Source organism: Mauremys mutica, chromosome 20 (genome assembly GCF_020497125.1).
Source record: "Mauremys mutica isolate MM-2020 ecotype Southern chromosome 20, ASM2049712v1, whole genome shotgun sequence".
Taxonomy (NCBI): Eukaryota; Metazoa; Chordata; order Testudines; family Geoemydidae; genus Mauremys; species Mauremys mutica.
The window spans coordinates 19,422,838-19,560,242 of record NC_059091.1 but is presented as its reverse complement, the minus strand read 5'-3'; the positions used below and the strand labels follow the sequence as shown (position 1 = coordinate 19,560,242).

The 137,405-nt window shown below is 60.8% G+C and overlaps 4 protein-coding genes across 11 annotated transcripts; 1 reads left to right on the top strand and 3 right to left on the bottom strand.

The window, feature by feature from the left end:
* Positions 1-21,579: 21,579 nt before the first annotated feature.
* PTGER1 (prostaglandin E receptor 1) lies at positions 21,580-37,380 on the top strand. Of its 2 annotated transcripts, none has more exons than XM_044994545.1 (3): positions 21,580-21,683; positions 33,705-34,608; positions 35,907-37,380. In XM_044994545.1, the coding sequence occupies exons 2-3, from the start codon at positions 33,745-33,747 to the stop codon at positions 36,156-36,158; spliced, it is 1,116 nt and encodes a 371-aa protein (XP_044850480.1). In that variant the 5' UTR covers positions 21,580-21,683; positions 33,705-33,744; the 3' UTR covers positions 36,159-37,380. The 2 variants fall into 2 exon arrangements, with proteins under 2 accessions (XP_044850480.1, XP_044850479.1); XM_044994544.1 differs by lacking the exon at positions 21,580-21,683 and adding an exon at positions 32,684-32,948.
* Positions 37,381-37,806: 426 nt separating this feature from the next.
* LOC123353433 (transitional endoplasmic reticulum ATPase-like) lies at positions 37,807-56,888 on the bottom strand. Of its 2 annotated transcripts, XM_044994507.1 has the most exons (19): positions 56,773-56,888; positions 55,191-55,302; positions 54,134-54,269; positions 53,129-53,301; positions 51,991-52,133; positions 51,637-51,767; positions 50,870-51,001; positions 50,166-50,268; positions 49,537-49,670; positions 47,678-47,813; positions 47,321-47,433; positions 46,574-46,738; positions 46,361-46,483; positions 45,306-45,518; positions 44,174-44,352; positions 42,313-42,442; positions 40,062-40,220; positions 39,621-39,772; positions 37,807-39,044 (listed from the first exon to the last, which is right to left on the bottom strand). In XM_044994507.1, the coding sequence occupies exons 2-19, from the start codon at positions 55,220-55,222 to the stop codon at positions 38,924-38,926; spliced, it is 2,475 nt and encodes an 824-aa protein (XP_044850442.1). In that variant the 5' UTR covers positions 55,223-55,302; positions 56,773-56,888; the 3' UTR covers positions 37,807-38,923. The 2 variants fall into 2 exon arrangements, with proteins under 2 accessions (XP_044850442.1, XP_044850443.1); XM_044994508.1 differs by lacking the exon at positions 54,134-54,269 and having other exon boundaries at positions 56,773-56,882.
* Positions 56,889-68,164: 11,276 nt separating this feature from the next.
* Positions 68,165-76,801, bottom strand: C20H19orf67 (chromosome 20 C19orf67 homolog). 5 transcript variants are annotated; one of them, XM_044994551.1, is made up of 8 exons: positions 74,189-74,238; positions 73,556-73,673; positions 73,178-73,482; positions 71,613-71,757; positions 70,617-70,717; positions 70,150-70,344; positions 69,632-69,754; positions 68,166-69,051 (listed from the first exon to the last, which is right to left on the bottom strand). In XM_044994551.1, exons 3-8 carry the CDS (start codon positions 73,459-73,461, stop codon positions 68,862-68,864), a joined length of 1,038 nt encoding a protein of 345 aa, XP_044850486.1. In that variant the 5' UTR covers positions 73,462-73,482; positions 73,556-73,673; positions 74,189-74,238; the 3' UTR covers positions 68,166-68,861. The 5 variants fall into 5 exon arrangements, with proteins under 5 accessions (XP_044850487.1, XP_044850486.1, XP_044850485.1 ...); XM_044994552.1 differs by lacking the exons at positions 73,556-73,673; positions 74,189-74,238 and adding an exon at positions 75,534-75,647 and having other exon boundaries at positions 68,165-69,051; positions 71,613-71,754; XM_044994550.1 differs by lacking the exons at positions 73,556-73,673; positions 74,189-74,238 and adding an exon at positions 76,665-76,801.
* Positions 76,802-78,856: 2,055 nt separating this feature from the next.
* On the bottom strand, positions 78,857-126,440 carry PKN1 (protein kinase N1). 2 transcript variants are annotated; one of them, XM_044994495.1, is made up of 22 exons: positions 102,560-102,692; positions 100,566-100,863; positions 95,886-96,031; positions 94,984-95,098; positions 93,539-93,684; positions 92,142-92,355; positions 91,709-91,909; positions 89,914-90,023; positions 88,926-89,069; positions 88,474-88,549; positions 87,931-88,090; positions 87,347-87,449; positions 86,641-86,714; positions 85,774-85,840; positions 85,374-85,465; positions 85,047-85,223; positions 84,418-84,480; positions 84,072-84,148; positions 83,010-83,152; positions 82,515-82,622; positions 82,030-82,110; positions 78,857-81,575 (listed from the first exon to the last, which is right to left on the bottom strand). In XM_044994495.1, exons 1-22 carry the CDS (start codon positions 102,602-102,604, stop codon positions 81,372-81,374), a joined length of 2,844 nt encoding a protein of 947 aa, XP_044850430.1. In that variant the 5' UTR covers positions 102,605-102,692; the 3' UTR covers positions 78,857-81,371. The 2 variants fall into 2 exon arrangements, with proteins under 2 accessions (XP_044850430.1, XP_044850431.1); XM_044994496.1 differs by lacking the exon at positions 102,560-102,692 and adding an exon at positions 125,999-126,440 and having other exon boundaries at positions 78,858-81,575.
* Positions 126,441-137,405: the final 10,965 nt, after the last annotated feature.

The window sequence follows — 137,405 nt, the reverse complement described above, 5'->3', positions numbered from 1 at the left end:
TGTTCCTGTCGACTAATAAACCTTCTGTTTTACTGACTGGCTGAGAGTCACATGTGACTGCAGGGTTGGGGGGCAGGGCCCTCTGGCTTCCCCAGGAGCCCTGCCCAGGCGGACTCGCTGCAGGAAGTGCATGGTGTGGAAGGGGATGCTGAATGCTCCGAGGTCAGATCCAGGAAGGATACCTGCCTGTCTATAACCAGAGCCAGAGCCCTGGAGCAGAGTGGGACAGAGAGATATTTCCCACCCCCCTGCATTAGGGGGAGGCGGCTCATGCTGGCTCTGATGCTGTGTGCAAAGCAGCGGGCTCGCTGCCTGCCCTCACTGGGACAGTATGGGCAAAGCTGAGCCTAGGGGGATCGGAGACCCCAGCTGAGTGTGGGGAACCACAGCCAGGGCAGGACAGCTGCCAACCAGGGCTGCCTTGTCCAGAGATTTGAAAGGCCTGGGACAAGGGTAAAGCAACCCTGGTCACCTGCCTGTCATAGAGGAGCCTTTTTAGAAGGTGGCCCTGGACTTGGTGAGGGACAGATCTGAGGGGAAGGCCTCCCCCGATGGAGAACCAGTGGTGGAGTATGTACTGGCCTTCCGGGAAAAGCTCGCTGAGCTCAGGGGTCCGGCCAGGGAGAACCTAGCCAGGGCCCAAGGTCTGGTACAACTGCTCAGCCGATGGCACTGGGGACCAGGTGAGGGTTCCCGTCCCAGTGAGGAAGAATAAGCTGCAAGCGGCCTGGGATGGGCCCTTCAAAGTCATCAAGCAGCTGAATGATGTGGTGGAACTGCCCAACTGGGCTCACAGCCACCGACGGACCAGCTCAACATGATGGAGCCGTAATGACACAGGGAGAGGCTAGTACTGGCCATGTGTGGCCAGTGGGAGAAGGGAGATGATCCCCTGGTGGGTCTCTTCCCTGAGACATGAGCCAGACCCTTGCTGGGATCAATTCCCCTCCCTGACCAGCTAACCCCTGCCCAGCAGGCAGAGATCCGAGGGACGCTGCATTCAGACCAGCAGCTGTTCTGCAGCCTCCTGCATTTCACCATCTGCAAAATATATTAGTGAGATTGGGGCCTCCATTGTGCCAGGCGCTGCCCAGACCTCGACCAAGATCAGGGACCCCGTTGTGCTAGGTGCTGCACATACCCCGACCAGGATCAGGGACCCCGTTGTGCCAGGTGCTGCACAGACCCTGACCAGGATCAGGGACCCCGTTGTGCCAGGTGCTGCACAGATCTCAGCTGAGATCAGGGATCCCCATTGTGCCAGGCGCTGCCCAGACCCCGATTGAGAGAGAGGCAGGCAGGATCATCCCCATTTTATGGGCAGGGAGCTGAGGCCTGGAGAGATGCCCACGGTCACCCGAGAAGTCAGTGGCAGACCTGGGCATTGACCCCACATCTGCTAAGTCCTAGCCCCAGCCCCTCGCTTACCTTCAATCCTAGGTGGAGTTAGGAGCTGGGGCCCAGATCTGCCCCACGTTCAGTTCCCCAGCTCTAAGGAGCACCCAGAATAGTGCAGCCACTTTCGGGGCTTTCCACAGATCCTGAAGCCGGATGGGACCGTCACTCGCATCTCGTCTGCCCCCTGCCCAGCATCCCTTCCTGCGGCAAGCCCAGCGGCCGGGCCTGGGCAAGAGCAGAGCTCTTCGACCACCAGCCAGCCTTGATCCACCCCTCAGGCCCCAGCCCATCTCGGCTCACCTCCGGATAACCCAGGCTGGAGCCCTGCCCCCAACAATCGCTAGGAAAACAGCTTGCCAGGGACGCCGCAGGCCCCCCCCCATGCCCATGGTCAGTCGTCCTTGATTAATCCCTGTCACCGATAAACATCTGCGCCTCATTTCCAGTCGGAACTGGTCTAGCTTCAACTTCCAGCCATTGCCTGGTGTTCGACTTTCCTCTGCTGGACCACAGAGCCCATTAGCCAGGGTTTGTTCCCGTGTGCTCCCGCCCCAGGTATTTACAGCCTGGGCTGAAATCATCCCGTAACCTTCATATCTAGGCCGAATCTTTTCTCGCTCCGGCCAATCGCCCCCATCGGCCTCACAGCACCCCCTTGAGGACTGGACCCAGGCGTCCTGGGGCCCAGGCGAGCACCCTAACGGCTGCAGCCTGCAGGAGACTCTATGCCTGGGCCACAGATTTAGGATGAGCCCCAGGGCCAGCGTTCAGGCCCTGACTCACAAACGGCCCAATCGAGGCCGGGGGTGTCGGTTTCCAAGGCCAGGGCTGTTTACACGCAGGGATATCGGCACCATAGACACCAGCATTCGGGTCGTGGGTGGTGGCACATTCCAGCCCCGGTGCTTGGCCCAGCGGGGCCCCAGGGGACAGAGCATCAGGGCGGGGCAGGTTCTTGCAGGCAGCCAGGGCTCCTGTGAGCCCACAGGGACCCCCTAAGAGCTGACACAGACCATGTAAATTATAGGGGACAGCACCCCAGCAGCACAGCGCCCCCTGGTGCCAGGCTGGGCTGTGTATGGGGGCAGGGCACAGCCAGGGCAGTGGGGGGCAACACCCCAGCAGCACAGCGCCCCCTGGTGCCAGGCTGGGGTGTGTATGGGGGCAGGGCACAGCCAGGGCAGTGGGGGCAGCACCCCAGTAGCACAGCGCCCCCTGGTGCCAGGCTGGGGTGTGTCTGGGGACAGGGCATTGGGGGCAGCATCCCAGCAGCACAGCGCCCCCTGGTGCCAGGCTGGGCTGTGTATGGGGGCAGGGCACAGCCAGGGCAGTGGGGGGCAACACCCCAGCAGCACAGCAGCCCCCAGTGGCTGGGGCGTGTATTGGGCACAGCCAGGGCATTGAGGGCACCATGCCCAGAACACACCAGGCACTGGCAGGCAGCCCTGCCCACTGTGTACCTGCCCCGTGGCAGGGAGAGAAGGGGACCTGGCCCTGGCAGAAGCTCAAGGGGACGCTGGGGAGCAGGGGAGATGCCCACCAAAGGCCATTTTCACAGGGCCAGCCCAGCTAGTGTGCGCCATCCCCCAGGAAGCAGTGGCAATGTGGTGCCCGGGGGGCTCAGGCCTGGCTCTATGGACTAATGCCCAGTTGTGGCTGAGGGGGGGTTGGCACAGCTGGTGCCGCCTTTGTGCAAAGCGGATCATCCTTTTCCCACACCCCCATCTCCCGGGTGAGTCACTCAATGACTGTGCCTCAGTTTCCCCCAGCTGCCAAATGGGGATCATAATTCTAGCGCCTACATTCCTTGGGGCAGGGACCATTACTGTGTGTCTGTGCAGCACCTGGCACCCACCGTGGGGCTCTCAGCTTGGCACCTGTCACATGGAGACGTTTGCAGAGCTGAGCCAGGGTCGCAGACACGCTAATCCCTGGAGTGTTTCCCCAGTAGAGCTCAAAGCACTTTACAAAGCTCAGTGTCATGACACAACTGGGGAAACTGAGGCACAGAGCAGGATTACGCCGGTTGCCCAAAGTCCCACAGACAGTCAGTGGCAAAGCCGTGAGACTGAATCCGGCTCTCCAGTGCCATGCACTGTCCTTCGGGCCATGCTCACCCCAGAAGAACCCAAACATGAAACTGCAGAGCAGCTGCCCACAGTATGTGACGTAGCAATCAGCTCCTAGACCAGATGGCTGGAGGACAGCTACTGTGATGCTGTGTAGTGGGCTGGTTACTGGCTCCCGCCCTGAGGGGCTTGAAACAGCCCAGGAGAGGGCTGGGGCTGGGGCAAGGAGCCTGGACTGATTGGGGAAAGCAGGCTCAGCTGTGGCCATGCCCCAATCAGAAGCCCAGTCAGTCTCTCTCTGCTTGTAAGAGGGAGAAGGGCCTGGCTGCAGGGACCTAAGCAAGACCCCTAGACTGGGAGCAGGGCTGGGGAAGGGCCAGAGGAGGTGGGAGCTCTGGCCTGGAAAGCCCCAGGCTGCAGGCCTGACTATAGGCCGAATAGATGCAGGGTTGCAATGGGGCAGCCCATGGGTAGGCAGAGGCAGCAGGTCCGAACCCCTTTGCCTGTGATGAGTGGCTGATACTGCTGTGACGTTATTGATATAATCTGGGACCCTATAGAACATGGTTGCAACCAAGGTCCTGTAGTGGCACCAAATCTTAGGTAAAGGGGGTCATCTAAGGTGTCTAAGACCAGGTTATGGGTTGCTGGTTATGATTATGCTGTCTGTATGTCTGAATCACTTATAACTTCAACTACAAAATATTGGCTCTATACTGTCTGTATTTTGTATTTGTGCTCTGCTTCTGGGTGACACACCCCAGACAAGTTGGTGTTAGATCTGCCTAGCCTGCTTGATGGCCCATTAAGGACCATCAGCTACACAATTGACCCATGGAGAGAAGGCAGATACGCCTTGTAACTCAGCAAAGTATGCAGGGACTTGCCCATGTGACTCCAGACTCCATTTTGCTGTAATTTTCCACAGTAAGGACAAAGAGGTTCTTACACCTGGAAAAGCCTATATAAGGCTGATGCCTCATCTCCATCTTGTCTTCAATCCTGCTTCTTACCTCTGGAGGGACTTTGCTACAAGCTGAAGCTCTACACAAGGGACTGATGACCCATCCCAGCAGGGGATGTACTCCAGAGACTTGATTCGAACCTGCAGTTTACTCCATCACTGCTACAAGCCTGAACTAAGAACTTTGCCATTACTGTATGTAATTGATTCCATTTAACCAATTCTAGCTCTCATCTCTACCTTTTTCCCTTTATGAATAAACCTTTAGATTTTAGATTCTAAAGGATTGGCAACAGCGTGATTTGTGGGTAAGATCTGATGTGTATATTGACCTGGGTCTGGGGCTTGATTCTTTGGGATCGGGAGAACCTTTTTCTTTTATTGGGGTGTTGGTTTTTATAACCATTCATCCCCAGGACGAGTGGGACTGGTGGGGATACTGGGAGACTGGAGTGTCTAAGGAAATTGCTTGTGTGACTTGTGGTTAGCCAGTGGGGTGAAACCAAAGTCCTTTTTTTCTGGCTGGTTTGGTTTGCCTTAGAGGTGGAAAAACCTCAGCCTTGGGCTGTGACTGCCCTGTTTGAGCAATTGGTCCTGAATTGGCACTCTCAGTTGGGTCCCGCCAGAACCGCATCGTCACAACTGCCCCAGTGAATGGGGGCTAGATGGAGACGGGAGTAGCCAAGACTGTGGGGATAGTGGGTGGGGGTTCCCCTGGGAGGGAGAGACCCAGAACTGTGGGGGTACTGCCAGGGGGCAGCACCCAGTTAAAGGGGCACTGGGGTCCTGGGAGGAACATGGGGGCCAGCAGTGGTGGTGAGACACTGGCCTGAAGAGGGCGCTCCGGAGGCTGGATGCTAATTCCCAAGGACAACCAGCAGAAGGTGCCGCTGGGTGAGTCTGCGCCCCCTTACATGCTGCTTTTTTAAAAAGGCTCCAGAGGTGATCCTGGCAATTCCAGGGCAGTAAGTCTAACTTCAGCGTCAGGCAAATCGGCTGAAACTCTAGTAAAGAACAGAATAAGCAGACACAAAGATAAACCCAATATGTTGGGGGAGAGTCAACATGGGTTTTGTAAAGGGAAATCATGCCTCACCAATCTACTAGAATTCTGTGAGGGGTCAACAAATATGTGGACAAGGCTGACAGGATATAGAGCCCTTGACATTTCAGAAAGCTTTTGACAAAGTCCCTCACTAAAGGCGCTTAAGCAAAATAAGCCATCGTGGGATAAGAGGGAAGGTCCTCTCATGGATCAGTAACTGGTTAAAAGACAGGCAATAAAGTGTCGGAATAAATGGGCAGTTTTCAAAGTGGAGAGAGGTAAATAGCAGGCCCCCCAGGGATCTGTACTGGGACCAGCGCTGTTCAACATAGTCATAAATGATCAGGCACCTGTGAGAGGTCCACCGAAGCCGTGGGACCAGCGGACCCTCCGCAGGCAAGCTGCCAAAGGCTGCCTCCCTGCTGTGCTTGGGACTGCAAAATGCCTAGAGCCGCCCCTGTCTGAAAACATCTGTTCGATGTGCAGCAGCAGTCAAAAAAGTGAGCTCAGTGTTAGGAACCATTAGGAAAGGGATTGATAAGATGACAGTAAATATCACAACGCCGCTCTATAAATCCATGGCGCGCCCACACCTTGCATACTGGGTGCAGCTCCGGTCACCCCGTCTCAAAGAAGATTTATTAGAATTGGGGAAAATGCAGAGAATGGCAACAAAAATGATCAGGGGGATGGAACAGCTTCCGTATGAGGAGAGATTACCAGGCCTGGGGCTGTTCAGCTTGGAGAAGAGACGACTAAGGGGGATGTGACAGAGGGCTGTGACATGACTGGTGTGGAGAAAGTGACTAAGGGAGTGTCACCAGATGAAATTAACAGGCCACAAGCATAACTGGGGTCAAAAAGGAATGAGAGAAGTTCCTGGAGGACAGGTCCATCAAAAGCTATGAGCCAAGATGGTCAGGGAGGCAGCCCCATGCTCTGGGTGTCCCTAAACCTCTGACGGCCAGGAGCTGGGACTGGACGATGATGGATCACTCGCTCTGAAGCATCTGCCACTGGCCACCGTCAGAGACTCAACTCTGAGCTATCTGGACCCTTGGGCTGACCCAGTGTGGCCATTCTTATGAAACCCAAATCAGTGGGCGCTGTGAGAGAAGTTTCTAAAGTGAGGTAGAGTGGGGTTCAGTCAGTGAACCCCATTCTGGATCTTCTTATATATATATATGTTGCTTCTACCCATCACTGCAATGCAATGCAGCCACTGCTGGGGTGGAGCATGGCAGTTTTTAATAGCCACACAATATCGCACAGCAGTTTAGGACAGGAAGGGGAGAGTCCAGCTGTAGGCAAAGATGCCAGAGTTACTATCCCCGCCAAAGGACGTCCCAACCCAGAGCATTGCGCCCCCTAGTGCCACACTGGGGTGCAGCACAGACTGCCAAGGGAGAGCGCCCCCTACTGGCCCCTGCCAAGTTCCTTTCAGCACAGTGCCCCCTAGTGCCACCCTAGGGTGCTGAATAGAAACAGCTAGATTAGATCACAAGACTGGTTTCACTCCGTGAATTCCCAGCACAGATAAGGAAGGTTTCCCTGCGCCAGGCTCCCTGGGAGCCACTGGTATTCCCGGCCTGCTCTGGCCAGATGCCACAAGCGGTGTATTGGCCCAACTCATTGGCAACTCAGACAGGAACAGCAGAGCAGGACCCTCCCCAGGCCTGGCTATCACTGAGGTTTCGCTGCAGGACTCTGTCTGTCTCTACGCCCTACTTCACTCTCAGTTGCCATCCTTCCACCAGATTCTGCCCTCGTCACTGGCACTGGAATCCATCCCATAATAACCCAAGCGGAGGGGATCGCTGCGCTAGGATGCCGTGAGACTTTTCCTCTCCATGCTTCAGGGCGTGAGCTGAGCCCCAACTGGAGGGGTCAGGAAAAAATCCACCCCCTTGCCCCAGCAGCCAAGACTCCAGGGTACACGGGCCGTCCAGCTGTGAGGTGCGGCCGTTGCATCATCCTTGGCCTTTCCAATGGTGCTCTGCTCCCCAACCCCAAAAGAGAGGCCAAACATGGCAATACCTTCCTCCCCTCTCCCCCGGCCCCTCTCCTCCCCGCCCAGTGGCTGCAGCTCACATGCCAGCAACAGGGCCAAAGCTGTCCCCAGCAGGTGTCAATCAAAGGCGTCAGATTGCACCAGTGCAGTATCTGGCCTGAGGAGAGGAAGCGGGGGGAGGGAGGCCGGGGCTATGTCTGGCCAAGCAACATCTTGACAACATCCCAAATTAGGCTTGCGGGGCCGGTGCAGAGCATATTTTCCGAGCAGAAGAATCCACTTTGTGTTATTTGCTGGCAGGACTGCAAACATCTGCCTTGCAACACCCCCTACCCCCCCCCATACACACACACACACACACACTCCCCATAGCCTGTGAGTCAGGCGCGAAATAATCTAGCCTGGCCCCGAAATAACGGCGATGTCAGAGGCGGGGAAGGAATCCGGGGGCCAGCGCCCCACCCAGCCTGCGCCTATTTGGGGCACTGGCTGTTTGTCCCTCCCCCAGCACCTCTGGTGGCCTCCCTCCATCCATCGCCCTGCAGTGGGGAGGACGGGGGAGGGGGGTGCTGTCAAAACAACCCAGTGCAGCTACGTAGCTGGGTCGTCGAGTAGCCGGCCCGGGTCGCCGAGCTGTTCTAGTCGATTTCGTTCCTAGGCGTGGGTGGGGAACACGTCCGCTCCCCGGGAAGCTCCTGCTGCTTCTGGGCAAAGACGGGACGAAGGGGCGGAGGGGTCTCCACTCTACCCCCTCCATCCACGCCTGTCCCGGGACACGGGGCCTAAAGGGACGTCCTGGGTCTCCGAGTCCAGCCGCTGCTGCCCCGCCCTGTCTCCCTATTCAGAAATTTACCAAGATCCAGCTTCGAGCCAGGCAGGTCCCTCACAGCCTGCTCCAGACCCACCCTCTGATGGCTGGAAACCTGCTTGGGGCCTCCAGCCCCAGTTTATCCCCATCTGGGCTCGTGCCAACATTGTCCTTCAGCTTCAACCGCTCTGATCCCACCCTGGTGTTTAGCTCCCCCCCCCCCCACCCCCGCACACACTCAATGTGTTCCCAGCACTCAGCTCAGCCTGCATGTTCGGCGTCTCCTCCCCTCGGATCCGCCCGCCGGTCCCCGGAGCACCTGGCCCCTCTCTGCCTTCCTGCCCTGTTGGTCGGTGTTTGTCCAGCACCTGGCACGACCACTGGCACTCCCAGGCACCAGTGCTACGCCTGATACATCCCACTAACGATCTGTAAGTCCATCAGTCCCCATACACCTAGACACTCAGCCAGCCATCTCTGCCGCTGGCCACCTATCAGCATACGTGCCCCTCTGCTTCCCGGCCTGCCTCTATACGTAGCGCTCTCTCCTGCAGCCTGATCTCCTTCTCCTGCTTGATATCCTTCAATCCCCCCTAGTGTAGCTCCGAACCCTCCAGTCCCACCGAACCGGTTCTTTCTGGGCCACCCGAGTGCCCCGCGCCCAGCCTAGCGCAGCGGATCCTGATTCACTCGGACTCTGCTGAGTCTAAAACGCCCACGGGGCTCCAGCACCCAGGGACAGGCTCCTCCGACCCCGATGGGGCAGCCCCGGACAGGCTGAGCCCCACACATGCAGTGAAGGTCAGGACAGGTTGGAAAATGGGTGATGCAGCTGCTTTGCAAAGAAAAAAAACACCCCTGAGGCTTTGTTTGTGTCTAAAGCCCTGGCCACTGATCCAACCCCCCCAACCCCCCGCCCACTGAGCCTTGACCCAAACTGTTCTGACCCGTGTTTCCTGAGTGGATCCAACCCAGCTGAGTGTGGAAACCCCTCCCCTCATATACACCTCTGCGTTTGTGCAGCGCCTGGCACAAGGGGCCTGATCCTGGCTAGCCCCTCAGCACTGCTGAAATAAATGTGATTCGTAATCAGCCAGATGCAATGAACCGAGGCTGTTCCTGCTGGAACACCTGGCAAGGTTTGACCCGGTTGCTTCCGAGCGCATCGAATGCCCACAGATCTAGTGTGGCCCCACCTCAGAGCCAATCCCCACGTCATGGGATTGTTACTGTTTATATGACATTAGCGCGAAGACAATGAGTGACAGGGCCTCATTGGTCCCAGCTGCACAGACACAGCGCGAGACGGTCCCTGCCCCAGCTGAGATCAGGGACCCCGGGGCCGGGTGCTGCACAGACACAGCGAGAGACGGTCCCTGCCCCAGCTGAGATCAGGGACCCCAGGGCCGGGTTCTGCACAGACACAGCGAGAGACGGTCCCTGCCCCAGCTGAGATCAGGGACCCCAGGGCCGGGTTCTGCACAGACACAGCGAGAGACGGTCCCTGCCCCAGCTGAGATCAGGGACCCCGGGGCCGGGCGCTGCACAGACACAGCGAGAGACGGTCCCTGCCCCAGCTGAGATCAGGGACCCCGGGGCCGGACGCTGCACAGACACAGCGAGAGACGGTCCCAATATTCTGGTTCAAAGTCACTTTTCTTTTTGAAATTTAAGCTAATTAAAGTAAGAAACAATTTCTTTAGATCAAACACCATGAAACGTTTGACCCGACCCAGTCTTCGTCCCCAGATTTGCATTGCCCCAAAATGTTCAAAAGTTCAACTTTCTGTCCTGATTCTGGACTGGAAAATGTTGCAAGATCTCAAAAAATGTGGGACGGGAAACCCATTTCTCCCAGCCCTGCTCCTTATGGGCGTCAGAATAAGCCTGCCCTTCTCCAGTCTAACCACCCCCCACTCCAACCCTGACCCGATGGGGCCCCAGGCAACCCATTGCAATGACCGTGACATAGCACAGCTAAGACGGCGAATCAGTTCCAAGATTTGACCCGCCAGAAGCTCTGAAAAGGTGTTTCAGCAACGCAGGCTTGTGGGTCGTCGGGGGCTGACCTGGGACCTAGCCCCAGCTCTGCCACTGAGTGACCGCAGACACATCACTGCCTTGCTTTGTGCCTCAGTTTCCCCTGTTGACCTTTGTCTGTTTAGGCTGTGATTCAGTGTCCCGGGGGTTGTGTGTCTGTTCAGAGACCAGGCTGTGCTGTAATGTTAAGGAGCGGAGATCTGGCCAAAATCACTGAGGCAGACGAGAGCCTGGGTTGTGCCTCTGCCTGGCTGTTAGCCTGCCTGTATAAACCCCTACGGCTTCAGCAACAGAGCTGGCGTGACTGGAGACGCGGCTAGTCCAGACTCACTCAGCCGAGACCGTGTCGCCCATCAACAGGAGCCGGGAGCCCCAGAGAGCCGGCCAGGGACTTTTTGCTGAAAATCACTAATTTGTCAAAACTGCGTCGTCGGTATCGACAAGGTTCCCAAGTGTCCAGTTTCCCCCAACAGCCCGTGTCGGCCTTTTCCCGACGTGCTGGGTTTGAAAGGCCTTTTCGTTTCCAGAGTTAACTTCGGGCCCACCCAACGCCGGGCTGAAAGTAGGACAAAGCGATTGGACTTGGGGCGGAACCTGTCCCCTTCGCGCTACGATCGCCCCCGGCGGAACTGCTTTTTGAGGTTTTTGGGATGCCTGGAAATTTCCACCCTTTGGATTTTTTGTGCCGATTCCGGACAGAAACCTCCGCGTGTCCGGAATTCTCACGGGACGGCGGCCACGGTCCCGGCCCCCGGGGACAGACCGGAGCTCTTCCGGGCCGAGCTGTCACAGGAGGGCACCCAAGCCGAGTCGCCCCATATGTTTCGGGCACTGGACTAGGGGCATGGCCTGGAGAACTGGGTCTGCCACTGCCTGGCCATGAGGAGTTTTCCTCCCCCTCCTGCCCGCCCCCAGCTTCTGTGCCTCAGTTTTCCTTGTCTGTGATGGGGCGCGACCCTGGCCCGCCTTCAGCAGGGCTTGGGGATCCAGGAAGGTGAAGGGATGAATTATTAATCAGATAGAGGGGAAAGGCAGGATACCCCCCACGAGGGCTGTGTCCCCCCACAACCCCTTCTCCTGTGCCCCCCCAGGCAATCCCCCAACCCCCATCAATCTCTTGCATTCCCCGCCCCCCACAAATCTCCTGTGTTCCCCCCAGCCCCTGTCCCAAGACCATTTTTCCTTAGCAACCCAAACAAGCTGCTCCAAGAAGATCGCTGCACTCAGGGGAGTGGAGTCCCGGCGTCGTCGTTCCCCAGGGATGTGGGGGCTGCTCAGAGGAGGTCTGGGCTGACACACTCATCCAGAGAACATTCAACATCCCAGGAGAAAACAAGCCATAAACTATGGTTATTGCAGGGCCCAGCATCGGCCAGGGCAGGGATCCGCTTAGGGAGGGTCCAAGCAGCAGGAACAGCCGGCGAGCGAGGTCTCCCCTGTCCATGTGGGTACGTGTACGTAGAGCTGTGCAGGCAGGTTTTCACTGGGGCCTGTGCATGTTCGCATATGTGCGCCCAGGTGGTCGCGTGTGTCCATGCATGTTTGCATGCGTGTATGTAAAGGATTGTGCCTGCCTGCAGATGCATGCATGTATGCATTTGCGTGTGTGCACGTGTGTTCACACGTGCCTGTGGGTGCAGGTCTGTGTTCACACCGATGTGTGCGCTCAAGAGCACATGTGCACTTTTGCTTGTGTACCTGCTTGCGCACATTCACGTTTGTGTGTGCAGAGGCACATTTTTGTGTATGCCGCTGTGTGTGTGACACATTTCTGTGTGCTTGTGTCTATGTATATTTGCGTGCATGCATGTCTGGGGGTGGGGGGGTGCACAGGCTTGTCCATGTGCAGTTGCGTGCGTGGTGGTCTCTGGGCAGGTGCATGTGCTTCTGTGTCCCTTAAGGGTCCTGCAGAAACTGGTGACCAAGGTGCTGCAGCGTCACTGCCCAACCTGGCACGCTCAGGGCACTGGTCTGCCCTGCGCGGGCACGAGAGAGGCCCTGACAGGCGGCAAATTCAAAGCTGATCTAAGGAAATGCTGCTTCACACAGGGCGCGATTAGCCTGTGGAACTCCCTGCCATGGGAAACTGTTGAGGCCCAGAATTTGGCACGATGCAAAGCAGGACTGGAGATTTATAGGGATGGGAGATAAAACCGCCTGTTTCAGGGCTCGAGACACGGGGGCAGGGGAGATTAGCCCCCATCAGCTACCACAGGGCTCTGACAGGGTCCTGAGGGGTGTCTGGCGCTGGCCCCTCATGGAGCCGGGATCCTGGCTTAGCTGGACGTCCGGGCTGAGCCAGCCTGGCAGCTCCCATGTTCCTAAGAGAAAGACAGAAAATGAATCGGGGCTCTTCCGATAAATGTCGCCGGGTGGGTCCAAGCGAGATCAGGCCCCCGATGTGCCGGGCGCTGCACAGACACAGAGTGAGAGCCGGTCCCTGCCCCGAGGAGCTCACAGTCTAACAAGACAAAGGCTGGGAGGGGAAACCGAGGTTGCCCAGCAGGTCAGTGGCAGGAAGAGATCCCGGGCATCCAAGGCCCCAGGCCAGCGCCCAGCCACTAGGCCACACAGCCTCTCTAAGGCTCTGACTGTACATACCCTGCCTACTCTCTGGCTGCCCGAGGGGACGCCAGGGTCGCTCTGCCCTGTAACCCCCACTGGCCCCATGCTGGTCACCTGCTTCCCCCTCCCCTCCCCAAATACCCCCCAGCTCCAGAACCGCTCCCCTGGGGCCTCCCAGTGCTGCCCAGCAGATCCTGGGCCAGGCCCTCCAGGTGACGCCCCTCCCCAGGCACGAGCCTTGCCAGTGACGTGGCCTGTGTTACACAGAACAGCCTGGCCTGACAGGGCTAATCTCAGCCGGATACGGGCCCGGCAGCAGGAATTCCTGCCCACGGGGAGGGGACATGAATCAGCCACGCAGCTCCGCGAACAGACACCCCTCTGTTGTGCAGCCCCAGCCCTCTCGCCTGCTGCTTTCTAGCCACCTCTGAGCACGTCATCCCTTCGAGGGGTCCGGACTCCTGGGTTCCATGCCTGGCTTGGAAAGGAGAGCGGGGGCTGGAGGGTTAGAACGGTGTCGGGTGGGGTGGGGGAGTTCTGGGAGGTCAGTCAGTAGCAGAAACAAGGAGTCCGGTGGCACCTTAAAGACTAACAGATTTATTTGGGCATAAGCTTTCGTGGGTAAATCACCACTTCTTCAGATGCAGTCAGTAGCAGAACTAGGAATACAGTCCAAGAGGCCTGGCCCCCAGCTGCCTCACCCCACTCTAACCACTCAACCCCACGTCCTTCCCAGAGCTGGGACAGAACCCAGGTGTCCTGGCTCCCAATCCCTCCTCTCCTAACCACTCGACCCCACTTCCCTTCCAGAGCAGGGGATGGAACCCAGGTGTCCTAGCTCCCAGCCCCTCCACTCTAACCACTCAACCCCACTTCCCTTCCAGAGCTGGGGATGGAACCCAGGTGTCCTGGCTCCCAGCCCCTCCGCTCTAACCACTCAACCCCACTTCCCTCCCAGAGCTGGGGATGGAACCCAGGTGTCCTGGCTCCCAGCCCCTCCGCTCTAACCATTTGACCTCACTCCATACGGACAGTGACTGATGGTCCAGCCAGTCCAGGCATCTCACCTCTGAGGCCAGATACCCCAGGAGGCACTCACTGCTCCTTCCCCCCATGGAAGGGCTCTTCCCCTCCCCATGCTCCAGGTGCTACCCAGGGGAGGGGGGGTTCTCTGAGCCTGGGGCCTGGAGTGTGTCATCACCCCCCCCCCCCGGCATCCCCTTGATGAGATCCAGAGGCCCTGGCGGATCCTGCTGGGGAATCTCACGCCAGGGGGCTGGCGCCTGGCCAGGCGCCAACACATCTGCTGGGCCGAGCTGGGCCCTGGCACTGTCCCCAAGGGGTAGCCCCTGCTCCCACCCCCACAGGCTCAGGCCGGGGGGTGCTGGCGCCGCAGGGACACAGCTCCTGTCAGCCCCGCAGGCAGCAGGAGCCGGGGGGCTGGCAGAGGAGGGGGCTGGGACTCCCCTCTGGGCGGGGGAGGAGAGGGGGGCCTTGTTGCCAGAGGGGATGTGGGGGTGCACCCAGAGAAATCTGCCTCTCAGAGCTTCCAGCCCCCTCCTTCCTATCTGCCCCCCTCCCGCGCAGCTTCCCAGCAGGCCCTGCCCTGGCAGGAGTTACCCAAGAGCCTGGGGCAACTTCCTGTCCCGCTCGGGTGGTGAAATGTATGTGGGACACGACCCCGCCCAGCCCAGGGACACCCCATCCCCCTTGGCCAGCCTAGCTACCCTCACCCCTGTCTGACCAGCCCAGGGACCCCACCCCCTGCTCCTCTCCAGTCAGCCCAGGGACCCCCACCCCCTGCTCCTCTCCGGTCAGCCCAGGGACCCCCAGACTCCACCCCTCTCTGACCAGCCCAGGGACATCCCATCCCCCTTGGCCAGCCTAGCTACCCTCACCCCTGTCTGACCAGCCCAGGGACCCCACCCCCTGCTCCTCTCCAGTCAGCCCAGGGACCCCCACCCCCTGCTCCTCTCCAGTAAGCCCAGGGACCCCCAGACTCCACCCCTCTCTGACCAGCCCAGGGACATCCCATCCCCCTTGGCCAGCCTAGCTACCCTCACCCTCACCCCTGTCTGACCAGCCCAGGGACCCCCACCCCCTGCTCCTCTCCGGTCAGCCCAGGGACCCCCAGACTCCACCCCTCTCTGACCAGCCCAGGGACATCCCATCCCCCTTGGCCAGCCTAGCTACCCTCGCCCTCACCCCTCTCTGACCAGCCCAGGGACCCCCACTCCTGCTCCTCTCCGGTCAGCCCAGGGACCCCCAGACTCCACCCCTCTCTGACCAGCCCAGGGACCCCCAGACTCCCCCCCTCTCTGGTCAGCCCAGGGACCCCCACCCCCTGAACCTCTCTCCCCAGCCCAGGTACCTCCACCCTCCCTGGATCTCAGCCCCCTGCCCTGCCTCCTCCCCACCTGGCCCAAATCTTCTCCATCCCTGGTGCTGGCACAAGAGCCTCCTCCTACGCAGCCCTGCCCCGTCCCCACATTCTGCTCAGCTCCAGTTCCCCCGCTGTCTCTACACCCTGTTTGTAACCAAGGCTTCCCCGCCATGTCTGCACCCCCCAGCGAAGATACCTGCAGCTGGGTAAGCCACCACCCCCCATTCCCTCCCCCCTCCATTACAGGGTGTCAAAGCCTGAGTTACCCCGCTGCTCTTGGGGGGCCCTCTGGATTGACGCTACCATCACTGAATGCAGGATTCGGCCCCCCTGGGCGTCCTGCCAGACAGACCGCGTGGCAGCTTCCTTTGATCCGTCTGGGTAGGGTCTGATGTAACGGTGACGGGCGCAGCCGATTGTTCCCTATGGCCAGAAGTTAGATGGGGGCTCCCCCGCCCGCACATCCGAGTCACAGGAGTTACTGCCCCATGGGCCCATCTAGCCCGGTATCCCGTCTCCTCCCTGCCCCCGAACCACCACCTAGCCTGGTAAACCCCTAGTGATGGGATAACCCCCCCTCTAGAGGAAGTTGCTGCCTGACCCCAGGCACTCAGTGGCACGCATTGGAACATCTTTTCCCAGTGCATGGGATCCCGCGTAGTGCAGGCCCAGACGACACTTCTGCCATCCAGCCCCACGGCTAAGCCCCCGGTGCCCTGGCCTCACTGACACCCAGTGGCAGGGAGTCCCGCAGGCTAGTTATCTGGGGTGAGTCTTGCTTTGAAATCAGTTCCTGTCCCGGGCTGTTGTTTGTTCCAGGCCTGTGCCTGGCCGCTGGGCTTTGTGGTCAGAGCATCAGTGTAAAGGCAGCGCTAGATCTGCAGCTGGGGATCCCATCGGCGGTACGCTCCAGTACGCAGTACTGGCAAGAGATTTTTAGTGGGTTTGGGGTAGCAGAAAGACTTGGGGAGGCTATTCCTCCCTCAGGGGAGTGTGTGTGTGGAGCTGCACTCTGCTCCTTAAAGAATCAGAACCGGGCTAGGGAGGACATTCATTCTTGATACCGGTTTCACAGCACAATACAGCTGCTAACAAATGTAAACAACGGCTCTGTTGAAGTTTGTTAGCATATGTCCTATGCTGTTGAGTTGGTCAGGAGTCCTCAAGAGGGGAGGGGTGGAGGGGACGGAAGGTGTTTTCATTCCTGCTCCAGTCTCTGGACTATGAACATATACTGATGGGAGCCTTCTAACCAGGGGACCGAGGACTTTAAGGTAATCTGGAGCCTTCATATTTCCTTGTCCTTTGCAGATGGACTTGTGAGTTGGATCTGGTGCAGAGCCTGTTCTAGCCTCGTTGATTGCTGAGTTCTCCCTTGCACTAGACCAAGCTCAGATGTCTGCTGACTGTCTCACAGGAGCGAAGGCAGAATCGTGAAGAGAAAGGCAAGCTGGCAAGAGCTTAGTTTGGACATAAGGGGACCACTGAAAGTGTGTTAAGGGAAAGTGGGGGTGATTCCTTCCTATCCTTCTTTCATTTAAGAAGTTTTCAATTTGAGGTGCTGCTGGATCCTCAGGGACACCTGGAAGTATAGGGGACGGGGAGATCGGAGAGCGTGGGGGCCCCAGGCTGGGGGCATGGTGAGGAGGAGTCACATGGAGGGTCATGTGAGGAGGTCACATGCACCCCCCCCCTTGTGTCCCTCCCATGAGTGCAGTACTGGCAAGAAATGATTTCTACTTGCACCACTGGCTCCAATGGAGTGATGCCCGTTTACACCACCTGGGGATCCGGCTCCAATGGAGTGACGCCCGTTTACACCAGCTGGGGATCCGGCTCCAATGGAATGATGCCCGTTTACACCAGCTGGGGATCTGGTTCCAATGGAGTGACGCCCGTTTACACCAGCTGGGGATCTGGCTCCAATAGAGTGACACCCATTTACACCAGCTGGGGATCTGGTTCCAATGGAGTGACACCCGTTTACACCAGCTGGGGATCTGGGTGCATTGCTGCCAGTTGCTTGCTGACTGCATCTCCCTCTTCGCTGGCAGCAGAGAGGTGACACTGTGGGGAGGGGGTTGAGGCCTACAGAGAGGAGAGGGCTGGCCCAAGGTGACACAGTGAGTCTATCACAGGAATCCTGACCCGCAACAAACCCTGCTGTAACCACTAGACCTTGCTCCCCTCCCTGAGCTGGGGAGAGCACCCAGGACTCCTGGCTCCCAGCCCCCCTGCTCTAACCACTAGGCCCCACTGCATTCCAAGCCTGTCCTGGGAATGCTGGGGAAGTGGGATCCCGGCTGGGGCAGAATCACTGGCTAGGCCCTTCCATTAGCCCAGCTATTCGGGGGCTGCTGCTGGGGAGGGAGCTGGGGAAGGCAGGTCCTGGGGGGGAAGGGGGCTTGGAATTTGGTTTCTTGGCATGGTAGCCAGCAAGGAGCAACCAAGTCCCGCCCCATCCGCCGCCTGTCCCTGCCAGCGGGGCATTAGCACTAAGTCCTTTATGTAAATAGAGCCGGGTGGTCAGTCCTGCCGCAGCTCCCGTCTCAGCCACCTCCCCCCCACCCCGGCTAATGAGCCCCTCTCCTCCCCGTCAGGCCAGGGCTCTACATGCTGCATCACCCCTGGTGGCATCGTCTCCCCCACCCCAAAGGGGTCCCAGTGCCAGGGGCTTCTGCAGGGTTCTGTCCTGCTCCTCCCTGGAGGTGGCTGCATTTCCGTGGCTGGGGCAGGATGGATGAGCTTTGGGACCTGCTGGGTCTTTCGCTGTTTACCGCAAGCAATGGGAAGGGGCCATGTGGGCACAGCTGGGTCACAAAGCACTGGGTCAGGGCCAGGTACCCACTCCCTGCAGCTTGGGGCAGGCTGGCAGCGTCTCGAACACAGAACACGGGGAACACCACTACAGGGCTCACAAGCCATTTAAAAGGATACGCCTGTAGTCAGATACACTACAGGAGCCCAGGGCTGGGCTAGCAGGGGGCTACGGGTCGGGATTGAGGGACACTGGCAGAGCTGTGGGGGGAGCCCAGGGCTGGGCTAGCAGGGGGCTGTGGGTCGGGATTGAGGGACACTGGCAGAGCTGTGGGGGGAGCCCAGGGCTGGGCTAGCAGGGGGCTGTGGGTCGGGATTGAGGGACACTAGCAGAGCTGTGGGGGGAGCCCAGGGCTGGGCTAGCAGGGGGCTGTGGGTTAGGATTGAGGGGCACCCACGGGGCTGTGGGAGGGTGAGCTCAGGGCTGGGCTAGCAGGGGGCTGCGGGTCAGGATTGAGGGGCACCCGCAGAGCTGGGGGGCAGAGGTCAGTCCCCTGGAAATATTGGGGCTGGGTCACCCCGGCCTGCTCTGTTCTCGGTCTTTCTGCCAGAGGCGGAGTGTATCATAGAATCATAGAATCTCAGGGTTGGAAGGGACCTCAGGAGGTCATCTAGTCCAACCCCCTGCTCAAAGCAGGACCAAACCCAACTAAATCATCCCAGCCAGGGCTTTGTCAAGCCTGACCTTAAAAACCTCTAAGGAAGGAGATTCCACCACCTCCCTAGGTAACCCATTCCAGTGCTTCACCACCCTACCTGGGTGTAGACCCGGGCCAGTGCAGGGGGACAGTCCCACCTGGCCACATCCGGTGCCTGCCCCTGCAGCACTGGGACCCCCCCCACCTCGCTGCCATGACGCAGGGCGGCGTTGGCCCTTCAAAGCCATCAAGGGAGGTAAATAAACCCTGACTTTATGGGCGGCTGGGAAATCTCCCAGGCTGGCACCTTCTTGGATGGGATTCAAATAGCGCAGAGAGCTATAGCGAGCGCTGGAGAAATTCCCCCACCCACCTGGGCCGGTGCCCCTCAATCCCGCCTCATAGCCCCCTGCTAGCCCAGCCCTGGATGCCCCCCCACCCCCAGCTCTGCCAGTGCCCATACACACCCCTCCACCTACCCATAGATCTACCCCCATCTCTTAGACCCGTCTATCCTCCGTCCCTCAGCTCACCTATCCCCACCCAGCTGGCCACGGATCGATCCAACTCCATACACCCCCCAGCGCCCCCATAACTACCCCTCTAGCTACCCTGCCCTCTCACCCCATAAGAATGGCCCCCCTGGGGCAGCCCAAGGGTCCAGCTACCCCAGTGGCCTGTCTCTGGCAGTGGCTGGTGCCAGATGCTTCAGAGGGAATAAACAGAACAGAGCAATTAGCGAGTGATCCATCATCCTCCAGTCCCAGCTTCTGGCCCTCAGACGTTTAGGGACACCCAGAGCATGGGGCTGCCTCCCTGACCATCTTGGCTAATAGCCATTGGAGGACCTGTCCTCCAGGAACTTATCTAGGTAGGTTTTTTACCCCCATTATACTTTTGGCCTTCACAGCATCCCCTGGCAGCATCCTTGTTTTGGTTTAAAGCTGCTGCCTATTGATTCCATTGGGAGGCCCCTGGTTCTTGTGTTACGAGAAGGAGAAAATAACGCTCCCTTGGTCACTTTCGCCGCACTGTTCCTCACTGTGTAGCCCCCTCTCAGATCCTGCCTTGGTCGTCTCTTCTCCAAGCCGAACAGCCCCAGGCCTGGTAATCTCTCCTCATACGGAAGCTGTTCCATCCCCCTGATCATTTTTGTTGCCCTTCTCTGCACTTTCCCCAATTCTCATAAATCTTCTTTGAGACGGGGCGACCGGAGCTGCACCCCGTATGCAAGGTGTGGGCGCGCCATGGATTTATAGCGCGGCGTTGTGATATTTACTGTCATCTTATCTATCTCTTTCCTAATGGTTTGCGTTTCTGCCAGCCGCTGCGCATTGGGGGGATGTTTTCAGAGAACTCTCCACAGTGACTCCAAGATCTCTTGAGTGGTGACAGCTCATTGAGACCTCATTTTCTCTGTATAGTTGGGATTCTGTTTTCCAATGTCCATTACTTTACATTTAGCAACATTGAATTTCATCTGCCATTTTGTTGCCCAGTCGCCCAGTTTTGTAAGTTCCTTTTGTAGTTCTTCGCAGGCTGCCTGGGACTTAACTATCTTGAGTAGTTTTGTATCATCTGCAAATTGCCACTTCACTGTTCACCCCCTTTTTCCAGATCACTTATGACTATGTTGAACAGCGCTGGTCCCAGTACAGATCCCTGGGGCCCTGCTATTTACCTCTCTCCGCTTTGAAAACTGCCCATTTATTCTGACACTTTATTTCCTGTCTTTCAACCAGTTACTGATCCATGGGAGGCCCTGCCCTCTTATCCCATGACGGCTGACTTTGCTTAAGAGCCTTTGGTGAGGGACCTTATCAAAGGCTTTCTGAAAGTCCAAGTACACTATAGCCACTGGATCCCCCCTCTCCATGTTTGTTGACCCCCTCAAAGATCCTAATAGATTGGTGAGGCGTTATTTCCCTTTGCAAGAACCGTGTTGACTCTTTCCAAGATATTGTGTTTTCTAGGTGTGATCGTTCTGTTCTTTACTACAGTTTCAGCCAATTTGCCTGGTACTGAAGTTGGGCTAACCCGCCTGTACTTGCCAGGATCATTGCTGGGGCCTTTTAAAAAAATCAGCACCACATTAGCAAGCCACCAGTCAGCTGTCCGGAGGCTGCTTTATGTGGCAGGTTACATACCACAATTAGTAGTTCTGCAATTTCTTATTTTAGTTCCTTCTGAACTCCTGGGTGAATCCCATTTGGCCCTGGTGTCTTATTACTGGTCAATTTATCCCAAACTCACCTCTACTGACACCTCAGTCTGGGACAGGTCCTCAGATTTGTTCCCTACAAAGATGGGGTAAAAAAATCTGTCTGGGGATTGGTCCTGCTTTGAGCAGGAGGTTGGACTAGATGCCTCCTGAGGTCCCTTCCAACCCTGATATTCTATGATTCTATGGCCCAGGCACAGGAATCTCCCTCACGGCCTCTGCAGTGAAGACAGATTCAGAGAATCCATTTAGCGTCTCTGCAATGGCTTTGTTTTCCTTGCGTGCTCCTTTAGTTCCAGGATCAGCCAGTGAACCCACAGCTCGTTTGGCTTCCTGCGTCTCATGTACCTAAAACAATGTTTGCTGTTAGTTTTTGTCGACTTTTCCTAGTCGCTCTGCAAATACTTTTTCGCTCTAATTATACTTTTACACTTCACATGCCGGAGTTTATGTGTCTTTCTATTTCCCACTGTGGGATTTGCCATTGAATTTTTAAAGGACGCCTTTGGCTTCTAACTGCTGCTTTCACTCTGTTGTTTAGCCACCAGGGTGGTGGTGGGGGAGGGGGAGGGTTGTTGTTTTTTTATCCTCACACTGTTTTCTTTTTTCAATTGGGGCTACACATGTAGCTTGAGCCTCCGTGATGGTGTTTTTAAAAGGCTGCCATGCAGCTTGCAGGCGTTTCGCCCTTGGGACTGTTCCATTGACTGTCCGTTTAACTCAGGTTTGTGGCACTGCCGGGGGTGGGGGGGTGCAGGGAGGGGGGAGAGAATGTTCTTTGGTATTTGTCTTCCGCCCCCACCCCACAAGGATGTTCACTGTCATCACATTCTGGTTGCTGCTACCGAGAAGTTCAGCTCTGATATCCAGCCCCTTAGGAGCTGTCTGGTCCTTTTCTGGCCCTGGGGTGGGGGGGATTAGTTGGGGGATCCCCGTGTGGTCTCTCCTTTCTGCCCCCAGCTCATCTCAGTCCTTCCCCCATCTTGGAGCCGGTTGCAGGGCTCGGATTTCCTCAGCATCTCTCTCTGGGGCCCTGACCGGGGAGGGGTGGGGGGGGGGATGTTGGGCCTTACACAACCTCTCCCTGCCCCGCCCCCTGCACCCTGTCGCAATGCATCAAGCCGGGAGGCCCCAGGAGAAATTGCCCCACAGGGGCTACGTATCCGAGGGGGGCAGGAGAAAGGCTGCCCAGTCCCCTAGCGGGGAGGGGGTGAGTAACAGGTTCAACATGGACTCAGCTGCCCGCTACCCCTAGGGGGCGCTCTCCACTGGGATCGGCATGGGGCAGGGTGTGGGGAGGAGACCGCCAATAAAACCTGACCCCTCCACAGTGCCCCCCAGCACCTCCCCCCCAGCCAGGCTACCCCTTATCGGGGCTCTCAGGCCCCCTGCACCTCAGTCCTGTCCTGGGCACACAGGCCGTTGTGTGTTGGCTCCTACAGGGCCCTCAGGTCACATGGGGTGCAGAGCCGTTACCCCCATTACAGATGATGGGAAACCGAGGCACCAAGAGGACTCTGTCCCGCAGCATCACCCAGCAGGGCAGGGGCAGAGCTGGGAATAGAGCCCAGGTATCCTGATGCCCGAGCACTGGGCAGGGGATCCCTGTATAAACAACCCCCAGCCCCACCCCAGAGGTGGCTGCATCCCAGCAGTAGGTGAGGGATCCCTGTGTAATCTGTCTGTTGGGATCTGTCTGTTGCGTTGTCTAGTGCCTCAGAATTACGTGAAATTGTCATCTGCCCCCCCACCCCCCAGAACTCCTCCCCCTGTGGAAAACCCTCCACCATCCCCCCACTTACGCCCTGAGATGTTTGTGTTGCAGATATGATTCATCTGGGCCCTTAGCCAAGACCCCCCCTCCCGTCTGATGCCAGGAGCCAAGTCAATTCGGGGGGGGGGGCTCACCCCTTGCTGAGAGTGTTGGAGCTTGACCATAAACAGCCTGTCTGGATCTGCAGGGCAGGGGCTCAGCAGGGGGCACTTGCCCCTCGCTGTCATTGCTGGCCCCCAGCATGACCCTAGGGGGCGCTGTGCTGCAGGGAGCCGGGGGCTCAGTAGGGGGCGCCGTGCCGTGGGGAGGGGGGGCTCAGTAGGGGGCGCCGTGCTGCGGGGAGGGGGGGCTCAGTAGGGGGCGCCATGCCGCAGGGGGCTCAGTAGGGGGCGCTGTGCTGCAGGGAGTGGGGGTGGAGCGTGTCACCTGCTTCCCAGGGCACAGACCCAGACAGTCTGCGAGGGGCTGGGCGGGGGGGGGGGTCGGTCCCTGCTGGTGATCTGCTCCCAGTTTCCATTGTTGTTTGTATTGGAGACGCTTCACCCCCGGGGCAAGCCGGGCTGCTGCAGGGAGCGGGGGGGGGGACTCAGTGGGGGGGCGGGGGACATGCTGCAGGGAGCCCGGGGGGTTGTGGGACTCAGTGGAGGTGGGGGAGACATGCTGCAGGGAGCCCGGGGGGTTGTGGGGCTGGGGGGGAGCATGCTGCAGGGAGCCTGGGAGGGTTGGGGGGCTCGGAGGGGGTGTACAGGGGGGGCTCGGTGGGAGGGGGCTCTGCTCTGCTCTGCTCATGGCAGACCTGCCCCTGTACACACACCCGGGGCTGCATGTGTGTCGGGAGCGTTACCCTGGGGCCAGGCATCAGCTCAGTTCATTCTCTTCGGCCTCCCAAATGCCTCCCCCACCCATCCTGTTCTACTGCGCCGCCACGGGGCTGCCCCAGCCCAGAGCTGGCTGCATCACAGGGGGAGTGTCCCATGGCCCGCCAGGCTGCGTGGGAGTTATTCAGCAGAGCCTAGAGGCCTCTGGGGCCTTCCCCTTGGAGACGTCTGAGCCACAGAGCCAGCGGCTCAGGGCTGCCAAGGACTCTGACCCTGGCCCCCGCCCATGGCATGCAGCCAGGTTATGCCACCAGCCAGAGCCCCTCCTCCCCCGCAACCTGCCTCCCCCATCACAGCCCCCCCTGCAACTCGCCTCACCCCACCACAGCCCCCTGCAACTCCCCTCACCCCACCACAGCCCCCCCTGCAACCTCCCCCCACTACAGCCCCCCCTGCAACTCCCCTCACCCCACCACAGCCCCCCCTGCAACCTCCCCCCACTACAGCCCCCCCTGCAACTCCCCTCACCCCACCACAGCCCCCTGCAACCTGTCCCCACCCCACAACCTGCCTCTTGCCACAGACACCCCTCTCCACACACCCCCCAATCCGGGCACCAAATCAAAGGAAACGTGTCCCGCTGACAGGGTGACTCATTCACACATTCCAGCCCCCACCCCAGCTGGAATGGACTGGGCAGCCTGACAGAGAGAACAGCCCCCCTTCCCCCCAGCTCTGCCGATGCCCCTCAATCCTGACACCCAGCCCCCTGCTAGGCCTGCCCTGCTCCCCTCCCCCCCCCCAGCTCTGCCAGTGCCCCTCAATCCCGACCCGCAGCCCCCTGCTAGCCCAGCCCTGCCCCCCGGCTCTGCCAGTGCCCCTCAATCCCGACCCGCAGCCCCCTGCTAGCCCAGCCCTGCCCCCCCCAGCTCTGCCGGTGCCCCTCAATCCCGACCCCCAGCCCCTGCTAGCTCTGCCCCCCACCCCAGCTCTGCCAGTGCCCCTCAGTCCTGATCTGCTTCTTCTACTCTCTGACCTTCTGTCCCCTGATTCCGCTGGCCTGACTCAAGGTGGCTCAGACCTGCCCCGCGCCCCAGGCAGGACAGGTCCCTGGCTGGTACATTTTCCCTTCCCTAAACATTGCTGAGAAGCAGGAGAACCCAGCTCCCATTTGACCTGGAACTGCCACATGTTTGGCAGCCACCCCCTCACCCCCTCACCCCCCCGCCAGCGGGTCCTGGCCGCCGGCCCCTCCCTGCACCCCCAGCTGTGCGGGATCCAGGCGCCCGGCTTCAGCACCTGCGTGAGCTGCACATCCCAGTCCCAGGCCAGGTGAGCTCCATGCCCCCTCCCTCGCTGCCTTGGCCCGTGCGTGCCCCCCAGCCTTGTCCATGTGTCCCTGCCCTCCCCACGCCATGCACCATCCCTGCCCAGGCCCATGTATTCCCCCACTCTGCCCCATTCACCCCCCAGCCCAGCCCATGCGACCCCCAGCCTTGCCCTATGTGCCTCCGGTCCTTGCGCCCCCCCCCACTGCCCTAGCCCGTGTGCCCTGCTCCCCAGCATGTCCCCCCCCAAGCGCAGGAGGCTGCGTGATCTGTTTGTGCCAATGGGCCGTGTGTGAAAGGCCCTGCATGGGAGGCTGGGTCCTGGCATGGGTACAGCCCAGGGCAGATCCCCCAACCAGCAGCTCGCCCGGCCCCACATGAGCTCATGGCTGCTGGGAATGCGGCTCCGGAGCCAGCAGCCGCAGCTCCATTATCTCTGCATTACGGCGGCCTGCAGCCATTAGCGCTAATGGGCGCCGTGTGGGGTGGCTCTGCCAGGAAACGCCGCCAGCTGGAGCCTGGGTGCAGCAGGGCCTGGCGCAACGTCGCCCACGTCGTCCAGGAGGCTCCTGCCCCACACCCCACAGCGCCCCCTGCTGGCCGGGGCCGGGCTGGTGCGAGCCCTCCCTGCAGCGTGGGAGGAGTCACGGTGCTGGGCTGCAGCTCTGGGCCTGGGCTGGGAACTGGGGACACTGGGGTCCCCCCAGGTCCTGATTCCACCCACCTCCACTACCAGCCACCCCCTCTCCCCTGCCCGCTTTGCCCCCAGCCTGGCCCATCCCACCCAGTGTCCCTGGCTCACCCTGCAGTGCCAGGAACCATCCCACCCCGCCACACACACACAGACCTGGCTCTGCTCAGCCCCATGGGACTCGATTCCTGGGTGCTCAGTGGTTTTCCACAGACCTGTTGGGGGACGAGGGGATCTGTTACTTCCCCCATGACCCCCTCCCTACCCCTGCCCTCCTCTCCCCACCCCCATAGTCCCCTGCCTCCCTCCCTCCGCTGTAACTCCTCCTTCCCCACACCCCCTTAGGGCCCCTCCCCCAGGGCTGCCCAGAGGATTCAGGGGGCCTGGGGTCTTCGGCGGCGGGTCCCGGGGCGGAAGAACCCCCCGCTGCCTAATTGCCACCAAAGATCCACCCCGGGACCCACCGCCGAAGTGCCGGAAGGACCCCCCGCCGCGGGTCTTCGGGGCACTTCGGCAGCAGGTCCTGGAGTGGAAGGACCCTCCCCCCACCGCCGAATTGCCAACGAGAGTTTTCTGGGGCCCCCGGAGGGAGTGAAGTACCCCGCTCCAGGGGGCCCAGAAACCTCTCGTGGGGGCCCCTGCGAGGCCTGGGGCAAATTGCCCCTCTTCCCCCCCCCCTGCCCTCCCCCAGCTGTCCCTGACACCCTCCCCCTTCCCATCACCCAACACCAAGGACAAGCCCCCAAAGCCTTGGCTGGGGTGGGGTGCACACGTAGGGGCTATTGCAGCTGGCCCTGTCGGAGGCAGGATACCGGGTAGATGAGCCCATTCCTGGGTCGTTATGTTCACAGCGCCATGGCCCCCTCAGCCCAGGAACCATGAGAGGCTGATAACCCGCAAGGGGCCGCAGTATCCCCCTGCCAGGTGCTGGGCTCAGCGTCGCCCTCCCGGGGCTTAGCCTGGGTCTGCACACTGGCTAGTGTAGCTGGAACCCACCCCCGAGTCCCGCGGGCTCCCCATCCCAGAATGCACTGCTCCCCCTTGCAGTGCTTCTCACCTCCTGCTGCTGCGTGACGGGCGAGCAGCCTGGATTCTCCCACAATGCACGTGGCCAAATGGTCGTTGGGGCGGAGGCATAAGGACGATGTGGGCACCAGGCCTGCCCAGAGCCGGCGCTCGCTCACCTAGGGTTGTGCCCCTAACCCCAGCACCTGCTCAGCACAGGGGCATCGGGGACGGACATGGGCACCTGCCCTGCCATGGACGGGGCCCCGCTGGGGCAGGACTCACATGGCTGCCAGCATGGCACTGGCCCCCTGTGTCCCCTAAGGGGAGGGTCCCACCCCTGCTCCGAGTCCCACCTGCTGCCTTGCCAGGCACCAGGGGAAGGGGTGGCCAGGGGAGACCCTGCTGGGGGCTGGTCATCAGAGCAACTGGCTGGTGTTCATGGCTCCACACAATGGGTCAGCCTGGCTGCTGTTCATGGCTCCACACAACACTAGCCCCATTCACAGCTAGCTGGCCCGCTCTGTCCCTGACCCCAGCCGGCCCCATCTGTCCCCGTCCCTAGCCGGCCCGGTCTGTCCCTGTCCACAGCCGGCCCTGTCTGTCCCCATCCCCAGCTGGCCCGGTCTGTCCCCGTCCCCAGCCAGACCCATCTGTCCCCGTCCCCGTCCCCATCCCCAGCCAGCCCCGTCTATCCCCATCCCCAGCCGGCCCGTTCTGTCCCTGTCCCCAGCCAGCCCCATCTATCTCCATCCCCAGCCAGTCCTGTTTGTCCCTGTCCCCAGCCACCTCGGTGTGTCCCCGTCCCCAGCCAGCCCCGTCCCCAGCCAGCCCCATCTAGCCCCTTACCCCACCCCCCAGCTATTGCTTGATCTGTCAATTTAGACCTGTGTCTGTCTCTCTCCTGAGCTTTGCTAAGATATTGTCAAGAGCTGGTAGAACTCTTGGTGTGTGCTGGGTCCTGGGCTGTGCCAGGGCGGTGGGTCTGGGCGTAGGGCCGGAGATATGGTGGGCGGTGGGTCTGGGCGTAGGGCCGGAGATATGCCGGGGCGGTGGGGCTGGGCCTAGGGCCGGAGATATGCCGGGGCGGTGGGGCTGGGCGTAAGGCCGGAGATATGCCGGGGCAGTGGGGCTGGGTGTAGGGCCGGAGATATGCCGAGGCGGTGGGGCTGTGCCTAGGGCTGGAGATATGCCGGGGCGGTGGGTCTGGGCGTAAGGCCTGACATATGCTGGGGCGGTGGGGCTGCGCGTAGGGCCGGAGATATGCCGGGGCAGTGGGTCTGGGCATAGGGCCGGAGATATGCCGAGGCGGTGGGGCTGGGCGTAGGGCCGGAGATATGCCGGGGCGGTGGGGCTGGGCGTCGGGCCGGAGATATGCCGGGCGGTGGGGCTGGGCGTAGGGCCGGAGATATGCGGGGGCGGTGGGGCTGGGCGTAGGGCCGGAGATATGCCGGGCGGTGGGGCTGGGCGTAGGGCCGGAGATATGCCGGGGCGGTGAGGCTGGGCATAGGGCCAGAGATATGCCCGGGGGGTGGGGCTGGGCGTAGGGCCGGAGATATGCCGGGCGGTGGGGCTGGGCGTAGGGCCGGAGATATGCCGGGGCGGTGGGGCTGGGCGTAGGGCCGGAGATATGCCGGGCGGTGGGGCTGGGCGTAGGGCCGGAGATATGCTGGGCGGTGGGGCTGGGCGTAGGGCCGGAGATATGCCCGGGGGGTGGGGCTGGGCGTAGGGCCGGAGATATGCCGGGGGGGTGGGGCTGGGCGTAGGGCCGGAGATATGCCGGGCGGTGGGGCTGGGCGTAGGGCCGGAGATATGCCGGGCGGTGGGGCTGGGCGTAGGGCCGGAGATATGCCGGGCGGTGGGGCTGAGCGTAGGGCCGGAGATATGCCGGGGAGGGAGTGGGGCTGAGGCTGAGTGTAGGGCCGGAGATATGCCGGGGGGGTGGGGCTGGGCGTAGGGCCGGAGATATGGCGGGGCAGTGGGTCTGGGCGTAGGGCCGGAGATATGCGGGGCGGTGGGGCTGGGCGTCGGGCCGGAGATATGCCGGGCAGTGGGGCTGGGCGTCGGGCCGGAGATATGCCGGGCAGTGGGGCTGGGCGTAGGGCCGGAGATATGCCGGGCAGTGGGGCTGGGCGTCGGGCCGGAGATATGCCGGGCGGTGGGGCTGGGCGTAGGGCCGGAGATATGCCCGGCGGGTGGGGCTGGGCATAGGGCCGGAGATATGCCAGGGCGGTGGGGCTGGGCGTAGGGCCGGAGATATGCCGGGCGGTGGGGCTGGGCGTAGGGCCGGAGATATGCCGGGCGGTGGGGCTGGGCGTAGGGCCGGAGATATGCCGGGGCGGTGGGGCTGGGCGTAGGGCCGGAGATATGCCGGGGCGGTGGGGCTGGGCGTAGGGCCGGAGATATGCCGGGCGGTGGGGCTGGGCGTAGGGCCGGAGATATGCGGGGCGGTGGGGCTGGGCGTCGGGCCGGAGATATGCGGGGCGGTGGGGCTGGGCGTAGGGCCGGAGATATGCCGGGCGGTGGGGCTGGGCGTAGGGCCGGAGATATGCCGGGCGGTGGGGCTGGGCGTAGGGCCGGAGATATGCCGGGCGGTGGGGCTGGGCGTCGGGCCGGAGATATGCCGGGCGGTGGGTCTGGGCGTGGGGCCGGAGATATGCCGGGCGGTGGGGCTGGGCGTAGGGCCGGAGATATGCCGGGCGGTGGGGCTGGGCGTAGGGCCGGAGATATGCCGGGGGGGTGGGGCTGGGCGTGGGGCCGGAGATATGCCGGGCGGTGGGGCTGGGCGTAGGGCCGGAGATATGCCGGGCGGTGGGGCTGGGCGTCGGGCCGGAGATATGCCGGGGGGGTGGGGCGGGGCGGGGGGCCGGAGATATGCCGGGCGGTGGGGCTGGGCCTAGGGCCGGAGATATGCCGGGCGGTGGGGCTGGGCGTCGGCCCGGAGATATGCCGGGCGGTGGGGCTGGGCGTGGGGCCGGAGATATGCCGGGCGGTGGGGCTGGGCCTAGGGCCGGAGATATGCCGGGCGGTGGGGCTGGGCGTCGGCCCGGAGATATGCCGGGCGGTGGGTCTGGGCGTCGGGCCGGAGATATGCGGGGCGGTGGGGCTGGGCGTAGGGCCGGAGATATGCCGGGGGGGTGGGGCTGGGCATAAGGCCGGAGATATGCCGGGGGGGTGGGGCTGGGCGTGGGGCCGGAGATATGCCGGGCGGTGGGGCTGGGCGTAGGGCCGGAGATATGCCGGGCGGTGGGGCTGGGCGTAGGGCCGGAGATATGCCGGGCGGTGGGGCTGGGCGTAGGGCCGGAGATATGCCGGGGCGGTGGGGCTGGGCGTAGGGCCGGAGATATGCCGGGGCGGTGGGGCTGGGCGTCGGCCCGGAGATATGCCGGGCGGTGGGTCTGGGCGTCGGGCCGGAGATATGCGGGGCGGTGGGGCTGGGCGTAGGGCCGGAGATATGCCGGGGGGGTGGGGCTGGGCATAAGGCCGGAGATATGCCAGGGCGGTGGGGCTGGGCGTAGGGCCGGAGATATGCCGGGCGGTGGGGCTGGGCGTAGGGCCGGAGATATGCCGGGCGGTGGGGCTGGGCGTCGGGCCGGAGATATGCCGGGGGGGTGGGGCTGGGCGTAGGGCCGGAGATATGCCGGGCGGTGGGGCTGGGCGTAGGGCCGGAGATATGCCGGGGCGGTGGGGCTGGGCGTCGGGCCGGAGATATGCCGGGCGGTGGGGCTGGGCGTAGGGCCGGAGATATGCCGGGCGGTGGGGCTGGGCGTAGGGCCGGAGATATGCCGGGCGGTGGGGCTGGGCGTAGGGCCGGAGATATGCCGGGCGGTGGGGCTGGGCGTAGGGCCGGAGATATGCCGGGGCGGTGGGGCTGGGCGTCGGGCCGGAGATATGCCGGGCGGTGGGGCTGGGCGTAGGGCCGGAGATATGCCGGGCGGTGGGGCTGGGCTGGGCCTGTTGACAGTCACCATGTTGCTCTTGGGGCCGGTTTCCTCCCCAGGCAGCACAGTGGCAGCGCGGGCAGCAGGGGGCTCAGTGCCTGGGGGTGCCTGGACCCAGCAGGCCGGGGGAGCCACTGGACTCTTCCCAGGCAGCGATCAGAGCTTGGGGCCATGGCAGCCCCCGGTGGTTTCAATTCTCCTGCTCTGAGGCACCAGGACCTGCAGGCGCCCAGGGACCTGTCTGGGCTGGAGCTGCTCAGATCTCACTGGGCTGGGGGTAAACAGTGACTGGCAGGGACTGACGCCACCCACAGGCCTCATGCAGGTCTCCTTCCCTCCCTGGCCTAGAGGTCGGTCAGCTGAAAGGTCTCGGGGCTCTTTAAAGGGGGGCTGGGAGCCAGGACTCCTGGGTTCTATCTGCAGCCCCGGGAGGGGAGTGGGGGCTACTGGTTAAAGCAGGGGGCTGGGAGCCAGGACTCCTGGGTTCTATCCCCAGCCCCAGGAGGGGAGTGGGGGCTACTGGTTAAAGCAGGGGGGCTGGGACTCAGGACTCCTCGGTTCTATTCCCGGCTCTGGGAGAGGCGTGCGGACAGGACAGGCTGGGTCGTTGGGTGACTTTCCCCTGGGGCACAGCATCTCTGCAGTGTTTTGTAACCCGCCTGGGGTAATGACACAGCAGGGGCTGCTGGGCCACCTTGCTGGCCCCAGGCACTGTCCTTGGCATCTAATGGCTGCAGTGCCCCACGGGGAACAGGCCTTCAACCCATGTGGCTCCAGAGTGCCCGAGCGCCGAGCAGCCCTGACACCCAGGGGTTGGGTGAGGTCAGAGGCTCCAGCCAGAGCAGAGCAATGGTCCATCTCAGCCTGGATTGAAGGACAGTGTTGCCTAGGGGATAGAGCACTAGGACTCAGGACACCTGGGTTCTGTTCCTGACTGCCTGTGGGCAAGTCCTTTCCCCTCGCTGCATCTCATTGTGCCTGGCCAGCCCCCCTGCCACGCCCAGGGCAGGAATGTGTCACCTCCCTGCGTCTGTGGGTCAGTGAGCTCAGTTCCATCAGCCCTGGTATCCCTCCACCCCTGCAGAGTCCGCAGCCCCAGTGCGTAGCATGCTGCATACAGTGTGCCTGCTATGACTCTCCATGAACTGGGGCAGGATGGGCAGCAGACAGGTTCCAGTGCCATGGGGCTAGGTGCTATAGGGGACGTGGCCTGGGCAGGGTGGCACAGGACACACACCGTAGGCAGGGGCAGGGTGGCATGGGACAAGGTGCCATAGGAGATATGCCCTAGGCAGAATGGCTCAGGGGTTGTGGCATGGGGCATGGTGCCATAGGAGACATGGCAAGGGCAGGGTGACAGGGGGCAGAGTGCCATAGGGGACACACCCTGCAGGCAGGGGCAGGGTGGCATGGGGCAGGGTGATGTAAGGGACACACTCTGCAGGCAGGGGCAGGATGACACGGGGCAGGGTGACGTAAGGGACACTTCAGGCAGGGGCAGGGTGGCACGGGGCAGGGTGACGTTAGGGACAATCTGCAGGCAGGGGCAGGGTGGCACGGGGCAGGGTGACGTTAGGGACACACTACAGGCAGGGGCAGGGTGGCATGGGGCAGGGTGACGTAAGGGACACACCCTGCAGGCAGGGGCAGGATGGCATGGGGCAGGGTGACGTAAGGGACACTCTGCAGGCAGGGGCAGGATGGCACGGGGCAGGGTGACGTTAGGGACACACACTGCAGGCAGGGGCAGGATGGCATGGGGCAGGGTGGTGTAAGGGACACACTCTGCAGGCAGGGGCAGGGTGGCATGGGGCAGGGGGCACAGGACACACCCCATAGGCAGGGGTAGGGGGACACTTCCCATACACAGGGTGGCGCGTGCCGGGAACACGGAACAAGCCAGAGGGTCCCAGCTGGCTCCAGCGCCGGGTACCGGGCACCCCGTCCAGCCCAGCACCGGGCCGCTTGGCAGCAGGGGTCACCCCTGCCCCTCCCTGGGAGGTGGGGGGGCGGGAGCCCGTGCGCTGAGCTGGGCACGGGGGTGGGGGCGCCCCCTGGCGGCGGCCCGGCGCTCACCCCCCCCGCGGACGGAGGGGGCCGGGCGCAGGGGGGCGCTCCCGAGCTCGGCGCTCCGGTCCCTGCGCACGGCCGGCCGGGGAGGCAGAGCGCAGCGCGGCGAGGAGCGGCGGGACCCGGGGCTGGGACTCGCCCCACCGGGGAAGGCGGCTGCCGAGGCGCGGGGCGGGGGGGGGGTCTCCGAGCGGCTCCCGAGCCCAGCGGCCCCCGACGGGGCGTCGATCCCTCGGCCGGGGCGGCTCCGTCTCTGCCCCGTTCGCAGCCGGGACGGGGCGCCCGGGGCCCGGACGCGCGGTCCCTTCGGAGGGAGCGATCCGGCCGCTTGGGAGTGGGGCGCGGGGGAGCCCCTGAGCACGGTAAGGGGGCGCGGGCCCCACGGGGCCTTCTCGGGGGGGCGCCCCGGGGGTCCGGGCTGCTGGCCTCGGAATGGGGGGGGCTGATGGGGGGGGCGAATGAAAGAGAACCTGCCCCCACCCGGTCCCGACCGGGGCCGGTGCTGAGCGCCCATCTGCTCTTTGTCCGGAGAAGGGGGGGGGGTCTGGGTGCCAGGACCCCGGGTTCATTCTCCTGCTCGGGGGCGGGGGTCTAGATCGAGGGAAGGGGGGTTTCTGGGAGTCAGGACTCCTGGGTTCTCCTCTCTCTGCTCCCCCAAGAGTCACCCCCGGGCTCTGTCCAGCCCAGCGTCCCAGTGCCAGGGGGTGTCTCCCGTGGGGTCACACGGGGCTCCCCGGGGAGCTCAGGCTCAGGGGAGGGCAGGTGGCAGGAGGGGCCAGTCCTGCTCCTTGGTGCCAGTCCGCAGGGGCACCCTGGGCTCCAGCAGCGCTGCCCTGACTGCCCTGGGTTCAAATGTCCTGAAAGTTGGGTGACCCCCACAGAGCCGGGAAACGTGCCCCGATTCCCCCATTGCCTCCCCCCAGCTCCAAACTGCTGCCCCCACCCCAGCAGGCTGAGCGGGGGAGGAACTGAGAGCCCACAGCTCCCTCTGGAACCAGCAGAGGGCACCTCCCTCAGTGTGGGGGACTGTGTGGCTCAGCCCCCAGCGCGTGGGGGCATTGCTGGGGCCCAGTGGCAGTGACTCTCCCCTGATGCCCATCTCTCTCCCCCCCCACCAGATGTCCATGCCTGGTGCCAGCTGCAGACCCTGCTGAGAAGATGTTCACCTGCCACCCGCCCAATGTCTCCCTGCTGGGGGGGCCCAGCAGTGCCGGGGCACCCCTCCCCATGCCTGTCAGTGGCTTGCTGCCGGGGAACTCCTCGGAGTGCCGAGTGGAGCCACTGAAGCAGCCCCTGCCCTCGCCGGCCATGCCCATCTTCTCCATGACGCTGGGCGCTGTCTCCAACATGGTGGCCCTGGCCATCCTGGTGCAGTCCTACGCCCGCTTCCGGCGCCGCTCCAAGGCCACCTTCCTGCTCTTCGCCAGCAGCCTGGTCATCACGGACTTCGCCGGGCACGTCATCCCGGGCGCCTTCGTGCTGCGGCTCTACGCCACCCGGCAGAAATGGGACGCCATGGACAACACCGGTGCCATGTGCCAGTTCTTTGGCGCCTGCATGGTCTTCTTCGGCCTGTGCCCGCTCTTCCTGGGCTGCGTCATGGCGGTGGAGCGCTGCGTGGGGGTGACGCGCCCGCTGCTCCACGCCTCGCTGGTCACCTCTGTCCGGACCAAACTCACGCTGCTGGGGCTCTGGGCCTCCGCCCTGGGCATTGCCCTGCTGCCCATCTTCAGCTTCGGCAGCTACACCATCCAGCACTCGTGCACCTGGTGCTTCATCAAGGTGCAGCCGGCGGAGAGCTGGTGCGAGGTGACCTTTGCTTTGCTCTTCTCCCTGCTGGGCCTGGCCTCCCTGCTGGTCGCCCTGGTCTGCAACACCCTGAGCGGGCTCAGCCTGGTGCGGGCGCGGCTGCGGGCCGAGCGCAAATGTGGGCAGCGGCGCGCCAAGGCCCATGACATCGAGATGGTGGTGCAGCTGGTGGGCATCATGGTCGTTTCCTGCATCTGCTGGAGCCCTATCCTGGTGCGTGAGGGGGTAGGGTGGGGGTCCTCCCAGTGCCACGGATGCAGTGGGAAGGTCACCCCAGGAGCGCAGGGTTGGAGGGGTTTCCTTACAGGTCAGGGTGCAAGGGGGTTCCCCATGGGTGCAGAGTTGGAGGGGTTTCCCTGGGGGTCAGGGTGCAGGGGGGTTCCCCGTGGGTGCAGGGTACAGGGTGGCTCCTTGGGGGTCAGGATGAAGGGGGGTTTCCCGTGAGTGCAAGATTAGGGGTCTCTCTGCAGGGACAGGGTGCAGTGTGTGGGTGTTCTCCATGGGTGCAGGGCTTGGGGAGGTCTCCCTGGGGGGGTCAGGGTGCAGGGAGGGCTCAAAATGGGTGTAGGGTTGGGGGTTCTCTCTGCAGGGACAAGGAACACTGAGGGGGTTCCCCATGGGTGCTGGGTTTTGGGGTTCCCTGGGGGGCTGGGGTTCTCCATGGGTGCAGGGTTTGGAGGTTCTCTGGGTGGACAGGTTGTTCTCCAGGGGTGCAGGGTTTGGGGGCTCCCTGGGGGAAAGGTGGGTTCCCTATGGGTGCAGGGTTTAGGGGTTCCCAGGGGGAAAGGTGGGTTCCCTGTGGGTGCAGGGTTTGGGGGTTCCCAAGGGTGATGGGGGGGTTCCCCATGGGTTCAGGGCGTTCGCTGGGGGCTACAGTGGTATTCCCCGTGGGTGCAGGATTTGGGGGGGTTCTCTGGGGGGGATGGGGGGTTCCCCTTGGGTGCCGGGTTTATCCTCAGCCCCTCTCCCCATGGGGGCTGCCCTAGAAAAGGCTGGTGCTGGCCGGGTGGTGGTGGGGAGCCCAGGTGATGCAGGAGCCCCAGTCGGCACCATCCTGATTGTCCCCTGCAGCCCCCGGACCCTGACCTCGGGGGAGGTTGGAGGCAGGGGCAGGTGTATCTGCGCAGCGGATTCCGCGGGGGCGGGGCCTAGGCTGATACAGCAGCGCCCTCGTGTGGCTGGTAACTGCACTTGGCTCTCGCTGTATATACTGCTGGGTCCCCCCAAACTGGCTGGGGTGGGGGGGATTAGGTTGAAGGTGGGTCAGGTTGGGAGGGGGCTGTTGGGGGATTCAGGTTAGGAGGGAGAGGGGGTTGTTTGGGGGATTCAGGTTGTGGGGATCGGGCTGTTGGGGGTTCAGGTTGGGAGGGGATGGGGCTGTTGGGGGGGGCTCAGATTGAGGGGTCAGTCCCAGAGATTTAGGGCCAGAGAAGGGGCAAGGGGCCGGAGTCAAGCCCCACCCAAGCCCCTGGGCGCCCCCCATCACCGCCGTGTCCCTCCCTCCCCTGCAGATCTTCGTGGCGCTGGCGGTGGGCGACAAGGCCGGCGCGCTGCACTACCAGCGCCTGCTGTTCCTGGGCGTGCGCCTGGCCTCCTGGAACCAGATCCTGGACCCCTGGGTGTACATCCTGCTGCGCCGGGCCGTGCTGCGCAAGCTGTACCGGGTGCTGTGCCGCCAGCCCCCGGGCAAGGGCAGCCGCTTCGAGCGCTGGGAGGTCAGCTCCTTCCAGAGCTCCGACCGCAGCATGGTTGGCCGCTCGTAGGGGCCCGGCCGGACAAGACATGGCGGCTGCCCCCAGCCCCCGTGCCCCTGGCAGGGCCTTGGCACCAGCGCCTGCTGGAGACACACTCGGGGGGATGTTGGATGCCACCAGGTCGGACGATGGCGCCGCACCCGCCTGCAGATGTGGCAGGAGCTGAGCCAGATGCAAATGGAATCAGGGGGGTGGGGGGATGTCCTAATCCTGCTTCCCTGCCTGCAGCAATGGCGCTGCCGGGGCCGACCCTGCTGCTGGCTCAAAGCAGGAGGCACCCTGGAAATGGGGTGTGTGGGCATGGCGGGGGCACAATGCCATGGTGAAATGCAGGAGTGGTGGTGCAGGGTGGCTTGTGCTAAGAGGGCCTTGCCTGAGAGGTAGCTGGGTCTAGTGGTTATGCCCTCAGCCTGCGCATCAGGACACTGCGGTTCTGAGCAAACCGTGGCTTTAGGGGAGCTCAGGGCCTGGATCTCTCTGGGGAAGCAGCATATTGAACCAAGCTTAACATTTGGGGAAACTGAGGCACAATGAAAGGCGGCGATGGCACCAGTCTCGCAGGGCCCACCTGCTGCCTTGGCTGAATCCATTCTGCCTCCCTCAGCCCCCTGGAGGGGATTCGCCTTCACTTCCCGGCCTGGCGTGGGCAGTATTGGGATGCAGCTGTTAGAAAGCTGCTGTGCCCCACCCCAGAGGTGACTGCATCCCAGTGCTGGGCAAGGGTTTCCCGTATGAAGAGCCCCCCCCCCCCCACCCAGAGTGGCTGCGGCTTCATGGAGCTGTGCATAGTGCTCTCAACCCAGGGGACAGCTTCCCCCTTGCAGGCCACCCTCCCTGTTCACGGGCCCCAGCTGAGCCCCCTGCCCCCAGGCTGAGCTGGAGTGGCAAGTATTTGAGGGGGGGCAGGTTGGGAATAAGCCCCCACTGGATGTGGGGGTGGAGGTAAAGGTACCTGGGAGGGGCTCTGCTCCCTTCCCCAAGGGGCTGGTGCCATTCCCAGGATGGTCGGGGAGATGCCCCTCACCCCCATTCTGCCACCAGCCCCCCAGCTCCACTCCACTCCCCTAGGCCTTGCATGGGGCCAGCCAACATCTGCAGAGCTCCAGGACATGGAGGGGGGCTGGAGAGGGGTCAGACGTGAGCCCCCAATGGCCACAGGGAAAGCCGGGGTGGGGGGATGCTGGCCCCAAGCTGGGTGTTCATTTCCCAGCATGCCACGGGGCCGCGCTAGGGGTTCTGTACAATAAAGAGCTTTTACCGCTCGCTCTGGTGCCTGGGGTTTGGTTTGTCTGCGAGTCCCCGTCTCCCCCATTCACAGCTGGCAACCTGAATCCCTGCCCCCACCCCTGCCAGGGAGGGGCCCCCACCCTAGGGGGAACTAGGGGGGCTAGGGGGAACTGGGCTGAGCCCCAGCACACTCAGCCCACACTGCAGCTTCCAACCAGCTCAGCAGATGGCTCCAATGCTTGGCCACCACCCCTGGAGCTGCCCCCGCCCCTGAGCCAGCCAGTCCCCTGCCCTGGGGCTGGATCAGAGCCGGTGCCCCTAGAGGGGAAAGGCCCCATGCCCCATTCCTTGCCCCCACCCTTTTCCTGCGTGTGGGACCCGCTCCGTCACGGCGCCTGACTCAGGCAGAGCCCCCGGCTGACACAGCCCCCATAATCCAGATCTTTACTAGTGTCCAGCCCTTACAGATTGCGATGGGCACACGCATGCAGCTGGCTCCTGCAGAGGGAATCTGGGACGTCCCACAGCCTCTCGCCCCAAACTAGGGCCCTTCGGCCCTTGCGCATGTCACCTCTGGGGGAGGGAGGCGAGGCGCTGGGTGGGGTGTGGGTGCCCTCAGAGGCAGGATGGTGCCCAGGTGCCAGGGCAACCCAGGTCCAGATCCTCTTGCTTCCCCCTGGATTCAGGGGTGGGGCTCAGGGAGAGTCGTGCTCTTCCCTCCCCACATTCCTGGGCCACGGAGCCGAAAGGCAGAACAAAGCTGGCGCTAAGACAGCACCAACCTGGCAGGGGGGGTGTCTCTCCCCAGGGGCTGGCACACTCAGTATCACAGCCCGCAGGATAAGCCCAGGCCTGGGGGCGGCTGCCGGCAGGAGGAGCCACATGGCTGGGCAGAGCTGTAATCCCGAGCGGGAGGCTGCTGTGAGGGACACAGAGGTGGGGTCTTTCTCCACACTCACGGGACTCCACAGGACGCCGGGGTCCTGTGATCTGGGGTGGGGGCTGGGAGACCTGGGTTTGTTACCACACAAAAGAATACAACCAAGAGCAACTGGGGCATGCGGGGAATCGCAGCTGGCACGGGAGCAGGGCTGCCTGCTTGGGAAGAGCTCCCTGGTGCAAGGGGGAGCGGAGCTTTCCAGTTGGAAAGGCGGGGCTCTCTGGAGCAAGGGGCGTGACTTTCTGGTTGCAAAGGCGGAGCTCTCTGGAGCAAGGGGCGGGACTTTCCGGTTGGAAAGGCGGAGCTCTCTGGAGCAAGGGGCGGGGCTTTCCGGTTGCAAAGGCGGAGCTCTCTGGAGCGAGGGGCGGGGCTTTCCAGTTGGAAAGGCGGAGCTCTCTGGAGCAAGGGGCGGGGCTTTCCGGTTGCAAAGGCGGAGCTCTTTGAGGCAGGGGACGGACCTGTCTGGTTGGGAAGGCAGAGCTTTCTGGTGCAAGGGGCAGAGCCGAGGCTTCGGTACAAGATGCCTTGGTGCGAGGGACGGGGCTGTCTGGCACAAGGGGCAGAGCTGATGCTTTGGCATAGGGGGTGGGGCCAGTGATCCCGCCCATCAGTTGTAGAGGTCATCATCCCCCTCCTCTTGGAAGAGGCCGCCCCGGCCGTTGTCGCCCTGCCGGGAGCCACCTGCGCGATCGGCCCCTCCGTCCCCACTCTGCTTCCCAGCCGGGAACCTGTGGGGAGAGAGCAGGGCTGGCTCAGTGTGATGGGGGGAAGGGAAGCCCCCCCTTGTCACAGGCAGGTGGAGGTGTTGTCCTGTGCAGCCAGCAGTCCTGGGGTCCCCTTGTGCTGGCCACGGGAGGGCTGTTCTTCCCAGGGTTGAGTGTGACACCGGGGGGCAGGGGGGCCTACTGGGGCAGGGGGAGACCAGACAGAGGATCCAGGGGCTCAGGGTGACAGCTAGGCCAAAGGACTGAGACTGAAGCTGGGGTAGTCCTGGGGAGGGTGGGAGTCAGGCTGGGGGCGGGGCAGATTCGAGATGAGGGCAGGGCTGGAGGTATCCCAGGGGGGTGAGGGCAGGCGGGTGGATCATAGGGGCCGAGGGCAGGGCTGGGGGGATCCCAGGGAGCTGAGGGGATCCCAGGGGGCCAAGCGCATGGCTGGGGGGATACCAGGGAGCTGAGGGGATCCCAGGGGGCCAAGCGCATGGCTGGGGGGGATCCCAGGGAGCTGAGGGGATCCCAGGGGGCCGAGGGCAGGACTAGAGGGATCCTGGGGCTGAGAACGACGCCGGGGGATCTGCCCCCTACCTGAAGTTGCCGAAGCCGCGGCTCTGCTGCAGCGTCTGGGCGAACATCTCGTACTTGCGGATGTCGTTGTCGCTGACGGAGCGGCGGGCGAAGCGCATGGCCTCTTCGAAGTGATCCCGCCGGATCTCGGGCACCGGGTCATAGTCGTCGTCCTGCCCAGGGTGGTGGGGACAATACAGTCATGCCCAGCCTGGCCCTGATCAGCCAACCCAGGTCTGGGCCTCCCGCAGCAAACAAAGTTCATGCGATTGGCTGGCTCCCCTCTCACTGGCCTGGTGGGGGCGCCCCAGGGGGCAGGAGCCAAGGCTCCGGGGATCCCCCAGCGAGTGGGTAGCTCAGGCACTGCTGCTGCCCCACTCTCAGGGAGCTGGGGGTTCAAGCCCCACAGCGCCTTGCAGCAGGGAGGGTTTGCCCCCTTGACCCGTGAGGTCCCCCCCATACCATGACGGCATCCGGGTGGCTCTGGCGTTCCCGCTCCATCTTGATCTCCATCTCGATGGCCTCGCGGATGGCGAGCTTGCAGGCGCGCTGGCAGATCTCAGTGAGGTCAGCGCCCGAGAACCCATGGGTGATCTTGGCCAGGTAGTTCAGGTCCACATCCTGAGCGGGGGAGGGAAGAGAGACATAGTGTGGGCCCCTTACTGAATGAGTAGCGACAGAGGATGTGGAAAAAGCTAATGTACTCAATGCTTTTTTTGCCTCTGTCTTCACAAACAAGGTCAGCTCCCAGACTGCTGCACTGGGCAGTATGGTATGGGGAGGTGACCAGCCCTCTGTGGAGAAAGAAGTGGTTCAGGACTATTTAGAAAAACTGGACGAACACAAGTCCATGGGGCCGGATGTGCAGCATCCGAGGGTGCTAAAGGAGTTGGCAGATGTGCTTGCAGAGCCATTGGCCATTATCTTTGAAAACTCCTGGTGATCGGGGAAGGTACCAGATGATTGGAGAAAGGCTAATGTAGTTCCCATCTTTAAAAGGGAAGGAGGAGGATCCGGGGAACTACAGGCCAGTCAGCCTCACCTCAGTCCCTGGAAAAATCATGGAACAGGTCCTCAAGGAATCGATTCTGAAGCACTTAGAGGAGAGGAAAGTGATCAGGAACAGTCAGCATGGATTCACCAAGGGCAAGTCATGCCTGACTAACCTAATTCCCTTCTATGACGAGATAACCGGCTCTGTGGATGAGGGGAAAGCAGTGGATGTGCTATTCCTTGACTTTAGCAAAGCTTTTGATACCGTCTCCCACAGTATTCTTGCCGGCAAGTTAAAGATGTATGGGCTGGATGAATGGATTATAAGGTGGATAGAAAACTGGCTAGATCGTCAGGCTCATCGGGTAGTGGTCAATAGCTCCAAGTCTACTTGGCAGCCGGTATCAAGCGGAGTGCCCCAAGGGTTGGTCCTGGGGACAGTTTTGTTCAATATCTTCATTAATGATCTGGAGGATGGTGTGGACTGCACCCTCAGCAAGTTTGCAGATGACACTAAACTGGAAGGAGTGGTAGACAGGCTGGAGGGTAGGGATAGGATACAGAGGGACCTAGACAAATTAGAGGACTGGGCCAAAAGAAATATGATGAGGTTCAACAAGGACAAGTGCAGAGTCCTGCACTTAGGATGGAAGAATCCCATGTACTGCTATAGACTAGAGACCGAGTGACTAGGCAGCAGTTCTGCAGGAAAGGACCTAGGGGTTACAGTGGACGAGAAGCTGGATATGAGTCAGCAGTGTGCCCTTGTTGCCAAGAAGACTAACGGCATTTTGGGCTATATAAGTAGGGGCATTGCCAGCAGATCGAGGGATGTGATCATTCCCCTCTATTCGGCATTGGTGAGGCCTCATCTGGAGTCCTGTGTCCAGTTTTGGGCCCCACACTACAGGAAGGATGTGGATAAATTGGAACGAGCCCAGCAGAAGGCAACAAAAATGATTAGGGGGCTGGAGCACATGATTTATGAGGAGAGGCTGAGGGAACTGGGATTGTTTAGCCTGCAGAAGAGAAGAATGAGGGGGGATTTGATAGCTGCTTTCAACTACTTGAAGGGAGGTTCCAAAGAGGATGGATCTAGACTGTTCTCAGTGGTACCAGATGACAGAACAAGGAGTAATGGTCTCAAGTTGCAGTGGGGGAGGTCTAGGTTGGATATTAGGAAACACTATTTCACTAGGAGGGTGGTGAAGCACTGGAATGGGTTACCTAGGGAGGTGGTGGAATCTGCTTCCTTAGAGACTTTTAAGGTCAGGCTTGACAAAGCCCTGGCTGGGATGATTTAGTTGGGTTTGGTCCTGCTTTGAGCAGGGGGTTGGACTAGATGATCTCCTGAAGTCCCTTCCAACCCTGATATTCTATGATTCTATGAGACCAACCTAAAAATCACGAGATTTAAAAACTGAACAATGCAAGCTGGGTTCTCTTCCTTTGCCTCCTGGGCTCACATTTTCCAGCTCCTCTCTGCAGCCACAAGAGCTAGAAAATCATTTCTTTGCGAACGTGAAAGCCGAGATTCCCCTGTACTCCCATGAGTCCGGGAGCTGGGGATTTAGGGAACAAACCATCATAAGTCTCAGGATCCAATGCTGAGAGTTGGCAGAGCTGCGGCTGTTCGAGACCAGAGAGCCGTGTGGCTGCAGGAGGAGGTGCAGTGAGGCCTGGGGTGGGACGGCACGACGGGGCGGGCGTGCTCACTCACCCGGGCCACAGGCGACTTGCGCAGGTTGGCGCTCAGGATCGCCACGCGGGAGGTGTCGTCAGGCAGTGGGATGTAGATGAGCTGGTCCAGCCGCCCGGGGCGCAGGATGGCCGGGTCGATGATGTCTGGCCTAGGGATGTGGGGGAGGCGACAAGGAGAGACAGCCTCAGCCCCTGCCCAGCACCCACCCAGGGGGCATCCTGGGGCGCCTCCAGAGAGGGAGCAGCTCCCACATACACCCACCCCCGCCACTGGCCTCCCTTGGGCCCGGGGCAGCCCTGGGGAGCACGGGGCTAGGGCTGTGCAAAGCTTCTCCAGGGAAACTGGACGGCGAAGAAAAGGAACCAAACCCCAGGAACCCCGTCCCCTAAAAGGGACCCTCCCCTACTCCCACGGAGCTTGTCCTACCCCCCTGCCCCCAGGGAACCTCCCCCGCCCCCACACAGCCTGCTCATCCCCTGCCTCTAGGGAACCTCCCCCGCCCCCACACAGCCTGCTCACCCCCTGCCTCTAGGGAACCTCCCCCGCCCCCACACAGCCTGCTCACCCCCTGCCCCCAGGGAACCTCCCCCGCCCCCACACAGCCTGCTCACCCCCTGCCTCTAGGGAACCTCCCCCGCCCCCACACAGCCTGCTCACCCCCTGCCTCTAGGGAACCTCCCCCTCCCCCACACAGCCTGCTCACCCCCTGCCTCTAGGGAGCCCATCCCCCACCCCCACACAGCCTGCTCACCCCCTGCCTCTAGGGAACCTCCCCCGCCCCCACACAGCCTGCTCACCCCCTGCCTCTAGGGAACCTCCCCCGCCCCCACACAGCCTGCTCACCCCCTGCCTCTAGGGAACCTCCCCCGCCCCCACACAGCCTGCTCACCCCCTGCCTCTAGGGAACCTCCCCCGCCCCCACACAGCCTGCTCACCCCCTGCCTCTAGGGAACCTCCCCCGCCCCCACACAGCCTGCTCACCCCCTGCCTCTAGGGACCCCATCCCCCGCCCCCACACAGCCTGCTCACCCCCTGCCTCTAGGGAACCTCCCCCGCCCCCACACAGCCTGCTCATCCTCCGTCCCCAGGGACCCTCCCCTGCCCCCCTGATCCCAGGGAACCTCCTCCACCCCCCCGGAGCCTGCTAACCCCCTGCCCCCAGGGACCCCATCCCCCACCCCCACACAGCCTGCTCACCCTCTGTCCCCAGGGACCCCGTCCCCCGCAAGGGACCCTCCCTTACCCCCATGGAACCTGCCCTGCCCCTCCGCCCCCAGGAACCTCCCCACACCCCCATTGAGCCTGCTCACCCCTGCCCCCAGGAACCCCATCCCCCATAAGGGACCCTCCCCTACCCCCACGGAACCTGCCCTGCCCCCCTGAACCTCTCCCATCCCCACAGAGCCTGCTCATCCCCTGCCCCCAGGGAACCTCCCCCACTCCCACAGAGCCTGCTCACCCCTGCCCCCAGGAACCCCCACAAGGGACCCTCCCTTACCCCCATGGAGCTTGCCCTGCCCCCGGAACCTCCCCCACCCCACAGAGCCTGCTCACCCCCTGCCCCGAAGGGCCCTGCCCATCTCCTGCCCCCAGGGACCTTGTCCACCCCAAGGAAGCCTCCCCAACCCCACGGACCCTGCCCCCTTCCTCTCAGGGACCTCGCCCCACTCCTGCCCCCACGGTGCCTCTCCAAGCTCATACAGATGGGGGGGGGCTCCTCACCCCCCTCCCCATGGCCAGGTCTCCCACGGTGCAGGAGCACACAGCAGGGCAGCACAGAGGGGCTTGTCCTGGTCCCAGCAGCCGCTAGCTAAGACACCGCACCCTTGGGCCGGGCCTGGGGAGCAGGGTGTCCTGGGGAGGGAAGGGGGGGCCTCACCTGTTGGTGGCCCCGATGATGAAGACGGTTTTCTTGTTGGTCATGCCGTCCATCTCGGTGAGGATCTGGTTGATGACGCGGTCGGCCGCCCCCCCGCCGTCCCCCGCGCCGCCGCCCCGCGCCTTGGCGATGGAGTCCAGCTCGTCGAAGAACAGGATGCAGGGGGCGGCCTGGCGAGCCTGGGGGGCAGGGGGAGAAGGTGGGGAATGGGGGGGAGCCCCCGAGGGGGAAGAGAACAGGGTGTGCAGGGAGCCCCTGAGTGGGGAGAGAGGGTGGGGGACACCTGGAGGGGGGCAGAATGCACTGGGGAGGGGGGAACCCCGGGGCTGGGCTGGGGGTACTCGCTGGCGACAGCAGTGCTATGACGGGCTCCCCTGCTGCTGGGTCAGGCTGGGGCGCCATGCAGCTCCCCTCCCCCGATTAGCAGGAATCCCCCCAAACCTGCACCCCTCTGGCTGTGCAGGCATCACCCCCACAACTGGCGAGCACAGCAGGCTGAGGGGACCACACAGACCCTGCAGCCAGGGCTCATGGGTAGGAGCAGTAGAGAGGCCCCCCCATGCCCCAGCACCCCGAGGCCCGACCAGGCAGGTGGGGGAGAGACCCCAAGGCCTGGCTGAGTGGGTGGGGGACCCCAAGGCCCAACCAGGCAGGTAGGGGGAGGGGAGACCCTGAGTGGGTGGGGGGACCCCCAGGCTGGCCAGGCAGGCGGGGGAGAGACCCCAAGGCCTGGCTGAGTGGGAGGGGGACCCCCAGGCTGGCCAGGCAGGCGGGGGAGAGACCCCAAGGCCTGGCTGAGTGGGAGGGGGACCCCAAGGCCCAACCAGGCAGGTAGGGGGAGGGGAGACCCTGAGTGGGTGGGGGGACCCCCAGGCTGGCCAGGCAGGCGGGGGAGAGACCCCAAGGCCGGGCTGAGTGGGTGGGGGGACCCCCAGGCTGGCCAGGCAGGCGGGGGAGAGACCCCAAGGCCCGGCTGAGTGGGAGGGGGACCCCCAGGCTGGCCAGGCAGGTGGGGGGAGGGGGAACCCCAAGGCCCGGCTGAGTGGGTGGGGGGACCCCCAGGCTGGCCAGGCAGCCGGGGGGAGGGGGAACCCCAAGGCCCAGCCGGGCCGGCGCCCCACGCCCCACGCACCTTGTCGAAGACGTCGCGCACGTTGGCCTCGGACTCCCCGAACCACATGGTGAGCAGCTCGGGGCCCTTGATGGAGACGAAGTTGGCCTGGCACTCGTTGGCGATGGCCTTGGCCAGCAGGGTCTTGCCGCAGCCGGGCGGCCCGTAGAAGAGCACGCCCCGCGACGGCGTCATGCCGAACTTCAGGAACTTGTCCGGGTACTCCACCGGGAACTGGGTGCGGGACAGCCGGGGGTCAAGGATGGGGGGGCCCAGAAAGCCAGCACTGCCCCCTCCCTTCACTGCATCATGGAGGTGCCCCCTGCTGGCCCCCAGCCCACCCCGCCCCCTGCAGCACAGCGCCCCCTGCTGAGCCCCCCACCCCGCCCCCTGCAGCACAGCGCCCCCTGCTGACCCCCCACCCCGCCCCATGCAGCACAGCGCCCCCTGCTGACCCCCCCACCCCGCCCCATGCAGCACAGCGCCCCCTGCTGACCCCCCCCCCCCGCCCCCTGCTGCTTAGCGCCGCCTGCTGACCCCCCACCCCGCCCCCTGCAGCACAGCGCCCCCTGCTGACCCCCCCACCCCGCCCCCTGCAGCACAGCGCCCCCTGCTGAGCCCCCCACCCCGCCCCCTGCAGCACAGCGCCCCCTGCTGAGCCCCCCACCCCGCCCCCTGCAGCACAGCGCCCCCTGCTGAGCCCCCCACCCCGCCCTGCAGCACAGCGCCCCCTGCTGTGACCCCCACCCCGCCCCCTGCAGCTCAGCGCCCCCTGCTGACCCCCACCCCGCCCCCTGCAGCACAGCGCCCCCTGCTGACCCCCCACCCCGCCTCCTGCAGCACAGCGCCCCCTGCTGACCCCCACCCCGCCCCCTGCAGCACAGCGCCCCCTGCTGACCCCCACCCCGCCCCCTGCAGCACAGCGCTGCCTGCTGAGCCCCCCCACCCCACCCCCTGCAGCACAGCACCCCCTAGTGGGGCATTGGGGCTGGCATTGAGTAGGGAGAGTCCCATCCAAACCCCAAACGGGCGGATCCCTGCTTAGCCTGGGCAAGGCGAGTGCAGCCCCCACTCACCTGCACCAGCTCTTGCAGCTCTCGCTTCACCTCCTGCAGCCCCCCGATGTCTTCCCAGCAGACCTGGGGCACCTCCACCACCGTCTCCCGCAGCGCCGACGGGTTGCTCTGGCTGAGAGCCCACTGTGCAGGGGGGAGGAGGGGAAGAGCATGAGGGGTGTGGCCTCGGCTGGAGAGGAGGGGCGGGGCCCCGGGGAGGGGTCGCCAGCTTACCTGGAAGTCGTCCATGGTGACGGCCATGGCGTTGAGGATGTCGGCGTCGATGGTGTCGTCCTCCAGGTCGATGATGTTCATCTTCTTGCGGATGGCCTGGAGCGCGGCCTCGGAGCACAGCGCCGCCAGGTCCGCGCCCACGTGCCCGTGCGTCTCCCTGGCCACCTGCAGCCACAGGGCGCCTGACACGGGGCCACGGGGGGCAGCCAGGGCACGGGGCCACCCGGGGTAAGGGGGAATAGCCAAGGAATGGGGCAGGGCAGGGAACAGGGCCACGGGGGGCAGCCAGGGAATGGGGGCACAAGGAGGGGGCAGCCAGGGAACAGGGCCACGGGGGCAGCCAAGGAACGGGGCCACAGGGGTGTGGGGGGGAGCCAGGGAACGGGGCCACCCGGGGGAAGGGGGGATAGGCAAGGAATGGGGCAGGGCAGGGAACAGGGCCATGGGGGGCAGCCAGGGAATGGGGGCACAGGGAGGGGGCAGCCAGGGAACGGGGGCACAGAACAGTGGGCTGTGGGGAGGGACCAGCCAGGGGATGAGACCATAGGGGGGAGGAACTAGCTGGGGATGGAGCTATGGGGAGGGGCCAGCCAGGCACAGGGAAGGGGTCACAGCTCCCCTGCCACACCCTCTACCCAAGCACACATGACCCTCCCCCCATCTATAGACTCCTGCCCTCACCCCCACATCCATGTACACAACCTTCCAGCTCTCCCCCCCGCCGCCCCATCCAGCCCCACCTCTCACCCGCTCCAGATCCACGTCCTCGGCCAGCTTCATGTTCTTGGTGTGGATCTGCAGGATCTCCAGCCGCCCGACTGAGTCCGGGATCCCGATGTCGATCTCACGGTCAAAGCGCCCTGGGGAAGGAGGAGGGGTGGGGTCTCAGCCCAGCCCCTCGCAAACATACACGTCGTGTGGAACCACCATGCCCCAGGAGCGGGGGCTGGGGGCTAGCAACCAGAGCGGGGGCTGGGAGCCAGGACTCCTGGGTTCTATCCCCAGCTAGTGCAGCAGCACGGGGAAGATGGGAAGCCAGGATTTTCAGTCCAGAGTGAGGGTCCTGGGTGGGGTCCCGATGCGGCCCCACACCTGGGCACCTACCAAACCTGCGCAGGGCGGGGTCGACACTGTTGGGCCGGTTGGTGGCAGCCATGACGATGACATGGGAGCGCTGCTTCAGGCCGTCCATGAGCGTCAGCAGCTGGGACACGATCCTGCGCTCTACCTCGCCATGTGTCTGCAACGGGGAGGGGGGGATGAGCTGAGAACGGGGAGACTCGCAGCACCAGTGCCCGGCGCCCCTGGGACTTCTGCGCTGCTCAGCCAGCTCTGGGCCAGGCTGAGCCATGGACACATGGATTGCCCAGCAGCACAGCGCCCCCTGGTGCCTGGCTGGGGGGTGTATGGGGATAGGGCACAGTGCTCCCTGGGGCCAGACTGAGGACGCCCCTGAGGACTCCCTGCTCTTCCCACTCCGATTGGGAGCTGTTGGCCTCACATCCTAGATGGAGCAGGAGGATCTGGCGCTGTAAAATCCCATAGGCCCTAACCCCTGCCAGGAGTGGCCTTGCTCCATCCCATACCAACCCCCCTTGCCCGGCCAAAGCAGGAAATCAGAGCAGGACAGCGAGAAACACCGGCCAGCCAGGGCCAGGTGTGTGTGTCCTGGGGCCTCCAACAGCCACGACACGGCCCCTCTTTATTATCAATGATCACAGAATCCTAGAGATGTCGGACAGGAAGGGGCCTCTAGAGGTCACCAGGTCCAGCCCCCGTAACCCCAACCTGTCCTTACAAACCTCCAATAACGGGGATTCCACAACCGCCCTTGGTCGCCTGTTCCAGAGCTGAACTCCCCTTGGACTTAGAAAGTTTTGCCCAATATCCAACCGAAATCTCCCTGCTGCAGATTAAGCCCATTGCCTCTCGTCCTACCCCCCGGGGACATGGAGAACAACGGATCCCCGTCCTCTTTGTAACAGCCCTTAGCGTATTTGAAGACTGTTCTCAGGTCCCCCTCAGTCATCTTTTCTCAGGCTAAACATGCCCAGCTTTGAACCTTTCCTCACAGATCCGGTTTGTTAAACCTTGGATCATGTTTGTGGCTCTCCTCTGGCCTCTCTCCAACATGTCCACATCTTCCCTAAAGCGAGGCACCCCGAACTGGACACTGGACTCCAGCTGAGGCCTCCCCAGTGCCGAGCAGAGTGGGACAGTCACCTCCCATGTCACACATACGACACTCAACCCAACCCAAATGGACTTTGCTGTAACTTTCCATTCTCATGTTAACTAAAGACTTTCTAAGCTGTGTTCCCTAATAAACCCTGCAGTCATACACTGCTGGCTGAGAGTCACTCCAGAGTCAGGAAACTGGGGTTGCATTGCTCCCTTTGGGGGTGCAAGTCTCCCCCAGGGGTCCAATCCAGGTGGATTCATCGTGGGGAGCTCGTGGCGTGACCCCAGGATGCTGATGGCTCGGAGGTTCGGTCCCAGGAGGTGGGGAAGCCGAGGGGCTGACCCCAGCGAGAGAGTGTGACCCTAGGGGGGCTGACGCACTGAAGGAATCCTCCCAGGGACTGTCCCAGAGCCGTGCGAGAGCACCGGGCCTGTGGATCCGTGACAATAACATCGACTATTTCTCCATCAACTTTAACCCCGATGGGTTAGATTGTTCACATATGATCCTTCACCCAGTGCTGAGATGCAGCTGCCTCTGGGGTGGGGCGCGGGGGCTGTTTATACAGTGATCCCTCCCTGATGCTGAGATGCAGCTGCCTCTGGGGTGGGGCGTGAGGGCTGTTTATACAGTGATCCTTCCCTGATGCTGAGATGCAGCTGCCTCTGGGGTGGGGCGCGGGGGCTGTTTATACAGTGATCCCTCCCTGATGCTGAGATGCAGCTGCCTCTGGGGTGGGGCGCGGGGGCTGTTTATACTGGGATCCCCCACCCCATCTCACCTTCTCCCTCTTGGGGGCAATGGCGTCCAGCTCATCGATGAAGATGATGGCCGGCGCGTTCTTCTCGGCCTCCTCAAAGGCTTTGCGCAGGTTGCTCTCTGACTCACCCGCCAGCTTGCTCATGATCTCCGGACCTGGGAGGGAGCAGGGGCTCTTTATAAAGGGATCCCTTGCCTGGCACTGAGATGCAGCTGGGGTGGTGCCGGGAGTGATGCCAGCCTCCAGGGCCATGACAGGGGCTAGCCACTCGCATGCTTCAGGGCAGAAGGGAATCCCCAGCAAGGGGTCAGGAAGCCATGAAAACCCCAAGGCACAATGGGGCCTCTATGCCAGCTGCCCGGCTCTGCACCAGGCAGCATCACCACGCCAGCGTGGGAGAGCATCAGGGCGAAGGGAAAAACGGAGGGCACCCAGTCCATTCCTGGCAGAGCACCAGGAGTGGGGGTGGGCCGCCCAAAGGGAAGGCAGCTGGAGATCTCAGTGGGAGGTGCATGAGAAATGCCAGAGATGAGAGAGAGGGGAGTTCGTGGGGACGGACAGACAGACGGACACATGGGGATGGACGGTCACGTGGGGACAGACGGACGGGCTCCCCATCCCTTGCCCCCCTCCTGCTTGGCGTCTCTCACCGTTGATGAGGAAGAAGAAGGCTCCTGTTTCATTGGCCACAGCTCGGGCCACCAGCGTTTTGCCGGTGCCGGGGGGGCCGTACAGCAGGATGCCTCGGGGCGGCTGAGGAGGGAACAGACCCGGTTGGCAAGAGGTGCCTGATGGGAAAAGTGCCTAACGCAGTCTCCCCGGGCAGGTGTGTGACGTGCAGGGCGGACGCCCCCAGACCCACTGTCCCATCAGGAGGGGTGCTGGGGGGAGGTGACTGCGGTGTTAATCGAGGGTGAAATGGCCCTGTCCTGGGGTGCAGAGGGAGGGGGCCCTCCAGATGGCTCTGGGGAAACCCCAGGCCCGACTGAGGCCCGTGTCAGGGGACCCCGCAAATAGGGTCCTGGACAACGTCAGGATTTCGGCTTCCACTAAGAAGTGTGTTGCCAGCCCTCATGGCTGGGAGGAAAAGGTGGAAAATTTGACAGAGGGTGTGACGGGGACAGCGCCACTGCCTGAGTCTGCAGAGAGCCTGACCCCATTGCTCTGAGGGGGGGGGAGCAGCTCCAAGGGTGGAGTACTGGGGCTGATTATACAGGGATGCCTTGCCCAGCACAGATATGCAGCTGCCTCTGGGGAGGAGCGCAGGGCTGTTTATGCAGGGATGCCCTAGCAATGAGATCTGCTCGGCTGTAGGATTGGATGGGGTGGCCCTGCCCTGCCAGGCTCATGGTACCTTGACACCGATGGCTTTGAAGAGTCCTGGGTGGCGCAGGGGCAGCTCCACCATCTCCTTGATCTGAGCCATCTGCTTCCGGCAGCCCCCGATGTCGTCATAGCCCACGTCATTCAGGCTCTCCTCCTCGTCCTGCGCGGGTGACGGGCAGGGTCACGGTGCGGCCAACCGGCCCCCCAAAACCCTGGCAGCCACACTGGGACCAGCACTCACTCCCTCCTGCTCTGGGACCAGACCCTGATCCCCACAGACAGTCACACCACACCCACCCCGCTGGGACCCAGCCCCGACCCACCCTGCTCCCCCTGGATCCAGCACCATGGGCCTGCCCCCCATCAGATCCAGCACCATGGGCCCTGCTCTCTCCCCACCCCTGGATCCAGCACCATGGGTCCTGCTCTCTCCCCACCCCCGGATCCAGCACCATGGGCCCTGCTCCCCACCTAGATCCAGCACCATGGGCCCTGCCCCCCACCCCCGGATCCAGCACCATGGGCCCTGCTCCCCACCTAGATCCAGCACCATGGGCCCTGCTCTCTCCCCACCCCTGGATCCAGCACCATGGGTCCTGCTCCCCACCTAGATCCAGCACCATGGGCCCTGCTCTCTCCCCACCCCCGGATCCAGCACCATGGGCCCTGCTCCCCACCTAGATCCAGCACCATGGGCCCTGCTCTCTCCCGTCCTCAGATCCAGCACCATGGGCGCTGCTCCCAGGATCCAACAGTCTCTGGGCACCCGCAGAAAAGCACAGGAGCTGCACCCACCTCTCTCTTGATGGGCTCCCCCTCGCAGTGGATGACGGTGTCGGGGGCCACGATGCAGTGGGGGCTCGGATCCACCTCCACCACCTTGAACTCCACGGCCCGCATCCCGCCGCGCACCAGGAAGATGTCACCTGGTGGGGGAAGGGAACATCGTTACCGAGCCAGCTGGGGGGACAGGGGAGTCCAACCCACATCTGGCGGGAGCACCCCCTGTTGGGGCACTGCCCTACCCAACCCGCTCCAGGCTGGGCGCCTCCCCGAACAGAGACAAGACAGCCAGCCCCGCGCTGCCCCCCCCACCATCATCCCAGGCAGGGGGGGTCATTCTCAGGGCTCCCCCCGACCCTGGCTCACCTTTGTGCACAGGCCGATAGGCCTCCAGGAAGTAGGGCTTCAGGTACACGTCAAAGAGGTTCCCGGCCAGGCCGACGATGGTGTCGTCAATGGGCAGCACGTGGATCCGCTTCCCGTACTTGACATCCGGGCAGGCCTGGATGCTGCAGGAAAGACCCCGGCTCAGCCTGGCACCTGCAGCACAGCACCTCCCCCACAGCGCAGAGCTCCAGGAGAGAGCCCCCTACTGAACCCCTGTTTCCTGCACCACAGCACCCCCTACTGAGCCCCCGCTCCCTGCAGCACAGCACCTCCCCCGCAGCGCAGAGCTCCAGGGGAGAGCCCCCTACTGAGACCCCACTCCCTGCAGCACAGCGCCCCCTACTGAGCCCGCATTTCCTGGAGCACAGCGCCCCCTACTGAGCCCCCTCCCTGCAGCACAGCACCTCCCCCGCAGCGCAGAGCCCCAGGGGAGAGCCCCCTACTGAGACCCCACTCCCTGCAGCACAGCGCCCCCTACTGAGACCCCATTTCCTGCAGCACAGCGCCCCCTACTGAGCCCCCACTCCCTCCAGCACAGCGCCCCCTATTGAGCCCCTGCTCCAGCAGCACAGCACCCCCCAGCACAGACCGCCAGGGGAGAGCCCCCTACTGAGCCCCCCACTCCCTGTAGCACAGCGCCCTCTCCCACTGAGTCCCCCGCTTCCTGCAGCACAGCGCCCCCACACTGAGCCCCCCCGCCCCCTGCAGCACAGCGCCCCCCAGCGCAGACTGCCAGGGGAGAGCCTCCTACTGAGCCCCCCACTCCCTGCAGCACAATGCCCCCTACTGAGCCCCCGCTTCCTGCAGCACAGCGCCCCCCAGCACAGACCGCCAGGGGAGAGCCCCCTACTGAGCCCCTGCTCCTGCAGCACAGCGCCCCCTACTGAGTCTCCGCTTCCTGCAGCACAGCCCCACCCCACTGAGCCCCCGCTTCCTGCAGCACAGCATCTCCCCCGCAGCGCAGACTACCAGGGGAGAGCGCCCCCTACTGAGCTCCCGTTTCCTGCACCACAGCGCCCCCTACTGAGCCCCCACCCCCAGCAACACAGTCTCCCATCTGCGTCCTGAGCAGGCCAGCCCTTGCCAGCTGCAGAGGAGGGGCCCACCCGGCACTCACCTCACCACGTCGCCCAAGCGCACGCGGAGGTTGTTGCGGGTAACGCGGTTCATACGGATCTTCTCGCTGTGGCAGGAGTCGTCGGTAAGGACGATGCAGACCGTCTCCCGGCGCTTCTTGCCCTTCAGCAGCACCGTGTCACCCCGGAACAAGTGCAGCTCCTCCATCTTGGTCTGCAACAGAGACAGGCAGTGACAGACCACGCGGGGCACGGGGGAGGGGGGGGGCGTTTGCAGAGTGTGTGGGGTGCACGGTGTGTCCATATGCAGAGGGTGTGTCGAGGGCTATGTGCATGAGACATGTGCTACTCCTGAGGGAATGCTGCGCCAACAAATTAAAAATTCTGCGCACGATATTTTAAAATTCTGCATATTTTATTTGTCAAAATATAATCAGGCTAGTTTCAACTCGGTAGGTAATTTATTTAAACTACAATACAATGGATGGAGAATGGGAGTGGGGAGCATTGGAGGAAATCCCCAAACTCCCTTGCCTACTAGTAATGTAGGTTTCACCCTTTATTTCTAGTTATTAGTCAACAAATAGGTGCGGCCATATGCTCAGTGTTACATCACAGGTAACTGAAGAGCAAGCGAGAGCTGGGGAATCAAACTCACAATTTGTATTGGCTGGTGACCATCCCCAGAAAGGTCAGTAGCAAACAGGTCATGGAGCACATTTTGATAAGAAATGTTTTCAGTCCAAAAATTTAGACCAGTTCTAATAACTAAAGCAGAATAAGCATTTATAAGGCCAGACCGTCCTTTACACCACTCTGGCCATTTAAAGGAGCCTTAAAACTTATAACAACTGTTTTATACTCCCGGGAGAATTCACGAAGACAATGGGAACAATTCACTAAGCAGGCAGGCTGCTACTTCTGCTCTGCCTGAGGGGATCACCTGCGCCATGCCTACTTCCTCAGACATTCCCTCTCCATGCAGAGTGTGCTGCAATAGTGAGGGAGAGGGACACAGTGTCTCTCTCTCACGCACAACTGCTCACCCTTTCACACACTCCCAGTGGTGATTTGTCTCTATTGGCTGCTCCGGGCACCTGAACCGACCTGCCTATGCTGCCAGGGAGGGGCGCATGACTGCTTTTGTGGCTTCCCTTTGCTCTCCCATCAGAAGTCATTTTTCTGCAGGGAAGAAAAGAAATCTGCGGAGGACATGAATTCTGCACACGCGCAGTGATGCAGTATTCCCTGCATATGTGAGATTGCACGGTGTGTGTGCTTGAAGCGCGTATGTGCATGATGTGTGTTCATTGTGTGTGCATAGGCATAGGGTGTGTTGAGGCTGTGTGTGTGATGTATGTCTGCATGGTGCCTATGTGAGATTGCATGGTGTGTGTGCTTGGAGTGTGGATGTGCATGATGTGCGTATGCATGGGTGGATGGGGTAGTACGCATGCAGGTGTGTGTATACACCTGGAGTATGTGGAGGTGTGTGTGTTCGTGCATGGTTTATGCATGTGCAGTGTTTGAATAATGAGTGTGTGCACATGATGTATGTGTGTGCATTGGGGGGTACATGATGCACATGGGAGTGTATGTAGATGTGTGTTGATGGGTGTGCATGTATGTAGATGGCATGTGAGTATATATACACATGCATAGGGATGTGTGTACACGCGTGTTACCTTCACACTCTCCTGGTGGGAACCCAGCCTGCCTAGCTATGGGTCCTAGCCCCTGTATTGCTAGCAGCAGGGGATTCTCCCAGAACTCAGAGGGCAGGCGCTTTAAGTGTAGGGGAATCCAGGTTCAATCCCTGCTGGTCAGTGAGTGTCCCGGGATGCAGCAGGGAGCTCCCAGGGGCCTCGGCTCAGCTACAGAGCAAAGCCTGTGTGCGTCCCCCAACCACTCCCGGCCAACCCCTCTGTGCAGTCTCAGCCCGCTAGGTGGAAGGGGCATTTCTGGGAGGCCAGGTGGCTGGCTGGGCAGTGGGGCATGGGATCCCCATGGGGTAGGGGGTCCCTGCGGGCAAAGGGGCTCTGGTTCCTGGCGGGCCAGGTGGCTGGCTGGGGCAGGGGTGCCCATGCGGCACGGGGGCCGTACCTGTGACAGGCTGACAATGCTGTTGTCCTCATTCACTGCCTCATCCACGAGGAGCCGGTTGGGCCGACGCTTCTGGCGCAGGATGGCCGTGGAGTAATCCTCCCCTTTGGGGCTGCAGAGGGGAGAGGGGTCAGAGGGTCTCCCTCCCCAAAGGGAACAGAGCCAGCCCCCCACGGGCCCTTCAGACAGGAGAGAGCAGGAGATGCAGGGCCTAGGAGCAGGGACTCCTTGGGGGCGGGGGGAGGATGTCAATCTTAGAGGGGCCTTTAGACCCCAACCCTCCCTAGCGTGCCTGACCTGGGAAATCCCAGAGCTGAGTGGGGTCTGGGAGCCTGACTTTAGGAGGGCCAAGGGGACACAAGGAAAACTAAAAATCTTTGTATTTTGAAGAGGGAGCAGAGGCAATCCTAGCTGGACCTGGGGGGAGGAGGGGGGTCACAGACAGGCACAGGAGAGTGTGGGAGGAGTAGGGTGACCAGATGTCCCTTTTATATTGACAGTCCCGATATTTGAGGCTTTTTCTAATATCGAAGCCTATTACCACCCACCCCTTCCCGATTTTTCACACTTGCTGTCTGGTCACGGGGGTGGGGGGGGTGTTACAGACTGGCCTCAGGATGTGTGTGTGTGTTACAGACAGGCCTTAGGGTGTCTGGGGGGGGTATGTGTGTGTGTTACAGACAGGCCTTAGGGTGTGTGTGTGTTACAGACTGGCCTTAGGGTGTGTGTGTGTGTGTGTTACAGACAGGCCTTAGGGTGTTGGGGGGGGGGGGGTGTTACAGACTGGCCTTAGGGTGTGTGTGTGTGTGTTACAGACAGGCCTTAGGGTGTGTGTGTGTGGGGGGGTGTTACAGACTGGCCTTAGGATGTCTCTGTGTGTGTGTGTGTTACAGACAGGCCTTAGGGTGTCTGGGGGAGGCACCTGCAGCCAGGCCCAGGGGCTGGAGAAGGGGGGGGTGGGTCTCAGCCAGGCCCCCAGGATTTGGGAGTCAGAAGCAGCAGCGGAGGGGGGAGGAGCTGGACACACACAGGGTAAAGGACCAGCTCCCGCCGCCAGCTTCGGCCTAGCCTCTCGGCACAGGCGGGGCCCGGATTCGGGCCCGGAACGGACCCAGCAACTGTCTGTGTCGTGGCCCGCCCCGCGGGGGGGCGGGCGGCTAAGGCACTGTAAACTGCCCCCCCCGCGGGGCCCCCTGGGGCGGGGCTGCCCTCCGCCAGGCTGACTCCGTGCCAGTCCCGGGCGCGTGCGGGGGGAGGGGATCGTGTTTCACCCCAGCCGCTGCCAAGAGCCGCCCCTATAAATACCCCGCGGCGTGGGATCATCGCCCGTTATAGACACCAGCTGCGCCCCTCCCCCGCCACAACAACAAACCCGGGGTCCCCCCGCGCCCCAAAGCCCCCCCAGCCGCCCCTCTTCGGGGCAGGCACCTCCCCCCCCGCAAGTTCGGATCCAAACTTTTCCAGCCCCTCCCCCGGCTGAGCCTCCTCCCAGCTGGGCGGGGGGGTTGCAGGAGCCCCCCCGGGCTGTTCCCCGCTGCCCCCCCGCCTCGGGGGGTGGAGCCCCTCGAGCGCCCCCACTTACTCCCCGCCCGGGCCCGGCATCTCGGCTGCGCTACCCCCGCCCGGGCCGCCCCGAACCGTCCCGCAGCGCCCGCCGCTGCCTGCGCCCGGCCCGCCCCGGCTGGAGCTCGGCCCCGCCCCCCACGGCCCGGCCCGGCCCGGCCCGCGCCCCCCCCCCGCGGACACCCGGGGAGCGGCAGAGACCGGGGGTGACCAGTGACACTTGGGGGAGGCAGTTGGAGGAGGGGTGGTTTTGGGGGGGGTGTTTGGCCTGGGGAATCCCAGAGCTGAAGGGGGGGTTGGGGGCGTGGTTGGGCTGGGGGAGGGGGGGCTGTGGGCGGGTGCTGGGGGGAAGGGGCAGTGGTGGGGCGGGGTTGGTGGAAGGGGTGTGGTGTTTGGAGGAGGGGAAGGGGCAGTTGTGGGGCAGGGTTGGGGAGGTTTGTGCTGTCTGAGGTTTTTGTGGGGAGTGTTGAGGTGGGGAGGGGGTTTTGTAGGGGGGATGTTTGGGGGGAGAGCTGAGGTTGAGGAGGGGGTGTTGGGGGTATTTGGGAGGAGGGGAGTGGTGGGGGTGGTTAGGGGTGGGGGAGTGGTGAGGTTGATGGAAGGGGTGTGGTGTGAGGGGGTGTTTGGGGGAGGGGAAGGGGCAGTGGTGGGGTAGGGTTAGGGGTTATTTTGCTCACTGTTGGTGCCTGGTTCTGCTCCAGAGCAGCTGAGCTGAGGGGGCAGGGTGGTCAGTGGGGGGCAGGGGGGAAGGACCAAGTTCAAAGGGACTGGGGCAGCAGTCAGTTGGGTGAATGTGTGGGTCATGTCCCTGTGTGCAGGGCCCAAGGTGCAGCTGGGTGGGTGTGAATGTGGGATTGGTTGGGTGGATGCATTTGTGTGGGTCCATTTGTGCCTGGCTGTTTGGGACATGCAGGGTCTCCAAGTGCTTTGGAGGATACGATTAAAATTCAAAGTGATTGGTCACACTGGAGAAATAGTCTGAAGTAAATAGGATGAAGTTCACTAGGACAATTGCAAAGTTACTCCACTTAGGAAGGAACAATCAGTTGCACACATACAAATAGGGAAATGACTGCCTAGGAAGGGGTACTGCGGAAAGGGGTCTGGGAGTCCCAGTGGATCACAAGCTAAATATGAGTCGACAGTGTAACACTTTTGCAAAAAAAGTGAACATCATTCTGGGATGTTTTAGCAGGAGTGTTGTAAGCAAGACACAGGAAGCAGTGCTTAATTTTTGCTAAAGCTGAGCCCTGGCACTTCTGGGCTTGGCAGTTCATAGTCCCGGCACCTCTGGGCCTGCTGCATCAGTTATGAATGTAAAAAAATTGCTCGAGTCCCTGCACCTCTTTCATTACAAATTAAGCACTGACAAGAAGAAATTCTTCTGCACTACTCCACGCTGATTAGGCCTCAACTGGAGTATTGTGTCCAGTTCTGGGCGCCACATTTCAGAAAAGATGTGGGCAAATTGGAGGAAGTCCAGAGGAGAGCAAGAATAATGATTAAAGGTCTAGGAAACATGAACAGAACAGGGAATCATCAAGTGATCCTTTCCCTGTCACTCGTTCCCAGCTTCTGGCAAACAGAGGCTAGGGACGCGATCCCTGCCCATCCTGGCTAATAGCCATTGATGGACCTAGCCTCCATGAATGTATCTAGTTCTTTTGTACCTTGTTATTGTCTTGGCCTTCACATCTTCTGGCAAGGAGTTCCACAGGTTAACTCTGCATCGTGTGACGAAATACTTCCTTTTGTTTGTTTTAAACCTGCTGCCTATTAATGCCCCCTAGTTCTTGTGTTAGGAGAAGGAGTAAATAACACTTCCTTATTTACTTTCTCCACACCAGTCATGATTTTATAGACCTCTATCATGTCCCCCCTTAGTTGTCTCTTTTCCAAGCTGAAAAGTCCCAGTTTTACTAATCTCTCCTCATATGGAAGCTGTTCCATCTCCCTAATAATTTTTGTTGCCCTTCCCTGTGCCTTTTCCAATTCCAATATATCTTTTTTGAGATGGGATGACCAGATCTTCACACAGGATTCAAGATGTGTGTGTACCATGGATTTATATAGAGGAGGGAGAAAAATTGTTCTCCTTAACCGCTGAGGATAGGACAAGAAGCAATGGGCTTAAATTGCAGGAAGGGAGGTTTAGGTTGGACATTAGGAAAAACTTCCTAACTATCAGGGTGGTTAAGCACTGGAATAAATTACCTAGGGAGTCACAGCAGGTGACTGTCATTGGAGATTTTTAAGAGCAGGTTAGACAGACAGCTGTGAAGGATGGTCTAGATCAGGGGTCGGCAACCTTTTGGAAGTGCTGTGCCGAGTCTTCATTTATTCACTCTAATTTTAAGGTTTCGCGTGCCAGTCAGACATTTTAATGTTTTTAGAAGGTCTTTTTCTATAAGTGTATAATATATAACTAAACTATTGTTGTATGTAAAGTAAATAAGGTTTTTAAAATGTTTAAGAAGCTTCATTTAAAATTAAATTAAAATGCAGAGCCCCTCCCCCCCCGACTAGTGGCCAGGACCTGGGCAGTGTGAGTGCCCCTGAAAATTAGCTCACATGCCGCCTTCGGCACCTGTGCCATAGGTTGCCTACCCCTGGTCTAGATACTGCTTAGCCCTGCCTCGAGTGCAGGGGACTGGACTAGATGACCTCTCGAGGTCCCTGCCAGTCCCATGATTCTGTGATTCCACCAGTGCCCGCTGCTGGATGGGATGTGGCAGCCCTGGCTCTCCTAGGCACAGCTCCTGATACACTTCCCGGCACAGCTGGCTGGTCTGTATACACCCCTAAACCCCCCATTGGGGGTGTAACCCCCCCTTGAATTTCCCCAACACCTCCCCAGTGGCAGGACTGGCTCTAGGCACCAGCAAACCAAGCATGGGGTGGCACAATTCCAGGAGTGGCACTCCAGCCATATATATATATATATATTTATTTTTTTTTGCTTGGGGCAGTAAAAACCTAGAGCCGGCCCTGCCCAGTGGTCAGCTAGTTACATGCAGTGTTGCCATATTAGTCATTGGCTGGGAATTTGAATTGAAATTGAAACATTAGTTCACATGTTAGAAGCCTATACAGAGTACAATAAAATACGTGTACCTGAAAAAGTATAATAGGTTTGAAAAGTGTGAACAAAGACTAGATTCTTCACACAGCTGTTGCTTTTTCTGACAATGTCGGCACAGCCGTTTTGGCAATGTTGACCAACCTTATATCAAGTTATGATTTGTAAGCAAGGTCTGAATGAGCTCTCCCCCAACAGCTGATGGGGGTGGGGTGGAGGGTAAGGCCTCAAGTGAGGGGAAGGCTTCAGAACCAGACTGTATTTACCTGAACTCCCCTACCCTGCCTAGGTATCCAGCAGACAGAGCTGTGTTGCCCAAGTGATCAATTTTGGCTGGTGTTGGGTTATAAATCACTTTAGCATTGAATGTGGGGGTTTAACAGTGCGCTGACTCATCACCGCAGCACCTCCTGCTGGTCAGTCCGGGAATTGGCTCATTCCAGCCTCAGAGCGCCTCCTGCTGGCTGGTGTCTCGCCCGTTGTCGGCTCTGCTGTGTTGTCTCCACCCCTAGGACATGCGTCGCTCTCTGGACCAGTGTCCTCTTCAGGACACCGCCCTCCAGCAGTGCCCACTACTCCATTCTCCCCCCCTTCCAGCAGTATATCAGCAGTCCTAGTCCACACCTGCCTTCATGGCCGCCTGCCACCCCAAAGTCTAGCCCCTTACCTCAGGGACAAGGTGCAGTCCATGGGCCATGCTCCCTCGTGGCAAGGTGCAGTGCAGGGGGCGGGGAGGCCCACCCACTACTCTGGGCCCCAGCCCAGGGACCCTTGAGCAGCAGCTGTTTGCTGCCTTCCTCCACTCCCTGTCGCTGCCCACCTTCCCTGGGCCACTTCCCCGTATCCTAACACCCACTCAGCCCTTGTTTCAAGGCCTGCAGTCTGGCAGGGTCAGCCAGAGCTCCCACTGCCCTGCAACCCTGCCCAGCACTGCTTGGTCCAGGGTGGTGCTGCTGGTGCCGGTGCCACCAGGAGCCAGTCCTCACCCCTTGCGGGCCAGGGGAGACTCACCTCTCCTTTGCTAGGCAGCCTTTATATAAGGCCCAGCCTGGCCCTGATTGTCTCTCCACAGGCCTCTGCTGACTGACTGCCAGTCTGCACAGCCTCCCAGGCCTGTTCCAGCCCTTGTTCTCTTGGACTATAGGAGGTCATGAAATGTTACCCTTATTGTATGAGTAAAGGGCAGCAGAACTATACTTAGCCTGTCCTGATTGAGGGGGGTCACACTCAATGCTTAACTTTTGCCAGGGCTGAGCCCCGGCACCTCTGGGCTTGGCAGTTCAGAGCCCCGGCACCTCTGGGCCTGGCACTTCAGAGCCCCGGCACCTCTGGGCTTGCTGCATCAGTTACGAAAGTAAAAAACTTGCTTGAGTCTCGGCCCCTCTTTCATTACAAATTAAGCACTGGTCACCCTCAAGTGACCTGCACTAAGCGAGGGGTTTGGATGGCAGATCCCAGTGGTGGTGAGGGGAGGAGGAGCTACAGCTTGGTGGTGTGGGCTGTGCCTAAGTGTCAGGCCCTGTTTGACCTGCCCCTCTCCCCTCTATAAAGACAGAGCTTATTAGGCTCCACAGAGAGTCTTTTGTTAAGTGACCATGAGAGCTGAAATCACCAAGAGCCGGGTGGAACCTCAAGAGACTGACTTGCAGAGGTCACAGTGGCAGGTGAAAGCAGAAGGTGCCAGCTCAGGGCCATCAGTGATGGCATGAACAGTGGCACAATAAATAACAGCGCCAGAGTAAGCGGCCGGAGCGAGCAGCGAGCAGCTGGAGGAACAAGCAAGGTGCCTTCTCCCCTGCATCTCCCCAGGGTGGGAGGTGAACTCATGTGAAAGCACCTCTGAACTCTGGGTCTCCACTGACCAAGGTCAACAACTATGAGTGGGGTGCGGTGGATGGAGAAGGGAGGGGCACATTAAAGGAACATTTTTTTTTGGACTATGTTTTAGTGACTTTGCTCCAGAATGCTAGATTTGTGACTGTGAAACATATATAAATATACATTTCCTAGTAGGCCCCGGTTTTTAAAACGCCTTATTTGCCAAGGTCATTATCTCACAGTGTTGCTACGTCAAGAGGTCGTTACCTTGGGGAGTTTCTGTACTAAACATTTTTATTATATTATAATTAATTTTTACAGAAGAACATAAGAGCGGCCATATTGGGTCAGACCAATTGGCCATCTAGCCCAATACTCTGCCTTCCGACAGTGTCCAATGCCAGGTGCTTCAAAGGGAATTAACAGAAATGGGCAATTATTGAATGATCCATCCCCTGTCGTCCACTCCCAGCTTCTGGCAAACAGAGGCTGTCAGAGCATGATGTTGCATCCCTGCCCATCCTGGCTAATAGTCATTGATAGACCTACCCTCCAGAAACTTATCTAGTTCTTTTTTTAACCCTGTTATAGTTTTGGCCTTCACAACCTCCACTGGCAAAAAGTTCCACAGGTTGACTGTGTTGGATGAAGAAATACTTCCTTTGGTTTGTTTTAAACCTCATGTCTATTGATATCATTGGGTGACCCCTAGTTCTTGTGTTATGTGAAGAAGCTTATTTACTTTCTCCACACCAGTCAAGATTTTATAGACCTCTATCATATCCCCCACCTTAGTCCTCTCTCTTTTCCAAGCTGAAAAGTCCAAGTCTTTTTCATCTTTCCTCCCTGGGAAGCTGTTCCATACCCCTAATCATTTTAGGTGGCCTTCTCTGTACCTTTTCCAACTCCAATACATCTTTTTTCAGATGGGGCGACTAGTACTGCACACAGTATTCAAGATGTGGGCGTACCATGGACTTCTAAAGTAAAAGTGGAGGAGCTTTGTTTGCCAGACTGATCAGCAAAGCCAGTGCTGACAAACTATATGAAAAGCTTGCAAAACACTATGCTTCTGGACTGCATCAACGTGGAGAAAGCCTTATAAGCCAGTCACTGTCAAAGCTAATTTTAGAAGTACTTAATGAGGCTGACACTGGTTCCAACCAAGACCGGCAAATGCTCACTATCTTTTTGCAAGAAACAGCTGACTGGCTGGAAGCATGCAGTGCAACAGTGAAAGACTCAACAGTTGAAAAAGTGAAGAACTCTCTCACTGCATTCAGAAAATGTGCATACATGGCTGATGAATGCACCAATGCAAATGGACATCAAATATTAAGTCATTGCGTATGTTATCTTGATGTCCGTGGTAAGCCAGGAGATACATTTCTAGATGTTCCGGTTATAGAAGACACATCGGGTGCATCTCTGACAACTGACATCTTAGAAGAGTTAAATTCTTGTCAACTGAACCCCAAACAGATGGCTGCTTGTGCGTTTGATGGAGCTGTAAAATTCTCTGGAAGACATAGTAAAATACCAACTTTGCTCACAGAAAAGTGCAACTCTAATCTCTCCAATACACACTGCAGAGGCCATCTACTCCAACTAGCTCTTGTACAAGCTGCAGAATCTTCAAAAGGCATTTTAAAAGCTATAAATTGAATGTCTTCATTATACTCTTTTCCAGAAGAGTCCAAAAGGACTGAACGTCTTGGAAAATATAGAAGATACACTGGGACTGAAGTTCAAATTAGTCCAATCTGGGAAAACCCGCTGCCTTTCTCATGAGCGATCCTTGGCTGTTGTCTTAAAGTTACTGCAACCATTATTATTGGCTTTGGAAAGTATCTTCTGAGATGGGACGGATCTAAATAGTGAGGCTGGTGGATTACTTTTGTTACTAAATTCAGAGAAGACAATCACCATTCTCTCTTGTAAGTCTACTGTTGAAACCACTTGGGTCATTAAATAGTGTCATCCAGGCATCTGCTACAACCGTAGTAGATCTCTGTCCCTCAATGGAAGCTACACTTGGATCAATCAGAGAGCTATCCCTTGAAAACGTACTGGACGAAGCAAAGACATCCATTCAGAAGCTGACTAATCAGGGCACTTATATTAACTCCTTAAATCAGGGGTAGGCAACCTATGGCACGTGTGCCGAAGGCAGCACATGAGCTGATTTTCAGTGGCACTCACTCTGCCTGGGTCCTGGCCACCGATCCAAGAGGCTCTGCATTTTAATTTAATTTTAAATGAAGCTTCTTAAACATTTTAAAAACCTTATTTACTTTACATACAGCAATAGTTTCATTATATATTATAGACTTATAGAAAGAGACCTTCTAAGAACATTAAAAAGTATCACTGGTGCGTGAAACCTTAAATTAGAGTGAATGAATGAAGATTCGGCACAGCACTTCTGAAAGGTTGCCGACCCCTGCCTTAAATGAAGTGGACAAGAAGTGTTTGTTAAGCAAGCTTGAAAAGTAAAGTACAGAGATTGATTCTTGCATCTCTGCAACCGTAACTTCTGGATTCTACTCAACTCCTGTGTAGCTTTTACAGATGCCAGTCTTATAAAACCCTGACAGAATGAGGCACTACCAGCAGTGGGGCTGCCATGTGATCAGGACAGACTAGAGAATCTGAACACAGAGTGGAATATCATACGACAAATGAATGAAGTTTTGACTTCAACTTCTTCTTTATCATCACTAGTGGCTCGACCCGATCTTTGTGCTATGTTTCCTGGGACAAAAGAAGTAGGAATTCATCTCTTGCTACTCCCAGTCACAACAGCTACAGCTGAGCATTCTTTTTCCTCATTGAAAAGAATTTTGTGTTCTGAAAGAAGTGGCCTTCTGCCTGATCATGAGCATATCATGAAGGACTGGAAGTACCAGACCCATGAGAAGCCACTGAACATGAACGCCCTGCATTTGAGAAGTTCATTAACAGAGTTGTGCAAAATTACAACAAGAAACCAAGAAGGATGTAGATATCGTGCTTCATAGTAGGCGCATGTAGCCAACTTTAATTTGTGTGAGGATTTAAAAACAAGTTAAATCTAATAAAATCGTCATGAAACAATTTTCAGATTTTACTATGGTGCCATAAAGCCCACTTTCACCCTAAAAGTCTCACCCCTCACCGCTCCTAACCCTGGCTGGATTTTTGAACACCCCCCTCCCCAATTTCAATACCTGGGGAAAACACTGCTCGCTGGTCCTTCTATACCCCTCCTGTGTGCTGCTGGGAGCCTGGTACCAGGGATGGGAAATAAGGGGCAACGGGCCCAGCAAACATCCAGCAGCCCCCCCCCCCTGCAGAACTGGACGATGGAGGGGGAGGAAATCTCTGGTTTGCAGGGCAGAGCCTTGGCACCCCAGGAGGACGAGGGCTCCCCCGTACCCAGCCCCTCTCTGCTTATCCAGGCTGGAGAAGGGGCAGACGTGTCCCAGCATCTCCCTCACATGCCACCTTGCCCTCAGGGAAAGGGCCTAGGCGAGGGAGCTGCTCCGAACACAGTGAAGTCCAACCATGACCAAGACAGCCAGGATGCAAAGACCCTGCAGCCATCCCCGCTGCCCTCCTGCCTAACCCAGGCTAGAGCAGTCACCAGCCGGCACAGCACCGCTGCTAGAGCTCCAGGCGCACAGCATCCCGCCCAGCTGCCCCTGCGATTGCCAGGGAGGATGGTGATGCTGGGGGAGGTGGGTGAATCACCAGTTGTTTGATGCTCCAGCATCTCCCCCTGAAAAAGTCATTTCAGGCCAGGCCTGGCCCCTGAAGTCACAAGAATTCTTTGCATCCGTCTTCACTGCGGGGGGGTGGGGGGGGATCCCTATTTCAGAGCTATCCTTCCTGGGCCACAAACCTGAAGCACCGTCTCCCACGGATGCAGCAATGGAGGAGGTTTTGGAACAGATTGATCAGTCACTGGGACCAGCGGGCATTCACCCAAGAGAGCTGAAGAAACTCAAATATGAAATTGCAGAACTACTATCTGTGCTATACAACCTAGCGCTGAAATCAGCCTCTGGCCCAGATGGCTGGTGGCTAGGCAGAGGACACTGATTTTTTAAAAGGAGTCCAGAGACATTCCTGGCAATTACAGGCTGGTAAATCTAACCTGGTCAGTAAACCAGGCAAAACTGGCTGAAACAGAATTAGCAGACCCAGTATGTTGGGGAAGAATCAACACAGCTTTTGTAGAGGAAAATCATGCCTCACCACTCTATTAGAATTCTTTGAGGGAATCAACAAGCATGTGGACAAGGAGAATCCAGTAGATATAATATGCTTGGACTTTCAGAAAGCTTTTGACAAGGTCCCACACCAAAGCTCTTAAGCCAAGTAAGCTGTCATAGGATAAGAGGAAAGGTCCTCCCCATGGATTGGAAACTGGTTAAAAGATAGGAAAGGAAGGGGAGGACTAAATGCTCAGTTTTCACAATGGGGAGAGGTGAGCAGCGGGATCCCCCACAGATCTGTGCTGGGACCAGCACTGTTCAACGTAGTCATAAATGATCTGGAAAAAGGGGTGAACAGTGAGGTGGCAAAGTTGGCAGATGATACAAACTTATTCAAGTGAATTCAGCCCAAAACTGACTGCAAAGAGTTACAGGGGGAATGACACAAAACCGGGCGACTGGGCAACAAAATGGCAGCTGAAATCCAACATTGATAAGTACTGTAATACACACTGGGAAAAAACAATCCCAGCTGTGCCTATGCAGTGATGGGATCTGCATTAGCTGGTCCCACCCAAGAAAGATCATAGTCTCATCATGGAGAGTTCTCTGAAAACGTCCACTCACTGTGTAGCAGTGGTCAAAAAAGCAAACAGTGTTAGGAACAGAGTAGAAAATAAGACAAAATATCACAGAGATACTATGGTGTGCCAACACCTGGAATACAGTGTCCAGTTCTGGTTGCTCCGTCTCAGAAAGAATATGGTGGAACTGGAAGAGGTTCAGGGAAGGGCAACAAAGATGGTCAAGGGTATGGAATGGCTTCCATAGGAGGGGAAACTAAAAAGACTGGGGCAGTTCAGCTTGGAAATTAGACCACAGGGGGTGGGGGGGGGGAAGATATAAAATCATGAATAGTGTGGAGAAGTGTTATTTACCCCTTCACATGGTACAAAAAACAGGTGGTTACCCAAATAAACAGACAGGCAGCAAGCTTCATACAAACAAGAGGAAGCATTTTTTCCACACAATGCACAGTTAACCTGGGGAACTCATTGCCAGGGGACGCCATGAAGGCCAAAAGTATAACAGGGCTCAAAACAGGAGTCCATAAGTTCCTGGAGATTAGATCCATCAATGGCTGTTAGCCAAGATAGTCAAGGATGCAACCCCATGCTCATGGTGACCCTAAGACTGACTGCCGAAAGCTAGGAGGCGAAGACAGAGATGGATCACCCCACAATTGCCCTGTCCTGTCCACGCCCTGTGAAGCTCTAGTACTGGCCACTGCCAGAGACAGGACACTGGGCCAGATGGACCATTGGGCTGACCCAGGATGGCAGCTCTAATGTACCAATGTTTTTGGCCAAAAAAAAAAAAAAAAAAAGAGAGAGTCTGGTTTCGTGTCAAAGGTAATGCTTCCATTTTGATTTGTTTGGGTTTTTTTGGTTCAAAATTTCCTGCATTAAAAAGCCTCACAGAAACATTTCGATTTTTTCTGATTCCCCCCTGCCCCGACTGAAACAATTTGGCAAACTCAGCATCACCAAGTCTGCATTTTTGTGCTGGGAAAAAAAAAAAGATGAAAAACGTCACAGCTCTAGTTCTCATCCTCCTCAGCACGCCCTCACCATGCTGAAGGCCATGTGTACAGAGCAGCATCTTGCTGCAGTTGCCTTGGCGTGAAACTGGAGTAGCTGCACTGGATTCACTCTGGAGTAACCGGGATAAGGATCCAGCCAGGCCCTTTGGCTTAGGCCTTGTCTGCCCTGGCATGTGGCAACCCCAGCACCAGGCTGGGCTGGGCCTCTTAGCTCTGGAAGGGGGGGCCCTTTGTTGTCATTTGTGGGGCAGACAGGGTGAGCTCCCCCCCATAGCTAGGAACTGCTGGATGGGCCCATACAAGACATCCTGGCTCCACCATAATCAGAGGCCATCAGGGTGTTCCCAATGGTGGGGGCGCTGGGCCCACTCTCCCTCCTACCCCAGAATAATAGCATCATCCATCTCTTACCTAGCGCTTCCCAGCCATAGATCTCAAAGCACTGCACACACGAGCTCAGGCTCATTATTCCTGTGCTGTAGATGGAGAAACTAAGGCACAGGGAGGGGACAAGACTTGCCCAAGATCACTCAGCAGTTCAGTGGCAGAGGTGGGAATGGAGCTCAGGTCTCCAGAGTCCACTAGGCTGTGCCGCTTCAAGCCTTCTCCCCACACGCTGCCAGACCCAGCCAGTCCCCCGCCCCCCACCCCAAGCCAGTCAGCCCAGCAGCCTTCCCAGTGCCAAGAACCAAACTTTTATTGCAAAAGCACAAGGTTATAAATAAGAATTGCACTTGGGTTGGGGAGAGGGGGAACCCCTGCACAGGGCTCTGTGGAGATCAGGGGAGGGGGGCCTCCAGCTCAAATTTGGGTGGGGGAGGGGACCCCATGGTGCTCTGTGCACATTGGGTGGGGGTGGGGGAGGAGGATTCTCAGGGCCCAGCAAGTTTGAGGAACAGGAGGGGGAGGGAGACAAAACCCCGGCAGATGGGGCCTGGGGTGGGATTATGGGGCTGCCCCCAGATCAGGGGAGCCTGTGGAGACCCCCTGTTCTGCATTAACAGCAGGGATCCAGCCCCTGGTTGGGGCTTTTTCAGGGGAGGGTTTATGGACCCAGCAGCCCCAACCCTTGTCTCTTTTGCCCCCACTACCCCACTGGGGCTGAGCTGCCCCACCCCTCCCAGGGCATCAGCCCTTCTAGAGGCAGTGGGGTGAACTCTGCAGAGATGGGTCCCTAGCCTGCCCTTCAGCCCCAAGGGGGGAGTGGAGTCAGGGCTGAGCCGCCTCCCCTCGCTAAGGACCCTCCTGGGCCTAGAATCAGAGGAGTTTTAAAAGAGCCAGTGGTCAGTTAAAATACAATGGGCCTGTTTGGGTGTCGGGGCTGCCCTGACACCAGGGTGAGGGGCCCAGCAGGAGGCAAGTAGCCAGCACTTGCCCCCTGCGCCCCAGGAAGCCACACGGGGGCTGTGCTACTGTCCCTGCCCCCCCGGGCTGCCCCAGTGTAAGGGCTCCCTGCTGGCGCCAGGGCAGGGGAGGGGCGCGCAGGCCGGGGCGCTCAGGATCTGCACCAGCAGGTCGGTGGCCAGGGTGTGCGAGGGCTCCTCGAAACCGATGGTCAGCAGTGGCTGGAAGTCACCCGTGGGCTGTTTGCACAGCACCCTGCAAGGAGAGCGAGGGGCACGTTACAGCCTCTGCCCAGGCCCGGGGCGCCCAGGCCAGCCAGCACCCAGCCAACCCCTGCCCAGGCGCACCCTGCCCTGCCCAGAGCCAGCCAGGCCCCCACACCCTGCCAGGACCACACCCACCCACTGCCAGGGGCACCCAACCCAGTCAAAGCACCCAGCTTGTCCTTGCTTCGATCCACCCAGCCACTGCTCTCCCCGCCCCTCCCTGTCTCCTGAGCCCTCCGGCTGCCCCTCACCCACCTGGCTGTCAGACCCCAACCCCAGGGCCCCTGTGTCAGCCCTGGCAGGAGGGGGCGCTACTCTGTTCCCTGGTCCAGGGTCACTCAAGGCTCAGCCCACGGTGCCTGCAGCAGGATGGGTTTGGGTGCTGCCTCCGCAGGGAGGGTCTCGGGTGGAGACAGGGTCATGGGGACCTGGGGTCAACTGGGCCGGACCACATCACTGGGACTGACAGCAAACCCCCCACACCCCATGGCAGCTCCCCACCTCTCACTGCTGCAGTCAGGAACCCCCTCCCTGCCCCACAGCCCCTTGGCCCACACCCCGGCGCTCACCACTGCAGGACGTCGGAAGAGTGCTCTGCATCGGGGTCCAGGGGCACCCAGCGCCCGATGGACCAGAGCTTCTGCATCTTGACGGTGTTCTCCCTGCCCGTGTCCCGGAAGCAAAGGAAGTAGCTGCAACAAAATTTGGGGGTGAAGGTCGGTGGGGTGTCGGACTGGGGCAAAGCCCCCCCCCCGGAGACGATCTGGGGCAGCGGGGCTGGGGAGGAGCCTGCAGGGAGCAGGGATAAATTGGGGATTGGGGGAGATGCCTGGCAGAGGGAAGGGGCGCTAGTCAGGGGGGCCCACAGTGCCCAATGGGGGGGCCAGGTGAACCCCTCCATCTCCCCCATCTATACCTGAGCTCCCTGCTGCCCTCCCACCACAGACGCCCCTAGGTCCCTGCCAATGAGGCAGGAAGGGATGGGGGGTGGGGTTGCCCCCTAAGCCCGGGGCTCGGCTGAATCGCTGCAGCTCAACATCAAATCTCCCTCAGGCCCAGGCCCCACTCCCAGGGCCCAGCAGCTCACTACTCAGTGCGGTGCCCCCGGCGCCGCCCCCCGGCACCTGCCCCCTCCTCCAGAACGTCCAGGTTCCAGCGCATCTTCTTGTAGAGGTTGCGGGGCAGGTGGGCGGCTGTATAGGGCGCGGAGATGCAGAAGCGGAAGATGGAGAGCTGGCGCCACTCGCTCAGCCAGAAGCGGCCGCAGAAGAAGCATGAGACGCTGGGGGAGGGGGAGAAAAACGAAACAGATGGGGTAAAAGCCCCCTCTCCAGCGGGGGGAGCCGTGGAGGGGCCGGCTTCCTCTGCCACCTGCAGCATAGCGCCCCCTAGCGCTGCATAGGGGCATTGGGGCTGACTGAAAAGGAAGAGCTCCTCCTACTGAGCCCCCCCACCCCACTCCCTGCAGCACAGCGCCCCCTAAGGATGTACAGGGGTCTCTGCTGACTGCGAAGGGACAGCGCCCCCTGCTGAGCGCCCCCCACCCACACATACCCGAAGGGGTCGGTGTCCTCCAGGGAGACGAAGCTGAAGGAGGCGTACATCAGCACCAGCTGCTCCAGTCGCAACGCCAGCTGCTCTGAGATCTCCAGCAGCTGCAGGGGAGAAACACCGGGAGCCTCTGGGTGAGGGCCTGGCACTGAGCCGAGGGTAGGACCCTGGAAGGGGAGGGTGTCCCCTAGCACCAGGCAGGGCGGGACCCCGAGAGTCAGCATTCAGTCACAAGCAACAGCTTGGGTGTCGGGGCTGCCCTGATGCCGGGGTGAGGGGCAGGTGGAGTCACAAGGAAGCCTTCCCAGGATGGGCAGCCCAGTCCCCTTCCTGGTCTTACTCCCAGGAGGGCTGCCACCCCTTGTCAAGTCACTGAGCCCGCTGGCAGCTTCCTGGATCCTGCCAGCCACCGGCCTCCAGGCATCCCGGCCCAGCGTGTCTAGGGCAGGCTGGTAACCTGGCCCCTTCTACCCCCCAACAGAGCCTGGCTGGAGGACAGGTACTATTCGCTGGACCCAACAGTGATCCAGACGACACCCCAGCCAAGCCCTGCCCCGTCCCCCCCCGGCCACGCCCCACACTATGCCCAGCTACCTAGCCCCCCCTTGAACTCCTAGCCCCCCCCTGCACAATGCCCCCACCACCACCACTGCCCCACGCCCTCTGGCCCAGTATATCACCCTCAGCCTTCGGTTCTGCTCCTGGAGCCTGCACTCAAATGCATGACAACGTCACATCCAAGGTACGTGTCAGTTAGCTCTGAGCTGGGGGTCCTGACTCCCAGCACCCCTGCTCTAACCATTAGACTCCCCTCCCCTCCCAGAGCTGGGGGTAAAACCCAGGAGTTCTGACTCCCAGCCTCCTCCACCCCATCCGACACCTTTAACAGGAGTGTAGAGAAGGCAGGTGACCTTTTGTCCCTGATGTGGGGCAGATGCACCCCACTCCCCCCCAAACTTCTATGCAGGCGTCTGTGATCCCACCCCCTGGCTCACTCACCCTCTTGCTCACGGACGCCTGCATGGCGCCCAGGCCAGAGTTGTAGCTGCGGGCGGTGGACTCCAGGTATTCGAAGTAGGGCTGGCACATCTGCAGGAAGGTGGGCACGGCCTTGGCAAACTGCTCCTTCTGCATCCTGTCCCTGCTGGAAAGGCAGCGGGCACCCGGTCACGAGGGGCCAGAGGAGGCTCGTTGGCACCGACGGCAAGTGGAGACCCCCCACCCTGAATCACAGGGCCCCAGCGCCAGGCTGGGGCATGTGGGTCAGCAGTGACTGCAGGACAAGAGCGCCCCCTACTGCTCCCTGGCTCCTCACTGGCCCACTCCAGGCCCTGGGGAGCTGCGAGTTCTGCGTCTCCAGGGGGTACCGCACCAACACCACTCCCCATTCTGCCCTGGGGCTCAGAGTGCCCACGAGCCCCCTGGCAGAGAGCTGGGCACCCACAGCTCCTGTTTGATACAGACCGGTCTCTTCCAGCGGGCAAAGGTGGCTCCTGGAACCTCCGCTCCCGGCTGGGTCAGATCAGAGGTGACTGGTGAATTCCCCTTTTCCCCTGGAGGGCAGACCACTTGCGGGGCATGGCCTCCCCACCACGTGGGGTACTGCCCAGATGAGCCCCTGGCCCCTCAGCAGGACAGCTGGAATTCCGGCATGGCACTGCCCAGAGCAGAAGCTGTGCATGGTAGACTGGCTGAGAGATGCTGTGAAGGGGGTGCCCGCTTGGTCGGGCATTAATCCTGCCCAGCACTGTCTGATCCAGTGCGGGCTCCAGCCCATCCTGGGTCCATCCTCCCCTGCGTTCCCAGCCTCCTCGCCAACGTCAGCCGCTCTGCCCAGCTCAGTGCTACCTGGACCCCTCCCTTCAGCACACAGAGCTGCCCGGGATGGGGTGGAGCTGAACTGACCCACCGCCCCCACCCTGCTGCCAAGCTGCCCCTACATCTGCCCCCCCCACATCAGCCCCCTCTCTCCCCACTGCCCCCCTACACTGCCCCTCTGTGCCAGGTTTCCCCTTAACACTGCCCCCCACCCCTACCTCCCCTGCCAGCCCCATCTCTCCCCACGGCCCAATCTGTGCCAGGCTTCCCCCTCACCTCACTCCCCCCACCTCTGCCCTCATGCCAGCCCTGTCTCTCCCCACTGCCCCCAACCACTGCTGCCTCTGTGCCAGGTTTCCCCTTAACCCTGCCTCCCACCGCTGCCCCCCATGCCAGCTCCCTCACTCCCCACTGCCCCCTCTGTGCCAGGCTTCCCCCTCCCCCTACTGCCCCCACCTTTACCCCTCATGCCAGTTCCTTCTCTCCCCTCTGCGCCAGGCTTCCCCCTCCCATCACCTCTACCCCCCATGCCAGCCCCTTCTCTCCCCACTGCCCCACCACTACTGCCCCCTTAATACCAATCCCCTTACCCCACTGTCCCCCCGTTCACTGTTGGCCCACTTCTTTGCCATACACCCTCCCCTCCCCATTGCCCCCATGCTAGGTGCCCTCCCCTCTGCCAGTCACCCCCCCCACATCCCCTCATGCCAGCCCCCTCCAATGCCAGGCGCCCCCACCCCCCACACCTGTAGAGCAGGTATGTCTGGAAATCCTCTGCTTTCTTCAGCAGGTACTTGAGCTTCTCCGTGACAGGGGTGAGCAGCTCTTCCAGCGTGAGGTTCTCGTGGGTCGGGGACGCGGCCTGCGGTGCCGGGCAGCTCAGCCAGCGAGCTTCAGCCGCGGGCGAAGAGAAGAGGCCGCGCTCAGGGCTGCAGGGAGCCAGGCTCGCCGCGTTGCCTGGGCTAAAGCACTGGGCCTTGGCAGAGCCCTCTGGGCAGAAGGTGCCACTGTACCCCTGCTTGCCTGCCATCCCGGGGTCCCAGCTCGGCGTCTGCAAGAGAGGGAGCCGCTGAGGCTGGGGCAGGGGGCCGTGGGTTTTGCCCCCACCGGGGAGCAGCCATTACCTGAAGGGACCGGCCAGGAGAGCGGGTTACTTGGCCTCCCAGCCTGATGCCGCCAGTCCCCCGTGCGTCTCCCAAGGGCAGTGGAGAGCGCGCCAACTAGGGGGGGTGAAGGCCTTGTCTACACGGGGAAGATAATCTGAATTAGCTAACAGGGCGAATTCAAACCAGATTAGCCCCCCGTCCAGACACTCCCATTCCAGATAGAGGTGCCCTCAAGCCGGATTCGCCCTGGCTGTGGAGAATACCTGAGAGGGATCAGGCCCTGCCCTAGGTGGGGAAGGGGGGACAGGCCCTCACCTGCCCCCTGCTTTGGCAGTCTCAGGATCACCCAGAGGTGCTGCCAACCCTCCTGCCCCCCGGCCCATCCCCACACCCCATCGCAGCTGCAAGGGGCCTTGGTACAAGCCCCCAGCTGGGGGCAGGTGTGCCCAGGAGCCCCAAGGCCAGGGCCCTGTAGCGGGGGACCCCTGTTAGGGCCCATCTAGGCCACCTCCTGCAGGGGGCCAGGGTGGCGCTGTGCCCGATTGTGGGAGCAGCCCCAGCTCCGGGCTAGGTGCCCCAGTGACAAGGAGCTGGGCAGGGGGAGGGGGCATCTGGCCCCCCAGGTAAGTGGCTGCTTGAGAAAGTGTTAACCTCACTGCCTCAGTTTCCCCGTCGGTGTAACGGGCGTGGGGGGGTTCACGGGGGTCAGACCGCAGGGAGGGTGGGCGGGGCTATGACCTTGGGGGCGGGGCGCAGGGCAGCTTTGGAGCGGGACAAAGCGATAGGGGCGGGGCCATGTGACGGTTGGTTCCCCTCCCCTTCACCTGCTCCGCCTCCTGCGCCTCGCGCGCGGGCCCCTTCCAACTGCCGCTCCCGTCAGGGGCGGGGCCAAAGGAGGGGGCGTGGCCCGCGCGTCCCAAAGGAGAGGGCGGGGCCTTGGCAGGCAGAGAAGAGCAAATCAAGGGCGGGGGGTGTCTGCAGCAGGGACCCCCTTGCTAAGGGGCCCAGCCCTTACAGCCGCCCCCCACTCCTCCCCCTCTGCAGAAGCTGCACTGAGGGGCCTGGATTGTCATCCCCTGTCCAGGGACCATGTGTGGGGGCAGGGAGCAGCTCCCCCGGGGGAGGGGGGGGGCCACAAAGTGGGACATCCCCAAGGCTGCCCACCCTGACCCTCCTTGTGAGTGCTCAGGGTGTCCCTGACCCTGACACCCCCTGCAGGGGCCGTGGGCAGGAGACAGAACTGCCACTTCACAGAAAAAAAAACATTTGTTTTCCTTCCACATGGGACCAAAAATGTGGAAAGGAGCCAGAAGAATCACACTCTTTCCTAAAGCACAATTAGAATCTGTTCTAGCTGTTGCTCTGGGTTGAGGAGCACCTGTCATTATGGTAAAAATCACAACTGGCCATGCTGAATTTTTTTTGTGTGGGGCGGGGGGTTACTAAAAATATTTCTACCAGACTAATTTACAAACAAGGAATCTGAGTGGTTCCTTCTGGCCCTTCAACATTTCAGCTGCCTCAACCCAGTCCTGCCAAAGCATCAGTTTCATCCAAGGAACATTTTTCTGGCCAGAGGAGCCAGCTCTGCCCCATAAAGCCCCAGATGCTGGAGTCCTGGGATTTGTTTCTGCAGCAAAGCCTTTTACCCCCATACATGAAGGGGCGTTTCATAGAATTGACACCAGAAGGGATTATTTAATCATCTACGCTGGCCCCCTGTATAGTACAGCCCATTAAATCCCACCCCCCCCCAATACCCCACACTGAGGCCAAAGACTTAGGTGACTCTAAACTGATACAGACCCAGGGCTGAGGGGCACCCCAGCCCTACAGCAGGCCAGTGGGACCAGGGCACACATAAACCCACCCCAGCAGTAGCAGGATTTCAGCCCCATTCTTCAGCAAGGGGTTCATGCTCCAGAACAAGGCAGGAGAAATCAAAGCAAACTGATTCTTTCCCTTGCCCCAGAATCCAGCTTCTGTAGGCCCCTACCTGCTCTCTGCAGGTCTGCTGTGTCTCTCTGACCACCTGACTTGGTGGCCTCTTATCTCAGGCTCTGTGCTGCCCCACTCTCAAACCCATCACCTGTGGGGGGCAGCTAATTAACTACAGGTGGGGGTGGGCTAAACCCACCTTCTTTAAAGGGCCAGACCAGCCTGAGCAAGACACAGCTGGTCTCCTGCTCTAGCTCCATCCGTTTAGATGTGGGTGGGAGTTTTGCTGTTGATTTCCTTGGGAGTTGGATCAGACCTGTTGCAAAAGCAGGGCAAAGACCCCGTGTGGACACAATTATTCCACTAATAGAACAGCTCTAGTAGCGCTGCCTGGAGCTATGTTTTTGCCCAAGGTTTCCATTTTCAGCTGCTTAGAACTTTGCTAAAGTTTCATTGTTTGGGACAAAACATCCCCCACCAGGTATCTGCTTCAGGTGAACTTGGGGAGTCTAAAACCACACAAGTGGGGGGAAAGGCCATTTAGCCCATGTGGAAATTTTTTCCCAACCATTTGGTTCAGCAGCTCTAGCGCCCCCCATGTGGTGACACAGGGACCTTTGATGGATGGGGGCGGGCAGAGGTCCTGGGGTCAGGGAGATGCCGCTACTTGGGCCAGGGACTGTCTTCCTGGCCTGTATTTGTACAGCACCTGGCACAATGTGCTCCTGGCCCATGATTAGGACACCTAGGCACTACTGTAATACACCTAATAACGTACAGCATCGAGCACCAGGTCTTGGTCTGACTAGGGTGCCTAGGCATTACCATAATACACCTACTAACTAACTAATACAATGTGATCCCAACAGGCTCTGAACTGAGACCAGAATAAACTGAGCCGTGGGTTAGAACAAGCCAGAATTGTTTTCCTGGGGACAAATTTAAAATATGTTTTTAAAGTTTGGGGCAAAATTTTGTTGTAGGGTTTTCCCAAGTTTTCATCAAAAAGCCAATATGTGTTAAACAAAGTCATTTGAATGGAAAATATATTTGGCACCCCACACCCCGTTTATTGTTTAAAATAATCTCATGACATTTTAGGCCCATCTTGCAATTTGAGGGGGAGGGGGAGGGGGGTGACTCGGGATTTTAAAATGCCTGGGCTTAGCAATGCTGGATGTCCCCTTACTCATTGGTGTGTGGCTCAGGGATAAGCCAGTAGGAGGTGCTATAGGCTGCCGGCTCATCTCTTCTCTGGCTTCTCCATTGATTTCTGCAGAATTCCAGATTCCAGCCGTTATGGACTCATCACAATGATGACTGAGCCATGCTCCATCTTAGTTGGTGTTAACTCTGGTCCCTAACAACGACAGCCAAAATGGCCAGAGTGTTAACCATTGATAATTTTAGCCCAAACATCTGGCTCATACCAGGCTTGGGGACTGAGGGCAGGGCTGGTAGGTTACACCTGTCCCCTAACCTTTGTTGTGTCGATTTAGATTGCAAGTGCCTTGGGAGAGGGCTGTCTCAGCGGGTGTCCGTGTCCCTACGAAGCCATCCCAATGTCTGCTGTTCTGTGTTTGCACCCCCAGCAGGGGTCTGATCTTGATTGTCCCTTCCCCCGGCACCATTGTAAGAAACATGATTCTCTTCTCCTCCCTCTGAGCCCTGAGCTAGCTTAGACCACGCTGCCCATCACCTCGGCATCAGGCCTTTTATCACTTCCTGCCGAGGGACGAGCTAAGGACAAGGCCAGGAGACACAAGGAGGCAGTTCTGGGCCAGCATGGGTGCCATGAGATGCCCCCTCCAGGGATCACGCCATTGGGAGTTAATAGCTGAGTACAGGCATGCTGGGCCTGTTACATGCATGAGAGGGCAAAACCCTGCCCAGCCCAGCCTGGGCCCCCAGGTGCCCCAGCCCAGCCTAAAACAGGGGCATAGAGAGCTCTGGGCTGCAAGACCTCTGAGCTGAGCCTTGCAGCTGCCAGACTAGCTGGTCACGATGATCCCTTCTCCTCGATTGCTATGAATGAGCTTTCAGGACCAGCCCATGGCTGACCAGCTCAGCGGCTACCCTCCAGCAGTAGGGGGGCTCAGGGTCCGCGTGGGCTTCCGCAGTGGTGGGTGGAGAGGCAGGTGCACCCCACATCCTGGGCAGCTCTTCCAGGGCTCAGCTGTCTGGAGGCAAGACACTAGCGGGAGGTAAGGCCCCTCTGCCCAGCCCCCATGGCCTCTGGCCACTTGCTCCAGGAATGCAGCCACATGGCTGGTTGCTGGCAGCGCTGGCCCAGGAGCACATCTGAGGGGCAGAGCCCCAGCGGAGGTAACTTAGCATTGCATGAGTGGTGTCAATGATCCCCAGCTGGTGTCAGTCTAGGGCACCCACGGAGAACTGGCGACTAGCCCCGCTGGGGAGGTGGCCCTGAGCGTTTGTGCCATGATGCCCCAAGTGCTGGGTGGAAGACCAGGGATGAGTGGGACACTTAGGAGGCTGCTGAAGCATTTGCTGGCGTGTGGAGCGGGTCAGCAGAGAGCTGGACAGATGACAGTACGGGGAGCTCTCGTCTCTGTCTGTATGAACCCACTACCCCATTGCAGCACCAGGGGGCGCTGTGCTGCAGGGACAGGGAGTCTCAGTAGGGGGCGCTCTCCCCTTGCAGATAGCACCAAATCCAATCCCCAAGAGCAGGACTAGGGGACGCTGTGGTCAGTAGGGAGCATTTCCCCTCAGTCAGTGATGACCCCAATGCTCCTGTGGGGCGATAGGGGGCGCTGTGCTGCTGGTAGGTCTACTGCTCAGAACAGACCCCAAACCTAGCCAGGCATGCTGAATAAAGAGCCCCCAGAGCCCAGGCTCCATTCCAGCTCCCTCCATGAGAATCCCCCCTGCCTCCCTCAATCCCCATATAGGAGCATCAGGACTTGGGCATTTCCCCCACTTCCTGTCCCAAACTGCCAGGCACAGGGCCCTGGACGAGCTAAATAAACTCCAGGCCCACTGCAGCACTGCCCTGTTCCCCAGAAGGGGGCGCTGCAGCTGCCATCCCTGCCATGGGATTCTCCTCTCCCCTGAACTCACCAGGTCCGTATTAACCCCTGCTGCACTGAGGCCAGGTGCCTCCGTTGGTTCCTGGGCCGTCTGCAGCAGGTTGAGGGCCCAGCCATGGTGCCCCCACATGCTGCCCAGTCCCTCCGGCTTGTCCCGTCTGGCAGCTTCTCAGCACCATTGTGGGGAGCTTCCTACCCAGCCTTCAATGTGCTTCTTAACCAGGGGGAGGGGAGCATCAGTCTCACAAAGTTACCAGTGGGGAAACTGAGGCACAGGAAGCTTGCCCAAGGTCAGTGGCAGCGGCAGGAACTGAGCCCAGGAGTTCTGGCTCACAGCCCCCTCCCCTCTGCTCAAACCACTAGACCCCACTCTCCTCCCAGAGCTGGGCATGGAACCCAGGAGTCCTGAGTCCCAGCTGCTGCTCCCGAAGGGTTTCCCACAGCGCTGCTTTCGTTGAGGGCTCTTCTAGCCTCCTGCAATGAGACGCCTCTGACAGCTGGGCTGCAACATTTGCTTAACTGGTCTATAATTTACAACTCACATCTCATACCACAAAGGCAGCTGATTGGCTCCCTCTTGCCCCACAGAACACAGCCCGGGGGTTTCCCTGCGGGGACAGAGGTAGTTAAAAGGCAGGCGGGCGGCGGGGTGACTGTAACCTTGAGCCTTTTCTTGGAGCCAGAGCGACCACACCCCAAAGGCTGACAGGCCGGGGTGGGAATGTTAAAGGGGAAACTGAGGCACACAGTGACTCGGCCAGGCACACACAGCAAGTAAGTGGCAGAGCCGGGAACAGAACCCGGAAATCCTGGTTCCCAGCCCCTCCTGCTCTAACCACTAGAGCCCACTCTCCTAGGTCCAGGACAGAACCCTGACTTCTGGCCATATGCCCCTCTTTAACCACTAGACCCTTCTTTCTTCCCCATCAGTAACAGAACCCAGGAGTCCTGATTCCCAGCCCCACCTCCATCACTAGACCCCCCCACCCATTCATAAGCAATGGGCTCGACTCCTGCCAACCAGGATGAGAACAGCCCCTGTTGTGGCAACGCTTCCCTGCATCCCCGGCACTGCGGTGAGGGGCACAGCTCAGCGGGGGCTGGAGCAGCAGGCAGGTGCATGAAGCTCCCATGGGGAGGTGCTGCAGGACAGGGCAGCACCCTGTGGGTGGGAGCTTAGAGACAGTGGCCTCCCCCACATCCCTGGGGATGGGGGTACACAGGGAATCCCTTCCCCCAGCCACTGTGGATCTGCTGTGCCCTCAGCCCTTGTGCCTGCCTGACCTGCCCATGGGGCCAGCAGCCCCCAGCTCTCACCCCAGTCATACCCAGGGAGCCGCCTGCTCCCCTTTCTCAGGGGTGATGTGGCTCCAGCCCCTCTAACCTTCATGCAATGCGGGGGCTAAGACATCGTGCTGAGTGCGGTCAGACAGGTGAGAGACAAGGAAAATGCAGGGAGTGGGATGGGGCTCAGTGCCCCCATACAGCACTAGGGGGCGCTGTGCTACTGGGAGCAGGGTGGGGGAGCACAGCAGGGGCGCTCTCCCTTCACAGTGAGTGCTGACCCTAGAACACCAGCGTGGCACTAGGGGGCGCTGTGCTGCGGGGAGGGGTTCCACTCTCCCTAAAGCTGGAGCCCTGATCAGTCATCGCAGAACCCAAGGTCAAGTCCAGCACCCTGCACCCAGGCAGGGCCACCGGTACCTAGACCGTCCCCGACAGGTGTTTGGCCACCGTGTTCTTAGAAACATGGCCCAGCCCATGGCCAGTGACAGGGTGGGAGCACCAGCTTCCTGGCCAAAGTCCCCTTGGGGCAGCCCCCTGCCACCTGCCTACAGTCCCCATATGATCCCCCTTCCCCTCCAGTCCTAAAACTGTTCTGCGCTGTTGCTGGTGGCTGTTAAGTAGCTGATACAGCCCACCCCAGAGGTGGCTGCATTTCAGTGCCAGGTCAGGGATCCCCCATGCTCTGCCCCAGCGGCAGCTGCCCTCACCAGCTCCTGCATCACCTGGCTCCAGATGGTCCATGATATGAGGCAGAGCCTTCAGGCAAAGGGCTAGGCTGACCTTCGCCTGGCCCTGGGGGAGCAGATGGGCCCAGAGCCATGGGCAGAGGGCAGCTGAACCCTGGGTAGAGCTGCGGTAGGATGGGGGCCTGTGGGGCATAAAGCCCCCTAGCTCAGGGGAGGTTTCTAGGGCCTCAGAGAGGGGCAGGGGCATGGGTCACTGTATGGCAGGGGCGGGAGGGGGACCCTCCTGGGCACCCTTCTGGGACCTGGCCACCAGTCCTCTCCCAGGACCCAACATTGGGTGCCACTCCTCTGCCCTCAGGGTGGCCCCTACTTGCCCCGAGGGACCAGCAGCTCCCCATCCCCACGAGCTTGCCCCCACCTCCCCTCAGTGCCCATCCTCCCCCCACCCAGGATGCAGGGCACAGACCCCTCCTCTCGCTGCACCCACCTCTGGGAGCAGGGAGTGGGGCTTGGCCTTTCACCCACGGCAGCGCCAGGGCCAGACCCAGACCCAGACTGGGGGTAGGAACCAGGGTAGGGCCAGCGCTGAGTTCCCCCTCTCCGCTTGCTGGCAAAACTACAGTGGTCCAAGAGAAAGTCACGGGCAGAGGGGGCAGCCGGGGGCTCAGACGGGGCTGGTTGGCTTGGGGGGCAGCAGTCCCTGGCAGAGACTCCAAGAGATCCACCTCCCCTGTCTTGCTTCTGCAGCCTTGGAGCCAAACTGCCCCCCGAGCACAGATCCGGGCAGGTTCCCCGCCCAGTGAATCCTTCAGAGTCCAGGGGGCGCTGGTGGGAAACCCTCCGTCCGTTCCCGCGGCCCAGCTCTCCCCTGGGCTAGCAGGTGTCCGCGAGGTAGTCGAAATGACGGAAGGCCTCCTGCTCGGCAGCGGTGAGCGGGCGCGGCTCGCGGGGCGGCGTCAGCGCGGGCGCCTCGGCCGTGAACTCCTCGTCGAAGTTGCTGATGTCCTCACGCCCCTTGATGATGGGGACGAAGGGGGGAGGGAGCCGCCGGGCCAGCAGGGCCTCCCAGTCAATGACCTGAGTGGGGGAGCGGAGCAGTGAGCGAGTGGGGGTGGCTGCAGCCAGACTGGGAGTTAGCCCTGCCCTTGGGAACCTCCACCAGGCTAGGCCAGGGTGGCCCTGGCCAAGCCTTGGGCAGCAGAAGGCAGCTGCAGGATGGAAGGCACAGCAGGGGGCGCTCTCCCCTGCCACAATGCCCCCGTGCAGCACCAGGGGGCGCTGTTGTCTAACATGATCTTAGACCAAGGGGGCTGCACTTCATCCTGGATATGGGGAGAGGGGGCATCGCCTCCTGCTGGCTGAGCCAGGCATGGCCGTGCCAGCATCCACAGGGGGCATCCCAGCAGGAGCCAGGCTGTAGCCAGGGATGGGGGCTGCAGAGGAGGGTTGTTCTGTCTGGAGTGGGGGGATGGCTGCAGGGCAGGATGTTTGGGGAAGAAGGAGGGGGGTTAACATGGGGGTGGGGACTGACCCTGAAGAACGGCTGCTTCTTGACGTCCTCGGCGTCCCGCTCGCTGGAGCCCAGGCGACGCTCCGGATTCCTGCGCAGGAGCTGGACAGAGACACAGTCACCCTCCAGCACCCTTCCCCCACCCCACTCTCCATCCCCAGGAACCCCTCCCTGCCCCTGCTCTCCATCCCTGGAGACCCCTCACGCCCACTCTCCATCCCCAGGGGAACACAGACACTGCACTGAGCCACCCTTCCTGATCCCCACCCAGAGCAGAGCCCTGGAGCATGTGGATGGCTTGACCGGATGAGCCATATGCTGGAGGGGCAGGAGCTGCTCCATGCAGGGGGCAGGGCCCCAACCTCCCCTCGGTGCCCATCCCCCCCCGGCATCTGGCCCTTCCCCCCAGAGCCCACCCCCTGCTCCAACAGGCCCTTCGGAAGCTGCCCTGTTCCCTGGCCCAGCCCTGGCGTGTGTGTGATGGGGTCAAGGCCTGGCGCACTCACCCGGCGCATGACGCCGATGGCCTCGGTGGACAGGAAGCGGGGGTACCGCACCTCGTCATTCACGATGCTGTCAAACACCTCCTCCTCGTCATCGCCTGGGAATGGGGACTGCGGAAGGAGCCGGGGGGGTGGGTCAACGTCCTCCCAGCTCAGAGCGACCCCCAGTGCAAACCTGCCACCACCCTGCCCCGAGCGCCCCCCCAAACCCCACTGGCCTGAGCCCACGCACCTCAGCCCTGACCCAGTCCCCCACCCTGAACCAAGTGCCCCCCACCCCATGCCCCCTGCCTGAGACCCAGCCCCTCCCCCAGCCCAAGCCACACCCCCTCCCTCCATTCAGACCCACCCCCCATCCTGCTGGGAGCACCCCTCTGAACTAGTCCTCACTCTGGCCCCTCCTCCACCTACCTGCCCCTCCAACTGCCCTCCCCCACCCCCACCAGCCCTGGGGTGGCCATGTGAAGGCCCAGGAGAAGACCCTGCCCCCCGACTCACCTCCCCCACCAGCATCTCGTAGACCAGGACGCCCAGCCCCCACCAGTCCACGGCGCGGGTGTAGGACGTGTCTGTCAGCACCTCGGGCGCCAGGAACTCGGGGGTCCCACAGAACGTGCTGGTGCGGTCGCCGTAGCCCATCCCTGAGCGGGGAGGGGAAAGGGTTAAAACCTGGGGTCCCCCCCATGCACTGAGCAACCCCCCCCCTCGTAGAGTGGGGGCTACGCCCGGGGCTTCCTCCCAGCTCCCTGGAGGCCACAGACCCACCAAGGCTCCTGCCCCCACTACCCCCCCTTCGACTGCCCCCAAGCTAAGCAGGGTCAGTGCATGGAGAGAGCTCCCAGAGAGGGGGTGGAGGCTCAGCAGGGGGTGCTATCCCCTCAGGCAGGGCTGGCCCCAATACTCCAGTGCGGCACTTGGGGGCACTGTGCTGCAGGGGGTGGGGTGGGGGCACTATCCCCTCAGGCAGGGCTGGCCCCAATACTCCACTGCGGCACTTGGGGGCGCTGCGCTGCAGAGGGTGGGGTGGGGGCACTATCCCCTCAGGCAGGGCTGGCCCCAATACTCCAGTGTGGCACTTGGGGGCACTGCGCTGCAGGGGGTGGGGTGGGGGCACTATCCCCTCAGGCAGGGCTGGCCCCAATACTCCAGTGCAGCACTTGGGGGCGCTGCGCTGCAGAGGGTGGGGTGGGGGCTCAGCAGGGGGCGCTGTGCTGCAGGGAGTGGAGGTAGCGGCTCAGCGGGGGGCACGGCGCTTCCATCCCCCTGCAGCCAGATACGCGCCTCTCCTTCACTTCCTGTCCCAAAGCGCTGCGTCCCCTCTGAGTCCTACAGCTGCCACGTCCCCCCACGGAAGTGGCTGCACTCCAGCACAGGGTGAGCCACCCTCATATAAGCAGCTTCTATGTTGCACCCTAGAGGTGGCTGCATTGCAGCAGCAGGTGGAACGGGCACAGAGACCCCCAGCTGCCTAACGGGCCCCAGTGGCAAAGTATCTTGACACTCACACTTAACTGCCCCTGGTACCCCACCCCGCTCCCTTGCCCTGTGCCCAGCACCCACCTTCCTTGCACAGGCCAAAGTCTGCGATCTTCACAAAACCCTCCTTGTCCAGTAATAAATTATCCAGCTTCAGGTCCCTGAAGGAGGAGGGTGCGAGGGTCAGTTTGTGCAGGCCAGCAGGGAGTCCGGACTGCTGGGATCTATCACCAGCTATGGGAGGGGACTGAGGTCTAGTAGTTAGAGCAGGGAGGGCTGGGAGTCTGGACTCCTGGGTTTATTCCCAGCTATGCACAAAATCTCTTCCCGGCTGTGTGCCTCAGTTTCTCTACCTGTACAGCAGGGTGCAGAGCAGGGAGCCCCATGCTGGACAAGGGAATGTTCCCCCCTCCCCCGTTGAGTCTCTTACCTGTACACTATTTTGCGCTCATGAAGAAACTGCAATCCGAGGACGACGCAAGCGGCGTAAAACCTGCAGGGGACGATAGAGGCGGGGGTGGGTGTCAATGCTACAGCCTGTGCTGGGGCAGCCCCTCCCTGCTGGCTCTGCCATACAGAGCAAACCCAGCCCAGTGCGGGAGAAAGAGCGGGCTGGGAGCCCGGACTCCTGGGTTCCATTCTTAGCCCTGGGAGGGGAGCGGTGTCTAGTGATTAGAGCAGGGGGCTGGGAGCCAGGACCCCTGGGTTCCAGGCCAGCTCTGGGAGGGGAGTGGTGTCCAGTGGTTAGAGCAGGGGGCTGGGAGCCAGGACCCCTGGGTTCCAGGCCGGCTCTGGGAGGGGAGTGGTGTCCAGTAGTTAGAGCAGGGGGCTGGGAGCCAGGACTCCTGGATTCCATTCTTAGCCCTGGGAGGGGAGAGGTGTCTAGTGGTTAGAGCAGGGGGCTGGGAGTCAGGACTCCTGGGTTCCAGGCTGGCTCTGGGAGGGGAGTGGTGTCCAGTGGTTAGAGCAGGGGGCTGGGAGCCAGGACTCCTGGGTTCTAGACATGCTGGGACTGCCAGCAAGGCCCTGTGGGCTGGCGCGTGGCTGCCCCGCACTCACGTGGCCCGCGGCTCAGTGAAGACGTCTGTGTGGATGTGCATCATGAGGTCGCCGCCGGCCGTGTACTCCATGACGAAGCAGACATGCTCGGGCGTCTGGAAGCAGGCGAAGAGGTTCACCAGGAACGGGTGCCGCGAGCTATTCACCGTCTCGAAGATCCGCTTCTCGCACATCAGGCTGCGGGGGAGGGGGGACATAGGCAGGGGTGGGGTGAGGGAGACGGTTCCCCAGGCCCCCAGCCCCTCTGCCCCCAGCAGGGGTCTCCAGAGGGGACTGGCTGGATCTCCATGGCACCGGGGGGGGGAGGGGGGGGTGCCGGGCACTCACCTCTCCACCTCGTCCCGTGCCACAATGTCCCCCTTCTTCAAGGCTTTGATGGCGTAGAGCTCCCCTGTGCGGCTGTATTCGGAGAGCAGCACCTGCAGCCACACATAGCCGGCGTTAGGGGCCGCACTGCAGCTGGGGGCCAGGGTTCATGGGAGGGGAGTGGGGTCTAGTGGTGAGAGCAGGGGGCTGGGAGCCAGGACTCCTGGGTTTTCTCCCCAGCTCTGGCAAGGATTCATGGCACGACTGGGTGCAAATCACTTGTCTGCTGGGAAGGGCCTGGATGGGGTGGGGGGCACTTTAGCCTTCCCGCCACACACACAGTGGTGGGGGCTGCAGACGAATGAGTGGGGGGGAATCTTTGGGGGATTGCTAGGGGGGTGGGGCTGGGTCCAAAACTCACTTTGCCGAAGTGCCCGCGTCCCAGCACGGCCAGGAACCTGAAGTCATCCAGCGTCAAAGGCGTCGTCCTGGGGGGCAGAGGCAGAGTGAGAACCGGGCACCGCTGCGGCTGGCAGCCGGTGTGCGGCGGGGAGGGACCTGCGCACCATGGGGCAGGGAGTCCCCTTACCCCTCCCCCGGCCCAACCCTGAGCAAGGGGGGCTGCGAATGGTGCCCACCTAATCCCCACCCCCTCTGGGGAGAGAAGGGCCCCAGGAGGGGAGGGGCTGCTCGCTTCACCCCTGCCCCCCCCACAGCCCGACCCCCTCTGTCAGCCAGCTCTGGGCCGTGAGAGCCCCTGGTGGAGGCTGAGGGGGACAGGGTGGGACCGTGGGGATGGGGTGACAGTGCCAGCAGGGGTCCCAAGAGGCAGCTCTGGGGGCAGGAATGGGACTGACAAGTGGGTGTGGGGGCAAGGCAGGAAGTGGGGGAGAGGCCTGGGGGTGTGGAGGGGTGGGGCCAGCAGGTTGGGGAGGAATTGGGTCAGCAGGCAGGAGAAGGGCTTGTGATGGAGGGGCAGGGCTGGCAGGTGGGGGAGGGGCCAGTGATACAGGGGTGGGGTCAGCAGGTGGGGGAGGGGCTTGGCATGTGGCAGGTATCAAGCTGGGTGGGGCTCTGTTGCCAGCCTTGTCCCCGGAGTGGCTGGGAGGCTGGAGCAGGGCTGGGGGAAGGGGTCTCCCCCTGCCCTGGGGGCAACCTCCAGTGAGGGGCGTGGGGGGACAGCGGCTGGGGGACAGTAAATGGGGCTGGGAGGGACCCTGTGGTCTCTGGGGCTGGGCAGGCATGGGTGGGGGAGATGGGGGGCAGCATGGGGGCAGGGGTCCCTCACCTGTGCAGGGCGCTATTCCCAGGCCTTCGGGTGTCTCCTCCCGGCACCAGCTCCTCATCTCCTGCTTGCGGGCTCTGGGGGACAGACGGGGGTGGGGGGTCAGGCAGACAGGTGCTCACCCAGCCCCCTCACTGCCCGCTGCACCAGGTGTAGGGGGGGAGCTGAGATGGCAGCACCATCCCATGGCAGCACTGGGTGGTGCCAGAGGCTGGAGGGGTCAGCAGGGTCTATCCTTCCCCACTGGGGTACAGAGGGGCCCAGCCATGAGGCAGGGAATCTCCATCTACAACCCCCTGCTTCATCATCAGGGTGCCCATCCCCATGGACTCTGGGCGCAGCTGATGGCAGCCCTGGCAGACAGGAGGGAGCGAGAGTCGGGTCCCCAGTCGCTGGCGGCAGCGGGCCCGTTCCCTCCCCTGGGCTCTGACTGCAGGGAGCCCCGGGGTCTGGCACTGGTTCCCCGTGGGGCTGGGTGTGGGCTGCTGGGTCCCCATAGCTGGTGCTGGAGCCTAGGGTGGGCAGTTCCCTGGGTCTGGCACTGCTGCCTGGCGATGGGTGGTTCTCTGTGCCTGATGCCGGGGACCCGGCCCATCCCCGCCATCCCTGGGAGCTGCTCTAGGCACCGGGCTGGCGCCTTGAACCCCCAGCTGCCTGGAGCTGCTCTAAGGGACAGGACCAGCCCCCCACGTGGCAGGGGGAGTCTTACCAGCGCGCCCCTCTCCGGTCGCTCCCCGCCATCGGCCGGCTGGCCTGGCCGCTCCTGCTGCGGCTTATCAATGTCCAGGTTCAGCTTCTCGATGGAGAAGTCTCTGCGGGGCAGGGAAGGCGGGGGTCAGAGGGGAAGACCCATGGGATCCCCCCATAGTCCCCTCCCCCCAGATCCCCGGAGCAGCTGGAGCTGGGCTGGTGGGTCTGACGACAAGAGGTAGCTGCCCCCTTGTGATCCCCCCCTGTAAGCATTTGTGGGGCGGGCCGGGCAAACCTCCTGCCCCTTTCCACAGCTGGGCGGTGAGGCACCCCCAGGCTCCTGGCAGTATCTGGGCTCTTGCCCCACAGATCTGGGCCCCCCCCCATCACCCCTCTGGGGGGCAGCTTGGCCAGCCTGCCGGGGGTGTGGGGCCTGTCCCTCTATCCCTCCACAGCAGGGGGCTGTCCCTGGGGGCCCTGCCCAACCCCCACAGTCCGGGCCCCAGAGCGAGGGCAGAATGAGCCCCCCAGGGGGCCATGCCAGGTGCGGTGAGCTCCAGCCCCCCACTCCTCCCGCTGCCCCAGGGACCCCCAGGGGCTCACCTGGCCAGGCCATGGTGGCCCTCAGAGCCGGGCCCGGTGGGCACGTGGGCCGAGGGGCTGTAGGCGCCGGTGGAGCTGGTGGTGGGCAGGAGGCGCCGCAGCAGCCGCACCCAGGTGGCGATGTCGATGTTCATCTGACGGGCGCGCAGGAAGGCCTTGCCTGGGGGATCAAAGGTCACGGTGGGACTGGTCCCCCCCATACCTCCAGTCACCCCCCAGATCTGCTTTAGGGCTGGGAATGCAGCCGAACCTGGAGCCTCAGCAGCAAGAGGCTTCAGTGCCCAGTGCCCGTCCCCTAGGGGGATATGGGGCAGAGCCCAGTGTCAGCCCCCAAGGAAGGGGGAGGGGCATAGGGGCAGAGCCCACCCCCACAAGGAGGAATGGGGATATGGGGCAGTGTCAGTTCCCAATGGGGGAGGGGGACACAGGTTGGCACCCGATGCCCACCCATATCTCTGGGCTGGGGAGCTCATGCAGGACCCCCCACCCCGGGGCGTGGGCCCTGCATTTGGGTCCTGCCCCCATCTCCCCCCGAGACTGCACCTTGCTGCTTGGAGAAAATCTTCTTCTGCCTCTGGAGCTTGGGGATGCGCTCGATGACAGGGTCAAAGAAGGTCACCTGGGGCGGCAAGAGACCGGGGTGAGGGGCTGGGCCCGGGGCGGGGGGGGCCAGGACAGGGTGAGGTCACTGCACTCCCCCAACACTGCTCTGTTCCCCAGGGCTATGGGGAAGCTCCCACCCCCCAGTGCACAGGCCCCCCTCCAGCGAGCCCATGGGGTGACTGGCCGTGTATGGAGGAGTCCAGGGGCCCAGGGGCTCCCCCCCCCACGCCAGTGAATTTACCTTGATGGGTGTTGGGAAGGGGACACGGCCAGTTCCCCTCACCCCGGGTTCTGTTCCCTGCTTCCCCCTTCCCAGGACTGCTCCCCACTCCTTCCCCCCAGGGCCTGCTCCCCCTCCCTTTTATCCCGATCCCGCCCCCTGCAGGCATCACCTCGGCTAGCAGGGTGCCCTGGGGCTCCAGGTCCAGGTGGATCTCGTGGCGTTGGTTGTCCAGGAAATCCTCCAGCTTGAGGTGCTTCAAGGCACAGAGGCTGCGGTAATCCCGCCAATACACCGAGATCTCCAGCTCCCGCGCCTGGGGGGCAGAACCAGGGGTGAGAGAGGCCCCAGGGCCCCAGCCAGGGCTATGGGGCAGCTGGGGGTGGGGGGCAAGGCAGTGCAGAAGCCCCACCCACCACCTGGCAGCTCCACCCACAATGCCCCCCAAAGGAGCTGGATATTTGGGCTAAAATGTCCAGCAGTAAAACAGCTCCCAGCACTGGAGCCATCATTAGGTTCCAGTGTTAACAGTTTCCCACTGACATGGGGCCATTTTAACCCCTTCCACTAGCTGTTTCTGCTGTGGCTCAGCTGAGTTTCGGAGTGGGGGGGGCGACTACAACTCGGTTAGAGCTAGAGTGCGGACGGGAGCTGGCTGTGCCCTGCTAAACACTTCGGGCTGGGGGAGGGCCCGTCCACACTACAAAGTGTGACAATGTTGGAAGCAGAATCAGGGCTGGTCCATGTTGGAACCAGGTGCCCTAATGCGCTTAAGAACACAGGGTCCAGGGGGACAGAGCAGCTGAGCACTGGAAGCCCAGCTCCGTTCACTTACCAGGCTTGGAGCCCGGCAGTGCAGCAACCAGGCTGCTGGGGGTCAGGACTCCCGGGTTCTATCCCCACTGCTGGGAAGGGAGTGGGGTCTAATGATTAGAGCAGGGGGGGCAGAGGGCCAGGACTTCTGGGTTCTATCCCTGGCTCTGGAAGGGAAGTAGGGTCCAGTGGTTACTGCGGGGGGGGGGGGGGGGAGTGTTGAGGGTCAGGACTCCTGGGTTCTATTCCTGGCTCCACCTCCCTCAGCGAGGCTCATCTGATTCAGGTGCATGGCTGCCCGTTGACCAGACCCAGCGTTCTGGAGCAGCAGGGCCTGACGCACTCACCCTCTCCAGCTTCAGTGCGAAGGTCTGGTTCCAGGCCTGCTGGCCCACAGGCTTCCAGGCCGTCTGCCCCGTCACAGTGTTATCCAGCTTCAGCACGGCGCTCACCTCATCTGCGGGAAGAGGCGCGTGTTACTCCCCAGCCGTCCTACCGCTGCCTCCTCGGAGCTGGGCCCTGCCGGCCCAGCATTGGGGAAGCTCCCAGCACACAGTGCACGGCTGGGCAATCTTTTTGGCCCGAGGGCCACACTGGGGTTGCAAAACTGTATGGAGGGTTGGGTAGGGAAGGCTGTGCCTCCCCAAACAGCCTGGCCCCCGCCCCCTATCCAGCCCCTCCCACTTCCTGCCCCCCTCAGAACCGCTGACCCATCCAACCCCCCCTGCTCCTTCTCCCCTGACCATCCCCTCCTGGGACCCCCCGCCCCTAACCACCCCCTGGACCCCACCCTCTATCCAACCCCCCTGCTCCCATGACTGCCCCAACCCCTATACACACCCCCGCCCCCTGATAGGCCCCCCCGGGACTCCGACGCCGATCCAACCACCCCCTGTTCCCTGATCGGCCCCCTCAGAACCTCTGTCCCATCCAACCCCCCTTCATTCCCCATCCCCTGACCCCTATCCACATCCCTGCCCCGAGACTCCCACGCTTATCCAAACCCCCCCACACACATCTCCCGTCCGCCCCCCAGAACCTCTGCCCCATCCAACCGCTCCTTGGTCCCTGTCCCCTGACTTCCCCCCAGGACCCCCCCATCCCTTATCCAACCCCCCCGGCCCCGGCTCCCTTACCATGCTACTCAGAGCAGCATGTCTGGCCACTGTGCCACCTAGACACGCTGCTGCGCTGCCCTGCAGGAGCATGCAACCCTGCCACCCAGAGCGCTGCACGCGCGGCGGCGTGGCTGCGAGGGAGGGGGGACAGTAGGGTAGGGGCCCGGGGCTCAAGGGCCGGGCAGGATGGTCCCGCAGGCCGTAGTTTGCCCACCTCTGACATAGTGGGTACCACGGTAAATGCTATTATGCCAATAGCTACCAGGGGGTGCTGTTACACAGCCCGATGCTCTTTGCATGCGAGTAAGTGTTCAGCCTTGGGAGACACACTGCGTGTTGCTGGTGGCACTGTCGTGCCCATGCTTCGCGGAGAGCTGCTGCAAGTGGCAGGGGAGTCTGGTCCCAGCCTGGGTCTCTCCAGCGAGAGTCAGTGCTTGGGGCAGAGTTGCTTCCTGGGCATCAAGAGTTGGCGCAGGGCTGTGGTCCTGGGTTGCCTTGAATGCTACTGTGCCCACCTCTGCCCCAGGACTGGGGCAGAGACAATAAATTAATTCCATTGAGGGACTCCCCAGACTCTGTGTCATGATTTCTCCCCCAAGGGGAAACCGCCCTGCGGGGAGTGTGCCTGGGTGATAGTGCCAACGCCCTCCGAATGCCTGCCAGCTGACAACTCCTTACAACCACCCCCTGCCCCCATCAACAACCATCCTCCGCCTCCAAGTCAGCCTTGTGCTGAGGCAGACAGAGTCTAATCCATCTCCCCCTCCTTTACCCCACACAGCACCCCCGATCCCCTCCCCCATCCCCTCTACAGCACCCCTCCAATTCCCTCCCACATCCCTCTGATCCCCCTCCCCTGCAGCACAACACCCTCCTTCGGTCCCCTCCCTCTGCAGCAATCCTACGGGATCCCCTCCCCCATCCCCACCTGCATCCCTCCAATCCCCTCACCCAATCCCCGCTGCAGCACAACACCCCACCCCTGGGTGTTCCCAGTCAGCGGCTGGGCACCCAGCTCACTCACTGCTGAAGTCGTCGGATTTGAGGATGGTCCGGCCACTCAGGCTGCCGCTGCGGCTGTAGAGCCCCCGCCCACTGCGGTTCATGAAGGAAGGGAGCGCCTCGCCGGGGTTGTTGCAGGGCAGCGAGACGGCACCACCACGGGTCCGACCAGGCACCGACTCCAGCAGCCCACTGCAGCCCAGCAGCTGCACCTCCAGCATCCCTGGAGAGTGGGGGAGTTAGAGCAGGGGGCTGGGAGCAGGACTCCTGGGTTCTGCCCTGGCTCTGGGAGGGGAGTGCGGACTAGTGGTTAGAGCAGAGAGGAGCTGGAAGCCAGGACTCCTGGGTTCTATTTCAGCTCTCTCACGGACTTGCTGTTCCTCGGGAGGTATCTGGGGGCTGGTACTGTGGGACGCTAGGGGGCACTGCCCCAGGGAGCTGGTACCTTGGTGTACCTGTAAGGGGCGAGGGCTTGCAGAGAGTGCTGTACTGGTTGTGCTGGTAGGGGGCGTTGTTGCGGGTGCTGAAGGCGGATGAGGTGGCCATGATCAGCTCCTCCTTGATGATGCAGCCCTTGGGGTGATCCTCGGGCAGCTCCCCCAAGCGCCGCTCCAGTGCCAGGCGCAGCAGGTCCAGCTTCTGGCTCGACTCGGTCAGCTTCGCCTGGGCCTGCAACGGGCACAGTGTGGGCACGGCTCCAGAGACCCCCTGTGTCCCCACATGCACTCACTCTGCCCCCCGGGGCCCCCAGGCACCCTGGCCCTGCGCCCACAGATAAACCCCAGGCCTGTGCACCAAACCACCCCCGATACCCCCTGCTCCCCCCGACAGCCACCTCTGCTTGCTGCCCTGGGACCCTGTCCTCCTCAATGGCCCTGTGGAGGGGGGATTAGAGGGGGGGAGCAGTACCTCAGTGATAGCCCTGCGGGGGGGGGGGGGTTGAGGAGGGTTCGGGGGGGAGTACCTCAGCGATGGCCCTGCCGGAGGGCGTTAGGAGAGCCCCGGGGGGAGGGCAGTACCTCAGCCATGGCCCTGCAGCATGCGGGGGAGGGGGGTTGAGGAGAGGCTGGGGGGGGCAGTACCTCAGTGATGGCCCTGTGTGGGGGCGGGGGGGTTGGTTCAAGGATAGGCCAGTGGGGACAGTACCTCAGCGATGGCCCTGTGTGTGGGGGGGGGGTCGAGGAGAAGCTGGGGGGGGGCAGTACCTCAGCAATGGCCCTGGGGGGCACTACCTCAGCGATGGCCCTGCGGGGGTGAGGGTGAGGAGAGGCCGGGGGGGGGGTGCAGACAGTACCTCAGTGATGGCCTCAGCGATGGCCCTGTATGTGGGGGGAGTTTGAGGGGAGACTGGGGGGGGCAGTACCTCAGCGATGGCCCTGCGGGGTCGGGGGCGCAGAAAGTACCTAAGCGATGGCCTTGTGGGGGGGGTGAGGAGAGGCCGGGGGAGGCGCAGACAGTACCTCAGTGATGGCCTTGCGGGTGGGGAGGGTGAGGAGAGGCTGGGAGGGGGCACAGACAGTACCTCAGCAATAGCCTTGCGGGGGGGGGGGGGGTGACGAGAGGCCAGGGGGGATGAGACGGACAGTAGCTCAGCGATGTCCCTGTGTGTGGGGGGAGTTCGAGGAGAGGCCAGGGGGGCAGTACCTCAGCGATGGCCCTGGGGCGGGGGGGCGCACAGACAGTACCTCAGCGATGGCCTTGCGGGGGGGGGGGGTGACGAGAGGCCAGGGGGGATGAGACGGACAGTAGCTCAGCGATGTCCCTGTGTGTGGGGGGAGTTCGAGGAGAGGTGTGGGGGGCAGTACCTCAGCGATGACCCTGCGGGGGAGGTGGGGGGGGGCGCAGACAGTACCTCAGCGATGGCCTTGCGGTCCGGTGTCCTGGCAGAGCCCAGCAGGCGCAGCACGTTCTTGGCCCCCTCGGACACTGCGTGCTCCACGCGGAAATGATGGCGCAGCTCCTCGATGCGCAGCTCCATGCAGCTCAGGTCCAGATTCCCTGTTGGGGGGGACAGTGCTGGGTCAGACCCCTGCCCTGGCTGGGGAGCTCCCGGCTAGGGGTCGAGGGGCAGACCCAGAGGCCCTGCCCTGCAGCCATAGAACAGTGGGCAGGACTCCTGGGTTCTATTCCGACCATCCAGCCCTGGAAGTGGAGAGGGAGCTGAGTTTCATGACTGTGAACTCAAACAGCCCCCATGTCCCACCCCAGAAGTGGCTGCATCTCAGCACCGGGAGAGAGGTCCCTGTATAACCTGTCTCTGTGCCGCACCCCAGAGGTGGCTGCACATCTAGGAGCTGGGGCGCATTCCAGTGTCCTGTCCCATTGACCCCAGCCAATTCCTCTCCACGGGTCTCAGCTCCACGGGGCTGACCGGTGAGCACCAGGCTAGGAATTAACGATCAAAGCCAGGCTCACTGCTCCTTGGGGGGCTCTGGAGAGAAGGGAGGGCCTCCCCGGGTTGCCGCCTTCCCTGCCCACCCTGCATAGCACTAGAGCTGTGCCCCTGCTCCCCCCACAGCTGTGCCTGTCCCATGGGCCTGGCTGTAGCCAAAGCTGCCACTGAGCAGCGTTTGGGGGTGGGGGCGGGGGAACGCAGCTCGGGAAAGGCCAGGCCTGGAGGGCTGGGAAATGGGCTGCAGGAAACGGGGTGGCTGTGGATGGGAGCGGGGGGGGGGGCCTGCAGGGGGCCCAGTGGGCCTGCAACGATGGTCCGGCTGGCATGTGGACGGGTGCAGCTCTGGGTACAGGCAGCAGCAGGGGGCTGCCAGGGTGACGGGTGCTTGGATCAGTAAAACGCCCTGGTGCAGAGCTGCCAGGAGAGGGGCATTGGCAGAACCACCTGGGATTTGTTGTGGGGAGAGGGACAGAGCCAGAGTTGGGGGGTGGGGCAGCCCAGCTGAGCTACCTGGGTGCTGGGGAAGCCCTGACCAGGGGGATCCAGTGTTAGGGGGGATCCCTGCCCGCTACCCTGTGGCAGGGCCACGGGACGCCAGGGGGCGGGTTCGCTGGATAAACACCTCCCAAGTCGACAGGGCTCCAGGATCTGTACGCCAGGCCCCACCCACCCCCTGACCCACAGCGGTCTAGTGAGCAGGGCCGTGGGGAGCAGAGGATTGTGGGAGTTTAGGCAGGGTGAGTATCTACAGCAGGAGCTTATGGACACACCGCCCCGGCCCCCACCCTGCTGCTCATCCCTCACCCCTCCTTGTCTCCCCACCCCCCAACTACCCCATGCCCCACGGCTCCCCAGCCTATTTCCCCTCCCCCCACTGCCCCTCCCAGCTTGCACGTCCTCACCCTCAGGTGGCACCACGTCGGCCTGCGCGGCTCTGCGGATCTGCATGCGGATTATATTGATCTTGGTCTTGCTGTCTTGCAGCATCTGCTGGGCCGTTTGCAGCAGCTTCCGGTCCTGGGGGGCAGACAGAGGAGGGGGTTGGGAGGGCTGCTGAGCCCAGAGCTGTCTGAGGAGCTCCCCCCCCACAAGTCCGAACCCCCATATCAACGGCAGCTCCCTGTCCCAGCCCAGCCCTTGTGGGGCAAACCCCTCGTACCCCTTGAGGGCTGGATGGGCCCCGGGGAGCAGGATCCCCTCTCCCCACTGTGGGGGAGCTCTGGGGTTGGGGGCATCACCAGCACCTCACCCCTCCCTGCTGCTTTCCCCAGATCTCTCTGCCAGAGCCACAACACTGTCACTATCCCTAAGGGAAACTGAGTCACACAGTGGGGACGTGTCTGGGAATAGCAAGGCGTCCCTTTAAATAGTCTGTCAGTCCTCGAGTGGTGCTCACTGGGTTCTGTGCCATAGCAGCGGGGTGGGGAGAGCTGGGTCCGGCCTGTGCCATGGGGGAGCAGCTTTGGCTGGGCAGGGGGTGGCTGATTATTATTGGGGGAGATACACACAAGGGGGAGAAAGAGAGAAGGGCTGGGGGCTGGCAGAGAGCCAGGGAAGGGAGGGGGCTGAGGATGGCAGGGGACTGGCGGGGGGGGGGCAGGGGCCAGGGGCCAGGCAGGGGAGGGTGGGATGGGGGGCAGGGGCCAGGCAAGGGAAGGTGGGATGGGGGGCAGGGGCCGGGGCCAGGCAGGGGAAGGTGGGATGGGGGGCAGGGGCCAGGCAGGGGAGGGTGGGATGGGGGGCAGGGGCCAGGCAAGGGAAGGTGGGATGGGGGGCAGGTGGAGGAGGGGGCGGGACCCCTCACCTTGGTGGAGCCATTGGCGTACATCTGGATCATGTTCTCTGCCCCCTGCTTCACCTTCAGCTCAATGTTCAGCTGCTTCTCCAGCCCAGCCAGGCGGTGCTTGTTGGCGGCCGAGCGGCTCAGGCTGTTGGGCGACTGGGGGGCATCTGCAAGGGGGAGAGGGGAGGGTCAGCAGTGCCCGGCAGGGGGTGGCCCTGCCCCTCCAGGACCCAGGACGGGGCTAGCAGGGGGCTACGGGTCAGGCTTGAGGGGCATCAGCTGAGCCAAGGTGTCTAAATGCCTGCTGGGGAGGGGGGTCGTGCCCCCCGGGGGGGGGCTGGATGAGGCGGGGGAGGGGCACTCTCACCGACCTGCCCCCATCTCTGCTGGCAGGTCCCTCACTGGGGCTGGTTCCGGCCCTGCCACGCTGGCTCCATTCCCAGGCTCACATGGGTTAACAAGAGCATCAGTCCTGGCCCACCCCCAAACGGGGTCCACACCCAGGGAGAAGGACAAAGTAATGGACTCCCCAGCTCTGCCAGTGCCCCTCAATCCTGACCGGCAGCTCCCTGCTAGCCCAGCCCAGGGCTCCCCACACATAGGCTATCTGGGGGATCTGGCCCGCTGTCCAGAGGGAGTTTGACTTAGGGTCACATTTGAACCCAGGGCCCTAAAGACAAAGAACCCATCCTGGCCCCAGGTGCCTTTACCCTGCAGGCGTGGGGGAGGGATCACCAGTATCTGGCTCTTGGGGGAGAGTTGCTGAGAGCTGAGACAGGAGGTTTCTCTCCTTCACTTGGCTCAATGCACCTAAAACATCTCATTGAGCGGAGAGGGTCAAATCCCCCTGTGCATGGGCTGACTCCTGCCATGCCCCACCCCAGAGGCAGCTGCATTTTTTGCACCAGGCAGGGAGTCATAGAATCACACAAATGTCAGGCTCGAAGGGTTCTCGAGAGCTCACCTAGTCCATCCCCCTGCACTGAGGCAGGGCCAAGTAACCCCAGCCCGTCCCTGACAGGTTAGTCCAACCTGTCCTTACAAACCTCCAATAACAGGGATTCCACAACCGCCCTTGGTCACCTGTTCCAGGGCTGAACTCCCCTTGGACTTAGAAAGTTTTGCCCAATATCCAACCGAAATCTCCCTGCTGCAGATTAAGCCCATTGCCTCTCGTCCTACCCCCCGGGGACATGGAGAACAACGGATCCCCGGCCTCTTTGTAACAGCCCTTAGCATATTTGAAGACTGTTCTCAGGTCCCCCTCAGTCGTCTTTTCTCAGGCTAAACATGCCCAGCTTTGAACCTTTCCTCACAGATCCGGTTTGTTAAACCTTGGATCATGTTTGTGGCTCTCCTCTGGCCTCTCTCCAACATGTCCACATCTTCCCTAAAGCGAGGCACCCCGAACTGGACACTGGACTCCAGCTGAGGCCTCCCCAGTGCCGAGCAGAGTGGGACAGTCACCTCCCATGGCATACAGACGACACTCCTGTTAATACACCCCAGAATGAGATCAGCCTTTTTCACACTGTTGACTCATATTCGATTTGTGATCCGCTCTAACCCCAGCTCCTTTCCAGCACTTCGCCTGCCTAGCCAGGTATCACCTGTTTTCTGGTTGTGCATTCGATTTTTCCTTCCCGAATGAAGTACTTTGCACTTGTCTTTACTAAATTTCATCTTGTTGATTTCAGGCCAATTCTCCAATGTGTCACGGTCATTTCAAATTCCAATCCTGGCCTCCACAATGCTAGCAGCCCCTCCCAGCCTAGCGTCAGACGCAAGTTTTATCAGCACACTCTGCACTGTTACCCAATTCATTAATGAGAATATTGACTAGAACTGGGCCCAGGACTGACCCCTGCGGGACCCACTAGACACGCCCTCCCAGTCTGACTGCGAACCATTGAGAGCTGCTCTTTGAGGACGGTATTTCAACCAGTTGTGCACCTACCTTATAGTATTTGTATCTAGACCACATTTCCCTAGCTTGCGTATGTGGGACTGTGTCAAACGCCTCACTAAAATCAAACCGTATCACATCTACTGCTTCCCCCCATCCACTTGGCCGGTAACCCTGACAGAGAAGGAAATTCGGTTGGTTTGCCATGATTTATTCTTGACAAATCCATGCTGCCTATTCCTCTTAACCCGACTGCGCTCTAACCGCTTACAAACTGACTGGTTAATAACTTGTTCCAGTGTCTTTCCAGCTATCGAAGTCAGGCTGATCGGGTGCTCCGTTCCCGTTAAAAGACAGGTACAGTGTTTGCCCTTCTCCCTCCTCTGGGACCTCCCCAGCCCTCCAGGAGTTGTCAGAGATAATTGCTAATGGTGGTGTGATTGCTGCTGCTAGTTCCTGAAATAGGACGAATTGCACCGGGCCCTGCCGACGTGAATACTCCTAACTTCTCGAAATATTCCTTAACCTGATCATTCCCTGGATTGGCTCATGTTCCTTCCCCTGATTGTTAATATTAATTGTGCTGAATATCTGCTCTCCATTAATCTTTTTAGTGAAGACTGAAGCAAAACAAGCATGAAACGCCTCAGCTTTCTTGATGCCACTGGCTGTTTGCTCTCCTTCCCCGCTAAACAGAGGACCTGCGCTTTCCTTCGTCATCTCTTGCCCCTAACGGATTTAAAGGATCTCTTCTTACTGCCGTTTATGTCCTTGGCTAGATGTAAATTCATTTTGCGCCTTAGCCCCTCTGGTATCGTCCCTACAGGCCTGTGCTGTACTTTTGTTCTCCTCCTGGGCAATCTGTCCCTGTTCCCATTTCTTGTAGGTTTCCTTTTTGATTCCCAAGTCGTTAGCGAGTCCCTGACGGAGCCATCTTGGCCTCTCCCTATTCTTCCTCTCTTGCCTTCAGCTCAGGATGGTTTTGCAATTGCGCCTTTAACACTGGCTCTTCATCCTGGAGATTTTCTCCTGATTGCCCTGATTCTGCTGCTCTCTTTCCTCAGAGTCCTGAAATCTGTTAGTTCCCGATCGCTTCCACTCAAATCGCCTTCAGATGCAAAACCAATTTGGTCAGAATCCCGGGCTGCCCACCCTCCACCCCCACGGCACTTCCTCCGCTTCATGGAACAAACAGCTGGCCCCAGCACATCCCAACAGTTGACTGGAAATTCTGTGCTTTGCCGTGTGCGGGAGGTGACGATCCCATTCCGACCAGAGCGTGTGTTTGGATAGTTCTGTGATTCCTTCTAGAAATGCCTTAGAGGAGACCCGCCACCAGGGCAGCGCCCCCTCCCCGTTTATCTTTACCCAGAGACTCTCAGCTGGTCTGACGGCCGCCTCCTGCTGGCCCTCAGAGCAAGTCTATGTATTCTTGTGTAATGCACCAGCTTCCTTTCCCCTGGCCTGGCCTTCCTGAACAAGCTGAACCCCCGTCCCCACGCCCCAGTCGCGAGACTTATCCCACCACATCTCTCTGAGGCCGATTAAGTCATAATGAAGCAGATGGACTTTCTCGGTGGCAGGGAGGCACTCGGGGCTGCTGGGCTGGGAGGGGCTGTTGCAGGCACAGGATAATTTGTTTTTCTAGCTTAATAGAGGAAGCAGCCGTGTCGCTTCCTGCCTCGGACCCCCCGGCTCGCGCCGCGATTCGCTGCTGGGGCAGGTGGCACGTGGTGGCTTCCTGTTATGAAATCCCAGTCGTTGGTACAGCCCTGGCACCGCACAGGGGCCTGGCACTCAGGGAGCTCAAGTCAGACACTGACGGGGGTCAATTCCCAGCTGGATGGGGAGGAGGAAGCTAGTGAAAATGCTCCTTGGGAGGAGCTGTGGCTGTGACCCACAGGGTCTGCACTGCCCCCTAACCCTCCTTGGGGCCATCTCAGCATTGCAGCCTGGATCCCCATGGCAGAGCAGTTCAATGGGCCCATCTACCCTGGTATCCCGTCTCTGATGGTGGAGGCTGACAGCTATCGCAGAGGCAGGCAAATCCCCACAGGGATGGGGGAATCCACTCCCAGGGCCGAGCCCTCCTGCCCCCGGCAGCTGGAGAGCTGTACAGAGCTGCCCCACCCCAGAGGTGGCTGCATCTTGGCACAAGTGCTAACACTATGACACCACACCACGGGGCAGGGGTGGGGGCTCCCTGCCAATCCTGTGGGTGTTCAGAGGCCTCCATTCCAGCCCCATACACCAGACAAACCCCTCAGCCTGTTTGAATCCTGCCCAGCCCTTGGCCTTACTGAGACCTAGTGGCAGGAAGTTCCACTGACCAATGCTGCCGGGTGATGGAGACTCCCCTGGGTTCTGTTCAGCATTTGCTGCCTTGTGGTTCCCTTCCCTGCTTCTTGCATCGCATCTCAGGAGGAAGAGTAGTGCCCAGCCCCCTGATGAACCCCAGCCACTAGTGGGGTCCGCCTGGCACCTGCCTCCTCTCCAGGACAGACAGCCCTGAGCTAGCAGCACCCCAAGCCCTCCTAGCACTCGGAGCACTGCGCCTTTACCCTGCAGGCGTGGGGGAGGGATCCCCAGTATCTGGCTCTTAGGGGAGAGCTGCTGCGAGCTGAGACAGGAGGTTTCTCTCCTTCACTCGGTTCAATGCACCTAAAACATCTCATTGAGCCCCCTGGCATTGACCCCCTGTATGACCCCCGTGTCCTCCAGCAATGACCCCTGCTCCATGCCCCCCAATGACCCCTGCATGTCCTCCCAGCCCCCGCCATGCCCCGCCCCCTGACCTTCGCTCTCCTCCGGCTCCTTGACCATGATGTGGGCGTCCAGGTGCTGCAGCCGGCAGTGCAGCTGTTGCAGTTTGCGGTCGGAGCCGCGCAGCAGGCTCTCCACGCTGGCCAGGTTGCGGCGGTCGGTGGTGGCCCGGCGCAGGTTCTCCGCCCCCTCCTTGATCTTCAGCTCCTTGCGGATCTCGCGGCGGATCCGCTCCTTCTCCTCGTCCAGGCGCTGCTGGACGCTGCTGGCCGCCAGGTCGGGGCTGGGATCAAGCGTCAGCTGCTCCAGGAACGACCAGCTCTGCTCGCCCTGCGGGGGAGAACGCGGGTGAGGGGCCTGCAGCGCCTGGCCCTGCCCCACCCCCATGGCTGTCCCCCGATAGCCCCCTCCCTGCCGCCCACCCCCATGGCTGTCCCCCGATAGTCCCCTCCCTGCCGCCCACCCCCACGGCTGCCCCCAAACAGCCCCCTCCGGGCCGCCCACCTCCACGGCTGCCCCTGATAGCCCCCTCCCTGCCGCCCACCGCCACAGCTGCCCCCCAACAGCCCCCTTCAGGCTGTCCACCTCCACGGCTGCCCCCCGACAGCCCCCTCCCTGCTGCCCAGCCCCACAGCTGCCCCCAAACAGCCCCCTCCGGGCCGCCCACCTCCACGGCTGCCCCCAGATAGCCCCCTCCCTGCCGCCCACCGCCACAGCTGCCCCCAAACAGCCCCCTCCGGGCCGCCCACCTCCACGGCTGCCCCCTGATAGCCCCCTCCCTGCTGGCCACCTCCACGGCTTCCCCCTAACAGTCCCCCTCCCCTTTACAGCCTCCTCCCTGCCCCCCCTTGGCAGCCCCCCAATAGCCCCTGCCCTGCCACCCACCACCACGGCTGTCCCCTGACAGCGCCCTCGCTGCCACCCACTGCCATGGCTGTCCCTGATAGCCCCCCTTCTGCTGCCCACCCCCACAGCTGCCCCTCAATAGTCCCCCCTGGGCTGCCCACCCCCACGGCTGCCCCCTGACAGCCTCCACCCCCAACAACCCCTTCCCTGCCACCCACCTCCACAGCTGCCCCCCGACAGCCCCTCACCCTGACAGCCCCCTCCCTGCCACCCACCTCTACGGCTGACCCCAACCCTTGTCAGCCACCCCTCTAGACTTCTGCATCTGCTGGCCCAACGGCCCCTCAATCCCCCCTGTGCTCACGGCCTCTCCCGCCCCATCCCAGCCCCCTGTCCCGAGCTCAGTCGGGGTCTGGGCAGCGCCCGGCGCTACGAGGACCCTGATCTTGGTCGGGGTCTGGGCAGTGACCGGGGGGTGGGGGGTGATCCCAGTTGGGGCCTGTAGGCCCTACTATAATATGGACAATACCAGCTCCTCTCTGGGCACAGAGACGGCTGGGAGAGGGTCTCTGGGGAGGGGTCAGGTGTGGGGGGCGGGGGTGTCCTCTGGAAATCTGCATCCAGGATCCAGCCCAGCTGGCTCCCGGCCCCACTGCCAGTGGGACTTCCACCCCTCCCACCCCAGGGCACTCGGTAATCAGCCCTGGCGCTGCAGCCCCCCACCCCCCTGGGACGTGGCACAGCCGGGGGGGAGGCTCCTTAGTTAACAACATGCCACCCCGGAGCTGCCATGGCCTCTCGGAGGATCAGCGGGGGGGCTGACTAGAAGATGGCGGCGTGGGGGCCTAGGTGGGGGCGGAACCCTGTCCCTTCCTCTCCGCCCCTCCCCCCTCGGCCGTTTGCAGGCAGCTGGCGCAGTAGCAGAAAAGCACCGTGCCCCCTGCATGGTGCCACCCAAGTACCAGCCCCACCCTGGCTCCCATCCCCCACCAGGCCCGCACGGTGCCCTGCCTTGCAGAGCCATATTTTATTTTATGGGATGAGGGTTGGCTGATTCCCCCCCGAGGGGGAATCCCACAGCCCCTTTGCCAGGCTGGGCCACCCTCCCCGTCTCCACTGTGCCAGGGCAGCGGGACGGGGGCAATTTGTGCCCGCCTGGGGCTCCCACCCAGCCGCGTACCTCCAGATCATGCTCAGAGCAGGAGTCTGACTCGGAGAGCGACATCCTGGCCCCGGGGGGATCCAGGCCGGGCCCCCCGTCCGTCCTTGGGTCCGTGCGCTGGGCCACACCCGGCCTCCTGCCGCTCAGAGTCTATCCCCCCCTCCCTTCGTGTCACAAAACCACTTCCCTTCCCGCGCCTCGCAGCACTGCCTCCAGCCACCCGAGCACCGAGCACTGGGCCTGGATCCGCCCCCGCCAGGCCTGGGCCAAAAGGGTTAACGGGGGAGGGGGAGACTCCCACAACTGCAGCCCCCCAGAGCCAGGCTCAGAGCTTGGCTGACCCCCAAATGCCCCCAGGGACAACCCGCTGAGTGCCCGCCCCCAGGGACCAAACGGCCCCACCCCACCCCTCCAGAAGTTCCCTGAACCATGCCTTGAGTGGCTGCAAACTGCACCCCCCAGACAATGCTCCCCCCCAACATGCTGCCCCCAACTCTGCACACAGGACGCCTTGACAATGGCCAAGCTCCCCCTAGAAACATCCCAGGGCAGAGCCCTCAGGGCCCCAAAACTGATCCCAGCTGAACAGCCCCATGTGTCCCACCCCAGAGGTGGCTGCATCTCAGCACCAGGTGAGGGATCCCTGTGTAGACAGCTCCCCTGTCCCACCCCAGAGGTGGCTGCATCTCAGCACCAGGTGAGGGATCCCTGCGTAGACAGCCCCCCTGTCCCACCCCAGAGGCGCCTGGGGGGTGCACTCTTCCTTCACCCTGATCAACTCTGTACTAGAGACCCACCAGCCCTGCGCAGGCCTTTCTCCTGTCCACCGACTCGGAGCCAGAACGGGACCCAGAGCATGGGGGTGGGAGCGGCTCCTTCCCCTTTTCTGGCCCTCTGTGAGCAGCTGTCGCAGCAGCTGCTCCCCACGTGCCACCCGAGCCGTGGGGGATGTTGAACAGACACGGGAGGCGGGGGCAGATTGGGTAACTCAGCACATCAGTGCAGCCAGGCTAGGCCTTGTGCCCACCCCAGCTGGCCGCACCTTGCTGCACAAGGGCCCTGCTGCCCTGTCCCCACCCCGGAGCTACAGATGGGCCCCCGTGCGACATGGGACGGGCTCGCCACTGGGCACTGAGCTGGAACACAGGACACCTGGGTTCCATCCCAGGCTCTGCTGGGTGACCCTCCCGCCTCATTCCCTGCAGCACAGCGCCCCCTAGTGCCACACTGGGGCACCCCATATTGAGCACCCCACCCCACAGCACCCCCTAGTGCCACGTGGGGGCATTGGGGCCAGCACAGACTGGAAGGCAAGAAAGCACCCCTGGCTGAGCCCGCACCCCAGGGCCCCGCAGGGACCCCCACAAGAGCTTTTTGGGGCCCCTGGAGCAGGGTCCTTCACTCACTCCGGGGGCCCCGGAAAACTCTTGTGGGGCCCAGGACCCCGAAGCTTCTTCCGCTCTGGGTCTTTGGTGGCAATTTGGCAGCGGGGGTGCGGGTCCTTCCACCCTGGGTCTTTGGCAGCAATTCAGCGGTGGGGGGGCCCCGCTGCCGAAGACCCCAGGCCCCCTGAATCCTCTGGGCGGCCCTGCCCCACCCTGCAGCGCCGCAGTGTCCCGGGGGCCTAACACTGACTCGAGTGGAGAGCGCCTCCGACCCCTCTCCCTACCCACTGGTTTGAGGTCTCCCAGCCAGCACTGGACCCAGGCCAAAGGCCAGGCCAGGTCCCAGCACACGGGCCAAACAGCTGCAGCAGGCCCTGTTACTGCAGAGACTCAGCACCAGTAAAGTGGGGGTGGGGGCCATTCTGCCCCGGGGACTGGCCCCAGTTACAACCCCTGGTGCTGCCGCCCCACACACTAGCTGACAAAGCCGGGGTCCGCGCCGAGGCAAGGGGCCAGCTGCACTGGTGCAAACAGCAGCTCTTCCCCTCTACACCCGGGGCCTGCATGGGGGTGTCTCCACGTGAGGCGAATCCCAGCACAGACCAGGCTGCAGTGAGTCACAGGAAGAGGCCGGAGTCTCTCCCAAATCCTGGCAGTTCCTGGAAAGGTCAGCAGGCCCGGGGCCAGCAGCCTGCACCAGGGCCAGCCCACGGCTGGCAGGGGTGAGTGGGAGCAAGAGGCGACCCCTCTGTGCTGCTCCATCACTGCACCAGGGAAGGGAATGGGACTCCCTGGGAACGGCACCCGTGGCCTAGCATCCAAGGGCGCTGGCTGGGCAGCTCCACCCAGCGCTGGCATGCGGCCAGATCACAGGGTCAATGCCTGGTCGGGAGATCTCCGGCTGCAGGAAACGAGAGCGGCTGACTCACTAGAGCTCCCTGGAGGCGGTGCTGGCCTGGTGCAGCACTGGGGGGCACTCTGCTGCAGGGGGTGAGCAGAGGGCTCAGCAGGGGGCGCTCTCCCCTGGCAGTCAGTGCTGACCCCAATGCCATGCTAGGGGTGACCCACATCCCTCGGCTTGCAGCAGGGAATCCCCAAGCCCCCAAGATGAGAGCTCGCTCTGGGAGTTCAGGCTACAGTGGAGGCGCCTGATCTCTGGGGACAGGCGGAGGCCAGCTCAGCTCGTGACCGGAGCGATGAAGCCCTTTAAAAGGAGTGCAAACACGAGCTACCGGCTAGGAGGAACTGTCCCTGTCCTTGGCTGGCCGTATCCACAGCCCCATGCCCAGAGCGGCTGGCAGGAAACCTGGCGGCCTGGTGATCTGGTTAGGAGCGCCGCCAGCTTTTTTGCCGCCCTAGGTGGCGGAAGGTCCCGCCCCCGAAATGCCGCCCCCGACAGAGGCAGCGGAAGGTCCCGCCCCCGAAATGCCGCCCCTGACAGAGGCGGTGGAAAGTCCGGCCCCTGAAATACCACTGACAACCGGAGCGGCCGAAGATCCGGCTGCCGTAGTCGTCGCCCCCCAAATGTTAGTGCCCTAGGCGACCGCGTAGGTCGCCTAATGGGTTGTGCCGGCCCTGGATCTGGTTCCCTTCAGCAGACACCTCGTCCTTCGAGGAGCTCACCTTCCACCCTAACTGCCCCCGATCGGCTCCTGGTCTGCGAGTCACAGCATTGGGGAGTCTGCCGAGGGAGCTGTGAGGCCGAGGATCTGGGAACATCCAGGGCTACATATTCTACTATAGCAGCCAGCATGGGGGCGACAGCACCACCTGGCTCAGATTCAAAAGGAGCCGATTGCTCCTGAGAAGCAGGGAACTCGACAGGAGTGGCCACCTAGAGGGCCCTGGGTTCTAGTTCCAGCTCTGCCACTGACTCACTGGGTGACCTGGGGCAAGTCACTGCCTCTCTGTGCCTCAGTTTCCCCATCAGCATAATGGTGAGAATGATACAGATCCTGCTTCCTGCCGGAGGGGTTGGTAACTGGCTCATATCAGGGTAGTGCTAATGCACTGTGGAAGAGTTAAGTGTTGTCACCCCCTCCGCTGAGCAGCAGCAGGGGTCAGGCCCCATGGGGAGGTTTCCTCTTGGTGGAGGAATCAACGGTGCGGTGTCTGGGGAGTTGTTCAGTATAACTAGTTTATTGTCACTGCTGCAGTCCTGGGGCAGAGGTGGGCACAACAGCATGCAGGGCAACCCTGGATCTCAGCCCTACCGGTTGCCCGGTGCCCAGGGAGTGACTCTGCCCCAAGCACTGACTCTTGCTGGAGAGACCCAGGCTGGGAGCAAACTCCCCTGCTGCTTGCAGCAACTCCCCTGTGAAGCATGGGCATGTCAACGCCACCAGCAGCAAGTCTACTGAGGCTGAACACTCACTCGCAGGCGAAGAGCATGTCAGGCTTTGTAACAGCGCCCCCTGGTGACGCTGGCCAGAACCACGCTCCAATTCCAAACTCTCACCCATGTGCAAAGACCCTGCTCATGCCCAGCAGCCATCAATGGGGCGACCCGTTCACTGTTCCAGATTTTAGAGCCTGCCCCATGAATGTGTCATCTTGACCCCATGGCTCCTTTCCTCTCCCCCACTGGTACCTTTAACGTTATTTAAAGAAACAGTGCAGCTAATCTGGCTTCATGCCCAGCATCCTGGCTTGTCCAGCTCCCACCAGAACCGGCTTCTCCAAAGCCCACAAACTCCCAGTGCCCTGTTTACTCTGGAGCTCGACTGGGAGCGGAACTGCGGAAGCTGAGTCCATCCGGGCCGGACAGCACCTAGCATGACGAGGCCTGATTCCAGGTGCAGCCTCCAGGCGCAACCCCAATATAAACGTTACATGAGCCTGGATCCGCAGCGCACCGCAATGACTGAGCAGCAGGGGGCGCTGGCAGGACTGGGAGGGGCACTCAGCCCTGAGGAGGGGGAAGGGCAGGAGCTTGGGTAGAGACAGTTGGTTCCTTGTGTGGGACAGAGGGAGGATGCTGGGATCCAGGCTGCATTAGCTGCACTGGTTCTTTAAATAACATCAGAGGCACCGGCCGGGGCAGGGGCAGGGGCTCTCTGTGTCCCTGGCCTTAGAGAAATTAAATCTGAATAACCAGCATCCCAGGCAGGCTCCCGGGAGGAGGCGCAGGCTGGGCAGCTGTATGCAAACCAGTGTCATGCACAAGCGCCTTTGCAGCAGGACGAGCCGCCCAGACCCAGCGCTGGGGTCAATGGGGCCAGACCCCAGGCCGGCGCCGACCTGCCCTGGCTGCGCTGGGGTCAGTGGGGCCAGATCCCCCCAGCTGGTGCCAACCCGCCCTGGCTGCGCTGGGGTCAATGGGACCAGATCCCCAACCGGTGCCGACCCGCCCTGGCTGCGCTGGGGTCAATGGGGCCAGACCCCGGCTGGCGCCGACCCTCCCTGGCTGCGCTGGGGTCAGTGGGGCCAGACCCCCAACCGGCACTGACCCGCCCTGGCTGCGCTGGGGTCAATGGGGCCAGACCCCGGCTGGCGCCGACCCTCCCTGGCTGCGCTGGGGTCAGTGGGGTCAGACCCCCAACTGGCGCTGACCCTCCCTGGCTGCGCTGGGGTCAGTGGAGCCAGACCCCCAACCGGCACTGACCCTCCCTGGCTGCGCTGGGGTCAGTGGAGCCAGACCCCCGGCCGGCGCCGACCCTCCCTGGCTGCGCTGGGGTCAGTGGGGCCAGACCCCCAACCGGCACTGACCCGCCCTGGCTGCGCTGGGGTCGGTGGGGTCAGACCCCCAGCCAGCGCCGACCCGCCCTGGCTGCGCTGGGGTCGGTGGGGTCAGACCCCCAACCGGCGCCGACCCGCCCTGGCTGCGCTGGGGTCGGTGGGGTCAGACCCCCAGCCAGCGCCGACCCGCCCTGGCTGCGCTGGGGTCGGTGGGGTCAGACCCCCAACCGGCGCCGACCCGCCCTGGCTGCGCTGTTGCCCATGTCACTGGGCCTCATGCTGCCGAGGATCCAGCCTGGAAACTGCACGTGGAAGGCCCCAGCTGGACGTGCCAAGCCCCAAGCCCAGGCCCCTGCAGGGACGCCCCGCTGGTGCCACTGGAGCAGCTCGCTCAGGGGAGCCATGGCCTGGGGGAGCAGGGATTTCATGGAACCCTGAGAGCAAACCCAGGAGCCGGCTGGCGCGGCAGCACAGGCACAAGACACCCCCTTCCCTCCTCCAGCCTTTCAGAGACCCAGGCTCTGCTGTCAGCCTCCGAGCTCCCCAGAGATACAAACCCCAATGTTCCCCTGGCAGCTGTGGCTCCAGGGGGATTGTTGGGGCCGGGATCTGGGTTTGAACCCCCATCCTTACCCCGATCTCTTGGGGGGGGCAGCTGCCCCCTGCCTGCATGGTGCCTTCCCCCTTCCTTTGCAGCAGCTGCTGCCAGGAGACCGAGCTAGATGGGCCCCCCGCTCAGCACCAGGGCCTCCTGCACGGTTAGGGACAAGCACCTGCCCCCCAGGCTGTAGCTGTTGCTGTCTTACAAGCTAGGAGGGCTGAGGCAGGGCGAATGGAGAAAAGTTGCTGTAAGGCCAGGGCTGAGGTGCTGGAGGGTGGGCGCAGGACTCCTGGGTTCTATCCCTGGCTCAGGGAGGGGAGTGGGGTCTAGTGGGTTGATGGGGGGTGGTTAGGAGCCAGGACTCCTGGGTTCTATCCACTGCTGGGTGATCACAGGCAAATGCCCTCTCTGCTCTGTGCCTCAGTTTCCTTTTCCACCTTCGGTCTATTCACTCTGAGGTTTCCAGGGCAGGGACTGCCTCTCACTGGGTCTGGGCAGCGCCTGGCACAATGGGGCCCTGGTTTCAGCTGGGGCATCTAGGTGCTACCATAATACACCTAATAACATGGCCTTGGTGAACCAGGCTGAGCTGAGCAGAGAGCGGCCATCTGCCAAGCCCAGCATTTCCCACCCTGGGATCCCAAGTGGGTTTGGCTGCTGCCCCAGAGCCCCGTGTCTCCCTGCAGCCCCACGGCCTGTGCCAGAGGCGCCTGCACCACCCCCCTGCCCTCGGCTCACACGCAGGGCAATGGCTCCCAGATCACTCTGCCCTGGGCACAGGCTCCACCAGCCCTTTACAGACCTCGACTGAGACCCACAAGCACCCCTGGGTGCTGGGCTTATGATCCCCACACTCACAGGGGGAGGAAACCGAGGCACAGAGAAATTGGCCTGAAGTTGTACTGGGAACCAGGGACACAGCAGGGAATGGAACCCAGGAGTCCTGATTCCCAGCTCCCTCCTGCTCTAACCACTAGACACCACTCCCCTCCCAGAGCTGGGGATGGATGGAACCCAGGTGTTCTAGCTCCCCCGTCATGCCACCACTAAAACAATTAAACCCCAGTAAAACCTGTAATGGAGGTTGGTGCCCTGAGAGAGCAGAGCAGGATCTAAGATCATCATAGAGCCCCCATCACCATAGCATCTGGGCTCCTCACATCCCCTGTGGGCCAGGGCGGGGCTCTTACCCCATTGTACAGATGGGAAAACTGAAGCACAGACTGGCTGAGTGACTTGTCAGAGGTCTCTCTGGGAGTCTGTGGCAGAGCTAGGACTTGAGCCCAGATCTCCCGCGTCTCTTGTGCTCTAACCACTGGGCCACCTTTCCTCTCGTTCAGTCACCGCATTGCCCCCGGCTCTGGCAGCACCCAGTGAGTGGTGGCACGCAGCGGTGGGGTGTGGGCTGCCCGGTGCTACCACTGACCCCAGTGCCCGTTGGTCGGGCCATCCCAGGCAGAGAGGTCCCGGGGTGAATTGCGCCCATGAGACCTGCATGGCACTGACGTCAGCGGGTGCCCCTTTCCAGCCAGAGCGCATGGGGCCGTGCCTGTAATTCACCCACTCCTAGGTCCATAGACCCGGCACATTCGGTCTCGCTGCCAGGGGGTTACTGGCCCCTGGCCACTGCTGGGCCAATCCCCTAGACACCCGCTCCCGTCGGACCGTGTCCAGTTCCCCCGTCAGCGTCTCCGGACAGCTGAGCCTCGAGCAGCACAAAGGAGCCATTCACCCTCCCTGGCCGCCGGCACCACGGGGCTCAGTGCCAGAGCCCCGATGGCGCGGGGGTGGGTGGGGGCGCTGCCCTGGCAGAGCGGAGAGGCGGTGGGGAGTGGGAAGGCAATTCCCCGAGCTGGGAGAGCCGGCGCTTGGCAAGCTAGGAGGGGAAACTCATCGGAATTAGTGCTACTGGGTATATAGATCCTGAGCGAGATCCCGTCGTGCCAGGCGCTGCAGAGACCCCCTCCCCTCCCCTGACCCAGAAGGGGGCTCCCTGCAGGGGCCCTGATCCCAGTTGGGGTGTGCGCAGCACCCAGCAGACCTGGCTGGCTCCAGTTCAGGCCAACAGGAGCGACCATCCCTCCCACCACCCCCAGTAACAGATTCAGGCTCTGGGCTGCCACCCCCAGCTCCAGAGAGCTGCTGACTCAGCCCGGGGGTGGCAAGACCCGAATGCCTCCCAGCTCCATGGCCCGGGCGTCCTGCCCCAGCACGGCGGTGTCCCAGCCTGACCTAGGGAGTCTACAGGATGCCTGCTCCGAGGGCCCCGCTGTGGCACAAGGCAGAGGGGGTAGGGTATGGCTTGGGGGATCTGCAGGGGGGCACTCCAGCATCCCCCCCCACAAAGCCTCTGAGAGCCAGAAAACACGTTCTAGAAATAGTGATTCCAGGCGCAGCCTAGTCCAATTGGGTCGCGCCTCCCCCTCCCCCGCGCTGCCCACCACCGAGCCGAACCGGAGCAGGGGTTAGATCGGCCCGAACGTGGCTTTGCAGAGCCCTACGAGGGATGGGCCGGGGTCAGTCCAGGATCCCCCTCAGCGAGGCCGTACAGGAGCCCGAGGGAACCGCAGGGTCTGTCTGCATCCAGCAGCCCCCATGGAGTCACTGCAGCCGGGCCCATGCACTGGGATTTAACCCTTTAGGGCACCTAGCCCAGCCCGGCGTATTTCTAGGGCATGAGCAGATCCCCACTCAACCAGAGTGCCAGCCCACTCTGTCCTCTCCTCCGCTGAGATCCGCTCCCCCAGCCCTTCTCTGTAGCCAGCCGCCCCCCAGCTGCAGGTCACCTTTAACAGGAGTCCCCGGGGTGGGCAGCAGCTTCCTTCCCAGGGCCCTGCCCCGGCACTGGCACGAGCGGGAGACAGGACGTGATTTAAAGGGCCAGTGCCCCTTGCTCGGTGCAGAGTCTCATGGCGTTGTGGCAGAGCCACTCCCAGCAGCGTGCAGAGGGCCCCCTGACAGAACTGAGGCAATTTTCACCAGTGCAAAGGGCATTCACGTGTCCCAGCATGGCTGAGTGATCAGATCGCTGCCCCAGGACTCAGTTTCCTGCCCGGCCACTGGGTAACCTTGGGCAACTCACCCCCCTGTGCCTCGATTTCCCCACCTGTAAACTGGGGGAAATGATGCTTTGGAAAGCACCCTGAGGTCTACGGACGAGAAGAGCTAGAGAGTATCAGCGTTTCTGTTACTATTGTCACTGTGCACTGGTGCAAATGAACCACCCCCAAGGACCTGCTAGTGCGACCCACAAGCCTGTTCCTGTGACACCCCTGCCCCGATGCAAGCGGGGGAGGCAGGGAGGTCTTGGGAGGGGGTTTAGTATCAGCCTCTCTCAGAGTCTAGGCCAGATGGGAGAGAGAGGATCTCGGGTGGGAACCCCCCTGGCATGTGCCCGGGGCTGGTCGGGAGTTTGGGGGGATCGGGAGCACTGGGAGCAAGTGGGGGGGCCTCACCAGCATGGGCGACAGCTGCATCAGTGCCGGCTCCCCTCTGCCAAAGGCTTTAGGGGAGCAGGGGGGCCGGAGCCACCATGTGACAAGGCAACAGCTGCTCTGGGCGTGACGCGACTGGGAGCAGGCTGGCGCCGCTCAAGAAAGGAGGGGCTGGCAGGTCAAGGCCAGGGGATCTGGGTTCAATTCCCGGCTCTGCCAACCTCACTGTGACCGTGGCCATGTGACGCAGGAACCGGGGCCAAGGAGCCTGCCTTTGTCTACGAGGCCTGGAAGCAATATGAGGTAGAGACTGTCTCTCATGCAGGGTCCCTGCAGCTCCCGGCCTGGCAGGGTGATCTCAGTAGCATTTCAGTGGCAGCATAATATAAATAAAAGCACTGCCTGGCCGCAGCGTGAAGGGAGACCGACTTCCTTTCTTCTCCTACAAGGGAGTGAGGGGGGTGCTAAGAGGGGTCACACCCTGGAGATCCACAAGGCACTGGAGCCTGAAGGGCTGAGAGACCCTCTCCCCAACCCAGGATCCATCACATCCCCAATCCCTGCCGCTCCGGTAATGCTCGCCCGGCTCCAGCGCCCTCTCCCCAACCCAGACACCCATCACCCCCTAGCATGAATCAGTCCCAGGAGCCGCAGGCCCTGGCAGACACACACACACACACATCCTGCCCGTTGCCCTCCGCCAGCGCCGGCCTCGGCTAACCTGATCATTTCTCAAGGCCCTTTTCATTAAGGGGTTGCTCCCAAGATAGGAATCAAGTCAGCACGAGGGCCGATGGCTGGAGCTCAGTGCCAGGATCGCGCCGGAGAGACAAGGACTGGGGCACTGCCTGGGACAACTCCCGGGTGCCTCAGTGTAGCCCTAGGGGGCGCTGTGCTGCAGGGAGCAGGGCTCAGTTGGGGGTGCCCTCCCCTGTCAGTGCTGGCCCCAATGCCCCAGGGTGGCACTAGGGGGCGCTGTGCTGCAGGGAGCGGGGTCGGGGCTCAGCAGGGGGGCGCTGTGCTGCAGGGAGCGGGGTCGGGGCTCAGCAGGGGGGCGCTGTGCTGCAGGGAGCGGGGTCGGGGCTCAGCAGGGGGCGCTGTGCTGCAGGGAGCGGGGTCGGGGCTCAGCAGGGGGGCGCTGTGCTGCAGGGAGCGGGGTTGGGGCTCAACAGGGGGCGCTGTGCTGCAGGGAGCGGGGTCGGGGCTCAGCAGGGGGCGCTGTGCTGCAGGGAGCGGGGTCGGGGCTCAGCAGGGGGGCGCTGTGCTGCAGGGAGCGGGGTCGGGGCTCAGCAGGGGGCGCTGTGCTGCAGGGAGCGGGGTCGGGGCTCAGCAGGGGGGCGCTGTGCTGCAGGGAGCGGGGTCGGGGCTCAGCAGGGGGCGCTGTGCTGCAGGGAGCGGGGTCGGGGCTCAGCAGGGGGCGCTGTGCTGCAGGGAGCGGGGTCGGGGCTCAGCAGGGGGCGCTCGCCCTTTGTTTCCAATGGGAGCCCAGTCACATTGCAGGGACCCAAGCTGCCTCACCAATTGCTAATACCATAACGCAATGAGTGGTGCCACCTAGGTACCCACTGCACTCCCGTCCACCAGGCATCTGAGCGCCAGTACGGTTACAACAGCACTGGGCACTATGCTCAGCATAAGGGGGGCAACGTGCACTGAGAATAGCACGCCCACGGGCCAGGCTTCACAGCCCCCATTGCACAGACGGGGAGACTGAGGCAGAGAGAAGGGGGTCACCTGCTAACAGTGACAGAGCCAGGAACAGAACCCAGGAGTCCTGGCTCCCAGCCCCACCCTGCTCTAGCCCACTGAGCAGCGGCAGCACAGGCAGAGAGAGCTCCCCCATGCTGGCAGCCCAGCCCAGCCCCGCGGGGACCCCCTCCACATGGAGAAAGGGAGGCTCGCTCCCCGAGAGCCATTCAGCCCCGAGGGGCCAGTTAGCACCATTGCCATGGCAACAGGCCCGTCCCTCTGGAAACTGGGCTGAGACCCGGCAAACTCATCTCACAGGGGGTGGGCAGGGGCCCCGGAGCAGAGTGCAAGGGTGAGAGAGAAAGAAGAGGAGTGAGCCCAGTCTGGCCCAACCATGTGGCTGAGTGTGAGGGGCAGCTACAGACACAGTCTGCTGCCATGACCCTGACCCCAGGGCAGGGCCTAGCCGTGCCCCACAGCGCATGGGCAGTGGCCCGGAGAAGGGCACAAGGCTCCCAGTTCTTATCCCATCCCAGGCAGGTCCCGTCCCTGCCACTGTGCCTCAGTTTCCTCACCTAACACAGGAGGAAACTCAGCCCCCACCTTCCCACTCAGCGAGCCAGGCCTGGCGCCACTCACAGCAGACAAGGCGGAGGGGAAGGGGTTAAGTGGCTCCGGCTGCCAGCTCAGCACAGCGGCTCCGCCCAGGTGCCAGGCCCCAGCAGATGCTGGCCAGGCCCCAAGGCCGGTTCCCACGTTGGTCATTCAGAGAGGCTGGGCAGTCTCCTCGCTGGGTGCTGGGAACTCCCTGCCTGCTCCCCGCCCCACTGCTGACCTAGTGCCATGGGAGTCACACACTCCTGCTCCTCCCTCCCAGCTCCGAGTTCAGGCGCTGCAATGCCCGGGGGAGTTCCTGGGCCATAAAGCGTTGTATGGGCCCTGCAGGGTGAGAGCACAGGCAGAGCAGAGGCGTGTTCACAGCCTCTGCTCGGGCACAGGCTGCACAGTGGGGTCTAGTGATTAGAGCTGAGCAGAGGGGTGCTGGGAACCAGGACTCCTGGGTTCTATCCCCGCTCTGGGAGGGGAGTGAGGTCTAGTGGTTAGAGTGGGAGAAGCTGGGGGCCAGGACTCCTGGGTTCTACACCAGCTCAGGGCGGGCAGTAATGTCCAGTAGTAAGCCACTTCACCTCGGTGCCTCAGTTTCCTTCCCATCCATAGGACAGATTTAGCAGCTTCCACTTCCCACTGGGACTGCAGGGGTTAACTGCGCCCATCCCATCAGAGGTGCTGGGGGGGGGGGCACCCGAGTCCCTGTCCCAATGCTCCAGCCCAGGGGAGGGACTCGCTGCCCAAAGCCATGCAGGCAGGTGGGATGGTGCCTGGCTGATACAAGGGCTGGAAAAGGTGGGGGATCCAAGCCAGAGTGGAGGGATGGTGCTCACCTCGGTCCTACAGCAGCCCCCGAGGATGCCAAACCCCGGTATGAACCCCCCCCCCCCAGGCTGTGCTTCCTCCAGGGTCAGGGCCAGCCGCTCCAGGAGGCAGAGGCTGTCAGCATCAAGCGGAGCGGGGGGGGGGGGCATTGCTGACCCAGCACCCAGGCGGAGACCTGCATCCGTCTGCCCCCCCTTCCTTTGGGGGAGCCCCTGCACCAAGACTCCTCACCCTGACCTTCTCCATCCCACAATCCTTTGCTTTCTGCATGCTGACTCTACAAAGCAGGCCGATGCTAGGGTTTAGCTCTTGCTGGAGTATCTGAGTGCCTCCCGCCGCAGCAGACTGAGCCGCACAGCCTAGGGGAGTGGCACCTGCCGTACAGATGGGGAAACTGAGGCACGGAGCAAGGGAGTGACTTGGCCAAAGCTGCACAGGGAGGCAGGGACTCAAACCCGGGTTGCCCTGGCCCCAGGCCAATGCTCTCCACCAGACTTCCTCAGTGCCATCCCAGAATCCTTTGCTCCATGGTTTTGTTAAGAAGGCGCCACTGAACCAGTGCTCTGGCTTAAAGAAGTTGCTCCTAGTATCCTAGTGCTATTAGGTGTATTATGGTAGCACACAGAGACCCACCCCCCCAGAGATTGGGGCCTGTCACTCTGGGCACTCCACAGACTCCTCTCCTCCCCTCCCCCCAGACTGAGATCAAGGGCCCCCCCATGCCGGGTGCTTCACAGACCTCTCCCCACCCCCCCAATGAGACACCCCTGGCCCAGGTGAGCCTGCAAGAGAGAGGGGTAACCAGGGTCAGTGCATCACCATGGAGTTGGGGGGACCAATTTGATTTACAATGGATATGAGGCAGCAATCCCCTCCTATGAAGACGTTGGCCCAATGATTCAGGCACTAGCCTGTGATGCAGGCAATCTGGGTTCAAGTCCCTCTGCCACAGATGCCTTGGGTGAGCCAGCTGCTCTGTGCCTCAGTTTCCCCCAGCTGTACAAGGGGGATAAAAGCCCTGCCGGGGGGGGGGGCAGGGAAGCATTTGAGAATAAACATCACAAGTTGTGAGGCACCCAGATGCTCCAGGGTTGGGGGGCTGGGGCGATGCCTCAGACAGACCCACATGCTCCAGTTCACCATTTCCTGAGGTAGGGAGACCCAGACAGATCCCCAGAAACTTGGTGAGGGGGGGCACACCCTGCCAGGACCCTGGGGTCAGTTACTCCAGCCCTGGAGCCCCAGACCTCCCCGTGTTGGAGTCTGGATTCCCATAGATCCATTCCAGCCTGTAGGTAGAGGGACCCCCACCCATACATACATGGACCCTGCCTCTCCCAGAGCTTCTCAGCACCTCTGGCAATGCAGGCTGGGAGATGAGGCTGCACCTCCAAACTCAGAATGTGAGTGTGCCACCCTTGCCCTGGGCTGCCCCCTTAGTGCCCTGAACCCAGCTAACTGCTCACCCCCATTGCCTGCCCCAGCCACAGGGGGGCCACAGGGGGGCTGCCTGCCCCACCCAACCAGCCCAGGGGAGCAGAGATCTGCACTGGCTGAGGGCCCCCAGCCCCGGAGCTCAGCCTCAGACCCAGCCCCCCAACCCAGCTGCTCAGGAAGGAGGAGGCTGACCCCAGGCACTGGGGACATGCAGCTTCCTGCCCCTGGGGATGCACCTGCCCCTGGAAGGCAGCCACTTCTGGGGTGGGGCAGCCGGGGGCCAGGAGCAGGAAAAGGAATAGAGCCGGGTGGGAGGCAGCCAGCCGGAGTGGAAGAACCGGCCCTGCCTGCCAGCACTCCTGTCCCCACGCTCCAGGGCTGGCCGCGGGCCGCACCCACACAGCTCCCAGGGATGGGTGGCACCCGGGCACTGCTCGGGGCTGGGGCCTGTGCCCCTCACGTCGATGCTGGGTGCACGAGGCCCCATCCCCCTGCACCCCGCTCCAGCCAAGCTGCCCCCCAGCACCCAGCTTCCCCGGCCCCCACAGCTAGCTCCAGTTGAATGGGAAATCCCAGACTCAGCTGCCGTAACCCTTCACTGCCTGGATGAAGCACCAGCAACAGAAAGTTCCTAGCAGGAAATGAGGCAGCAGCTCTAGGAGCCGGCAGCGTGGAAGGGGACAGAGCTTTGTATCCAGGCCAGGCCAGGCCGGGAGGGTTAGAGCAGGGGGCGCTGGGAGCCAGGACTCCTGGGTTCTATCCGCAGCTCTGGGCAGGGAGACTTCCCAACTCTGCCACTTCCATGCCACAGTTTGAGTGCCCAGCCCATGGCAGGTGCCAAGCGGAGCCCTGCCCCAATGGAGGACGGGGCTCTGTTCTGCCCCATAGAGGCAGGGGTGGAAGTTGCCTGGCTGATTCTGGGTGTCATTCTCTGCCACTGGCCAGTGGTGCCCTGGGGGCTGAGGGGTCAAAGGCACAGGTGGGGGAGGGGATTTGGGGGGGCTGAGGGGTTAAAGCTACAGGCGGGGGATGGGGAGGGGGGATTTGCTCAGGGTAAATCCAGAGTGGAAAAAAACAGTTGGAAAACAGACAAATCTGGAGCCTGGGAGCTAATCCCATAATCCTCCAGAGCTAAATGAGGGGGAGGGGGCATCCCTGTGGGGTCCCCCCCCAGCTAGTCAAACATGACGGTAGGTGGGGGGACCCCAAGCTTGATCCCAGAGCAGGGAGAAGAACCCTCACCCCACGGCGGGGGCAGCTCCCCAGGCCCCCAGGACCCATTATGGCAGGGGGGCAGCCAGACCCAAAGAGGCTACTGCAGAAGGCACTGGACAGCCTGGCAAAGGAGGAGACCCCCGGTCTCTTCGGGGGGGAAGGGGGTTCTCTGCAGGACACTGAGCCCAGGGCTTAGAGACCCATAGCATGGGGGGGGGCAGGTCCAGCTGTTCACAGGCTGGGTCACATGTGCAGCCCCATGACCCCGGCCAGCCACTCATTGGGCTGATGCATGTGGGTTGGGGGGCAGGCTGGGGAGACCCCCCGGTTAGCATCCAGCTGGGCCCTTCAGGAGTGGGCCAGATTGTGGGGCTGAGGGGGGCCCCCCAGTGGCTCCTCCAGCCCAAAGTGTGTGTATGTGTGTGTGTGTGGGGGGGGCTGTTTGAGTCCCTCCCCCTGCCCCCTCCATGTTGGGTTCTGGCTCCAGGACCTGCTCCCCGAGTCACGTGGGATAGATCGCACCCCGCAGAACCCAGGAGTCCGGGACAGGAGGGAGAGAGAATGCTCTGCAGAACCCAGGAGTCCGGGACGGGAGGGAGAGAGAATGCTCTGCAGAACCCAGGAGTCCGGGACGGGAGGGAGAGAGAATGCTTTGCAGAACCCAGGAGTCCTGGCCGAGTGGGGAGGTTTGAACACTTCCTTCCAACACTCAGATTCCACAAGGATCTTACACCACCAGGGTAATTGCCCCCCCCAGGAGACACCCCCATTAGGATGCAGCCCCTGTCTGCCCTGCTATGCAAGAGGTTGGGGCGCCCTGGCTGGGGGGCACTGGGAGGAGGCCAACCTGCCCCCGCTATGACAGCATGTCACCCCCCCACCAGGTAGGAAGGGCCCACAGCTGCAGAAGCAGCTGAACAATCAGGGGAGGCGGAGCTGGGCCAAGGAGTGAGAGGAACAGGGCTGCCCCGGGCTGGGGGTGCTTTCCCAGGACTGACCAGGGAGCCCCAAGCTAGGAAAGCAGGAAGTGCCAAGCACCTGCCCCTTTGGGGGACCCAGGAAGTGCCGAGCAGGCCAAAAACTCCAGTGAGAATCAAATCCGTGCCAGGACACGAGAGAGACGCCAGACCAGGGGGGATCTTACAGAGATTCCCCACCCCCATGCTCCTCAGCCACTCCAGCGCCAGGGTCTTGGCCTGGCCTCGCTTTGCACATGCCCTGGGACTGCTAGGGGTCTCCAGGTCAACTCTCCGTATCCCAGGTCCCCGGTGCTCCAGGCGCCCTGCTGCCCCAGCCCTGCCTCAGTTTCCCCTAGGAGCAGGCCAAGGAGAGCAAGTGTCCGGAGGGAAGAGAGGCAGAGGCTGTAAGGACCCGATCTTGGTGGTGGGGAGCCCCTGCGCTCAATTCCCTGGTGGCTCACGGGGCCGGTTACACTTCTGGTGTGAAACGCAACCACGCCAGGTCCAACCTCTGCCCTGGCGGCACCGAGGGGCAGGGGAGAAGGCCCAGATGCCCCTCCACAAGGCAGGCAGAGCTGAGGGTCAGCAGGGGGCCAGCGGAGGGACTGGCAGAGGCAATGACCCTTTGGGGAAGCATTGCATGCTGACTGCAAGAGCCACCCCGATCTAGCCTGGCCTCACCCTGTCCCTGCCAAACTAGCACCCTCTTTAGCATGATCCCTCCCCCCACACACATGCCCCTAAGCCAGAACAGGACAGACACTCCAATGGGCTGAGACGCAGGACACCTGGGTTCCATTCCTGGCTCTGCCACTGCCCTGCTGGGTGACTCTGGGCAAGTTGCTTCACCCTGCATGCCTCAGTTTCCCCTCCCACCCTGGGTCTATTGAGAACAGAAGCTCGTTGAGGCAGGACATCTGTGCTTTTCTGGGTCTAAGTGCTACCATAACCCCACCAATTAGCAACCTCTCTCCAAGTAATTACCCCCCCAAATCACTGAGGGATTCTGGGATGACCTCCAATGTATTTATAAATAGAAATTCCTCCCCACCCGCCCGGCCCCATTTCGCAGCCTGTCAGAGAACGAGCTGGAGTCGTTAACAACGGTGTTTTGATTTTGCTGGTCTCCAGGAAGAAGGGAAGTTTGATCACAGAGGCGAGGGTTTATCTGCAGCCCCGATCACCATGGGCCCAAAGCCCTAGTCTCCTAACGGTGAGGGGTTCCATCGTCTGGAACCACCTCCCCCAATCTCCTAGTGGCAGGCAGTTCCACAGGCTCCTATGGTAGTTCCACCACAGGCTGGGGCCAGTCCCATGGGACGGGGGGTTCTGAATAACAGGTCTGCGGCCTGGAACAGGACCTGACCTGGAGCCAGCATGGAGCACAACAACCACCAAAGCCTCCCCGGGTCACTGTGCCCAGCTCTGGGGCCAAGGGCCGGGGCGTGGCCTCGTGGCCAGTGGGCATCCTTGCAGCCAGAGCCATCCGAGGCTCCAGGTGCCCCCAGGCAGCTGGTGCCAACACCCTGGCCAGTGTGTCTGCAGCTGCTGCAGCTCAGCCTGGCTGGGGCTAGAAGATGGGGGGAGGGGTGTTTAAAGGGACAGCAGCACCCACAAGGAAGTTAAAGGGCCGGGGAGGCCCCCTTGCAGGGAGAAAGATGGGCAGTGCAGTGTCTTCGGCCAGGCTAGGCCGACCACATTCCAACTCCAGGCAGGAGTTTGGGTTTCCCAGAATTCAGTTTAAAAAAAGGGGGGGGAGGGCTTGTCATATTTACATAGGACCTACTAAAAAACAAAGCACCTGATTCTGCCCTCAGTTACATTGGGTGCAGCTCCGCTGCAGCCAGCGGGGAAGCGCCATTTGATACCAACACTGACGAGAGCAGAGTCAGGCCCTGTGCGGCTCCCGGGCTCCTGGCATGCCACGCCCCTCCCTGGCAGGAGTGGGGACAAGGGAGTCTGCGGAGAGGCTGAGTCGGTGGCACGTGGGCAGAGAGGGAACAAACAGCAGCGCTCAGAAGCATCATTGCTAGCAACTGTGCTGGGCAGTGCTGGGGCCAGGGCCAGCGGGGAATAGAACCCAGGAGTCCTAGCTTGGTGCCACTGGAATAAGCAATTTGCTGCTCCTTGGCACACTTGGGTTTGAACTGGCTTCTACCCTCTGCAGGTTCCGGGAGGAGCCCACAAGTGATAGACCTGGTCTCTGGTACCTGTGGGGTCTGCTGCCCCCAGGCGCCGTATACAGACCCTCCTGCCCTCTGCCCAACACACGCCAGGAGCTGCCACTGCTGCTGCCCGCCCAGGGCCTGCTCCGGACGCTTCCCCGGTGCCTCCACTGGTGTTGAAAGCGCCGCGCCAGTCTCCACCCTGTGGTGCCCTTCCCCAGAGCAAAGCCCCACTCGCTCCACACGGGCACCAAGCCCCACCTGAGACACAGCCACCGATGGAGTAGGGCTGAGGTTTCCCCACAGCCGAAGGGAGTGAGGCAAACCCCAGTCCCATGGAGTCTCCTCTAGCCACCAATGGATTATCCCCTCCCACCCGAGAGGTAGGGACCTGCTGTCACCCCCATGTATAGAAGCAGAAACTGAGGCAGAGAGGGGCAAATTAAGCAACACACCACACAGGGAGGCAGATCTGGGAAATCGAACGGCAGCATCCCAAGCCCTGTCCCCCCTGGATTCTCACCCCACCGCCCAGCCTGGCATCCCCCCCGCCGGGCTAGCAAAGCTCAGTGCTGTTTCCTCTGCTGACTCTGGACAGGTTCTGGGTTCCAGCAGGGGGTAGCGCCCCCCACCCACCCTGCTTTGCCAGGCACAGAGCTTCGCACTGGCTGGGGGAAGCTGGCAGCTGCTCTCAGGAGCTGGAAGAGAAGCGCCAGCTGGTTGGGGGGGGGGGAAAGGGATCTGATCTAATGACCCCCCACTCGCACAGCCCCCCTCCCCACGGCTAGTGCGTCCCAGCCCCCCAGCAGGCCGTGCTGCCATAGAGGGACAGGGAGTGAGGTTGGACTTGGGGGGTGGATACAGCCTCAGCACCCTGGGGTGGGGTTCAGGGACTCTGTGCCGAGCGAAGTCAGTGGGAATGCAACCGCCAGCCGCCCCCCCGCCGTGGTGAGCAGAGAGCCGAGCCGCACACAGATGGGAGCATTGGATCGGCTGCATTAACTCAGCCTGTCAATTATTCATGTGCAGACAAAGACACCACGATTCCTTCCCGCCCCCTTGTATTAACCAGACACGGCCTCCCCTCTCTCCGGCCGTCCCCCGGCACTGCCTGCCTCGCCGAGAGGAAGCCCCTGTCTCGCAGCGCCAGTGCCCTGTGATTGCCGCCCCCGGCTTCCGTGCGGCGCAGGGAAACCCATCACCTAGCGGCTCCCCACACAGCCAGCCAGACAGGACCACTGCCCACAGAGACGCCCGCTGCTCTAGTCGGGGCCTCGCGCCAGGCCCGGCGCAGCAGGGAGCAGACAGCACGAGCCAGAGGGGAGGGGGGAGCTTAAAAAAAACCCACCCGGCCCTGAGCAAGTGAGGATTTGTAGATTTCAAGGCCAGATGAGAATGATCATCTAGCCTGACCCACACCCACACCCAGGTGGGGAGGGTGGACCCAGGAGATCTGCATTCAATGCCCAGTGCTGACACAGACTCCCCATGGGACCTCACTCAATTGCTGCGTGACTCAGTTTCCCTCATGCCATACAAAGGGGATGAGATGAATCCTTCCTTTATCTGTTTAGACCGGGAGCTCTCTGGGTTGGGGGCCCCAGCATCATCCTGATCTGGGCAGGGGGCCTGCAGCTTTTTCCAGAATACAAAACAATCACAGGCCACAGAATTTCCCCCAGCCCTTTCTGCAGTGTGTGTGTGGGGGCTATTCCCCCCCCTTCCTCATTGGGCCACTAGAGTCACCTGGGTCTCTTAGGACAACGTCCTGCCTCACCTTATTGATGACAGAGAATCTAACCAGGCCCAGCCTGGCTGCTCAGCTCCCCCAGCTCAGTCTGGCTGGGCCCTTGGGAGTGGGGGGAGGGTGGGTATGGGGCTAGGGGCAATTTGAGGCCTGAAATGCACTGGTTGGAAAGCCACTGGGCTCAGTCCTGGGGTAATGGGGGAATTTAACGGCTTGGGCTCCCCAGCAGGTCAGCCCGGTGATCCCTGCTGGCTCGGACACCAGGACAGTCACTGCCCGCCCTGTGGAGACGTTGCATCCCAGTCTGAATTTCCCTGCACATCAGCCCCCAGACAACGGACCCTGGTCGATCGGCAGCTGTTAGAAGGCCCCAGATCTCGCCAATGCTTCACTGGGGACTTGCAGAAGCCGTGGGCTTTGGGCTCCCGCTGCTCCCAGCCTGCAGCTCCTTACTGCTGCAAACCCTCCCCCCTTCAGCACTGTGGGCACAGGCTCCTTGAAGTTAACAAAATTAGCCACTTTATTAGGGGTATTACGGTACTACCTCGGCACCCCTCTCATGGCCCAGAACCCCACTGTGCTGGGCGCTGTGCATTATTTATTAGGTGTATTACGGTAGCACCCAGGAGCTCCAGTCATTGTACAGCACCAAGCACAGCAGGTCCTTGCCAGACCCAGGACACAGCTCTTTGGGGCAAGGCCCCCCTCTGACAATCTACACAGACAGGAGCCAGCAGACGTGGGCAGCCAGGGGTGAGCGCAGGGAAACAATGAGACAGCGATAGCCTCCTGGGTCAAGTTACTCACGCAGCACAGGGAACGGTGCCATTAACAAAACTCTGGCTCCTTAGAAGCCCAGGAATATTTTACAAAGCTCTTTCGCTCGCTCTGCTATAGAGGCCAACTGTTTGCTTCCTGCCTCTCTCTGCCTGGACTATTAAAAACAAAAACAAAAACAAAATACAAGGTCCCTTTTCAGTTTTGCTCATGGTCAATTTCATTTTCGGGTTCTCCTTGGGTGCAAGCAGCTAATCTGGTCTTTAAATGCGGAGGGAGATCTCTCTACTGCCTCTGGGTTTTGTTACAAAACCCGACACCCTGCTTGTTGCAGAACGGTGACCCTGGAACTGGCCCCATGCAGACTGACCCCCCCCCCCCATAAGGGCTCTGGGAAGGCCCAGGAGATTGTCAGTGGTTTGGGGCCAGGCCGGAACAACCGGCTTCCCTTTACAGAGAAGTTTTAGGTTCAACACTGCAAAGGACTTTGTTTGTCTTTACGTTTTACAGAAGCTGCTCAGAGAAACGCTTGCGATTTGGATTACGTTCTCGGCTCAAGGTCCCATTGTCGGGATCCAGGTTTTTGCTTCCCAAACACAACAGCGCAAGAGCCAGTATTATGGAATCAAAAGTGAAACTAACTAGCGTGGGGCAGTGGACAGGAGACCCGACTAGGAAGCAGGACTCCCGGGTTCTCTTTCCAGCTCTGCTGTGGAACTTTGGGAAGCACCTCTGTGCCTCGGTTTTCCCACCCGTACACTGGGGAATAATGAGCTCCACAGAAGAGCTGGGTAACAGATTTATTATTCAGTCCTTGACTAAAATGCAAACGAGAGCAAAACCGGGCGAGAGCATCTCTTCCAGTCCCGTCGGCCGGGCGAGGGAAGGGGCTGCCAGTTCTGGATCAATACAATGGCTTGAATAATTGACAGGCTGCTAACAGGGCAGGGAAGGAAGGTTTTTTTAAGCTGATTGATTTTTAGCCTGACAGTGATCCTTTAAACAAGCAGCTGAGGATGACCATGGCCAGGCCAGGGCCAGAGGCAGGCTCAGGAGCCATCTTGACCAACACACATGGGGTTGAACCAGGGATCTCCCGAGCTAAAAGCAGCAGCTGCTGCAGCTTTGGGTAGAGCACCAGGGCTCCCCTGTAGCACACCTTTGCTGGTGGGGTCCACGCACACAGCTACGGCCTGGGCCCTTCTCCCCATGGCCAGTTCCTGAGCCAGAGCCACAAACGGCAAATCCCCAGGATGGCAGAGTTCTCATTCAGCTGGGCCCTGCGGGCACAAGCGTGAAGAGAGCGAAACCACAACAACCGGGGATGTTCCCAGGGGACACGGCCGGCGCTTGCCACGCCACGGAGCAACCGCTGGGGAAGTGACTGTAAGAGCATCCGCCCCATCCCTCCACCAGTGCAGGATCAGGGCCCCTATAGGGGAGCTAGCACGGAATCAGGGGCTCCCAACAGGGAAGAGCGCACATGCCCCATCTGTCGCCTAGCATGGGATGGGGGCAGCCTATATGCCCCTCTAGAGCAGGATCCAGTCCCCTATAGGGAATTGTGACCCTATAAGAGATGATGCATCTGACCTCTGCACCCCCCCCCCCAGCTAGTGCAGGATCAGGGCCACCAGAGGGGATTTCACCTCGGTCTCTGTCACTCAGGTGAACACACATCCAAGCAGCACAGAGCGCTGGATTCTGTTCTCACTTACAGCAGGGCTGGCCAGGGGTAACGGAGCAGGATCTGAGTCAGGGCCGATGCGTCTAGATTTACACCTGCAGGGTCAGTGCCCTTAGGGAAAGTGAGCTGTTCGGCCATTGCAAACTGGGGTTCAAGGAGCAGCTGCACTGGGAACCTGGAAATACGCGAGGGGGGAAATAAAAGTAACCCCCATCTAATTCAGGGGACGGTCACACACCCAATGCTCTCTAGGGCCAGATCTCACAGCACCCACTCTTCAGCTGCATCAGGTTTTGCACCTGTCTGCTTTGTGGTCATGCCTGGGCTGGGAAGGCTGCAAGAGCCGGGGGTGGGGTGTGTGTCACATAGTCAGGTTCTGGGTCTGGATCCTCCGAACCGACGCATACCAGAATGGGGGGAGGGATGGGAAGAGAGGCAGAAGTTCTCATGTGTGGATGGGCAAGGCCTGGCAGGGGGACACAGGGACTGCAGCGAGAGGCGCCAAAGCAGATGGAGCTGAACTTGTAAGTAGAAATATGTGTGCGAGAGACACGGCCCAGCTGGCCAGGAAAGGCCTGTAGCACCCTCCCCCACCCCCATCTCCCTCCCCCGGGCCAGAAGCCAGCAGCGTTCCTCTGGCTTTACACAGATGGTGAGAGCAGAACCTGGCCCAGCCGGGGGCCGGCATGTCCCACCTGTATCATGGGGGTTGCCCCACACTCCCCTCCCACCATGGGTGGGGGGGGCAGCTGTGCATGGAGCTACTTGTTTCATCAATGGGTTTAGGGGGGTTACATATCCCAGATGTGCAGGGGGCCCCTACAGGAATAGGCCCCACCCATTGCACATCCCAGATGTACAGGGGAGATAGGAGGTTCAACACCCTCTTTTGCAGGCTCCAGATGTGCAGTGCCTCCAGAGCCCCCTACAGTGACGCTGGAACAATTTGTATAGCGGGGGTGCTGAGAGCCCTTGAACAAAAATGTAAACCTTGTATATGATGAAAAACACTTCAAGCCGGGGGGGGGCTATGCCCCCCGTACCCCTAGCTCCAGCACCCCTGTCTCCCTACGCACGTTCCACCTCCCCCCTTACAGATCCCAGATGGGGAGGATCCAACCGCCCTCCCGTTATAGAGCCCAAATACGCAATGGCTCAAATCCCTCCCCTCCCCTGGCGGGTCCCAGACATGCTGGGGGGCTGCCCCCTGGCGGATGGGGACAAACTGCCCGCCGGCCGCCGCTCTTACCTGAACGGAGTCGTTGGCCATCTCTGCCCCTCGCCTCCGCACAAGCCACCGCGGCTGCTTCCTCCTCCTCCTCTCCCCTCGTCTTGGGAAGGCTGCTGCGGCTGTTCTCCAAGGGGGCCCCCCTCACCGCCGCCCCTCCATCCTCCTCCCCCACTCCAGGCTGCGGGGCGTGCACCGTGCGCGGAGCCCTCGCTGCAAGCCCCCAGCCTCTTGCAGCGGGACAGGCGGGGACCAAGGAAGAGCGAGGAGCTCCCGGGGAATGTTCTATCGGGGCGGCTCGCGCCGCTGGCGCTCCCGGGGAACGTTCTATCCGGGGCGGCTCGCGCCGCTGCAGCTCCCGGGGAACGTTCTGTCCGGGGCGGCTCGCGCCGCTGCAGCTCCCGGGGAACGTTCTGTCCGGGCGGCTCGCGCTGCAGCCGCCACCCCCCCTGCTCTGTCCCTCCTTCTCTGAGTCTCTAACTTGCCGGGCTGGTCACATGACCAGGGTGGAGGGAGGCGGGGGGGAGCTGGGAGGAGGCCGCCAGCTGCAGCAGGCGGCTAATGGGGGCGGGATCCCGAGGCCGGAGACTGCGGGGGTTGCAGCTGCCGCCCGGGGTCCCTTCCCTTCCCCTGCAGATTAAGGGATTAGCGGCTCAGGACCGGGAGAGCCCGAGCCACCCCCGCCGTGGCGGCACCGCCCGGGTTGCCTGCGGGAGGAGTCTATCCGCCCCGCGCCAAGGAGTTGCACCGAGGGACGTTGCATGTCCTTATGAATGGGGGGGGGGGTTCTTGGGGTGAGGAGGGGACGGTGCATTGCATTGGCCCGCCCCTCCCCCACCGCAGCTGCTTCCATGGCACCGTGCCCCACACAGCTGCTCTTTCCAGAGCGTGATGCTGCACTGACCCCAGATCGGCCCAGCCCCCGCCCCAGAGCCCTGCCTATGACACACAGTTGTGCAGCTCTGATTCCACCCCATAGAGGGCACCGGCGACCTATGCCCTAGTGGAGTTCAGTCAGTGATTCTCCACGTTTTTTTCCGTACCCGAACTGTGTATCCCACCCATAGCCCAGGAACTAAACCAGGAGCCCCCCCCCTTCCCCCTTTATGGTGTTCTCGACTCCCGCCCCCGAACACCCACAGCAATCCAAGCCCTTGAAAGTTGAGAACCTCCGGGCTGGCTACTTTCGCTTGAAATCAAGGACAAAAGTTTGCAATTCCCACCAGAGAAGCCAGGCGAACAACTCAGCAAGTGTTCGCGCACAAATACAGCGGCTGGTTCTGTTCCAGAGCGAGCGCTGCTGCTGCCAAGTTAATGTAAGTCCTTGAAATGTAGGTCAAAAAAAAACCAAGGAGGAGGATTAACCCAGTGGAAAGAGCGAGGGGATTCGGGGCGGCGTTTGAATGAAAAGAGCTTTGTTTGCCCTCCCCATCGGGCTGCGCTGGGCAGGGAAAAGGGAAAAGGAAATTGACGAAAAAGAGAAAGTGAAACTGACCCACTGCACTTCACAGCCCACAGAGGAGGTGGATTAACATGTCAAACAAGGGGGAGGGGGTTGTTTCGGAAGAAGAGCCGCACTGGGGCAGACCACGGGTCCAGTCGCTTGTCTCTGAGTCTAAAAACCCGCAGCATCAAGTCGCAGCGTCAACTGCTGGGGGCGGCGGAGGGTAAACATGGCAGTGCAGGTGTTCAGGCTGAGGCGTGGAGACCCCTGGCATGGGGCTTGTATTGCAGCGGAGAGGGAAGGAACAGAACAGGGTGATCTCTAGTGATCCATCATCCCCTGTCCTCCAGTCCCAGCTTCTGGCAGCTGGAGGCTTAGAGACACCCAGAGCATGGGGCTGGCTCCCTGACCAACCACAGTTTGAGGACTTCAGTAACTCAGACATAGGTTAGGGGTTTGTTACAGGAGTGGGTGGGTGAGATTCTGGGGCCTGCATTGTGCAGGAGATCAGACTAGATGATCATAATGGTCCCTTCTGACCTTAAAGTCTATGAGTCTATCTGGGCTAGTCGCCATTGCTGGACCTATCCTCCAGGAACTTGGCTCATTCGTCTCTGAACCTGATTATGCTTTTGGCAACATCCCCTGGAAACATGTTCCACAGACCCACTGTGTGTTGTGTGAAGAAGAACTTTCCTGGGGTTGGTTTTAAACCTGCTGTTTATTCATTTAATTGGTGGCCCTGGCTCTTGTGTTACCTGAAGGGGTAAATAACACTTCCTAGTCACTTTCTCCGCACCATCCATGATTTCACAGACCTCTACCATATCCCCCCTCAGTCGTCTCTTTACCAAGATGAACAGCCCAAGTCTTTTTAATCTCCCCTCGTAAGGAAGCCGTTCCAGCCCCCTGATCATTTTTTTTGCCCTTCTCTGTACCATTGCCAATTCCAATATATCTTTTTGGAGAGGGGTTCCTAGAACTGCAGGCAGCATTCAAGTGTGGGGGCACCATGAATTTATATAGTGTCCTGCTCTTCGGGCCACTGGGGAGGCCTCATCCAGGGCTGAAAAGAAAGGAGGGGAAGGACGGGTAACAGTCTACAGATATGTCCCACGTTGTTATAAAGAGGGCGGTGACCAGCTGTTCTCCATGTGCACTGAATTAGGACAAGAAATAATGGGTTTAATCTGCGGCAAGGGAGATTTAGGTTAGATATGAGGAAAAACTTCTTGGCTGTAAGGCTGGTTCAGTACAGGCCCAGGCAACTTCTGGAGGTCGTGGCATCCCCGTCACTGGAGGTTTTGAAGAACAGGTTGGACAAACCAGTCAGGGATGGGCCAGGGTTATGTGGTCCTGTCTCAGCAGGGTGATGAACTAGCGACCCCTCAAGGTGCTTTCCAGACCGACATTTCTATGATTCGGGGAGTGAAATGGATGAGAGAGAACAACATAAGCGGGTCGTGGGCCTGATCTTGGCTTTCCCAAGCAGGTCAGTATCATCATCCATGTTTTACACATGGGGAAACTGAGGCACAGAGGGGTGACTGGACTTGCCCATGGTAACTCAGCAGGAGAGACAGGAATAGCACCCCGGCCTGGCCCCCCGCCCTCCTCCCCAAGGCCCCGCCTTCTGGCCAGGCCAGAAACTGGAGCCCAGCCCAGGTAACAGTGGCCTGGGCAGCTGTGGGTAGCCATGGACCCTCCACCTGCCCTGGGCAGGGGCCCCAGGTGGTGAGGACATGGGCTGGGGGCTGTTCTCAGGGCCCCTCCCCCATGGGCAGGTGGCAGGGCTTGGCTCCCGGCCCAGCTCCAGCTGGGAAGAAGAGGGGCAGGGATGTGGAGGGGATGTGGCTTCGTGTCCCCCCCCCACGCTTTTTGGAAGAATCTGTTGCCCTTGGGCCCAGGTGCCTAATTATAAATATTTGCAGGATTGGGCCTGAAAAGACTTCAATGAGCTCTGAGGAAGCAACACAGTCTAGTGGGTAGAGCACTTGACTAGGAATTAGAAGACCAGGATTCGCTTCTCAGCTCTCCCACTAACGGCTGGGGGCCCTAGGGCTCGCCAGTTCACTGCCCTCTGCCTCGGTTTTCCCTCCCATCCCTTGTCTGTTTAGACGGGAAGATCTCTGAGGCCTGCGCTGTCTCACGCTATGTGTCTGTGCAGCTCCCGGCACAATGGGGCTATTGTAGTTAATGATACAGCTCCCACGACCGTCGTGTGTGAGCGCCTCACAATTTTTATCATACTCCCTGGCAAAGAACTTGGTTAATGCAGAGTTCAGCCAAACTCCACCCTCTGAAAACTGAGAGTTCATCCATTCCTAGATTCCAAGGCCAGAGGGAACCGTTGGGATCAACTGACCCCCTGTACAACGCAGGCCAGAAAACCTCCCCAGAGCAATTTCTTTGGAACGGGAGATCTTTAAAAAAAAAGTCATCTTGATTGTCAAATTGCCAGTGATGGAGGGTCCCCCACGCCCATGCAACCTTAATTCTACGCCCTGGTGCGGGCCAGAATTTGCTGCCTGCTCTCTGGCTGCATTCACTGAGCTGGGTGCAGCTGCACTGAAGGGTGGAGGGATTGGCTGGAGCCACTTGGCAGACTGTGATTGTGATATGAGGCGATCTGGGGGGTGTCTGAGCTCCATTCCCATGTGTGGGGCTGACTTATAACAACGCTTCCTTAGCTCTCGTCCCCTAACGCCCCTATTCTACTTGTGCTACATTGATGACATCTTCATCATCTGGGCCCATGGGAAGGAGGCCCTTGAGGAATTCCACCAGGATTTCAACAATTTCCACCCCACCATCAACCTCAGCCTAGACCAGTCCACACAAGAAATCCACTTCCTGGACACTACAGAGCTAATAAGTGGTGGTCACATAAACACCACCCTATACCGGAAACCTACTGACCGCTATACTTACCTACAGGCCTGCAGCTTTCATCCAGACCACACCACACGATCCATTGTCTACAGCCCAGCTCTAAGATACAACCAAATTTGCTCCAACCCCTCAGACAGAGAAAACACCTACAGGATCTCTATCAAGCATTCTTACAACTACAATATCCACCTGCTGAAGTGAAGAAACAGATTGACAGAGCCAGAAGAATACCCAGAAGTCACCTACTACAAGACAGGCCCAACAAAGAAAGTAACAGAACTCCACTAGCCGTCACCTTCAGCCCCCAACTAACACCTCTCCAGCGCATCATCAAGGATCTACAACCTATCCTGAAGGACAATCCCTCACTCTCACAGATCTTGGGAGACAGGCCAGTCCTTGCTTACAGACAGCCCCCCAACCTGAAGCAAATACTCACCAGCAACCACACACCACACAACAAAAACACTAACCCAGGAACTTATCCTTGCAACAAAGCCCGTTGCCAGCTCTGTCCACATATCTAGTCAAGGGACACCATCATAGGACCTAATCACATCAGCCACGCCATCAGGGGCTCGTTCACCTGCACATCTACCAATGTGATATATGCCATCATGTGCCAGCAATGCCCCTCTGCCATGTACATTGGCCAAACTGGACAGTCTCTATGCAAAAGAATAAATGGACACAAACCAGACATCAAGAATTATAACATTCAAAAACCAGTCAGAGAACACTTCAACCTCCCTGGCCACTCGATTACAGACCTAAAAGTCATAATTATTATTAAAAAAAAAAACAGACTCCAACAAGAAACAGCAGAACTGGAATCAAGCTGCAAACTGGACACCATTAACTTAGGCTTGAATAAAAACTGGGAGTGGATGAGTCATTACACAAACAAAAAACTATTTCCCCAGGCTAATTTCCCTCTACCGTTACTCACACCTTCTTGTCAACTGTTTGAAATGGGCCTCCCTGATTATCACTACAAAAGTTTTTTTTCTCCTGCTGATAATAGCCCACCTTCATTGATTAGTCTGTTGGAGTTGGTATGGCAACCCCCATTTTTCATGTCCTCTGTATATAAATATCTTCCTACTGTATTTTCCACTGCATGCATCCGATGAGGTGGGCTTTAGCCTACGAAAGCTTATGCTCAAATAAATGTGTTAGTCTCTAAGGTGCCACAAGGACTCCTGTTCTTTTTGCTGATATAGACTAACACAGCTGCCACTCTGAAACCACTCCCATGTGTGAGATCAAAGGAAGGGGGTGCACATGCAGCGTGAAGGAGCCAGAAAGCCCGGCATTGGCCCAGAGTTCTGGAGGACACAGAGAGGCTAAGGGACTCGCAGACAGACATGCAGGGAATTAAACCCATGGCCCCCACGTCCAAGGTCAGCCCCATAGCCACTGGGCACAGCCAGGGACTGTGCAGCACCTAGTGCAGTGGGGTCCTGATCTGATGTGGGGCAATTGCAATGACACGCTGTAAACTGTCCAAAGCAGGGACGGGTTTTATGTCATGTCCGTACAGCCCCTGGCACGACAGGCCCAGTGAGTGCCACTGCAGGGTACAGCGCAGCCAGGATTAATACACAGATCCCAGCATTTCCCACTCTTCCTCTGCTCAGGGGCTATCAGCAACACAGGGGAGGGCAGTGGTGGAACCCACCTGTGCTGCTTTCCCTTAAAAGGGTCCCACTAGCTCCCAGCACCAAGACGTCAGAGCTGGTCAAGCCATGGGCACTGTGCCAAGGGGAGGGGGGTGCCTCCACGCAAAGGCGCTACAGCGGCAGACAGCGCTCGCGGGTGTGTAGCCGCCCGCCGCAGCGTGTGACTGCCCAGCTCTGACACGGCCCCACACTCTGGCTCCCACTCTCGTTCCTTCCAGCTTCAGGTTTGGGCCTTTTTTCAAATGTGATTTGTGTGATTGTAGCCACGTATGGACGTCCAGCACCCAGTAATCATCCACATATCCATCCCCAGGCACGCTCTCTTTCTCTCCCCATAGTATCTATCTATCCATCCCCATACACCCCGCTATCTGTCCATCCCCCTGCACCCCCTCTATCTATCCCCATACACCCCCTCTATCCATCCCCATGCACCCCCTCATCTAATCTAGCCATCCCCATACACCCCTCTATCTGTCCATCCCCATGCAACCCCTCATCTATCTATCTATCTATCTATCTATCTATCTATCTATCTATCTATCTATCTATCCCCATACACCCCTCTATCTGTCCATCCCTGTGCACCCCCTCTATCTATCTATCTATCTATCTATCTATCTATCTATCTATCCCCATACACCCCCTCTATCCATCCCCATGCACCCCCTCATCTAATCTAGCCATCCCCATACACCCCTCTATCTGTCCATCCCCATGCAACCCCTCATCTATCTATCTATCTATCTATCTATCTATCTATCTATCTATCTATCTATCTATCCCCATACACCCCCTCTATCCATCCCCATGCACCCCCTCATCTAATCTAGCCATCCCAATACACCCCTCTATCTGTCCATCCCCGTGCACCACCTCTATCTATCTATCTATCTATCTATCTATCTATCTATCTATCCCCATACACCCCCTCTATCTATCCCCATACACCCCTCATCTAATCTATCCATCCCCTGCACCCTCTATCTGTCCATCCCCGTGCACCCCATCTATCTATCTATCTATCTATCTATCTATCTATCTATCTATCTATACCATCTTCTTGGTATCTAGGCACTAGCATCAGAACCCAGGTCTCCTGTACAAAGCATCCCCGTCGATACCCAAGTTGTAACCTGTCCTAGCGCCGCAGCGCCATCTGCTGGCCAATCCCCTCTCCTGCGGGGCCCACCATTTGCACCTTTTTTTCCCTAACCCACCGGGTTTCCTGGTTTATTTTGTTTAATTTCAGGGCAATGGGTGAGGTGCTGGGGGCTAAGGCCCTGCCCCCCCGCAGCGGCGCTGGATGACGGTGGAACGCCCATCGGGGTGAGCCCTGTGCTCTTTGGGTACATGTACGTGTTGGGTGCAGCGTGGTTGTAGCCACGTTGGTCCCAATATATTAGAGCCAAGGTGGGTCACTGTGGGGCACTGGGGCCAGCACTGAGAGCCAGGGGAGAGCCCCCCCTCCTGAGCCCCCGCCCCGCTCCCTGCAGCACAGCGCCCCCCAATGACAACATCCCTTCTCTGCAGACGTATTTAAGGCCTGATGACAGAGCCTAGCTCCCCGCACCCCACTCCAGAACGAGGCCAGCCTGGGGCTTGGGAGGGTGGTATCATTGTCTGCTTCGTTTGATAACGAATCCCCCCGTTTACACATTGCCCATCGCTCTGCCATATGCCCAACATTCCTGTGGGGGAGGGGGGGAGCATATGGGCTTCTGGCCCGGAGAGTCGCCAGCTGGGCTGCCACCCTCGAGGCTGCAGCAAGGACACCATCACACTAACACAGGCCACTTGGGATCTACATTGATCACGTAACAAGGGGGGTGGAGAGAATCGGGGGCTCCTCTGTCACCTCCACCCAGGTGACTGCTTGGGGGACTGCATGGGGGCAGGGGAGGAGCTTTTCACTGAGATCCTAAAACATTTTCATGCATGTTCCTATTTCTGAGTCCAGGGCCATAGTGCTGTGCTACGGGGCGCTGTGCTGCAGGGAGCAGGGTGGAGGCTCAGTAGGGGGCACTCTGCCCTGCAGTGGGTGCTGACCCCAAAGCCCCAGGGTGTCACTAGTGGGTGCTGCAAGGAGTGGGGAGATGGTGCTCTCCCTCGGCACTCAGTGGTGACCCCACTGTCCCAGGTGATTATCCTGAAAGCTGGCTGGGACTGGCCGGATGACGCGTGCACGGATGTTCTTGGTCTTTTACTGGATGGATGCAGACGTTGTAACAATCCTCAGCAAATAGTGACGCTGCAGGGGCTTCTCAGCCCCTTGGGACCCAATTCTGCTGCAGCGAACCCACAGATCTTACAGCAACGTTAACTGACCCCGGTGCCATGGGACACCTGTCGGTCCCACACCCTGTCCCTGCACAGACCCTCACTGCCTTGTCCTGTCATTGGATTCACTCCACCACTTCCCACTGCCTCCCGTTGGTGCGTCCAGGGAAGGGGGCATCTTGTAGCCAGCTTCACTGTCTCATGTCCATGACTGTCCCGGGTCCCCCTTCTCCCTGGCTGCAAACGGGGCTCCCGGCCAGTGCAGGGAGCGTGCCCTGTAAACCAGTTACACCCCACTGTGGGGAGCGCTGCAGAGCAAGCGGAACAGCTGCAGATCGGCCGGGCAGGGCAGGGAGAGAAAAACAAACAAACAGACAAAGGATAGGTGAGCAGCAGGAGGAAAATGATGAATTCTGTGGTGGAAACGCTCTGATCTGCGGTGTCTTGGAGAACAGCCCAATACCACAGCTGTGCAGTCCAGGGCCTGTTTGAGCTGAGTACGGCATCATGCCTCACACCACTCTGCTAGAATTCTTTGACGGGTTAATCCACATGTGGACAAGGGTGATCCAGTGGGTACAGCAGGGGTCGGCAGCCTTTCAGAAGTGCTGTGCCGAGTCGTCATTCATTCACTCTGATTTAAGGTTTCACGTGCCAGTCATACATTTTAATGTTCTTAGAAGGTCTCTTTCATAGAATCATAGAATCATAGAATCTCAGGGTTGGAAGGGACCTCAGGAGGTCATCTAGTCCAACCCCCTGCTCAAAGCAGGACCAAACCCAACTAAATCATCCCAGCCAGGGCTTTGTCAAGCCTGACCTTAAAAACCTCTAAGGAAGGAGATTCCACCACCTCCCTAGGTAACCCATTCCAGTTCTTCACCACCCTACTAGTGAAAAAGTTTTTCCTAATGTCCAACCTAAACCTCCCCCTCTGCAACTTGAGACCATTACTCCTTGTTCTGTCATCTTCTACCACTGAGAACAGTCTAGATCCATCCTCTTTGGAACCCCCTTTCAGGTAGTTGAAAGCAGCTATCAAATCCCCCCTCATTCTTCTCTTCTGCAGACTAAACAATCCCAGTTCCCTCAGCCTCTCCTCATAAGTCATGTGCTCCAGCCCCCTAATCATTTTTGTTGCCCTCCGCTGGACTCTCTGCAATTTATCCACATCCTTCTTGTAGTGTGGGGCCCAAAACTGGACACAGTACTCCAAATGAGGCCTCACTAGAGCTGAATAGAGGGGAATGATCACATCCCTCGATATGCTGGAAATGCCCCTACTTATACAACCCAAAATGCCATTAGCCTTCTTGGCAACAAGGGCACACTGTTGACTCATATTCAGCTTTTCGTCCACCGTAACCCCTAGGTCCTTTTCTGCAGAACTGCTGCCCAGCCATTCGGTCCCTAGTCTGTAGCAGTGCATGGGATTCTGCCGTCCTAAGTGCAGGACTCTGCACTTGTCCTTGTTGAACCTCATCATATTTCTTTTGGCCCAATCTTTCTACAAGTCTATAATATATCACTAAACTATTGTTGTATGTAAAGTAAATAAGGTTTTTAAAATGTTTAAGAAGCTTCATTTAAAATTAAATAAAATGCAGAGCCCCCCGGACCAATGGCCAGGACCCAGACAGTGTGAGTGCCACTGAAAATCAGCTCGCGTGCTGCCTTTGTAGAACTGATGAATGAAATTGTTTTTAATTGTTCACTTTATTAATGTAACTTCTGTTCACCATTTATTACACTTGTCTACACTGTAACTTCTGTTCACTGTTTGCCATCCACTACACTTGTCTACACTGTAACTTCTGTTCACTGTTTGCCATCCACTACACTTGTCTATATTGTAACTTCTGTTCACTGTTTGCCATCCACTACACTTGTCTATATTGTAATTTCTGTTCACTGCCATATTGTAATTCAAACATCATTTTAAAATGCTCACTCCATTTTGTAAAAGCTTCCTCCAGCCTTCATTTTTGCAAACCCTGCTGTACTCTTATTAGTTTAGTTTAGATGTGTGAATGAGGCATGTATGGATGATGGAATCAACCTCCAGCCCCAGTCTGTCCTGATGAAATAGAGTTTAAACATCACTGGCTGAAGATGCAGACAAGAGCCCTAACAAAGTAAGAAGAAAGAATAGAAGGAAGATCAAAGCCAGGTCCGAGGCTGAAAGTCAGGCCTGCAATTGATGGGTGATCAGTTACCAAACCCAGAGGCAGTGTGACACAGCAAGACCTATAAACTCTGGATTCAAACTAAAGCCTACAAAAAGGATGGGTGAGATGGAAGACTTCTGCTGCCAACATGGAAGGGCATCGGTGCCTGCCCAACAGAGACCCAGCTCGTCCTTGTGCCCAGCTTTCCTGGCCAGTTAGCCGCCACAAGCTACGAACCCAAGCTGCAAAATCAAGCCACGAACTCAAGTTACGTCCAGGCAGGGGCGGCTCTACATATTCCGCCGCCCCAAGCAGTCATGCGCGGGAGGCACCCCGGAGCCCCGGGAGCAGCGGACCTCCCGCGGGCTTGACTGGTGAGGGTCCGCTAGTCGCGCGGCTCGGCTGGACCTCCCGCAGCTGCGGGCGGTTCGCTGGTCCGGCGGCTGCGGTTGAGCTGCCGCAGTCATGCCTGCGGGAGGTCCAGCCGACCCGTGCGACCAGCGAACCATCCGGAGTGACGCCTGCGGGAGGTCCACTGGAGCCGCGGGAGGAGCGCCCCCTCCGCAGTCATGCCTGCGGCAGGTCCGGTCGTCCCGGGGCTCTGGTGGACCTCCCGCAGGCGTGACTGCGGCAGGTCCGCCGGCCCAATCTGCCGCCCCTGCCGGCAAGTGCCGCCCCACGCGCGTGCTTGTCGCGCTGGGGTCTGGAGCCGGCCCTGCGTCCAGGACTGGTAACTATGCAGCATCTGCAGAACATCTGATGGATGTGTGTGTGTGTGAATGTGTGTGTGTATAGGTATTAGGTATAATGTGTGTGTATAAGGATTAAGATATTAGTTATTGGTCATAAATCAAATTGTTATCATAATAAATGTGGCATCTTTGTCTTGCCCCCTGAAAAGATCCTGTGTAGTTTTGTCTGTACGACACCTTCAGCACCTGTGCCATAGGTTGCCTACCCCT

What these genes read in the sequence shown, in the direction of transcription:
- PTGER1 (XM_044994545.1), top strand. Translation starts at nt 33,745, where the DNA reads ATGTTCACCTGCCACCCGCCCAATGTCTCCCTGCTGGGGGGGCCCAGC. An exon ending in TCTGCTGGAGCCCTATCCTG is followed by an intron (nt 34,609 to 35,906) that starts GTGCGTGAGGGG and finishes CCTCCCCTGCAG; the next exon opens with ATCTTCGTGGCGCTGGCGGT.
- LOC123353433 (XM_044994507.1), bottom strand. Translation starts at nt 55,222, where the DNA reads ATGAGGACAACAGCATTGTCAGCCTGTCACAG. An exon ending in CTATCGGCCTGTGCACAAAG is followed by an intron (nt 51,768 to 51,990) that starts GTGAGCCAGGGT and finishes TTCCCCCACCAG; the next exon opens with GTGACATCTTCCTGGTGCGC. An exon ending in CTTCTTCTTCCTCATCAACG is followed by an intron (nt 49,671 to 50,165) that starts GTGAGAGACGCC and finishes GCTCCCTCCCAG; the next exon opens with GTCCGGAGATCATGAGCAAG.
- C20H19orf67 (XM_044994550.1), bottom strand. Translation starts at nt 73,461, where the DNA reads ATGGCAGGCAAGCAGGGGTACAGTGGCACCTTCTGCCCAGAGGGCTCT. An exon ending in AGGCGTCCGTGAGCAAGAGG is followed by an intron (nt 70,718 to 71,612) that starts GTGAGTGAGCCA and finishes TCTCCCCTGCAG; the next exon opens with CTGCTGGAGATCTCAGAGCA. An exon ending in CGGGGGCACCGCACTGAGTA is followed by an intron (nt 69,755 to 70,149) that starts GTGAGCTGCTGG and finishes ATTTTGTTGCAG; the next exon opens with CTACTTCCTTTGCTTCCGGG.
- PKN1 (XM_044994495.1), bottom strand. Translation starts at nt 102,604, where the DNA reads ATGTCGCTCTCCGAGTCAGACTCCTGCTCTGAGCATGATCTGGAG. An exon ending in GCTCTGAGCATGATCTGGAG is followed by an intron (nt 100,864 to 102,559) that starts GTACGCGGCTGG and finishes TCTCCCCCGCAG; the next exon opens with GGCGAGCAGAGCTGGTCGTT. An exon ending in GGAGCCGGAGGAGAGCGAAG is followed by an intron (nt 96,032 to 100,565) that starts GTCAGGGGGCGG and finishes TCCCCCTTGCAG; the next exon opens with ATGCCCCCCAGTCGCCCAAC.